The sequence below is a fragment of the Barbatula barbatula genome (genome assembly GCF_947034865.1).
Source record: "Barbatula barbatula genome assembly, chromosome: 17".
Classification (NCBI taxonomy): domain Eukaryota; kingdom Metazoa; phylum Chordata; class Actinopteri; order Cypriniformes; family Nemacheilidae; genus Barbatula; species Barbatula barbatula.
This window is the reverse complement of record NC_136780.1, coordinates 10,107,032-10,237,305: the sequence shown is the minus strand read 5'-3', so window position 1 is coordinate 10,237,305 and position 130,274 is coordinate 10,107,032. Positions and strand designations below refer to the sequence as shown.

Here is a 130,274-nt window from a genome sequence, read left to right as displayed (position 1 = left end):
TTCATTCATATGCATACGGTAACGTTTGTGTACCTGCAATACGTGACAACTGCCAAAATTTCCAATAGAAAAGCAAAGTCCAATCGACAGTTAATTTAACATCTTAGCGGGAACGACCCGGCCATATTGGCAACAATAGCAGAGCCTCGATTTCATTTCTTCATTGTCACGCTCACCGTGCCAAAAAATTGCAGTCCTGCTTGCAATCTTTATGCCAATAACAGATGCCTGTGAATCAGTATTTGTGTAATTGGAGGTACTGGGTGGGTTTGTGTGGGCAATGAGCCAGTTGTATTTGCGATAACATTTAAAACAGGCAGTTTACAATCAGCATAACATTAATAAGTAATTCACTTATGATCACCCCGGCCGGTCAAATACAGTTTTACATGATGACTATTAACACTTTTACAATAAATGAGCCACACGTGACCAAACACTCCAGCTTCTCGCACACACACACATATCTATATTTAAACCATTTGTCATAGCTGATAGCTTTGTTCTGTATGTGTATTTATTCTAGAAATTGATTTTAGTAATAGATCTTACACGTGTCTTAAAATGAAATTTCTGGTCGTTTTTCATACTTTTATGGTCGTACCATAGATTGTAGTTTATAGCTTTGTATAGTCATATACCATTCTAAAAGATTCTAGGTTATTTTAAAACCATTGTTGGGTCAAAAATGGACAAACCCAACCCATGAGCTATAAATTAACATCGCTGATGTCTTTCCCATATACCTCATATTCCCCCATCTTCCATGATTTATATTTTTTGCCATAAACATGGAATTTGGACATCTGATGTTTTTACCAGCTATGGATGGAAAATAATCCAGCATTTTTTACAGTGTACTATCTGACATTTAACAGAAAGTCACACATTTTAGAAACACTGTTTCTAAAAGTTTCTGCTGTGTATTTGTAAAGTGACCTCACAAACCGCTCACAGGTCAATGTGTTCAAGAAAAAGCTCGAGTTTTATTTCTTCAGGACAGGTCAGGTCAGTATTACACTGCTCTTTAGATGACCTTCATGTGAAAGCAGTGAGGCCCTAACCTGATCCAACTATGTGAAGAGACTGAGTCATTCCGAGCTCTCTGCCAGATTTCAGTTATTAATAAACTCCCTGTTGTTGGTTTGTGAACAGTAATATCCACATCAAAAGAGAAGGAAAGATAATTATGAGCATATCTTTATATGCAATTTCATTCAGCTCTCTTAATCTGAAATTGAGCAAGAAAAAATAGTTGTTGATGCGTTTAACACAATAGGGCGGTGACATTTAAACAATGCCAAAGTACTGAACGTATAAAAATTCCCATCTTCCCCATCATCCTTGGGCCTTTTTATAGCATGGAAACAAGAGAGAGCAGCTGCCCTTTTACTTTGCCTCCCTTGTGCGTTCTCTGACCGGCTCCTGTTTGTGACACGAGTTATCTTTATCTTCTTTTCTAACTCTCAGACTTAGGAACATATTCAAGCTGTCAGCTCTCCGACTTGCAAACTAAATCAACAGCACACGCTCACTGACTCGTCGCACAACTAAGTCATGGCGGACAAAAAGGACAGCAAGACCCCCAGCAAGGGTCTGATAAAGAAGAAAGAGAAGAAAGTGGAGAGTAAACCTGAGAAGGAGAAAGAAAAGGTCAAAGATAAGGATGAAAAGATGAAGAAAAAGTCAGAGAAGGCCCCAGAAAATCAGCCCCAAAATGAGGTTACGCCTCAGGGAAATGGAGAGGTACCAGAAGGAGCTCAGGGGCCAGCCAAAGATGAAGAGTTTCAACTGGAGCCTATGGAGCTTCCTCCGTTTGAGACCATTGTAGGGTAGGTCAACGATTTTCTGCTAATGCATATCATTAAAGTGCAAGGTAACATTATGTGTCCACATTCTTTGGGACTCGTTTCTATTTCTATATTTACAGTGTTACCTATATTAACGTTTAGCCTAGCCAACTGCTTAATTAAAATAAACAAAATAAAAATGGTGGACTGTTCGCATCTAGACAAGAACCATTCCAGGATTTAAGCATTTGTATGTTTCCATAATTTATTAAGCTTAATTTTGTAGTTTGCAATCTTAAATCTGTAAAACAATGCAAGACCCAAGCCCCATTGGGCAATGACTTTGTTCAACAATCATAGGGCTTTTTTCAGCATCCTTTAAAATGTTCAAATAATGTGTTTCCTCCCACAGTGACAGAATGAACCCCACCTTCTTTCAGTTCCAATTTAAAAATGTGGAATATTCCTCAGGGCGAAACAAGACCTTCCTGTGCTACCAGGTGGACATACAAGGGCCCACTGGTGAATCAGATGGGCTTCGTGGTTATCTGGAGGATGAGCATTCGTGTTCACACGCTGAAGAAGCTTTCTTCCAGCAAGTTCTGGCCTTTTACGACAAATCGCTTCTCTACACAGTAACCTGGTACACGTCATCGAGCCCTTGCGCAGCTTGCGCTGCTAAGCTTGTTGAGATCTTACGAGCCCGCAAGACGCTCCGCCTTATCATCCACTGCTCCCGCCTCTTCCAGTGGGAGGAGCCAGAGATACAAGCCGGACTTCAGGCGTTAGTTAGTGTGGGGTGTAAGCTACGCATGATGAGACCTTTGGATTTTGTATACGTTTGGTCTACCTTTGTAGAGAACGAGGAAGACAACTTTACACCCTGGGAGGACTGTCAAGATAACTTTCAATATTATGATGACAGGCTGTGTGATATTTTAAAGTAGAAAAAGATGTAATCCATTTAGATTTGATGAAGTCACCCAAAAATGAACAGTCGGCCATCATTTACTCATCCTCAACTTGTTCCAAACCTGTATAAATTACTTTGTTTATGCTGATCACAACGGAGGATATTTGGAAGAATGTTAGCAGTTTTCAGTTCCGAGACATCATTGACAACCAGTAAAAAGTTGAATGTAAAAGGTTCCGCAGAACTCTATGCTTTCCTGAATTCTTAAAAATAAAATGATGTTCAGTTCAACAGAACAATGCTAGAATAATTTGTTCTACTATGGTGAACAACTTGAGGGTGAGTAAATGGTGACAGAATTTTCATTTTTGGGTGAGCTATCCCTTCAGGTGATTTTTTAAACATATGGAATTCTCATAGTAAAGAACATATTTTATGTTAATAAAATAAATATGACTAAATTACATGTCTTATTTTTTATATTTTGATGATTCTATAGCTCATTTTGTAAGATGTAAATAAAACTGGTGTGTTTCCACTCTACATAAACATAAGAACATAATTCAACCAACAAAAGAATATTAAACTACAAATATATACAGTATATTGTAATATAGGGTTATATATATATTAAACCGAGGAAGTGCTTCGGTGTTGTTTACATCTAACAAAGGTCTAAATTGGAAACACTATGAAAGCAATATTAAATATCTTCATTCAAAACAAATACACATGTCATCTGGTGGTGAACAGAACACACATCAGATATCCAAAAGGATGAACAGGTAAAAACAACAGAATCCAAAACCTATTATATCTTAGTGTATATTATTAGATACCTACAACAGTCCCACCCAAAAATAAAGGAACAAATAAAATAGTGAAAGCTAGAGGGATATTGTGAAAATCTATGGGAATCATTTTTTAAGAACTTGAGTTTTAGACTTGCTTTGGTCTACTGAATAGATAGTGATGCAGACATCTGTTTTCTGGAAGACTTCAGTAATAATGGAAGACACATGTCCCCATTCCAGTTTATCGAGTCCACAGCCAATCCTAGCAAGATAAAATGACTTCAGTCACGTGTATTCAGTACAACAATTAAACCTAAATAATACTTTTTTTTCAAAGTACTTCAACCGAAGCTGTATACATGTCTCGTAGTTCTGTCAGTTTACCGGGGCATGGATATTCTGCTAACACTGTTGGCCAAGCAGTGTTCTCTCATAGACACAAGGCTATTTTTGAGAGCGTCATATGTGGGCTTCTGGTTGTATTTTTGCTTTGTAATCTAAAAGAGAAAAAATAAAGCCAATAAGTTTAGACAACTTCCTCTTACATTAAAAGTAGAAACGCCACGTAAATGTTAATGAATTGAAAAAGCCTTACCAGGTAATACACAAACCGACCAGATCTTTTAAGAACAGCACACTGTCCTGGATGCTTACCTGTTAAAAGGATATAATTAAACAGGCGGTGAAAAGGTAACTGGAGGTATAGGGTATTTCTTAGCAGTGGTAACAAAGACACAGCACTCACGCTGAGCTAGAAGATCTTCAACTCCACGGAATTTCCTCTTGAATAGCACAGCTATACCTCTTCCCATACGACAGTCTTCACTGATACAGTGTGCCAGGGCGTCTGTGTCAGAACATGTAAACAAATCTCCTCTCATGTACTGCAGCTGCCATCCCGAGCTGCACGGGTGCTGAAATATACAAGACAACAAATCCGTTCATACTGAGACAAACCCCTGGTATGGGTATGAGCTGCCATGATTATCAGATTCTAAACCAGCATCTGAATTCCCAAACCACATAGAACACAAATAAATTACTTTTAGAAATAACAAAATAATATTTTAAACATGCTTACATCTTGTGTATCTTTATCCGTGTTAACTCTGGCTTTAGAGTCCTCAGACATTTAGTAACAGACTGCACCATGGTAAGGTTGTAAAATAAATACAACATGGTTATCACACTACATGGGGTAATGCAACGGAAGTCTGCTGTTTAGAATGAATGAATAAATAAATAACAATTATATTTAAAGCACAATAGGCTATACAACATTAAACTGAGTAAGCTCCATGACATTTTGCTTGCTAGCTGTATTCAAATTTTAAACATTTTAAAATTGCAGTTTGTAAGAGAACAGGTTTAAAACAAGTTTAAACTAGGCGTTTGAAACTAACCCGGATAAACACTTTTGACCCAAGCAACTAAAGTAAATTCAACTAATGTTGTACGAGCAAACTGTTATGGGGGTATTTACACGTGCTTGCTTACTGCCGCTGATGCTTGTTGCGGTGCTCTGATAACTTACCACAGTAACGGAGATAAGTGTGTCCTTTACAAACGATCAAAACGATCGAAATAGTTTGAATGATTTAAAATAAAGCAGCAGGAGAAATCCTGAGGTTTCTGTTTTTTGTTTTGTTTTGTTTAATGGCGGTTGGCACACCAGCTTTTGGTGCATATTCGCCACCTACTGGGATGGAGTGTGAAGACCAAGGAGGAAGAAGGGGAAAGTACTAACAGACTTAAAAAATTAAAACAAAGAAATGAAAATAAATCGAATTCCTTATATACCTTTATACATATGTATATTTAACAACCTTAAATTCTGTGTAGCAAACGTGACTCTCTCAGAAACTCTTAATACAATATAGGTTATATTTTAGATTCTTTCTGTGCACTCTGAAATATTTATTTAATTGTTAGTTGGACTTTCAATTCTTTAAGATCTTCAACAAGTTGAGCCCTTTCACTACTATATGCCTCACAATGTAGTAACACATGCTCCACTGTTTCTGTCACCCCGCAGTGCTCACACCCAGTTGTCTCGCTTTTCCCTATCAGGTGCAAATGTTGTTTTAGTCTCGTGTGCCCAATACGTAACCCGGATATAATAGTCAGGGGCGATTCTAGGATTTTTTCAACAGGGGGGCACAAGAGGGGCCACAATTAATACAGAGGGGCCAATCTTGTGTTGAGTGAACTGTATATCCAAATCATTTTAAGAGTTTAGGAACCTTTAAATTCAGTAATAAACAGTGATACCCTGTTATATTTTAATAGCATTTATTCACGGCTCTTAATCAAAACAAAACAATTTGTGTTAACTTTTCACATTACAAAAGTGAAAGAAAAACAGTCATAAATAAACTTCTGTGAAAACAAAGTACACACTAAATTTGAGACCAATTTTATTTACTTTGACACAAAATTCAAGAAAACTACAATATATTGTATAGCAAGATGGCAAGAAAAGTAAACATCAAGTTATAGAAATTAGATACAATTAATTTTAGCCAAACAACTGTTAATACTGACCAAACAAATAAACAACAACTTAGTTCATAAGTAGTAAAATGTGGCTTATAATAGGTTTATGTATCTGGTTAATTTAAAAAAAATACAATTCAGCTTCTGAAGGTGGGGAAGTATCCAGCTCTTCCACATCACTTTCACTCTCATCTGTTTCATCCCTAGAGACAGCTATAACACAAAGGCATATTAGTAAAATACAAGGATTTTAACCACATAACTTTATGCATTAATAGAATAACACTCCGGAGTGCACTTTTTCTGTATGATCCTGAAATGACCAATATACTAAAGTACCAATATCTAAATATAGGGACTTATGTGATTTAAGCAAATGTGCAGCCCTGATTATACCATACCACAACAACAACAACAACAACAACAATACAAACCAACTAAAACACTTTAAAACGTATAACTCGGCATTTATGGCCTTAAACTGAACAGAAAAACAGTCAAAAACACTGTGGAAATGTCAGAGCATGTCACGTGATGCGTCTGAACGAATCACGTTGTCGGAAATTGGCATCAGCTATGAGATTCGCTTTTAGAGTTAAATGCCCCATTTTACTTTCACGATTGGTTGCTGATGACAAGGAAATGACCATATTGGATCCAACGAGAGAGAGAGAGAGAGAGAGAGAGAGAGAGAGGATTTAGAACGCCAACTTTTGTCTCACCACAAGTCTGAAAGACGACATGTTATTGAAGACAAATAACGTTAGCCCCAAATCTCATAATTGAAAAGTAAAAAATTATAGAAAACTATGTTTTTGCCTGCCGTGTCTCACCTTAAAGTGTGTAGCGTTAGATAAACATCATAGATCATACGATTTGTTTCGTCACCTCGCTTGCAATATCACTTGCCGTCTCGTTCCCTTCCACTCCTACATGAGCTGGTACCCATATAAATGTAATACATGTATCTAGCGGATAAATTCTGTGTAGGATTTGTCATATAGGATGTCTTGTCTAGCTTCTGATTTACCACTTTTTAAACTGCACAATGCTGAAAAAGAATCCGAGCATATGTCTAAATTCTTGATATTTGATTCTTCCACCCACATCATCGCCATTAATATTGCCACTTGTTCTGTTGTAAATACTGAAACATCATTAGAAAGCCTTTTAACAATGTTATGACCCATGTGAGGTATATATATAGGTGCTGCTGTATTTCCTGATTCTGGATTTCTGGACCCATCTGTGTATATCTGGACACTATCATTGTTCACTGCTACTTCCAAAGGTAAACACCTGTTTTATCATTCTTCATGGAGTTCAAGTGGAGATCCACACAAGGCATCCTGTACAACCAAGGGGGAATTATTGACATGACTACCGTATTTCTCATGACAATACCTGTCAGGACTCTATCCTTCCTGTCTCGAGTTTTCTAGCTCCCTGGGCAGAGTCATGACATTGCCATTGTCTTTCGGGTTTTGTTGTGTTATGTTTGGAGACATGTGGCTTTTGTTGTTACTTGGCACCACGTGTCCTCCTGTCTTGTCTCTTACTTCGTGTTTTGGATTACCCTTGTTCTGGATTACCTGTTGTTCCTGTTTTCAACGTTTGTGGACTTATTTTGTTTTCCTTAGGACTTTTTTTGTTTTGTCCCCCTCGTTGGTGTTTTCATTTAAATAAAGTTTGTTTAATTTTACCCTACGTCTGCCTGCATCTGGGTTCTGTCCATTCCGTTTTCTGACCAATACCATCTATACCTACTGTATATCCTTTGCATCTTTATCACCATTTCACCCAAAACTATTAAAACTAGTATACTTATACTGAGGTTTCTGCTTCACATGTTTGGTTCCTTTTAAGTTTAGCTTGTGTTGACTGCCATTTAGTGGTAGGGAGGTTGAACCCTTTATGTTTTATATAAGAGTTAATGCTTATGTAATTAAAGCTTATAGGATAAATAAACCCGCCTATAGACAATAATTGAATGGCAGACAGGCTTCTGTTACTTAACTGTTTGTGTATAAATGTTTGTGTTTTTATTTAGTTTCATACACCAGCATTTTGTCAACAAAGTGTGCAACGTATCACTGGGTCCACATATACTTGCTTGCATTGTTTATAACACTGTTTAAATAAATCATCCTTTAATAGGCTTGATATGGCAATTAATGCAGACATTTTGGTTTTTGTAATACATTCCTTTATTTTGAATATACATTTATGAAAGTAATGCTGCTAGCAAAACCGGTTGTTGTTATCATTAATTCTATGCAATTAAATGAACTGAAAGCATGATTTTAATAACATTACATTTTATATTCATAAGACGCCTTATTTACAAGTAGTGTTGTAAATTTCTTCTTTTAAAATCACTTCTTGGTGCATTAAGCCACGTTAAGATGTTTCCTTATAATGGACTTCTGTGTGGGAGAAAATGCTTAACGTGAGATTATTCACTTTATCTGTAAAAGATGGACTCAGCTAGTGTTTATTGCAATGAAGATTTGACAGAATTTTCGTTTTCACTGATCGCTTTTTACGTACCTTAAGCGTAAAAAATTAAGCGTTTTTTCATGTTAAGCATTTAAGAATGTCCCCCACATTGGACTAAAAAATCAACAGCATACAATTTTTTATATAACAAAAGTGTTATGACAGAATAGCCTGATTTTCAACATATTGTCGATACATGTTATTACAGTATGTGATTGTGTAATAACTGAAATAAAATCCAAATGCATTACATCCACAGAGTTTGACAGCTTTTGACAAATGTTTGACAGCATAAATGAAGAAAAAATACATATATACATAGCAATGAAGGATGAGAGATAGAAATGTGAGCATATGAAACGAAGAGGGATTTACTGAGATAGACATGAGGTCATTATCCGAGACAGCCCTGACTGCAGAACACAACATCAAGGGTGCGTGGTTGGATCGAGATCCGACTCCTCCCACTTTATATACATAGCCTCAATTTGGAGAGTTAAATTGCAAACCGTGGTCTCCAAATCTTGCTCTTTTCTATGTCATAATTTAGTGTACGCCTGTAAGTAATGATCACAGTTAAATATGTTAACCCAAACCCTTACCTTAAACCTAAATGTTGTAAAAGACGTTATTAAAAACACGGTAATAAATAAACTTTTCTGTCAAATTAATAACTTTAGGTATGACTTAATACGGAAATGGTAGAGCAACAACCCGAGTGTGACGTGTCCACCAATCGTTCAATCAAGACACAGTGGGAGGAGACCAGATCCAGTGTCGACCAATCACAATACAATGGGAGGAACCTGGATCCGGATCCAACCTTGCCACCTGGACCTCTGGTTCTGCAGTGAGGAGCTGCTGGAGAATCCTGCACCGGAAATCACACTCTACAAATTATTCCATAAAAAAACATGATGAGAACTAACATTAATGTGGGGCTAACGTCTGTAATTGAGAAGCTGTATACAATTTGTGCTATGTTTGCTAGGTTAAAGGGGTGATTCGCCAGAAATAGGTGTTTTTCTTTGTCTTCGGTGTGTTATAAGTTGCCCATGCATGTATTAGACACGTAAAATTGCTAAAATTTAAGTGTCGGAACAAAAGATGTATTTTATCTAGAAGCGAATGCTCACCCAGACATGCCTGAAACGCCTCGTGTAACCACACCCCGGCGACTCTACGTCAGTTCGTAAAACGATTTGACTAAGACCGCCCAAATGTAAACGCAAGCAAGGTGGTGGTCTTGTAAATCTCAATGTACCGGTCCGTCGTCGGTGCAGCTATGTCGCTGAGACGCTGTGTGTTAATTGCCCTTCCAAAGGACGAGGCAACTAAAAACCAATGGTTACATTTTATGTACAATACTGTTCCAGAAAAGTACAGTCCGAATATTCAAGTGTGTGCAGCGCATTTCACGGATGATTGCTTCATGAATCTGGGAGAGATCAAGATCGGCTATGCACGGAAGCTTTTGTTAAAAAGTGGGGCAAATCTTTTATACACATTGTACATCTAAAGCAAACAACAATATTCGTTTTAGCCGTGTCAAATTACCCCTTTAAAGGGACAGGCTTATGGTAAAGGTTTAAGGGCGTATTTAAAAGTTGTCGCTCCTGCGTCGTTGTTCATTGATCCATTCTCCAGGGTTAACATCCATCTGCAGCATCTTCATGACCCACTTGTCACGCCGTGCCCCGTCAATGAACTCATCCAGAGACAACTCCCCTGCAGACACAAATTACATCAGGTCAGTACATTTCAACCAACAAAGAGAAATGATGAATTAGTTGTAATAATTACTTGTTATTATTGACCAACAAAACAAACAAACAAAAATTACAATCTGAAGTTTTACCATCTCCATTCTCGTCCACTAGCTCAAATATTCGGTCCACCACCTGATCCGGGGTCAGTAGGTTGCACTCGTCATCAAGTTCACCGTGACAGGCTTTCTTTAGTCTGTAGATTGACTGTAAAAGTAAACATTATACAGCATGCCACATTGGGGACATACTAAAACACTTAACGTGAAAAACGCTTAAAGTGGCTTAACGTACCTAAAACATTTCTGTCAAACATTCCTTGTAATAAACACTAGCTGCGGTCAAAAGAACCAGCCCTTAATTTACAGATAAAGTAAATAAATGTATACGTTAAGCGTTTTCTTCACCATGGAAAGTCCATTATAAGGAAACAGCTTAACATGGCTGAACATATCGCAATTAACAGTGACCAGGATAGCAAACATGAATATGTTCTATGTTCTCAGTTAGTCACTGCTTTTAGCCACGTTCAGTCGTTTTCTTAAGATGGTTTTTTATGGGAAAAAGCTTAACGTGAAACTCGTTGTCTTAATGTTAAAGGGCTCATTCGATGATGTACATAGTGTGCATTGTTTATAAGGTGTGTAATAAATTCTGTCTTTCAATATCACTAAATACATCCATTCAACCATGTTAAGCATTTTTTTCTTATAGAAATATACTCTAACGCAAAACTTTGCATGTTGCGTGCCTACCCAGGGCTCAAAGAGTTTGCTTATTCATTGGACACCTTATTTACAAGTTGTGTTGTAAATTTCTTCTTTTAATATCACTTCTTGGTGCATTAAGCCACGTTAAACTGTTTCCTTATAATGGACTTCTATGGGGGATAAAAACATGAGATTATTCACTTTATCTGTAAAAGAAGTACTCAGTCTTTTGACAGCAGCTAGTGTTTATTGCAATGAATGTTTGACAGAATTTTAGTTTTCACTGATCGCTTTTTACGTACCTTAAGCTACATTAAGCATTTGTTCATGCATTAAGCATGGATTAACAAATCAACAACATAACAATTTTTATCTAACAAAAGTGTTATGACAGAAGAGCCTGATTTTCAGATTATTTATGCCCATGTTGTTTCCATAAATCTGTTAAAGTGTGAATAAAAGTAAATTTAAGAATGAACTTAGGTATAAATATAAATGCATTCATACAAGTTAAATGAATTAGTCCTTTACAAACATCTCACTTTAAAGGTTCATCTCAAGGTCAAAATAATGCAACCAATTATAATTTCTTATTTTTAACAAGTGCAACTAAAATACACAACTTTTTTTGGGGTGAGAATCATTGACGCATTATACTCCCAGTTGTTTTTGAATTGGACACAAGGGATGATTACCTCCACAATCTCCTTCAGCTCTGTTTTGTCAATGCAGCCACTACCATCCTTGTCATACATTTTAAAAGTCCATTTTAATTTGTGCTCCAGCTTTCCTCGCAGCACCAGATTCAAGGCTGCAACGTATTCCAGAAAATCAATAGTGTTGTCCTATGAAAAAATTAAAGGGAGGGAAACAGGCCACTTTCTTTTCTAATCCAAACTTTTATTATCAGGTTCATAGGTATTAAATAAATATTAAGCCTACATGTAATCATTAATTTTAAAATATTATAGATGTGTATTCTGATATTAATAATTGTAAATGGAATTCACTAATGTGGAGAAAAATGTCTGAAATTTCAGATGATGAACACTGGTTGAGCAGTATTTGTGAATCACTTACCCCATTTTTGTCAAAAGCACGGAACATGTTTTCTATGTAATCTGCTGCTTCCGGGTTATCAGTAACCCCAAAGAAGCTCTTGAACTCGTGCATGAACAGGGTCCCACTCGGACATTCCACCACAAACTTTTTATACCACTCCTGCAGTTCAGCAACATCAATCTCTTTGTCATCAGAGTCCTCACTGAGTCGCTGACCCATCACGAAAGCAGACAAAACACCAAAACCAAAGCTCTGCTTTTCAACCAAAAATTATAATGATCGCATCTGGCAGCCTCATTTCCATGGGTGTCTTCCCCATCTAAACTGACACAATACCCAATGATACAATATTGTGGAGATCCAATCATATAAATGCTTATCCCTTGCAAAAAAGAAGCACAAATGGTTTTGTATTGAACAGAGTTTTCAGTGTAGACTTTCAACGCAGATGCTCGACTGGCTTTGGATTCAGCACAGGGACTATTTTGAATCACATGACTGCAAAGGATTATTCATAACAATCCATGTCTGATTCAATTAGCTTGAAATAAGATCAAGAAAAGCTCTGCTATTATTTATAATTTCGGAGTGTGCCACTCCTGACTTGAGGTTTCAGGGCTCCCTGTAGATTTCAAAGTGATGAAGACACCAGGAAGTTAATTATATCTCGCTCACTATTTTATCCTGTCTAAATTAAAACTGTAGTCTAGGTTATGGCCACAAAACACAAAAGCACGTCTTCCTCCCTTTGTTTACTAAGACCGCTAATTTGTGCCAACCATTGTTAGTGCCAGAAACCAGAACTGCCCATGAAGGTTCAGTGGAGACACATACAGTATATGAATGTTTCAATGCTGTACATGTTGTGGATTATAAAAGCAGATAATGTTTTCTGAAATTATCGATTAAAGTCACTATAATTTGTAACTGAGTAGATTTTTATCATAAGCGGTCCCTTGTTTGTTTCAACTTTTGGATGGGGGTTGGAGGTTTATAGGTACAGGCTGTCCTAATGTAACCCTTAAAAAAACGATATTGCTCTGTCCTGTGCTCGGTGAATCATTTGGACAATCTGAGTCATAATCCTCTCTGCCCTCTGCACTATTAATAGTTCAAAACTGGGATCTAGAAAAGTCTGGCCTAATTCATGAGGGTGATGTGTTGGGTCTGGACAGTATTAGAAAATCCAAAATGTATTTTAAAGGATTAAAAACATCACTTTTAATATGCTATACGTCTAATGGCTTCTAGACACGGTTACTTAGAGGATATGTTAAAACACATTTATTGACAGACTGTATGGCAATATTCAAGGCCATGATGTTGATAGTTTTATAATGATAAGCCCTCTGCCTTCAGCCTCAATGAAAACGCAGGATTTGCCTGACTTAAGATGTACATGGCAAATATAAAACATTGAAATGCTACAGGTCAAAGACACATACATATGTTATGTTTGAGTGTTTTCCAGTTGGTCATAGGTTACACAGGGTAGGTGTTTCTGTCCATCCATGATCTTTAAAGACCTTTTCCAATGTGCTGACTACATACTTCATGAGGATAAGCTCATTGGGCCCAGATGTATCGAGGACACTTATTGCACAATGAATTAATTATCTTATTGGATTAAAACCCTATGCAATAACAAACATGATTACTGTTATTATTTGTATTTGTAATGTTAAATAACATGAGCTACAACACACTAATAATTTTAACATAATTCACATGTATTTAGCTTCTGTATTGTGCACAAAATGTATGACATAAACAAACAAATCCTGCCCGAGTAAAATCAATAAGCGCTGAAAAGTATACAGTGATTTTCAAAGACATATTAACTGCAAGCAAGGCAGTAATAAGCACATGTATGTAATGTTTCCTATCACTGCGCCTTATAAATCATTCCTGCTTATAAGTGGATTCAAATACCTTTTGTTTAAATGCAGTACTTTTTGTTTGCTTTCAAGGCTTATTACAGTTTAAATATACAATTATCCATCAGTGCTTTGATAGGATATGACACTAAACCATTTATGATGATACAAATATAGGCTGCCAGGATGTCATCATTACAAGAGAAGCTTAAATTCAATTAAATTGCAGCGAAAAAATTTGCAGAGGCTCTGTCCCACTTGCGGTGCAATATTTAAAAACGCAGCTAGGTGCCAGTGTTACAGAGGCTAAACTTGATATGGTGCTGTGTTTTTCGTGTTCTTTTGTTCTTTTAACAATAACAGCACCAAGAAATACCGTGCACCTACAATATAATGCAGTACAAAAGCTCTGCACGAAATATGCAGGATATCAAATATGAATCATTTAATGAAAATAAATGGAATACTGTACATCCTGGCAATAGGTATACTGACCCCAGGTGTAATAAACATTGTCATTATGTCATAAACAGATTTCTGTAAATCTGCGTATGCACCAGTGGGCAGTGACTGAATTTTCTCCCACTCCTGCACCTACAGCTTATCCCATTCACACAGCAGGGAAGCGAGAGCAATATTTCTGAAGCTACCTCTAGCTTCTTTAATCTAGTTAGGTAGCCTAATAATGATCCCCATCACATAAAGATACACTGCAGGGGAATAAAAGGATATAAAACAAAAGAAATTAGGATAAGTACAAAGTGCTACTGTTTAATTAAAGTATAGACGGTTACAGGAGCTTTTTAATTAATTTGTATGCAAATGAACTCATTATTTGACCTTGTCCATCATCCAATTATTTGAACAAAACAGCTTCATTTATTTTCAGTATTATTAATAAGGTGAGGGAAACACAAATCATTTTGACAAATGTCAAATGATTTAGTCATAAATCAAGCTACAGCAAGCTGGGCATAATTGTTTTATCCCTGCAAGACATTTAAAGATGTTTTGTCAGTGTCTACATCATCCATTATCAAACAGGTGACGTATTCTTTCTTTTGTTCTGTAAAGAAGGGTGTGCAAAACACAGAGTCACACAGGATCACATAGAAATGTTCAAAGACTTTATTACAGAAATTGTAGTAGAGGCACTACCTCATATATATAGGCACTGAACTACTGAACTGGACTTGCGTGTCAACACGTTTCAACACAATTAAGATGTTAACTAGCCAGTTTTCAGTTCTCTGTGTGATATGCAGCTTCAATCTCTATTCACATACATTGGGGGATAAAATGGTGTCAAAGATTTCACACCACTTTCATTTTCATGTAGTCTCATATATTGCTTTCTGTCTTTCATCCTGATGACAACTTTAAAGGTGCTGTAAGCTTTTGCTTTTGGAACACCACACATTAAAAGTCACTACATCGTAACAGAGATCTTGGAAAACAGGCCTCCAGAGAAATCACACCTGTGACCGCTCTAGACTCTGGAAACGACAAAAAGGAGCCAGGTCTGCGCTTTTTGGTCAATCTGAAAACCAGCCAATCAGAAACATTGGCTGACATGTCTTGAGGGCGGGGTTTGGAAAGAGGGTGCGTGGTTAATGATCTGAACTTACAGCACCTTTAAGATATCACTAAGATTTTTGCTGAAACGTTACAGGCCATTTTTGATAAAACTGATCTTTTTTTACCGATATTATGTTTTAAATTGTATCTATACTTGAAACAAAGTTATAAACCACAGCCATCAACAGCATTAATATAGCCATGTCAAAAAAGTCACGACTACTGTGCTCATACACCAACACATCTATAGTCCCATAATTCTTCACAGAATAAAAAATGTGAGTAACAGTTTCAAAGTGTAACAACAGAGGTTGATTCAGTGCATGGTAGACAACAGTACGCTAGAGGGTAAAACAGCTTTCGCTGTGTGGATGGGTGCAGTGTAATCTCATAGGACAGTGTTAGTTCCCTTGGGCCGGCTGTGTGTCTCTGCTCATCTACCTCATTGTGAAACAATCTTTCATGGCAATATTTTATATCCGGAAAACATGAACTCAAATTGTATTTCCTGCTCAGGGCTAAAACCAAGATTTATCCGTCTTCAGATTAGAGATTATGCGATGCAATAATGTGTATTTTGATTGATTTATTATGGAGATCGAGTCAGAAATCGTGCCCGGAGTGCCTGCGCTGAACGTTGAAGACGTCAGGGGCCGTCAGCTACCACTATTACATCACTATATGACATCACAACATCATTAATAAACATCAGATCATCTCTACAGCTCCTGGTATCACAGGGTCAACATGATGACCTGTTACCTCACAAGTGAACAAAACAAACAGGTAAATCCACGAAACACTGGAGAAACCGCATTAGTTCACTGACTCAAATTGGAAAATCACCACAGAGAATATTCAGAACATGGAGAAACATGAAAAATCACTGCAAAACAACCGCTACTAGTTTAGGTGATCAATACACTGTGTTTACGCTCAAGTGATTTACATACAAATAAGGGTAAAGGATGAAATGAATTTGAACATGGTATAATAAAACAGCCCAGAGTCAAATCATTTGTATCCCATTTGTATTAAAGTGATTTAAAGCACTGTGGGGATACCGGAATAATATTCACTGCACCTATGAAATGAACAACTCAGAGCAAACATGTTGCACCCATTGATATAAAAATATGAGATTTTTCCATTCAGTGAAACTCCTCATTCACCATCTCTCAGTCTGTGGTCAAATGAAATAAAAACAAGGGCCATTTTTTACAAGTAAAAACGGAAAAGAAGATGTTCAGTCATGATGTCAAATTGTGTGCCAATTTAAAAAGCTTTGGCGTTTCTAATGTGTTTTGAATAGTTTTCAATTCATGAGTGAAATAAGGTTAAAATGATTACAAATTCTGTCATCATTAATTCATCCTCAAGTCTTCAAAATCATCCTCAAAACACAAAACAAGATATTTTGGGAAATGTCTGGTTTTGTGTCCATCCAATCTAAGTCAATGGGGGTCGGTTTTGTTCAGTTACCAACCTTCTTCTAAATATCTTCTTTTGTGTTTCGCAGAGAAAATAAAGTCAAATAAAGACAAGGGGTTGAGGCCGCTTGCATTCACATCAGAGGCATGACTGTGTGTAATTTCTGTTTTTTAGAACAAAACAAGATAGTCTTTTCAAGCACAGTGACCGCAGACCTTTTTATTCATCAAAAGCCGCTTTTCTAAAAACCTATTAGAATTCCCAAGGGAACACATGGGTTGAAAATGCAAATTCTCTTTTGAGTGTTTCACGTATACCAACAAAAGAACTCTAGTGTTTCCATTTAAAAGAGGCAGCGAAATGAGATGTAAGCAAAAGACTTTGCCGTGTGACTTTGTATATTGAACAAAAAAGCTGTATATTTCTGCCTGCATCTTTTTCTCAATTCATCAGTTCTTGCAGGGTATTTTTAAGTAAAAATAAATAAAATTGAGGTAATCTGCAGCGGAGCCCACATTAAAACAAAAATAGTAAAAAATAATCTCCTGGTGTTATACATTTCATTCTGTTCAGTTCTGCTGTTATTGGTAAACTGGCATGACTCAAACAGACAGAAATATCCATCTATCACCGGTTTGTATTTCCGCTGTGACATGTTGCACAAGACCGCCGGCAGCTAGCACAATATCACAGTCATTAGGGAGGTGTGAATCTAAAAAAATTTAAATGTGGATTGTATGCGTTTGTTGCTTTGATCCTTATGTTTGTGGACAGACGTGTCATTTTGATGCTGGATGTAAACCACCAATTGTTCATAGGCAAACGCATTCACAACGATTTCAGTACTTAACAACCCGACCAAATACAAACACACACACACAGTATACACAAACAGCCATATTCACACACACAAAGATCTCAGTGATTAAATATGAATATGCATGAACGTCTTGGTCCACCCTCAGGCACCGTATCGCCAATAAAGACAGGTCAACACACATCTAAGACCAAAATAAAATTGGTATGCGGGTGTCACTTCCCTGCTCACCGTAAACAGATATATATATAAACACACACACATACATACAGACCAGATCAAAACCACCAAATCCATATTGCCCTGTCACCGCAGAGATACAGCTGAATTTACTGTGCCCAAACCTGTCAGTAAGCGTTGCCAATTCCTGACATGTATGCGTTCTGTCTACGGCATGCTAAATATGCCCAGTGACCTGATACGGTTGTCAGATCATCTGTGATGGGAATACAGGACCCTTGCAGGGTACCAGTGAACCGAAAATGAGAAATGTGAGGTCTGCATCAAAGGTTTTAGCTCATCAACATTACAGGAAGTGAGCTCACTGTCTTCTTGCATGTCCCTTGAGAGCATTCATCTCTCCTTCAGTAAATGGGTCATTCAGAAACAGTTAACGTTTGTCTGCCAGCCTTCTATCACAACTAAATCTAATTAGCTCTTACCCTAAGGATCTAGCTTCTTATTAAATATGGAAACCATCACTTGTGGATTGCGGCACGCCACCGGATCATCTGAACTTTTCAGTGTGTTTAATGGGTTTAACAATGTTGACATTTTGCTAAGGTTATTTTTAAACAATTTACAAAATGGTTGTGTAAATTTTGAAACCAGGCCTTTTGAAACTTGAGGGTAGCGCAGCAATGTTCTGGGATCAGTAGAAGTTAAGCGCTGATGTTTTCTGTTACTGTATGTATCTCAGTAAAATGTTTTTATCTTGTCTATTAAATGGAAAGCATTTTACAGTAATGCACTTACAGTGAATCGTTCACAGGAATTATGTCTTTAATGGTAACCGCAACAGTAGTCTCAGGGCTGAAAGGATGATTCAGACAACTTTACAACTCAAAATAAATATTTCAGCTCACACTGCGGAAACCGAAACTGTTACTACTATAAAAAAGTACTTTGAATTAGAATATTTGGCAACGCTTTCCAATAAGATTCTATTTGTTAACATTAGTTAATGCATCACATTAACTACTCTGTAAAAGCTGTAATTTAACAGAATTGTCAGTTATTTTTGAAATGTGGTAAAAAATTTTTTTACAGAAAAACCGCAAATTTACAAGTTTGGTGAAAAGTATTGTTAAGTTAAATTACATGTTTCCATGTTATTTTATTTAACAATGCTTTACTTAGAATCTATGTAAGATATGTTATTTTATGTTGATTTCTGCCGTTCCAGCTACCGCTATTTTACAGTTTTTTTAGAGTGAATTTACAATAAACAATACTTCTGCAGCATGTATTTATATTAGTTTATGTTATTTTTTGCATTTACTTCCAAGTGCATTACTGTAAACCCAACATTTGTTTGTTTTTAAAAATAAGGGACAAGTAAAAACGATTATGGGTGGTAATCAATAAAGCTTAACTTGTTTTGAACCAGCACCTTCCATAATCTGACCAGCAAGATTTACGTTCTCTGTCATCTCTATTATCTTTTGCTACAGTGTGTGCATGTGTGAATCATAGGAGTGCTTTCTGCAAAATTTGCAAAATTCCACATGTGGATGGATGTGAGGATACAAAAGCACGCATCCGACTCCGGTCCGCGCACGGCACATCCGTCAATAATAATACAAAAAGTGCTAAACATGCTACCTTAGACAGGTGCTGGCAGCTCGGTGGATATGGCCCTAAGTTCCTCTTTAGTTTGCCAGAAAATTACCCTGCTTTGATACTGAAAAAATGCTGTACTGCTCAAAGGCGCCTGGAGTGTGTCTGTCTGTGTAGGTCTATCGAATTATATATTTTAGTATATGCACAATTGTATATATATATATATATATATATATTAATAAATATGTGGTCTTTAATACACGTCATAATAAATATATATTACTATAGTTAGATTATACTTAAATGTATTTTTTGCTTGTCAAAGATTTCCAGTCCAAACGTCTTCTGTCCAGCACACTATCCAAGCTCCAGAAGATTGTCTCCACTATTTGAAGTATAAAGCTGATGCATTCTTTGCAGGAAAAGCCTGTGAATGTTTGTCAGAGAAATACACGTCCGCTTGTGTGTGTTTCCAGAGTATATACACTCGGACAGTCCAGCATGTGAGGATTTGTTCAAGTGTATGTATGTGTCAGACGGTCTCTTTTAAACAGAGGGCTTCCACTGCGTTGCTGGGACCTTGGGACACCCCTCCAATGAGGAACAGCATGTTTGGGGTCTGTATGGAGGCACATGAGCAGCGAGGGCTGGGTAACGGGGCCACGGCTTCCCATCTCCTCTTCAGCTGGTTATAACTCTCCACTGACGCCAGCGGCGTCGGCTGGTTACCTGACAAATATAAAACAACATAATTAATTTTCTACAACATGCACACAGGTTTTATTGCCACTTTTGGCTTACTTGGTGTCCAAATGAGAAGAACAAAACAACTGTTATTGTGCTCATGCGAGACATGGGTTTGAATTGTGTTACCACAAAGTACTTTAAATAAATAAAATTAAACTATTCATATTTAATATTTTAAATATTTTTATAAGTAAATTATTTATTATGTATTAGGCCTAAATTTAGAAACATAAGGGTTAATTCCTGCCTTAAATCTTTTTTTTAAAACAAACATCCAACTATATTATCAAAGGTACAATTACGTTTTTGAAGCTTCAAACATAGAAGTAATGCACAAGACTCCAGGTTTACATGATCAGGGTTAATACGGTACATGTCTCATGCAAAAAACGATGTACATTTTGAGCGAATTTAGTCAAGTTTGGATGGAAACAAGATTATCACTGTTCTCACTCAAAAGTCTAAATGCAGACTCAACGTATCTCATCTTTTGAATCTCATTGGTTCTCGTGGTCACAACACCCAACAACCAAATGAGCTTCAAATGAGCCTATTTTGAGACATTTTGAGTGAGTACAGTGATAATCTCATTTACGTGACTAAATTAGCTGAAAATATTAATCGTTTTGTGTCATGAGACATGTATTAACCCTGAACATGTATCCCTGGAGCTCTGTGGATTAGTTTGTGACAAAAATACATTTGTTACTACTTTAATGATGGATATATGTGCTTTTTGGAGTGGGTGACTGGGTCTCTATTTACTTGCATTACAAAGCCAGGAAAGACAAGGATTTGGATTATAATTACTCTGAATGTGTTACCTAGGATGACATGAGGGTAAGTAAATTATGGCAAAAATGTTATTATAGGGTGAACTGTTCCTTTAATGCCTACGTCAAGATTTTCCGCAAACAAACTCTCCCAGTCTACACATCTCAAAGTACACAAGGAATTTCTGTCATAAAAACATATTTGATGTAGGTGAGTTTGACAGTGCAAGCACACGGATTCCCTGTCAAGTGTGCAGAAAACATACCACAATTCTTCACATCCTCTCCAGCCATTCAGTCGTACACACTAGCACACAGCTCTAACAGCACAGAGAGACACACACTGCGGCTGTTTCGTGCAGATGAAGCATATGCCACCTGGTGGGTTTTGGGACTAAAGCAGGTTTGAACAGGTGGTGCCATGCAGATTTCTTCAAATTATGTAACTCTTACAGATTTTGCGGCTTCTGCCTCACAGGAAACTTTTCCTCTGATGTTGCAAAATAAATAAATAAATAGTTCCCGGCAAGCCAAATAAAAGTCCTGGCGTGAATGCAAGAAAGTCGCAGGACAGGAACATTTTCTCATTTCCCTCAGGGTCAGTGCGACTGGGCAGAGTGTTTCTCATTCTCTCGTGTTTGGCAGCGAGGCCTACAGTAAATGATCACGCTCTACCAGTCGCTAAGTTTCCATGGTTACTCAAATTGAAGTGCAGATGACATGAACGGGCTGGTGCCGTAACTACTGTTATCATAATTTCCTGACAGAACAAACAGTCGGGTGAATCCACTTGCGGTAATCAAAAGTGTCAAGTCAAGCGTAGCTTTGTCGCCCGCTGGAAGATCTCCTGCGTGTTCCTACGCATCCTCGGGCGCTCGTATGTTCGCGTAAATACATATTTGTAAAAGCAGATGAAGCTGTTTTGAAATGCCTGGTGTTTTCTACATCTTCAAGATTCTCATATTTTTGTAGAGTTAACTAATGTGAAAGAAACATGGATAGCGGCGATACATTAAAGACATCATTAAATCAAAATTGAAAAATAATGTTTTATGCAATATTGTATTGTTTTTGTTAAAAATGACTCATCTCTGCACTTTTTTACAAATTCATGCACCCTCACAATCTTTAATAAGAAACGCTAACCTCCTTTCTATCACTTCCTGTCATGAGGAATGGCGCGAGGGTGGAGCTTTCTTCATGGGATGGTGCCAACGATAAGTCCACTGGGGAATAATACTTCCGTTAACTGCAAACTCGCCTTTCAAATATGACTCCATTTTGTTAGCAACATCTTCCAACGATCCAATCAGTCCTCGATGTGGGAAATCAAGTCCGTTTCACTTAGATATATGTCACCAGGGCAAGTGCATGTCCGGGACACCTTTACATATCTATTAGGCACCGACGCTGTGGTTAGTGCGCCGACATATCGAGCCAGTGCACTTGCGGTCCGATCCAAGTTTGATTCCTGTCTTTCAGCATCTTTTGCTGGTCCCACCCCCTGTCTCTTACCAAAGCTTTCCTGTCTGTTCTCCACTGTCCTATCAAATAAAGGCAAAGTGCCTATTTTCAGAAAAATTAAAGTCATTCATACACAGCACGGTAATGAAACATTCGGGGCTTTACTGAAAACCTTCGTGGCTTCAGCCCCCTTAGTCCACTCCATGACGACTTTAAATATGGAAACTAACAGGACAGAACAATGGAATCGAATGCTAACTACCCTAATATATTTCTCTCACTATATACCTAATTGTCATTCAATGCCTTCTTGACTTTGACGCTGTCATTGAAAGTAAACCTGTGATTATCTATAAACAGAGTTGAGTACAGGAAAATCTGAACGAGGACACGGATAATTCAGAGACAAATCATGTGAAGAGCAATTTCCCCAACATCATCTCCAATGTCATCCTAACAGCTGCTATTAATTCTGCAAAGACATAAGTAGCTAGAGGGAATTAAGCATCTCCTCCTGTTAGTGTGTGTGTGTGTGTGTGAGTGTGTGTGTGTGTGTGTGTGTGTGTGTGCACGTTTGGCTATACTTGACCAGAAGTGTCAGAATCTAATACAAAATTTAAAAACTAACTCTAAAGGGCAAGCTGGCTGACAAAACCCATTTCCAAATCACATTAAATTAATTGTATATATAAATCATACATAATGTCAAGTACTGAGCCTGAGGATTAGGAGATACAAATATCATTAGCCTGATATTAAAACAATAGAACCTGCGTGAGTGTGTGTTAGTAAAGTCTGTGTGACCTGAGCAATACGTTTAAAAGAGAAACTGCAGAGAAAAACACCACCGAGACAGAGACACAGATATGTCAGTTTTGCTCACAAGAGCAGCACACACAGAGACGCAGCGACCGCAGCAATACTACAAACACACAACTGAATGAGCAAACAGAGAGAGAGAGAGAGAGAGAGAGACAAACAACAGCTATAAGAGACTAGAGCGAGTTAGTGAAAGGTGGATGGAGTGTTGTGCTTAAGCGTGACACATTGAAAGAAACCTGCCCTCAGTTCTCACACACTCTCTGAATAATGAGGAGACTGAGAACAACACACAGACACACGCCATAATCCTCCATTGGATTCTTTGATGCCTGAAATTCTTCTATTTCTAGACACGGGAAAAGATTAAATAAAAAATGTGCCATGTTTAATCTGTAACACTGTGCCCTAAATATCAGTTTTCGGGTAGATAAAGAAATTTCTCGCCCACTCTTTCAGCTGACATATATTGAGAAATATCTGCCTCTCGTAATGCAAACGCAGACAGAGGAAAAAAACGCAGGCAGGTTTTCAACCAGATATTCAGAGGTTTAAATAATCGTCTGTTCATTTGAGTTTAAAGATTGAAATAAAACAATAATTTAGTTAAAAAACACATTGGGTTACAGGCTGTTAGACAGGCTGTCAATGAGTAGTTCTACAGAGCCAATTTTAGTGCTGTTGAATGTTTGATTCTGATTGGTTAACAGATAATAAATGGGTCACACGTACCATGTGGTGCTACGAATGATATCAATGATTGTATTAAATTCAAAATAAAATAGGTAACACTTCAGTATAGTGGGCCATTCTCACTATTAACTAGTTGTTATTAGCATGCCCACTATTAGCATATCAGCTGTTTATTAGAATTTATAAAGCACTTATTCTGCATGACCAAACTCTACATCCCTAATCCTACCCAATACTTAAACCTAACTACTACCTTGCTAACTATTAATCAACAACAGATTGAGATTTTATTGAGGAAAAGGTCATACTTGATTGTTTGTTAATAGCGAGAATTGCCCCCTATACTGAAGTTTGACCATAAAATATATCTCATTTTTGTGGCCGAAATATGAATCGCTGATAAATCCGTTTTATGCAATATTCAGGAAAAATAAGTATATTGTTAAAAATAAGTTTACATATGAAGACAAAAATATGAGATGATTTCTTGCCAAAAGTCAAATAAATGCAAATACTTTGTTTCTTAGCACTTTATTTACTGAAGATTTGGAAAAAAGAATGTTAAAGGGTTGGTTCACTCAAAAATACTTTTGTAAGTATGTTATGTGTTATGCATGTGACATCATCTACTACCATTGTAGAAAAAAATATTGTATCTTTTATTGTTCTGTGAGACACAATGTGAGATATTTTGAAGACTCTAGGAACACAAACAATTCTGGGGCACTTTTGACTACCATTTGTTTACTTTGGCAGCCAATGATGTCACAGAATTGACAATTGCTAACATTCTTCCAAATATCTAATTTATACGTTGTATGAAATGTAACGATGACATTTTTGGGTAAACTATCACTTTAAGCATTCAAGGAAATGCATTCATTTAAAGATAATTCACGGTCGCACCACATGACATTTTTAAGGCTATCGCCAATTCCTGTGAAAAACACAAAATCACTTAGTTTAAAAACCCAAATTCATATGTATGTAGCAGGTACATGTCTCTACTGACTGTATTATTTTTTCATATCGTTTTAGTTATTTCACAAAGAATTACAGCCTTACACAGAAAAAAGAGCCATAAAAACACACTGTAGGTCAAGCAAACTGTACAGAAATTAAAAACAACAATTAGGAATTTGTACTGATTTTAAGCCCTCAGTGTTCCTCAGATCCAATTATTCCTTAGATAATGAAGCTAAGTTTATGGCTTTCCGATTTAAATAAAACTATTTTAATGAACGAAGTCGGTGGCTAGACTGAGGAAATGTTGACTAAACTATACACGGCAACAGTGAGGATCAATAGCAATTAAACTAAGTGCGTCCTAAGGGAAGGTCACAGAGTTCACAAAGTTCATCAAAAGAGCTTGTAATTGTTGCAGCTGGTATAATGCAAGCTTGATTCTTGTTGCTAGGTGACATTAACGCACAGTACTTAATAATGACTACACTTAGCAACCTGACATGATGAAACCATTCGTTTACATTGCATTTCATTACAAGACAGTTTCTGCCGCCGGTTGTTCTGTAATATGACAATCACAGCGCTGTTTTCTGTAGATTTATTTCCTTGTTTTCTAAGCTCACTTGATCTTATTTGCATAATCTATTCAATGTTTTCTTTGAGGTAGTAACTTACCGAGTCCCCCTGCAGCAATGACCCTTCCGTCGAGACAGCCGGCTACAAAGTCCGCGCGCTTTTCTCTCATGCGACAGCTCCGCGTAGCCTTCAGCCACACACCTATAGGTCACACAGGAGGTCAAAGAGAGGTCAAGATCACATGATCGATAAGGGGGGACCAAGCAAGGGGTCACGGTTCGACTGTTTAGCATCGTACAGGAAAATTTTATTGTTTGTTAGTTGCTTATTCTTAGCTCAGGAGATGGAGTTATAGGTTGTGTTTGTGATTTACAGTAGGTATCAATTCAGTGTCAGATGCTTCTGCTAAAATTACTTATGAGAAATTAAAATAGAAAGAAATAGTCAAAAAAAGAAATAAAACAATTGTTACAATTAGAGATGAAGAGATAGATCAGCCAATAATCAGTATCGTTCGATTAGAGCAATTTTATACACTTTCAGCCAATAGTTTAAAACCAGCCGATAATCTGGGCCGATATATCCTGTCTATCACAAGAGGACAGGAAAATGCAATTCATTTGTGTACATAAAATGTTAAGAAAAATCAACAGTTTGATGTTCAATACCGATAGTCATTATGTGAATTAATAACATTTAGAAAGTAAAGACATTTTAATTTAATCTTTAGAATCTGTATCGGCAAACATCACTCTGAATAATCGTATATATCGGTGGAGGAATATATTTTCGGTGCAACTGTAGTTTAAATACATTAAGAGTCTGAAGGTGTCATGAATTGTGAGGGGAGAACCCAAGTGCAGGCAGACACAGATGAAGGGGTTAACAGATATACTTTACTTATAAATAACAACAAAAACAAACACCCAACGATGGGGGAAAAACTCTAACTAGACAAAATACAAAAACAGAAAATAAATTCTTCCCACAAGGGGGGCAAAAGTAAACAACCACGAATACAAAAAAGGAACTGGGAACCAGACATACACTACGAACAAGACCAGAGAACTTGGGGACATGGCAGGAAACAAGTACAGCAGCATACAGGTACAACGGACGAGCACAAGACAATAGACAAGAGGGCATCTTATAGGGAGACTAACAAAGGAGATAACAATGGGCAGGTGTGGGTACTGAAACACTCAGGGAAGGTTAACGAGACAAAAGGGCGGGAAACACTCACGAGACAAGAGAAAGCACATGGCAAGTCAGAATCAAAACAAAGCCATGTCTTTCTCACACAAAACCTAAGGCTATGCCATGACTCCGCTGCAAGACCAAAAATATACATGACAGCGGAATCATGACAGAAGGCGTAAAAAGTGTAGATTATTAAGGGTAAAATAATCTGGATTTGGGTAAATGTGTGAGGTCAATGTTTGAGTTTATATAGAGATCTTCACAACTTTTGATTGTAGTCTCTGCAAATTTGAGCTCAGTTTGTGACATTGAGATATTTGTGATATTTCTGCATCAGTTTCTCAGGAGAAATATCTGAAGTGCAGGAGATTTAAGCAAACGTTTACATTTGGTCTCATTTTATCTCCTCACACTTATGTCTGACAAAAATAATAAAGATATTAAAGATATCTCATTTATGATTTTCCTAACTTATGGGATGGCCCAAACAAATAGATCACAAACAAATAAATCACATTACCCCATCATATTTTCATTATAAATTCTATATCATAAAATATGTTTAACCAGTGCCAAGTTTTTGGGAAGCGCTTCCAAACAAGTGAAATAAATGAAGATGGCGGATTTCAAAGAACGTGTTCCTCCAGTGGTCTTGCAAATACTAACAATCACATTCTCAGGTATTACAGACCTCCTTTGGGCCGAGGCGAACAGAATAACTTACACAGACCTGTGTAAAACACCCGCAATATGTATCTGATTCACTCGAGTTCAGCCAGATGGGGCGTGTTGCTCGCAGCCATTTGGGTTTGACAGCATGTGGGGACTAGCCAAAAGTGACATGGAGACCATAATGTACCATAATGACTGCAATAAAACAAAACAAGCAGCAATGGACAAAGTCAGAGGGAGTTCAGACACACACAAATAGTGTCCGTCTGCTTTGAGCTATGGGGATGAACTGATAAATGACTTCAGGGATCAAACAGCTGGCAAATGCGTAAGCAGCATTAGCTCTCTGAGCCGCTTGCTTTACCAGTCTCAGGCTGACAAACACGTGGTCTAAACCGCATCATTATCTCTCTTTACCACTCAGTATCTGCAAAGGTATCTCTGCTCATGACACCATCTGACCAAGAGCAAATGTATGCACTCGACTTCCATAAAACGCTATGCTCTGACTTAGTTTATTTTTTATGTCCACTCTAATATCCATTTCCTTTTCTGCATAGTAACCTACAGCCAACTGCTATCTCATTCAGCCACTGTGATCTCCAGGCACTTCACTGTCTTATCTCATCCTGTTTTTTCTCCTTCTGTCAGCTCCACAGCTTTTACAAATGCAGCATGTTGAAACACACTCTGATGGCCACCGTGCCATCTGCCACCTACCCGGCCCTGTCCTCACCCTGACTAAGTTTGGTTTCACATTTAGTTCGATTGCCTGGTCCGAACCCTAGTACCCCCGCTGGACTGCGTTGATATCATTTATTTGGGTCTGAATCGCGGGCAAATTGACATTCCTTAACAAATGGCAACCACATTTACATGGCCATTAAACATTTATTTAGTTATTAAGTTATTAATAGTTATTTATAATTATTATATTTAGTAATAGTAATTCAATTATTATTATATGACTTATTTCATTATTATTATGTAGTATCATTATTAATAGTAGTAGTATTAGTATTAATTATGTCATTTATATTATTTGTATTATATATGTATGATTATGTTATACTATTTATGATTATCATTATGGTGTAATCATTATTTATAATAATATTATTTATAATCTATAATTCCTCAGCAAATACATTCTGTATATACAGAAATTCTGACAAACAGCATGGAAACTACAGGAATACAAATATTTATAACCCTGCTTCCTGCCAGCAGTCAAAAAATCGGACATTCATGTATTTATTTGTCTTCTCTGATTATGAATCTCTGCACATTCCTTGTAACAAACTTTATGTGCTAAGTAGTATAAAAAATAAAGAGTAAGTAAGCGAAGAATCAAAGATAAAGGAAACAGCTCTCTCTCTTTCTCGGTCTCCACCCACAAACAGAAAGGCAAAGCATGCTGGTGGTTAATGAAGTGTAGTGACCCCTGTGTGACCTGTCAAACTGTTTTTTAGAAGAGAGAATGCCATTCAGCATCTCTCTAGGTTCAGGCGAGCTCATTGTGACAGACCCAAGCACAGTACAAAGAGAAAGAAATAAACACACCGAAGAAAAGATGGAGGGACGGAAGAAAGGTGCAGGTGTCTACACCTCCCGCGGCCCCTTCTGAAATTGGGAGATAAATTGGTTGAAATTGGCAATGACTCAACGCTGACAGGGGTTTAAGTGTTTGTCGCTTTTTCTTGACATGTATAATGTGTGGCGAGGGAACAATGGATGCGAGAGGTCATGAGCAATAATATCACAGAGACACACACTTGAATCTCACGGTTTATTTAACACATGTACACTGTGATGATAGATTCTCTATTTATATGGTTTCGTCTGTGGAAATCCCTTGTGTGTTGCATAGCTGGTAGACATAAAACTGTATGTTTGAAAAGTAAAACCATAGAAAATAAATAGTTAAATAAGCTTTGTGAATAAACTTAAATCCAAAAAAAAAGCAGCATTACAATAATGAACGTCTTGAGTTTGAACATTTGTTTGCCTGGCTGAGTTTCATAAAGGGGACTTTAGGACAAAACTAAATTGGTGAGTGTTAAATCATGTTTACGTTTTGCGCTTGTCAGCCTCTTGCTTTCTGTTTGTTGAGAGTGAGAACAAATAAGCGGCGCAGGATGTTTTCTTGAGCTCTAAATCAGCTGGATAAAATGCAACAGAATATTCAGTAATGGAGCCACAAGTTACACAGTTTTTTTAAGTGACATAATGCTTATGTCAGATGCAACAAAATGCAAATGCCAAAGTTGAAGAAGATCTAGAGCATACTTTTTAACTCAGAGAGACCGAATTATAAAAAGAGCTCGTTGTGGAGTTCAATATCATAGCAAAGTCTACAAAGCACTGCACTTTCTCTTTGAATTGTTGCTCAGGATTACCTGTCTCTGTTTGCCTGCCGTCTGTCTGTATTTCTGTCTGTCGACCTGTCGCTTACTATTGAACCAGACACACACACAGCTGCGCTTCTCTCTGCAGCTAAAGAGCAGGGGGTGTTGGGAGATTGACAGTTCTGTAGGCTAAGAACAACGACCCAGCTGGAGATGAGAAGACATGTTTATTTAAAGCTCATGAATCAATCATCGCCCCTCTCTATTACACGCGCACAAGGGCACACGCAAACACTCATCTTATCTAACTCTGAAAAACATACACAATACTGTGAGGCTATATATAGATATATATACGTCTTTATTGTATTTTTAACAGTTAAAGAGTTTTCGACTGACAGATACAAAAAAATTGGATTAAGGTGCCCTTTGTTTCTGAACAATGTCATTGTGAATCACACATGCACATTTTTAGGAGCACAGGTGCATTCTGGGATTGATTAGATCAGATTAGTGGATTAATCAACAAGTGCTGCCCACTATATCCGTCAGTGTTTATGTATCATCTCCGTATATCAAAGAGTGTTCTGCAGAGCCAAAAGCAGAGTCTGCAGAGTTTGTCATGCCAGAAATGTCAATGAAAATCATTTTGTACATTGTACTTTCGATGTCAGTGTAACCCATTTTGACCAGCATGACCTCAGCCGTTGTCAAACTGAAGAGTAGGTGAACTTTGCTTGCGTAAAATCTATATCTATACAAAACAGAGAATGCTGAGTTCATGAAAGTCCAACAATCCACACTTCAATTTATTCGGTTAAATGAGTGCATTATCCAGGTACTTGAGTTGCACAGAAAACGTAATGGATACAATATGAATTGCATTGGTTTTAATGGAAACTATAATGGAATGTGATGTATTCTGTTGGTGGCAGGTAATCTGGCGCATGGGAACCAATAGAACACAATTAAATCCTACTGGAATAATGTCCAAAACACACTTCAAATACAAATGTTGTAATGGTTTTAATCGAAATATCTAACGGTTCATAGTGGTATTGTGATGAAAACCATTAGAATGTCTGAGATGGTTTCTTTTTTTATGAGAACGAAAAGTTTCAACAACACAAGATTAATTTGTGGATTTGTACTTCTAATGTCAAAATAGCAACAAGATCTCTTTTGGTACAATATTTCTATAAAGCCAGTTTCCAAAATACGCAGTTACCTTTATAACCAGGAAGTTTTCATTATATCTTTTTTTGCATTGACGGTGCACACAAACCCTTTTTACTGTGAATAAGGATGAGGAATCCAGCATTGTTACGAACGCCACACTCATTTCATGTACAAAATCCCAGAGAACACAAGTTGACAACAGCAGCCTTCTCATCTAATGAGTGAGCACACACTGAAGGTTTGTCACAAGCACTGGGGTAATGAGTCTGTGTGCTCAGATCAGTTCTGAGCACAGTATGTGTGTGTCTACACACTTACACATTACATCATGTAAATTTAAATCTCTCTGTCTTATTAAAGAGGCATCTCTATGCTAACCCTTTCCTTAAAGTGGCCATATTATTCTTAAAACCATAATTCTGTGGGCACCACTCCACACGTATTGTGTGGAAGCACTCAAGGTATGTTGCAGATACTGTTTCTTTCTTTTGGCCAAGACCTAAACTGTAACATTTAAAAAAAATTATCTGATTTCCCTGCTGAAAAAACAAAGAAACCGAATAGAAAGTATCACAGAAATTTGAATGGTTGCCATTAGAATACCATTAAAACCTAATAGCTTTCTTTTTCGTAGTGTGTTTTGGGCATTATTCCAGTTGGATTTAACATCCCACCAATACATTCCATCACACATCGGTAGACACCATTACATTTTCCATTACAACCAATACAAATCCCTTTAAAACCATTCAAACCAGTACAACTTCTTTACCCTGCTTAAAAAACAATAGAAACCATTAAAGGTTTTAATGGTTTTAAAGGGATTTGTACTGGCTATAATGGATACTGTAATGGTTCTACTGGTGGATTTGATGGATTCTATTGGTGGGATGTTAAATCCTATTGGAATATTGCCCAAAACCCTCAACACACAAAGGAATTTTGTGATGGTTATAATGTTAAAAGCTCATCAGAAGGCATCAGAATTTCTGTAATGGTTTCTATTGGTGTTCTACAGCGGGTAATGTTTTCTATAATGTTTTTCCGCAGGGATGTTAGTCATTGTAGGTTTTCTTGACCCCTTTCCATCTACTTTGTATGCCAAGCTACTGTAACGTTTGGCTGCTGTGACAGAAAAAGCTCTGTTCAAACATGAAAAAGCAGCCAAGCTCTGGATTGCTTTAAATGCAGACTCATTGTTGTATAAAACATTGTTTTAAACTCCCCTATCCAGCAAAAACTGAATTACATTCAGACGAATTAACGACTAAAACGAATAAACGAATAAAACGTTTTCATATAAAGTTAGACTGCAATGTTTAGGGAGTAATAACAAAAACATTGTCACTCGTTTCTAATGCTGGCTTCCTTCATGCAGAACATTTTTTACTCATATTTCATGCAAGTTGGCATTTAAGAGTAGTAGAATCTATCCTTCATATATTAATACACTGTGACATTTATGAACAACAAACATTCATTCATTTACAAGTCTTACTGGACCAAAAACACGTGCACACAAAACAACATGCACTTGCATAAAAGTTAGGGTGACCGTTAAGAAACCATCAGGATGGAAATTGAGTTATTTTGTGCTGGCTGTATCAAAGAAAAAAAAAAGAAAGGCTTTCATTTGACACGGTGCATCTTCTCTCCTCCAATTTCCACAGTCAAACTATAAATGTCAAAGAGATGAGCTACATTACCTCGCCCACACAGCACTACAGCATCAGATTCAGACACATTGTAAAGGATGTGACTACGTTGTCCGGTAATATCACAGAGCAATATTAGCAATGGTGAACCCAGAGTCGGTGGCTGATGGGACGCCCAGAGATCTGCAATTCAATTACTGGCACTCCATGTGCTTTGCATTCTTTTCCTGAAAATATGGTTTACTACATGTTTCAGTTCATTTGGTTAATTTGGTTCAGTTAGTTCAGTCGTTTGTCATCTTAGAAACAATATTGCGTAGTATATGGCAGCCCGGGTGAACACTGTCACATTCTGTTTGACCTTGTGGTTTTGTTATAAACCTTAAAGTACCAGAACTACAGAACTATGTGTTTCTGTTCCATCTCAATAGTCTCCAGCTGTCTCTTGTAAGCCCATTAAAGTTCTTGTATTTATAGCATACTTTTTCCTTTGTTCTGTGTCAGATCAGGCCGTGTAATGCAGGTAGCCTTAGTTTCTTGCTTCATAGCCTTTGTTACCAGTTTCTTGCGTTCGTGTATTTCATTTGCATCTACGAGCTCGATCTCTGAGATACAAATGTATTCACAAAAGTACTTTCTCTTCAGCGTGAGTGCATGCTTTTGATTTAGCAAAAACTCTCATATGCAAATAAACGAATATGCATTTTTATGTAAAACTACAGCCGAGAGCTACAGTACATTTAGCGCCGACGTATAAGACTCTCAAATTAATGCATACTGAAAATTCATACCAAGCTTTTATGCATCAATTGAAACGAAATACGAATCAAAAACGAAATACATAAGAAAAAAGAGTGCTGAATAAAAAGAGACATGGATATTGACAATGCAAGAACAAAAGAAAACCGATTGTGACAGAAAAGGAAAAACTGTAAAAAAATGCGTGCAAAAACAGCATTTGTGTTTGATTATGCTTTATGATGAGCGAATTTTCCAAATGTCAGAGGCTTTGATCCAAACGCTCTCGTCTCTGACAGACATTGAGAGAGAGAGAGAGAGAGAGAGAGAGAGAGACTATGAGGTCTTCTTGTATATGCTGGCAGATGGATGCTAGCTCGAGAACAAAGAACAAGCAGCAGCTAATACTCAATAGAGCACTTTTCATTTGAATCCACTTCAAAATTATCCTTGATTGAATTAACATAAAAACATTTGTCTGTGGTTGTTTAAATAAGGGCAGCCAACCGTTTGATATGATATGATATATGAATAATCGAAATGAACTGCAATATAGCCTTTATCAATATTTGCACTGAAACGCCTCTAAATTTAATTCAAAGACATTGACAACGTGGCTTTGGTTGTCAATATGTAATTTATTTTTTTGTTGAACATAAGCCCAGAAAATGTATTATGTTTAGAATAAATAACACCAAACCAACATGTCAAGGTGACAGTCTTACGATTCATAAGCAAATGTATTATAGTACTTGTCTAAATGTAATTGATTTAGTGTCCCACACAAATGTCTAAAGACCATGATGGGGGAAAATGTCAAGAAGAAACCTCAAAGCTCAGCAAAACTAAGCCAATAACAAAGAGTTAGTCTGATACAAAAAGCTTGACAAACCTATAATATACACATGCACTAACTGTCATAATATTGAAATATACTACATTTATTCAATTTGAGTTCATTGGATTCTAAATAAAAAGCTTCCAGTAAAATCATGTTTGCAAGTAGCCTATAGCCTCAGTTTATGTTTTACTTTCTAACGCTCTGAGTATATGAAGTATACAGTCCTGAAAAGTGTATAACGTGTATAATATGTTGAGTCACAATCGCCTGGAGCTAAAACGGTGCCAAGCTGTAGGGATCGACTTCCATCCTCAAAGAGACTTGTGGGATTGAAAATGACTTTGAGTAGATTTGCAAAGCATATGGAAGAGGACAGAGCCAATTGGAAAGAAATGTTCAGTAAATAACGCAGAGACAAGGCATTGTCTTTTGCAGCTAACAACGATGAAATCTGAAATCAGTCAATAACGGATCGAGGGAACAGACAGATGAGAGCAAAAACGTTTGTGGGAAATATAAAGCAGCAAGAAGGCAACTATTATAGGTATAGTTCACACCGAAATGAACATTTTGTCATCATTTACTGAACGACAATTTATTTCAAACCTGACTGACTTTAGATAAAGAGAAAATGTACATTTTGAAAACTGCTCTCATTCGTCATATAATAAAAGTGGATGGTTGTGTAAGGGTCAAAGGGATGCAACATTTTTTTATTCTGTCATTATTTACTCAGGTTGTTCCAAACCTGTATACATTTTTTGCTATTTTATATGACCTATTCAAATTTTAAGTACTAAATAATTTTTTTTATTTACAGAAAGTGTTTTTCTTGAACATTGAAAGTTTTTTGAAGTACAAATATCTTCAAAATCTTAAATGAATATACATCTTCTCAAAACGAAACATATATCTGAAAGTTTATAATTCAAATTTTTCAAATAACCGTATCTTGATTTGACAATGTAAAAAATACAAAGATATTCATTTTTTCCTTTGTTTTCATTCAAGAAAGTAAACCAAAAATGATTAACTACACAGGAGCCTGAGTGAACAATAAAAAAGTCCATTTAAGTGTAAACTTTTCGTCAAGCTCATTTGTTTCTCATGTTCTTTACATCTTAACATGCCTATATAACTGTCCAACTGTGTCCATTTTTCATTTTCTAAAATACAAAAAAATACCTGCTGAAAGATAACCTTCTTATGATAAAACAAAAAAATAGCAAACCTATCTGACTTGTAAATATGTCATTGTGCTGTCACATAAACCTATAATGACTCCTGAACTGTTTATAACCCATTGTCGCAGGCAAGCAGTATTCTACATAGGTTCATTCTTCTCATTGAATTTTTCTATAAGACGGATCATTGGACATTACACACGAACCTTTATAGAGAAGCATTTTTGCGACGGATTACACAGCCATTAAAGCTGTAATACTCAATCTGTAAGAAGCTTTGTCGGTTTTAAAAGACTGAAATCCAGGGCTTCTCATAAATACAAACAATCACGTGTGATCCTGCATGAGTTGAATAGGGAGATTAGAGAGCAGAAATGTGTAATTGAGGAAACGGGCCGTAAACGTGTGCTGGTAATTACAACGGGCTGCTTTCTCCTCGGCCTCTGCAGTAATAGGTAAAGTGATAATGGAATTAGTGATTGCCACTTACACAAGAAGGGTTCACGTTGGCCTGCCTTACCTGTACACACATGCATCCACACGTGCTTACAACACACAGAGTCATGAAGCACAATGGCTTCCATTTACTTTACAAAAGCAATGGGGGCTAGGCATTTAAATGCATCTGATTAAACCGTAAGAATTGAGCAGGTTACAACCTGTTTTACTCACAGAAACCCTTCTCATGTCGCACACGTGACTGTTCAGTTTAAGTGGATTTTGATGGAGAGAGGTGCAATTTTTACAATTTTACAGAATCCACAAAAAGGGAAAAACTGGATTAAGCTAGCTAGCCAAACCTTGGCATCTTGGCATCACTAACAGAGATTTAGAATTGATTTATTATAACTCCTCCAGCTTAAACTTTAAACTTTCAGAAACCATTTGATTGATTTTTAATATCTTATCATTTTCCAATGGTCCCTTCGGCTCTGTGTAATGTACATATAGGAAAGGTTTAATATATATGCAGGCTGGCAAGTGGTTTAAAAAGGTTCAAGTGAAAGTGACCCTCACATAAACAAAAAAGACTAGACTTCAATCTGTGTTTAAGTCCGCCCAAAAGTTTGAGAAACACACATGTAGCTGGCAAAGAGAAAGGGAGAAAAGAAAAGAAAGCGACAGAAGATGAAAAAGCTAACAACACAAATCGTTGTGATAAGAGCCCAGTGCCTTTGGGGTTTTTTGCTATTTATGTGGAGATGAGAGAATGCTCTTTTTTATTGTTAGAGCAATTAAAAGCTCCTTGACTTGTACTCTTGGGACCAGAAAAAAATTGCTCAAACAAAGGAGAAGTACAGTTTAATTAAATGCCAAGCGGTTTGGAGAACGAGAAAAACCAACACAGATGAAAACAGACGGTGGAACGCAAAAGTCTGAGACCACTAGAGAAAATGCTTCTATTTTGCATTTTTCTAATTTTGTTCATTACAAAAGTATACAGTATTAGCAGCATGACAATTTGACTGAAACATAAATTGGAAAATAACTCAAAAGCATGAAATTCATTATTCGATTAGCAAGCAGTGAATGAAATATTTCTTATCTATTTTAACTTCTTTGTTGTTAAGTTTCCTGATAAAGTTTAAGTTCTATTTAAATTACAGTTTCAAGTTTTTTTTACACTTTCATCTCACTGTATTTCGCATCGGTTTCAATTTGGACCCATGTGTTTTACAATGACATTCATTAATGAGTTTTTCCTTTGTGTTATATCAGATCCTGTTTAAATGTGTCTTCACGATTGGTTTACTTTTATGTCTACTGCAGAGACTGAACACATTGGTCTGTATTGACCAGTCAATCTTAACGCTGATTTCTGAATTCTGTGCAGACTCACAGCTTCTATTATTCCCGTGCTCCACTGGAGGTAAATAGAATTGTTGCTCTGTTGAGTACCCCTAACATGAAAAACTTCTCGGTCACGTTGTGTTGAGAGACTGACTGGGGTTTGATCTTGAGAACCTACCTTCTCCGAGATAATTAATTATAAAACGCCAATGGGCTTGGCGAATGGCACGCGCACGCCAGTCTCCACCCCGTACATACAAGTATAAAGGAAGATGGCGGCGGTCATTCACTCACCCTTTGTACTGAGGAACCTGAGAGGGCACTCCCGGTCACTGCAGTGATTCGGCGCAGCGTTGGGGCATGAAGACACAACGTCTCGTTCCCTCCATCAGGGAACGGAGGTTACAGACGTAACCGAGACGTTCCCCTTCAGTCGGTCTCTCGACGTTGTGTTGAGAGACTGACTGGGGATCTATCTAAACGCTCTAGCGCTTGCACCGATATCACGACCTCCAGCGAAGCGACCCTGACTAGGCTAGCAAGTCACAAGAGTGCTACCGCGAGACGTAATCTTCCAGTCACATAGTATTGGTCACACTGAGAAGCCTGTACTGACGGCCTCACGGACAGTGGCGTACGCCTCTAGTAGCGAGGAGCTGTCCGGAGCCGAACACTTGGTAAACACTGCTCTCCTCTGAGAATAGTGTGTTACGGAGGCCACATCCTACCCAGAGGGGAGGTTACATGTGGAGACACTAACATGGTCTCCCGGCGGGGAGGTGAGCGCCACCAGGAGTGCATCTCTCATCTACAACTGAGGAAGATTGGCAACTCTTAGGGGCTCACCAGGGCCGTACCAAGGCCCTGTATGACCACATTAGGGTCCCAAGAGGGTACGGAGCACGGTCAAGGTGGATACACCCTTCTCGCCCTGGTGACCAGGTCGTGCTGACGGAGATACTTACCTGCGGGTCAGCACTGATCCGATCAGGCAACTCCGCGGGTTCTCCACCCGGGGAGAACATCAGGACAAATGGCGCCACTTATAAGCGTATAACCGCCTAGAGGCGGGGCTCTAGCCTTTAAGACAGTCTCCCGGACCGCTAACGGCAAGCCCTCGTCCCGTCCAGGGGCCAGGCATGAAGGTTTCAGAGGCCTGCGTTGGGGTGCCACAACGTGCCCTTCCCCTGCAACAGAAGGTCCTTCGTCAGGGGAATTCAATTCAATTTATTTATATAGCGCCTTTCACAATTTGCATTGTTCCAAAGCAGCTTTACAGGGGAAAAACGAAAAACCCAAGAAAGGGTAAAACACACTACATGGTGTTTTATATAATAAATCCAATTATTCTAGTAAAATAATATCTAATGTCAGCATCTCCTGGTGGTTTATTTAGCATATTTGCATTAAGTGAATGCTTGGCTGAAAAGATGCGTTTTTAATCTAGATTTAAATTGGGCGAGTGTGTCTGATCCTCGAATAATATCAGGAAGGCTATTCCAGAGTTTAGGTGCTACATATGAGAAAGCTCGACCCCCTTTGGTGGATTTAGTTATTCTAGGTATTATCAAAAGTCCTGCGTTTTGAGATCTTAGAGAGCGTGATGGGTTGTAGTATGATAGAAGCTCTGTTAGGTAGGTAGGGGCTAAACCCTTTAAGGCTTTATAAGTGATTAAAAGAACTTTAAAGTCAATACGATACTTAATGGGTAGCCAGTGAAGGGTTGATAAAATTGGGGTTATGTGATCATATTTTCTGGTCCTGGTTAGAACTCTGGCAGCTGCATTCTGAACTAACTGTAGTTTGTTTATTGATGATGCAGGACAACCACTAAGTAGCGCATTACAGTAGTCAAGTCTTGAGGTCATAAATGCATGAATAAGCTTCTCTGCGTCAGCAACACACAGAATATTTCGTAACTTGGCAACTTGGGCCAGGGGGGGGGGCGTCGTCAGATCTACCAGATCCGAGAGCCAGGTCTGGTTGGGCCAGTATGGCGCCAATTACCAGAACCTGATGCCCCTCTTCCCTGACCTTGCACAGGACCTGTGTGATTGATGTACGCCACGGAAGTCGTGCTGTCCGACCGGACTAGCATGTGTTTGTCCTGCACGAGGGGCTGGAGCCTCCTCAGTGCCAGAAGGATTGCCAGCAACTCTAGGCAGTTGATATGCCAAAGCAGTCGGGGACCCGTCCACCGACCCGATACTGCGTGCCCACTTGCACACCGCACCCCACCCTTGCAGGGAGGCGTCTGTCGTTCACACGACACGCCTCAACCTGTCCGAGCGGAACCCCTGCTCGGAGAATGGTCAAGTCTGACCAGGGTGAGAGAGTGCGAAGGCACTAAGGCGTTACCGTAATTCGCCTGGTGCCGGTGTGCCACGCTGTCCAGGGAACCCGACTCCGTAGCCAGTGCTGAAGCGGCCGCATGTGCATCAACCCGAGAGGGATTACCCCTGTCGAGGACGCCATGTGCCCCACGAGCCTCTGAAAGTTCTTCAGCGGCGTCGAGGGATTCTGCTGATCAACCTCAGACAGCTCAGCACTGACTGTGCACGCTCGTTGGTGAGACGTGCTGACATACGGACAGAGTCTAGTTCCAAACCGAAGTAAGAGGTGCTCTGCGCGGGGGAGAGCTTGCTCTTCTCCTGGTTGACCCGAGGGCCTAGATGGTATAGGTGCCGAAGCACAAGGTCCCTGTGCGTGCATAACACATCTTGCGAGTGTGCCAAGATAAGCCAGTCGTTCTTCAGGAGCGCGAGAAGGGTGTATCCACCTTGACCGTGCTCCGTACCCTCTTGGGACCCTAATGTGGTCCTACAGGGCCTTGGTACGGCCCTGGTGAGCCCCCAAGAGTTGCCAATCTTCCTCAATCTTCCTGACGCCTCTGCGTCAGCATCCTGAACAGCAGCTTGTGCAGGTGCTTGTTCAGTTGGCGCAGACCCAAAATGGGACGCAGCCCCCTGCCCTTTTTGGGCACGATGAAGTACGGGCTGTAAAACCCGGCCGACATCTCGGTCATAGGGACGGGTTCGACTGCACCCTTCGCCAGAAGGGCAGCGACCTCCTGCCGAAGTACGGAAGCATTCTCTCCTCGCACCGAGGTGTACAGAATGCCCCGAAACTTGGGGGGGTGCCTGGCGAATTGGATCGAGTAACCGAGATGGACTGTCCTCTCTATCCAGTGTGACGGGCTGGTGCGCTGCCAAGCGCCCAAGAACCGCGACAGCGGGACCAGAGGGACAATCTGCTTCACCGTGCCGGGGGAGGCTGGTTCGGTGGCTGACAGTGCTGTCACCTCGCACAGGGGGGACCCCCAGGGAGGTTGACGGCTCTGTATGTTTACCTGCTTCAGGCGGCCCGACGCAACGTCCGGGGGAGATTGCAGTAGGCGGCCCGATCCTTCCAAGACACCATGTGGACGAGACCGCTGTGGAGGAAAACCCAGGGGAGATTTGTCTTTTTGTGAGTATGTGGGCGCCGGGCCCTGAAAAGGGCCCAGACTCTATGGAAACGCGGCAGGCAGCGTCCTTCTCCGATCCAGCGTTGGAAAGGCCGGAATCGGGCCCAGTAAAATCTCCCCCAGGTTCGTCCCGTCAGGGCCGCTTAGAGGACCTCTTGGCGGGCTGCTGACGGGGAATAGATGCCCTCTTCCGCGGGGGTCTACGTCTCTGGTGGGTCGTCCTCTGGGAGGGTCCTGGAACCAGAGGGCCGCCGCGGGAGGGCGGGGCTGCTGGGAGGCAGGCTGCGCCCAAGACCATGCCGACCTGTTGGCGGGCACGTTGCGGCGTGGCAGGATCTGCTTGATCGCCTCAGTCTGCTTCCAGACCGCGGAGAACTGCCGTCCTCCACAGTATCATCAAGCAGCCCTGCTTGCGAGACGGGCACATCCAGAAGGTGGGCCTTCTGGGCGCCGCTCATCTGCGCAAGACTAAACCACAGATGCCTCTCTTGGACCACCATTGTGGACATCGACCGACCCAGGGCACATGCCGTGGCCTGCGTCGCTCGTAGCGCGAGGTCTGTGGCAGTACGCAGTTCACTCATACGAGTTGGGTCGGACTTCTGCCGTCCAAATCCTTCAGGACTTTCGCCTGAAAAACCTGGAGGACCGCCATGGCGTGGAGAGCGGAGGCGGTTCGTCCAGCAGCACTGTAAGCCTTCGACAAGAGTGTCGAAGAGAGCCTACATGCTCTGGACGGGAGTCTAGGTCGACCCCCCCAAGTGGCAGCCGTCTGCGGGCACAAGTGGCCCGCGACTGCATGCTCCACCCCGGGGACGTCAACATAGCCTCTAGCCGCCCCACCAACCAGGGCAGTCACAGCCACCGGGTGCCTCCGGCCTGATACACGCAGAAAGGGGCGCATTCCAGGACTTGGCGATCTCGTCACGCACCTCCGGGAAGAATGGTAACGGAGCGGGGCGTGGCTTTTGACCACGCCCCCGAAACCGCGTATCTAGCCGCGAGCGTTCCGGGGTGGGTGTGTTACACCCTGCAACCCGATGCACGCAGCTGCCCGGGAAAGCATGGCCGACATCTCAGCGTCAGTCTCCTCCGGAGCTCGACTGCCTGAAGACAGGAGACCAGAGGAGTCTTCCGCATCCGATGCCAGCAGGTAGCTGTCCGACGCAGTGACAGAGATAGCGTCATCATCCGTGTGCGAAGTCTTACCACTATGAGACGGCCGTCTGCCGTTCGTAGGGGACGAACCAGGTGAGCGTGAAGGGGTATAGATTGTCCGCGAGCGTGAAGCTGACGGAGCAACATCTATCGGAGTCCCCAATTCACCCCGCCGCTCGCCAAAGCGGTCAACCTCACCGAAACGGCAGCTGAACACGCCTGGGAAACAGACGGGGTGGTGGCAGCGCTCGAAAGAACGTAGCCAACCGTGACCGCAACACCCTGATTGCTATGTCCGCACACACAGGACATACCGCATCAGTGAAACCTGCCTCAGCATGCTTGCCCAAGCAAGTGACACAGGTATCCGGGACGAGTCTGTCGCACCCAAGGATACAGCTACGAGACCTGCTCGTAGCCGGAGGGACTTATCTCTTAAGGTCTGTAGCCTTCTGCCGAAACGCCCAGGGGAAGTCCACCGAAAGGAGAAGTCCGCTGCTCCGCATCGTAAATCCAGCAGGTAAAACAGTCTCGAAGTCGAGTATCGTGTGTAGCATAGCAAACACACAGGTTCCGAAGAACAAAGGATGAGTGAATGACCGCCGCCATCTTCCTTTATACCTGTATGTACGGGGCGGAGACTGGCGTGCGCGTGCCACTCGCCAAGCCCATTGGCGTTTTATAATTAATTATCTCGGAGAAGGTAGGTTCTCAAGATCAAACCCCAGTCAGTCTCTCAACAAAACGTCGAGAGACCGACAGAAGGGAAACATATATTTTACAAGACCGACATAGCAATATTCAAATAGGACTTTTTTTGTTGTCAGTTAAGAGTAAATGTTAAACTCCTTCCTGCACTGGTGCAATGGAAAAAGAAACAAATATATTTCCACCCTCCAGACCGCTATGTACAGTGAACACAACCAGACATCAATCTTTCTCCCGCCTGTCAGAGGACGAGGATGAAGTGATTAAAGCGAAGCTGTCAAGAGAGAGCACATTTAGCTTTCAACCAGAGTAACAAACTGAGAGAGAAAACGAGGCAGGTGAAATAATTATATAAATGTGACTTAGAATCCAATCTGAACCCTGGTTTGGAAACTGACAGAGGCGGACTGGCCATCTGGCGTACAGGGCGTTTGGGACGCAAACGTGGCTTGATCTGCTCAGACAGATGTATTATAAAGGCCGAATGGAAGCAAGGCGAATGCAGAAGACATGTCCCTCAAGAACCCCCCCATCCCCCCCCCCCCCCGTCGACAGAAACAGTACATGGACGATGTGGGCCGAAAATGCTAGGGTCAATTTTTCTTCCCAGTCTAGCCCTGAAAACTGATATTGCCTTGTAAGTGCACATACAATATTTGTATAGACAATATTTTTTATTTATTAATGTCCCTTATTAATATAGTCCAATAAAATTCAGATCGAGCACAACATATAATTCCATTAAACTTATGGTACTGTATAAGCGAGGTAACAATACCTTACATTTAAAGCCAATCTCAACGTTGATTGATTTAAGGAAAACAATTGAACAGTAAAAACTGTCCATCATTATTCTCAAGTTTGACCTTTGTGTGAACATTCCCGTCCATTTATTTTACGTAAAGATGTTCAGCACCTACAATCCTTATTCATTATTGAAATATGTCTAAATATTGTCACAAACTGAGATGACATTTAATAAGGAGAAGGCGACGATTGGCAGTTGTCAAAAGTTTGAGAACCCCTGCATTGAGCAAACAAACTTTGTGAAAAAAAAGAATTGAGTCTATGAGAACAAAACTGCAACAACTTAGTTTAGTTTTCATTTACAAAGAATGAATAAAGCAAAATAAAGTTTTTATGTAGGCTATAAAACATGGCATTGTGTACAGTACAAATCTCTTTTGCACAGCACTATTACCCGTCACATTTATTACTCAAAACGATACAAATGTATTTATCTTGACATGCCCAAACTTATATTTCTTTTGCATATGATTCTGTCAATAAAGCTTAGTTTAACTTGGTTTATGAAAAATGACAGAGATATCTGCAAGATAAGTTTGCTCACCCTGCTCACAATCGAATTCTTCCACAGTGGAAACGAAGTGAGGTCTGGAGTAAAAGTTGTGAGGTCCGGGCTGCTGAAGTCCCCCCAGGCTGTAGAAGGCCCCGTCGGTAGCGGTGCAAGAGGAGAACGCTCTGCGGCTGGGGATGCATGGGTACCGCGTCCAGCTCTTCATCTCTAGGTCGAAGGACTCGAATGCCGTCACTGGCAGCTTTCCCTGTCGCCCACCTGTTAGAGGACGAGAATGTGAGAAGAGGGTATAAGGCTTCTCAGGAAAGATTGAGATGGAGTCAGAGGGTGTGTGTGTGTATCTCTGTGATAGGATTCAGTCAGTGTGTCACGTCTGTCCCTGCTGGGAGACAGTGTGTGTGCGATTATCACATGTCACGGCTCACTGGCGACACTTTGGTCTCCTCAGACAGGCTGACAGCCTGTTCCATTCTTGGGTCTCTGACACACATACAACCCACACGTTTACATTGGCACATATACTGTATGCATACAGTATAATAGCAATTATACACTATCATATATGTGCATATGCAAACATAGATTTCCACATTTTAAGTGGCCAGTTGAAGAGATAGTTCGCCCACAAATAAAAATGCTCTCAATATTTATGTTGTTCAAACCTGTATATGACTTGAAACACTAAAGAGGATATTTAGAGAAATGTCACTTTGACTTTGTGTCCATACAAGGGAAATCAATGGAGTCCAATGTTGTTTGGTTATGTTTACAAAAGCCCAGAAACCAACAAATGCTGTCACGTTTCCAGACACGCCTTACATTTTTTCACATTCTCTCTTGCCGCCTCTATGAATTCACAATGTGACTGATCTCCTCCCAGCTTTGGCATTATCGAAAGCCCTCTGGAGAAGAACAGAGAGCCAGAAAAAACACACACAGGAGAAAACAAAAGAAAGAGAATATAAACCTGTCTGGGGAACAATGTGGAAAAGAGGAAGAATGAGAGAAAAAGGAGGGCAGAAGGAAAAGCGTTCATAATTAAGAAGTGTGCCAATGAGGTTACAGCAGCCCATTTAAAGTGAGCTTGTTCTTTTGACCTTTCCTTGACTCCACCAATTACCTTCCTTCAACTCTCGCAGCTTCTTGCTGTCCATCACTAAAGCCTCCATGGTCAAAATTATGAAAAATTAGTTGAGGGGAACAGGGCATATACACGAGTGAATTCAAAGCAGGCGTGTGTAGAGAGCAGATACTGAGATGAGTGATGGCACATGCCCACATGCTAAAATGTGGCTGCTTTGGCTCAGAACAGTCTGCAGAAAGATTTGATAACAGACAGGCGGTGTATAGCCAAACTTATGCACACAAACACATTGATGATCCAATAAAATATTACATTTACTTAATTCAATAAATCAGGATTTAGCAAACAATGGATCATCTTCATTACATTATGTAATGAGGGGATAACTGTTCCTTTAGGTACAGTATATAATAAATAAAAAATAATCAAACAAAGGCTACTTAAAGGTCCAGTGTTTTTTGCAGGATCTATTGACAGAAATGCAATATAATACACATAAAACTATGTGTTATGAGGTCTATAAAGATCTAAATATTGAAGCGTTTAGTTTTTATTACCTTAGAATGAGTTATTTATATCTACAGTACATACACGGCGGGTCCACTTGCACAGAGTTCAACATGTTGTCTCTACAGTAGCCCTAAACTGCTCTACAGAGCGTGTTTAATAAATACGTTATCTCCTTTGTTATGTATTCAGCTATTTTGCCTCTTGCTTCTCTCTCTCTCTGTTAAAATTGTAAAGGTTTAAAAAGTTTAAACTTTTAATGTAAACATTGTCTACCAGAGAAGTGTAGTATATTTGAATGAACAGAAAGTGTCAACTTTATCTGAGGCTGTTGTTTTCTCCGATGAATTTGTGCTCACTCATAAAGTAGTGTTTGTGCTTGTATGCGAAATACTAAAGATGTGCTGGTTTACCCTAAGAAAACTCCCAGGACAATTCTGACAAAGTGCTGTTAGAAACTTTTAATGTTTTGACTGCCATAAGAATGGACACTTCATTGCAACTTGTCCTGCTTTAAAGCGCAAAGCCGGCAGGAATGCCAACACCCCAAAGAGCGTAGCTTTAGTTGATAGCTGTGTATCATCTTCCGGACTTGCATTTCAATTAATTGTTGAACCTGTTTTTGAACCATTTGTTGACGATGGAATTGAATCACTTGCTGGATGAACCTGTGAATGGAGAATGTGATGTGCAAAACTTTTCTTGATGTGTTTAGTGCTTGTGTATGGATAATAGTATATCAGGTTTTAGTTCCAAAGCTGTACCGGCCATGCGTTTGGAGCCATCAATGAAGTCTGATGAAGTCAAGTTCTGTAGATCTTGCCATGCGAGTCAGCTGTTAGCTGGAAAACCTATCCAAGTAATTCCTCCTGCACCGCTAATACCAATCCCAGAACTAGGAGAACCTTTTTAGAGTATCTTGATTGACTTGATTAACTTTAATGTGCTCAGCAGTCTTAAAGCCCCATCTGTCCTTAAAGCAATCGTGAATTTCTGTAACCTAAATATTTACAATCAGACCAAGGTAGTAACTTTGTGTCCAAAGTTTTTACAAAGGTGATGGAGCAATTGAACATAAAACACAAGGTATCCAGTCCTTATCATCTTCAGTCACAGGGGGCAATTGAGTGTTTCCACCAGACTCTAAAGTCAATGCTTCGTACCTTTTGTGTAGAGCGTGAATGGGACTGGAATGAAGAGATTACCCTTTTGTTGTTTTGTTAACCTTACCGGGTTAATCCTGTTAAAAGAAACCTCATGAAACAAGAAACTCAGTATCTACTAGAACATGGTTTGGCCATCCCAAGTAGTAGTCCCTGGTGTTCACTTTTGTTAGTCTCTAAACCCGGATGGTATGTCTAGATTCTGTACGGATTACAGAAAGGCAATGCTTGACTAGGCCAGACTCTTTCCCATTACCTTAATTGGAGGATTGTGCGGACCATGTGGGAAATGCAATGTTTGTTACCAAACTTGATATACAAAAGGGCTACTGGCAGGTATAATGATGTTGTTTGTTACTAAAAACCTATATCCAAACTTTGAGGAATGTGTTTGAACGTTTGAAGGATGCCAACCTTACACTGGGAAAGGAAGTTGGAAACTGTATGGTCTGGCCAATTAATTAGATAGTTCAGGCTATTGTGGATTTTCCAGTACCAGCGACGAAAGAGCTTAGAAGTTTAGGTATGACTGGTTATTACAGGAATTTTTTATACTAGTTTTGCTTCATAAAGGAGAAGCATTTGATTGGAAACCTGAATGTCAGTTTGCCTTTGAGGCATTGAAAACTCTCTTGTGTAGTGCACCCATCCTTGCAGCTCCTCGCTTCGATGAACCTTTCAAATTGGAAGTTGACGCCAGTGCTATTGGCCCAGGTACAGTGTTGATTCAGACGGATGATGCTTGAATTGAACATCAGTTTAGTTTTCACCTATAGTACGATAGAGAAAGAGACTCTTGCTTTGTTACTTACTCTTCAACATTTTGAAGTGCACATTTGATCTATTGCACAATAATAGTATATACTGATTATAACCCATTAGTGTTTGTTCAGTGTATGTCCAATTTAAATCATAGACTTATGTGTTGGTCATTGATTTGTCAAGGTTTCAATTAGGAGATTTATCATAAATAAGGTGTTGACAATGTGATTGCTGATACACTTTCACGTGTCCGTTCCCAGTTTTTTTTATATGTAAGGGTGAGGGTGTTATGTATTTAGTTGTTTGCCATTTGCTTTCCTCTATGCTCTCTCTCTCTATCTCTCTTGTTTTAGTTTGTCTGCCTCTAGGTGGCAGTGTGACCAATTGGATGGAGTTCCTGATTGGACTTTTCTGGTCCGTGTTTTGTATTTTAGGGCTGCATTAAGCACTCCTCATGGTCCATTATAAGCCATTTAGCTCTATTGTTGTTCCCCCAAATTGTATGTGTTTGGTACAAGTTGATTTGTTAGTTATGACTTTGATTTATCTTAGCAAGATGAGTTATTTTCTGAGCCTTTGATTCTGGTAATTCATCTTTTTCGTGTTTTGTTAACTTTTACTTTAAAACTATAAGAAGGCATTGACCACTCCTTTTTTGTAGAATTTTTTTTCATTCAAATGTCTCTTAAATAAATATTTACCCTTAGTTACCCTTTTATGTTGCGATTGACCCTAGAAAGGAAGTAACAACTTCAGCAAAGAAGCAAAAACATGACGACATCTTAGTCTTGTGTCAGCCACCGTAGTGATTAGGGTAATTTGATCACGTTTATAGCTAATAATACATGAAGCACTTTCATGTTTACGCCAATAAGAAAATCAAACGCAACGGGCAGAGATTTAGATCACGCTCTTCCAGGAAGAAGAACCTTGTATTCCATTTAATGAAAACATCAACAGAACATACCTTCAAACAACTCTCTTAGAGAGTATTTATTTTAGATCACGTTTGAATGAGGTCACATATCCCTCATGTCTGCACCAGGGGTAACAGTATTAGCACGCACAGTAGGGATCTTATTTTGGGAGACAGCATGGTGCATCCGGGAGATTTGTGATCGAGTGTCTGGGCTGGATGATAGACCTTGCGGGGCACATCCTAGACAGAACTGAACTAAATGAGCGTCTCGTGATAAGGACTCATTCTTCATACGTGGCGCTAATGTGATTCCGGTTGTGGCTCTATTGGTGGTCTGACAGCACCCACCAACAAATAAAAAATTATGTTTCATTAACTTCAACCGCTGTAACCAGGCAAAAGATCCTCCCGAGAGTCCGACAAAACTTTAAGTCTCATTGCGTGCCTAAAGCATGGCAAGCAACACAAAGGCGAGCAGCCCTTTGAGTTAAATTGACGGAGAGAGAGAGAGAGAGAGAGAGAGAGAGAGCGTGAGAAAGATGAAGACTGTTTTGGAGAGATATTAGCCAAAGCTGGATCTTATACGAAAGGGATGCCCATGAATTATTCTCTGTGATGTCAAACGCATGAGTGTGAGTTAAACTGTTTAGACAAAATTGTTACGTGCGGGAGAAGTCCTGAGGGGAAATCTTATCATCATTATACTTGTTTTCACTGTTCACCACATTGCGGCTCACTTTCTGAAAATGTATTAAGCGTCTGCTGAATGTTATATGGAGGTCTGGCCTGTTCATTTGCATAGATCACAGCATCTTTGTTCAACACCACTAAGTCCTGCTTTACACTATTTGTACTGTAAATTGTTCATTATTAAAATCATTTTGGTTTATAGCTTTATCAAAAAACAATCGAAGTCTCAGTTATGTCATCATTTAGATAGCCAAGTAGACATATGTGTGTGAATGGTGTGGTAGAAGGGTGTTTTCAAAGATAAAGAGGGCATCTGATCTTTTCTCTCCAACATGATCAGGATGTCTCACAGACAGAGGTCAGAAAAAGGACAAATTTGCCAAAACATGACCTCATAGAGACTACTCCACATGCTCATAAAACCCATGATCACAAACCTACACTTCGATTACTCACAGATATATCTCACAAACACTCACACACATAAAGGCATTTTAAAAACATACTGTAAAGTATGCTAGCCTGATTCGCACCTCTTCAAAAATGGAACTACACACCGCATCTATGCAAAACAATTACGAGACTATTCCAAATGTTAATTTAATCAGCATTTCTAGATATATTGTGGTCATTCCAATCGTGTGTCTGTTGAATTTCAACAAAATCAAACCTCAGCGGTGACATAAAGTCATCCGCATCGGAACAGCATGACAAGACACATGAAAATTGTGATAAAATCGAGGTTATCGCATAAGATCATTTTTGAACTTGACCTAAATGAAATGAACGAGTATGTTGTATTGCTTAAAAGAATTTAATAATTTGATATTATGAGGCATCAATGGGTAGTTTGTGTGACCCAGAAAAAAAGGGATTTCTATGAAAGTGTTTTCCATAGCTCAGGAGAAATGTAAGCTTTTGCGCAAGTTCTATCAGGAAGACTCCTCACGTCACAAACAATTACCTGTTAGCCTATCATCCCTCAGCACGTAGTACATAAGGATTGTACTTATCTTCTCTTTCGTTCACAGAAACTAACGCATGAGTGAAACCCCCATCCTCCCCACCACCACCACCAAGTCCAGCCCCGTCCTCAGTCCGGGGGAAGGCTACGCCCCTGCCTTATCTTCAGGCAGGAACACAAGAATAATTTTGCCATGATTCCTTCATCGTATGGGGCCTACGCCCAAACTTCATAATACAATTTAAATATATTGTTAAATAAATATAATTTATTGTTCTATGTTTCATATTGCAATTTCAATAACAGTGGCAAGATTGGTCATTCTAAGCAGCTTGTGTCATTGCTGAGATCTCTTCTGAACTCCACCTACTGAGAAATGACTCCGCAGCTCTAATCAGGCTGTGTACAATTATCATGTGTTCTTACCACATCTGCTACTCCTGGAGAATATTGTGACACATTCTGACTCACGAAATAAGATACATTATAATTATTGGCTAGTCTAGTACACCATCTGCCAAATGCCTCCAGAGAGAAGACCACTTCTCCACGTGTACACGTGTACCACACCGCTCTACCACTGTCTCTGGAACATTCAGCCTTAAAATTCATGACTGAAAGTGTGAAATCACATTGACACTCTTATTCTTATTTGAACCTTGAAATTAAGTTTTAGGATCATGATTGTTTTAAAACCATGAAAAATTGCTGTGCGGATTGATCGTTGACTCACAAAAGATCGGATTGGCATCAGATCAGAGTGAATTTGCCTTAAGAAAAAAACCTTAGATCATTTCTAGTTTAAACTTCTCAAATAGAAAAGGGGTCTGAGACTTTTAGACCCAGGATATACTTAGAAGAATATATGATCACACATTTTAAACGGAATGTATTTGTTCCACAACAGGACTACTTGTGGGATGTATTAAATTGATACTACACAGGCTTTTTTCTTTACTCTAATTAGAAAACAAGAACAAATGGGCTTACCAAGAACATAGATCTTGTTACCACGCAGGAAGGAGACAGATCCATAGCGGGGGGTGGGCATGGTGGTGAGATGCAACCACTGGTCCTTTGCCGGCTCGTACAGTCTTACGTAGGCCTGAGGGGTTGTGTCTGCCCCCATCCCGCCTAAGGCATACACCTTACCATCTGAGAGAGGGAGAGAGAGAATTAGTTTGAGCTTTCAAGTCACCAATTTCTTTTCTTAAACAGACCAATAACTGCAAAAACAGAAAGCACTGAAAGAGTGGAAGTGTATGGAAGCAAATAAGAGACATAATGTTTTGAAATTTAACAGCCAATGAATACTTGAGTTTGAATTATTTTACTTTGGAAACCTTGTATCTGAATTTATTTGTTTCGAATTTACCTCTATGAAATTTAAATATGAAAATTCTTGATTTCCATTTTAAAAACTTGAATTTAATGCTCACAAATTCAGATACAAAACAAAATCAACTTACAGAATTTCAGATAAAATACATTCAGGTTGATCAAATTCGATTGCTCTTATTCAGATCTAAAATTTCAAGTTAATATTTTTCAAAGAAAACATATGTCTAATTCGACTGCTCAAATTCAGATCGAAAAATTCAAGTTAAATATTCACATGGTAACATCCGGGCTACCCAGGATAGGAAAAACAGTTGAGCCCAGAGCCCGTCTGCAATTGAACCGAACCATTGAACCGAACCAATGAACCGACATCGGGCGGCCTATCAGAGCACGTCAACCTGACTGTCTGTCATGATCCAAGAAGAGGCAAAGTCACGTATATTAAACCTGTAAAGAAGATGACTTCTTATGGCAAGCCGTTTTGACATAAAAACCTTGGGTTTGACTATCCATAAAATATATTTTAGATAGTTTTAATTGTATTTCGACGAGTCATAATTGAAATTTCACTAGTCAAATTGATAATTAGAGATATCTGCAATTATAATTGCGCTAGTAAGAAATATGATTCGAGATATCTGTAAATATGTTTTGACTAGTCAAAACTCTATTTAAGATATCTGTAATGACCTCATAGATATCTAAAATTATCGCGTCACAAATACGCAAAGTATTTAAAGATATCTCTAATTCAGTTTCGACTAGTCTCAATTATATTTTAAGATATCTGAATCGTGCCTGCTCCTAGTCGAATCTGCTGTTGTGTGACGTGATACTTAATCTCCTCAGCTCCCCCCCCCCACGCCAAAACCAAAAGCGCAACGGCTAATGCTATCACCTTGGCTTCATCGGAACACAGCAAAGGAGACAACAGGCTAGTTTTTTAAACGGATGTCAATGGGTTTTGTTCGCTTTTACGCTTTCTCCAGTTGGATGTCATAAAGACCCTTCGATCTAACTAAAATAAGGGTTTCTTATCTATGCCAGAGCCCCTCCTTATACCTAGTGCTAACGGCTAACAACAGTAGACAGCGTTTGTAACTTGTCAAGGAGAGAAAAGAACTGAATGAAGTACTTTAGGGATTATTAAATAATATAATATCATGTATGCATAGCGCTGAGATTTTAATTGCAGTCATGTTACAAAGCAGACCAAACAATGTGTAATGTTCAATAAAGACAAAGATCAGCAAACTGCTCGTTTTGTTGTAATTTATTTTTTATATATTTTTTGAATAGACATGAGTGAAAAACATTTGAATTATATACCAAAACGTGAAAAAGTACAAATAAGCACGTGATGGACAAGAATGTTGCATATATGGCACTTCAATCATGACCTGCTGGCACTGAGATCCGAATCGGCAAATTTCTGATCACAAGTCCAACGCTCTAACCACTAGGCCACAGACACCTATACAGATGTCTCGTTCTCGCTTCTCAGGGAACCGAGGTTACGAAAGTAACCGGAGAAGTTTTCCTGCTGGCTATAACGTGTTGCCTAGCTGACTTACCTACATAGAGAGACGAGTCACACAACAAACCATAGCTAACAGTTATGTGTTCCAAAAAATAATCAGCAACAACATACTTCTGTTCTGTAGAGTCTGATTGTACATAAACAGCAAACTACCGGAGCGCCTTCGTTTTCCCTAGAAGTCATCTTCTTTACAGGTTTAATATACGTGACTTTGCCTCTTCTTGGATCATGACAGACAGTCAGGTTGACGTGCTCTGATAGGCCGCCCGACGTCGGTTCATTGGTTCGGTTCAATGGTTCGGTTCAATTGCAGACGGGCTCTGGGCTCAACTGTTTTTCCTATCCTGGGTAGCCCGGATGTTACCATGTGAATATTTAACTTGAATTTTTCGATCTGAATTTGAGCAGTCGAATTAGACATATGTTTTCTTTGAAAAATATTAACTTGAAATTTTAGATCTGAATAAGAGCAATCGAATTTGATCAACCTGAATGTATTTTATCTGAAATTCTGTGAGTTGATTTTGTTTTGTATCTGAATTTGTGAGCATTAAATTCAAGTTTTTAAAATGGAAATCAAGAATTTTCATATTTAAATTTCATAGAGGTAAATTCGAAACAAATAAATTCAGATACAAGGTTTCCAAAGTAAAATAATTCAAACTCAAGTATTCATTGGCTATTAAATTTCAAAACATTATGTCTCTTATTTGCTTCCATAGAAGTGACACACAAGCGATCTGATTTAGGAATACTTTGTCGGTGTGCAGGAGTGGAGAATCTCCAGAGACCTGCTCTTTTATTCCGGAGCTCCGGCTATTTTAAGGATCTTCATAAATTCCACCTCTAAACTTGAACTGCACATTTGTTCTGTTTCCCAGTGGAAACTGAACATTAAATATGAATTTGTTCCCATAATGACCCCAAACTATGTGAACTTTTCCAAAAACTTGCTTTTGTATAAAATATAAAACAGTTCTACGGTGCAATTCCTGAAACTTCAAAGAACAAAATCAAAGGTTAAATTTTTTTTATTAAAATATTCAATGTGGCATTTAAATAATTGTTTAGATTGTTTATTAAAAAAATGTACTAAATCAAAGTCGGAGTTACTGTGGGTTTGGTCAAGCAGCAGGGTGCAATAGCGTTCACTTTCTTTCAGAATTAACCCATTTTTTTTCCATACCATAATTGACTGGTGAAGTGTTTCATGCTCACATGGGTTTCTGTCCGTTTTAACCTTTCATAAAGAAGGACATAAGATAAACGATCTCATTGGTTGTGTCCTCTCCCTCCACTTTCCCTCATTTATCTGAATAGAAGTTGTATGCATAAATAATGTGTCTGCTTTGTTTATACTGTACATCGCAAATAAGAATTGCGTGTTTGCTGAATTTAGGTTAAAATTACATTAAGATGGATGAGGATAGAATTATACTGAGCATGTTCCTAGCAACCAGGGAGGGATTACGACTTTGATGTGCCATGGCCATGGACGTTTCAAAGGCCCCCTATCTATGCCCAACTACACAGGATTTAGGAGGGGTTCGCACAGAACGCATCTTTGCGTCTAAAAGGCATGACACAGCGCTCAGGAATGGTTTGAAAAAGCGCAGCGCAAACCTTGAGGGTCTCGTGGCACTCTTTTGATAACAGAAAGATTTCCTCAGAGAAAACTCCTCCATAGTGTAAACCAAATCCAGCTGTCTCACAAATCTTTAAACTCATTTGTAATTTGGCCTTTTAGTATCTTCTACACGTGACTTCTTGTATTACACAGTGTCTGTTTACTCGCCTCTAGATGTCCCTCTCAGCAGTGTGGCAATGCATTAGGATTATTTATTTGATTTATTCGCTACGGTTAATACTTCACAACTGCAAAAATAATCCCTTTATTTCACAGTATTCAGTGCTTCTTTATTGATAAAATAAAATAAATGAAAAATGTACACATATTAAATTTAACAGGGCACCCTGCTGGTCTAGTGCCCTGGGCACGTGCCCGGTAGGCCTGTGCGTTAATCTGTCCCTGCTAACAAAGATAAGGTCATGTGTTCAATTCCCAGGAAACACATGCATGAATTCATGTAAACTCATTTGGATTAACTGAATATAAACTGCCAAGGGAAAAAAACACTTGTAATATTGCACATAGACTAGTTCACATACTGTATTATTTATGCCCAATCCCCTAGTAAATGAAAATGTATGATTTGAATACCATATCAAAATCATGAAACAATCCACACAGCTTTAAATGACACCACCACACCAGAGGCCTGTCACAGTCACTACTGCTCTGAGAACCGGAATGGCTGTCATACATGAATTGTACTGTCACATCCCAAAGGTAGGATAAAATATTTTCTTGCATCATGTACAATGCCATATTACTTCCCAGTGACACGTAAATTGTTACATGTTCTGTGTGTAAAAAGACACTGTGTGATTTGAATTTGAGGGCAATGTGTGAGGATTTTCTGCCAAAAAAATCCTCTGTGTTTGCTGAATAGCATGTATTATTTTACTTTTGATAATCAGCCTTCCTTTCTAAAATGCCCAAATAGACATAAATGTTTGGTATTCGACTTAATACATTTCATTGGATTATACTATATTACAGTATATTCAAATAAGACCAGAGACATTATATAAAACACCCACACCAATGCATGTACAGTGTAAACACTGCTGCTAGTTTAGTTAAGGCTTAACTTCACATTGACCTTCATGAAGTTCTCATGGGAAATCCGGAAATGCAGCACAGCAGTGGAATTATAATATGAATGTGAAGACTGTGAGAAATGCTGCCTCAGCACAGAGAACAACTTAACTGCTGCTTAGCGAACTGCAGAGAGAGGGAGAGAGAGAGAGAGAGAGAGAGAGAGAGAGAGAGAGAGAGAGAGAGAGAGAGAGGGGAGAGAGAGAGAGAGAGAGAGAGAGGGGAGAGAGAGAGAGAGAGAGAGAGAGTGAGAGAGAGAGAGAGAGAGAGAGAGAGATGAATAATGTACATCCAATGACAGGAGAAGAAAGCATGCCTGATACTGGTGGCAGTCATAACTTTTTTCAGCGATGTCAAGGTGACAAAATGCGAGAGCATGTATAGAATGAAAGATGGAAAAATCCATACATTCTTGTGAATAACAGAAATAGATTAGGATGTCATTGATGCCAATAAAAAAACACAAATCCTAACAGGAAAATCCCCAGAATCAGTTAAACAGTCCCTATATGGAGATCTCAAGCCTGTCAGCGTGGATGTATTTCTGTTATACCAAACAATATGATGGGTTTAACACAAGCCAAGCTCATTCGACAGACGCTGTCTTTTAAACAGCGCTTTTAACACATGCCACAGTGTATCTCAGTCTTTAAATCTCTTTCATTCTGTCTCAGCTTTGATTGCAGTAGCTGCTGACTCAGACATCTGCAGAACGCCGGCACAGCAACCTGTGACTGTAGTTAAGTGTGGAACAAATGAGCAGATGAAGAGAGACGGAGATACACATGGGGGCGGTAAACTAGGTGGCAGCACAGAGCTTAAGATGGAGAGGCCGTGAAATCACTGCACGACTGCCAACAACTCATCTGAAGCACCGTGTTACTGAATCACAGACCACATCCACTTTACAAGCTCTCTTCACTTTGCTCACATCCAGAAGCACCTACAATGGAAATGCCATTGGCAATATTTTAGGTTTCTTAGGCCTTTTTTCTGCTTTTATTGTATAAATCGGACATTACAAACACATCAACAGGGAAAATAAAAGAAAGTAAGAAATTCCTCAGCAAATAAATAAACAAATCTGCTCAGTTTGTCTGTAGATCCAGTATTTGTCAGTTCATCTATACGAAACGTGCCACAATAATCTCTACATTTTCACCATTATTGGTCCCTGGGAGTCAAGTCCTCACATGATTCATTTCTTATCGTGGCTTAATAATTCTGCAATACTGTCACAATACTAAAAAAAACATCAACGCAACCTTAATCTGGTGATGCTTTTCCATAAAAATCTGGTAAAATGAGAAAAGTGCCCGCTGTGCTATTTTAGGGGGCGAAACCTTTAATTTATGAAGGATAACCAGTCTCACATATATTCTCAAGGGCAGACCTCTTTCATTTCCAAGATCACTATAAATACCTCTCTGTATGAATAACATCACACCTGTAGCCGCCCACATAAAACAAATGTTTTTTGTGAAAAAAAGGTTGCCTGACAAACTATTATGCATGAAACAAGATCATGTATTTTCAAAGGATTTAGCTTATTTTGGAGGAAGCCATAGAAGAAATCACTATCTAATTAGTGTTGGTCAATAGCCACTCTATATAATGATTCATAATATCTTATAGCTTCTGATATAACAGGTGACACTTTCATGGCCGCAATTTAAACCCATATTGAGCTTTTTGAAAACTCGTAAACGGTTAATATAGCTCTCGTATTAGGGTTTACCCAATAACGAAAAATATTTCATCTTTCATTTACCCTCTTGTCATTCCAAACCTGTGTGACTTTCTTTCTTCTGCAGAACACAAAAGATGATATTTTAAAGAATGTTGGTAACCAAACAACATAGAACCCCTTTGACTTCCATCATATGGACACACAACCACTGAGACATTTCTTAAGATATCACAGAAGAAAGAGTTACAGTAATAAAATCACACTAAGGCTTCAATGATTAGACTCAGTAATACAATACTATTGCACTGGGGTTGGCCATTGGGACTTTAATGAGGATGGAGACAGTACAGCTGTTGGTATGGGTTTTGTTTTCCCTTGAAAGGGAGATGCTTCCAGTTGCACCATCTGGTAAATAGAAAACATTCTCTTGCAGACACAGTTTTGGACTGAAAGTTGCACTTCATGATCTCCACAGCACTGGGACATCACATCCATTCCTAATGTGCTGTTAGAGGGGACGTAGCACTGGTGCTTAATGGTTCCCACACCTCACATTTTCAGTCTGCTAAAAGACAAAAAATGTGCCTAAAATACACTGAACAAAATTATAAACGCAACCATTTTTCATGAGCTGAACTCAAAGATCTAAGACTTTTTCTATGTAAACAAAAGGCCTATTTCTCTCAAATATTGTTCACAAATCTGTCTAAACCTGTCTTAGTGAGCACTTCTTCTTTGCCGAGATAATCCACCTCACAGGTGTGGCATATCAAGATGCTGATTAGACAGCATGATTATTGCACAGGTGTGCCTTAGGCTGGGGGTCTAAAATGTAAAGTTTTATCACACAGCGCAATGCCACAGATGTCGCAAGTTTTGAGGGTGCGTGCAATTGGCATGAAATTGGCATGCTCAAAATTGTGGATCAAATGGCCCATGGTGGGGTTAATGGTATGGGCAGGCGTATGCTATGGACAACAAACACAGGTGCATTTTATTGATGGCATTTTGAATGCACCAAGATCCAGTGACAATAGCCTGAGACCAATTGTTTTGCCATTCATCCACAACCATCACCTCCGGTGGCAGCATGATAATGCACGGCCCCTTGTTGCAAGGATCTGTACACAATTCCTGAAAGCTGAAAACATCCCTTTTTTGCATTGAGCATGTTGCTCTGGATCAATCTTCCTGCCAATATCCAACAACTTCACACAGCCATTGAAGAGGAGTGGACCAACATTCCACAGGCCACAAGCAACAACATCTATGCGAAGGCGATGTGTTGCACTGCATGAGGCAAATTGTGGCCACACCAGCTACTGACCGGTTTTCATACCCCCACCCCCAGAGCCCCTCAATACAGTTAAAGTGGCCTTTTATTGTGGCAAGCCTAAGGCACACCTGTGCAATAATCATACCGTCAAATCAGCATCTTGATATGCCACATTTGTGAGGTGGACGGATTATCTCGACCATAAACAATGTTTCAATAAACATTGATTGGCTGTTCTCTCTGTAGATATGAAATATATTAAGTCGATTTCACAGACATTAAAACAAACAAAATAACAAATATTGACACCAAAACCTAGGACTGCAGCAAATGAACTGCCTGCATCCACTCATTGATAATGTTAACCACTCGTGAAGAAAAAAACACCCTGAACCTCCAGAAGCAGAGTTTGCCACCTATTCTTGAAAAACGTTTTTCCCTTTTTTAATAGCTCGGATCAATTCTGCTTCTTTCGCTAAGGAGTCTACAGCCAGATTAGCACTTAGTGGTTTCAAGTACTTGACGTCTTGACAATCTTCCACACTGAAAAGTTTATTATATAGCTGCTTTTTTTTCAAGTACAAGATCCACGTCTGCAAGTACAATTCTCATAAATTATTAATCATGTGGATAATAGCTGCATTGTTAAACTAGTTCTTCAATGTTTTGTATATTTATACATTTAAAACTTGATTTCGATGTACACAGTGACAGATTTACTGTATAATAGAGTGTGACACGTTGAACACTAAGCATATGATTTAATGTCACGCTATGTTTCATGCTAAATATCTGAACCTCAAACTTTAGATCTTTGACTGATGCATTTAACAGCTTAAAGCCCCCACTAACACATGTGTCAACATCAGTATTTTCAGGTCTATTCATATTGTTAATTGCCATGTTAATGGTACATGAAAAAAATTATTTCTTCTGCAGAACACAAAACAATATGCTAATGTATTTGAAAGATAAGTCTTCAAAATATATTCTTTTGTGTTCTGCAGAAGAAATAAAGTCATACAGGTTTGAACTGCCATGAGGGTGAGTAAATAATGACTGTATTACTGTACTTTCCCTTCAACAGCATTGTTGCCAAATATTCTGTGTATGCTGCGAGCATGCTACTGTACATAAGGCCATTTAAATAAGAAAACAAGTCAAACATTCAGTGATGTGGACAGTACAGCACAAGCTGGCTGTTCTTAATCTAAATACGAATATCGTGCAGGATTCTGGGAATAGTTTTACAGCAGAAGGCATTTGCAAACATGGGTCTATACGAAGTGAATCACCTCCACTCAAACCTCCATCCACCAACTGTTGTCTATAATCAATCAATCAATCAAAAGCTCAGCCCAGCCGCCTTCAATCCATCCATGTTGACCCCCTGCAGGCTGTACTGCCCAATCACACACGTTCACTTCTAATTAAAGCTCTGCGTTCTGATCTCTGTTCGTCGCCCTGGGAGACCCCATAGCAACCAAACACGCACTCCGAGACCAAGTAGTGTAGTGCTTAAAAAAGAACAACATCAACTGGGCTCGAAAACGCACATGAATGCTTACAGTAAACCAAAGCACATAACTGAAGAAACATGCACTGATCATGTATGAGCTCACATCTATCCTGTACAAACACGGTGTTGTCCACATGCACACAGCTGTTTTAAATCTAAGACGCTTACTAAAACAGTGCAAACATTTTCATGACTTTAAGCAGGTAATACGCTCTGTTTGGAACAGACTAGCTTACTTAACAGAAGACTGTATAGCACTTTCTTTATTACTACTGCTGTCAGATGATATTATTTGTAACCAGCAAGGCGGGACGAGAGCTGTGAGGGAACGGCTGAGGCCGGTGACGTGAGTGATAATGAGTGTCAGCGTTGCACCGGTCTCGCATCTCTCACGGAGGAGCTCTGGAAGTATAAAAGGACGAGCGACAGGAGGGTACAACGACAGAGAACCAGTTTTTATGGTGTGTTTAAGTGCGTTTGTTTGGACGGCAGTCGACTGTTCCTTTTATTGTTCGTTTATTTTATTAAAAGCTTATGTTTCGTTCGTCGGTTCCCGCCTCCTTCCTTTTATTGAACCGTGTTACATTATTATTTCGATTCCTTGCTGAAAAAACCCCAATAGAATCGCATTTGAAACTGAAATGAATTCTAGTGGTTTCCATAAGAATATCATTTAGACCCATTAGCTTTTACTATTGTTTTGGGCAGGATTCTGTTGTTTTTTAGCAGGGTTATGAGTGGTATCGAGTTATAAGCTGTTTTTGACCCTTTTAACTGTTTTATATGGGAGTTTTGATTGGAAGACAGACAGACAGACAGACAAACAGATGCCATTGCAAATATGTGACGGTACACTGTGGATGGCAGCTTCAACTATCATATTGTTAATATGTTTTTATACCTCTGAAGCTGGAAATTCAAATGTTTTTTTTGCCATCAGATCAACGAATCACAAAAAGAAACTATTAGAGCTGTTAAAGGGGAAGGTACCCAAAAGTCTACTTTTTCTTGTCAGTGTATGGCGGACATCCACGAGAGCACTTCTTCTTCATCTTCTTCTTGGATGATAGCACGTTGACGCATGCGTATTAGGTTTGTGCGGCGAACTCCGCATGGGTCTTGCCGCTCTTGCTCACAACGTGGAAAAGTGCTCTTGTCCAAGAAGAAGATGAAAAAGTGCTCTCGCGCGCCATATGCCAAGTTAAACATACTCGTTGAGCAGCGGCGTCACACACCCAATGTGACAGTAGAGAGTTAAATGACTGTTATTTCAGAGATATCTGGCGGCGGGGCTGGAAATGGCTTTGGTATTTAATAAGAGAGCTGTAAGGCTCGACTCGCCTTAGCAAAAGCGCTGTTTGCTGATAGCGTGAGCGTCCTCTTTCACAATGCCATTTAAAGGCCGCTCATTTCTGCCCTTCAGAAAGCATGATCGATATTCAAAATCATTAAAAGCTCTCAGAATGTGAACGTGATAACAGCTGGAAGTTATCTCTGTCGAGTCTGGAAGGGGTGAGAATGTCACCTGTTGGTTTAAAGCTACAAATAAATATGGTGGCGTTAAAAACGGCACATCAAGTTTAAAGTGATAGTTCACCCAAAATAAAAATTCATGTAATTGAAAAACATGTATGACTTTCTTTCTTCCACAGAACACAAAAGAAGATATTTTGAATAATGTTGTTAACTGGCACACATTCACTTGCATTGGTTTCGTGTCTATACAATATAAATAAATGGGTGCCGGCGCTGTTTGGTTACTAACTTTCTTCTTTTTCATTTTTGGGTGAACTATCACTTTAACGTCGGTCAAATGGCGCCATGGATCTTTCTGCACCTCCATCAACACGATGCTCTTCAGTGTGAGAGGTGAATACAGATTACACATGGAAATAAAATGTGTTCTCACCAGGCAACTAGACTGTCAAAACACCCTTCAACATTTCAAGACTTTTATTCAACGAAAAATACTTGAAATGATTTGTCTTTTTAAATGACAAATCAGAAATTGTTCTGTTCTGTTATTTACTAGTTTGACTCCCTCTCTGTTAGTCTCTTTAATCATGCTCTGTTTAATACTCCATCATCAGTGCTCTTTCATAAACTGTATTTAGTATTCACAGCACAAACTAAAAGCATGCAGCAAAACAAGTTTGTAATGAAAGATTTCTCCTCCTCTCTTTTCTCAAATGATCTTTCCCTCTTCAGACCAATGATTAAAATGAGCTGCTGAAGTGGCAGTGTTATTTCACATTGACCTTTAGTCTGATCTCTGTGACACGCGCAAACGCGCAGCACCCACAATGCAACAGAATAATCAAATGATAACAAGCTTCCATTAGACACAAGTGGCTGTTTGAGACAACACTACTGTACATTTTGTCTGATGAGCTGTTCCTCTAAAGAGGAATATGATAACGGTGAGATAACTATATCAATATTAGACAGTCTGAATCACGGCATGACATTCTCATCATAAAATGACCTTTTTGAAAATAAATAAAACAAAGCAAAGGAAAATTCAACGATTGCATTCAACAGACATTTCTATCTTTCAAACGGGTTTTACTATACATACAGCATGAGGATTATAATCTTGTTCTTGCAGCGTTCGGCCAAAGCCACTAAAGGCTAAAAAAAGCGTCACAGCAGTACGCAGGGAGGAAGACAACAGGCCGTTTTTTAATGGATGTCAATAGAGGAGTGGTTTTACTGCAGCAAATAAACTGTGTTTGAGTGAAAACTGTTTATTATTTAATGAATGGTTTTACACTAAACAATACTTTATATTGGGAAGGCTTAAAATGCTATGCATATCAAGGAATGTTGTGACAGGTAGGTGTCATTTACAGCATCACCATATATTTATAATAGATGTGTAATATTCTGTGATATTTGATATTGTCTAAAGAAAATCAAAAGAACATTGAAAAAACAATATCTGCTTTCTTTGGTTTTCAGGTTTTACTAATTAAAATAAGACTTTTTAATTGTTATCACTATTTTGATTGCTATCTATGCCTATGATGCTGATTTAATGAATTTTGGGAAAATGAATCTTGTATTTATAAATATTTATTATATTATATTATATATTGTTTAATAAAAATTCAATTTATGGCTTTCGGGTTTCAGCAGAAAAATTGGTTTGACTCACGCCAAATTATGATGATAGTTTATTAAATAGAGTTAGATTAAAAAATAAGAATAAATAAATGAATATGAATAATGTAAAATATAAAAAATTGCAATCGTAATCACACAAATATAATTGTATACTGTTTATCACAAATGTTACTACAACAATACCCGATAAAAGTTTAGGATCACTTAACAAAAATATTTCTCATGAACCAAAAAATATTTTTATCTCAAGGTGTGTTTCATTGTTCGAAATTATTTTTGTTGACAAAATAATAATTGTGCCAAAATAATTTATCTTATTAGAATTTTTTTTATTTATTAAAAAAGCTTTTGAAATGGATTACTTGGACCAAACTGAATAAAAAGCAGCCAGTAAGAGTCCAGCATGAATGCAAATCCCTTCAGTACTGTTTGAAAACCTTCCCAGAAGGTTGCGACCTCAAGAAGGTGGATGATAAAATGCCAAGTGTACATTTTTACAAATTCTAACCAAAGGGTGACTACTTGGAAGATGCAAGATATTTGGAGGAATGTTTTTAACCAAACAGTTCTTGGCCACCATTGACTACCAAAGTAGAAAACAATTACCATGTTAGTCAAAAGTGCCCCTGAACTGGTTTCATACACTTATCAAACATTATTTAGTTTCTATACAATCCATACAGAACTGGTGAACTGTCCCTTTAATGATTGAGGTAGAGTTTGATATTTTCCTAACATTTATATACTGTATATATTTTGCTCCAACACTAATGAAACACACCTGCCTGTTATTTCTATTTATTTTTTAGATGTGTTCGATTAAACTCTACTGAGCAGTTGCCCATCAGGACTAGAGATTGGAAACTAAAGGTTACTGAACGTCTGTAATGTTTTCTATTCATTCCCACTGGATAAGCAAAGAGATCACATTGCTGACACAGCTAACTGAAATAACACAAAAAATTAGTCTGTATTTATTTAACTCTACAGCCATATCTGGAATATTAGTAAAAAAATAAAGGGGTAGATAGAATTCATCTTTGTTCCGACACTTTAATTTTTGGAATTTGACGTGTCTAATACATGCATGAGCAACTTATAACACACCAGAAAAACATGTATTCGCGCCATTTGACCCCTTTAAAATACAAAACACAAATGCCATAATACATCTATTAACATTAATACAGTATGTGTAAGTGTAACACAATTGTAAATAGACCCTGACAAGAGCTCTATTTACAAAGCTCATTAAACTACTGTAAACACATAAAAATCTAACAAATCCTCAAGCAAACGTTGCATGTTTATCCCCAAGATCTTAACCAAGTGGCCGTACAAGCCCATGTGGAGCAGTAACAATATTTACTGATTGTTAGTTTCTCATTAGAGTCTGTTATTTATCTGCAGAACTGACTTGACATGACTTCTTCACAAATACACCACAGCAGCACCAGACAGACCGCGATGGCCCTCTCACATCATACGGAGAAACCAAACACAAGCTGTGCCGTGAACGCAATGAGTCTGATGCTCGGGAAACGCACACGGTAAAATGCTCACACACACACACACACAATATGTTTTGTACCATTTGTCAAGCACTTTAAGCAGAGACGTGAACCCGGAGTGACAGACTGATGATAAACAACAGCAGCTAGAGACTAAGTGCGTAAAAACACATAATCGCGTACTTGCCCAGGCAGACACCCCGGGGAACACACACCTGACTGATTAGCCAAACACAAATCAGGAAAGTTGACAAAGTAGCTGGAGCGTAAGATTCGGAGGATCACAAGCGTTCGTGCGGGAGAGGGACAGGGCAAGTGTTCCAAAATGTTCCAAGCTGGCTAGCTGACAACTTTCTGAAGGGGTACCTGTCTCCTATCCACCTTTTTCGCCATGCGCGAAATTACCAATTATGCCTTGCGTATGCGCTTAGGGCTAATGCTTAAGACTTCCGGTTCGCCGCTTGATCCCATTAGTTAGCTTGAAAGCTTTTAAAGGGCCGCTATATTACTTTTATGTCATTTAAGCATAATGTCAGGGAGCAGTGTCTAAATTATTTCACAAGGGCCGCACCGGCATGATTTTTTAACCTACACCGTAAAAGCAACTTTGCAACTTTGTTGAAGTTTTTGTGAAGTTGATCAACAACATTTACTGTTATGATGACATTAAACTTAAGCCAGCAGGCACAGTTGATATATCGTCTTATGCATGTAGACGGCCAAGAGCTTTACGTTTATAAAAACACTTTACGCAGCATTAACATTGGATGAATTCTTTGCCATAACCATCAACAGTTCACATTTGACGTGAAAGCGTCAACGTGCCTTTATTTATAGAGCTACAATGCTGACTTGGCTAAACATACAGTTAAATAAAGACATTACAAAACACTTTTAAATAGTGTGTATTTCCTGTGTCATCCAATGTGAACACATTTGTTTGAATACAGCGCAACTGTAATATTAAACTAAATAATTAATACATTATTATAATGTCACTTAGGCCTGGATGTATGCTTCACGTATAGTGATGTGCTAAGCAATAGCAATAACGTAAATAACGAAGTAAACAATATATTGTGATTTTTTGGGGGGGGCAGAATGCAGTAGTCAGAGCAAATACCAAGCAGTCTTTGCATGTTATCTACTTTAGCTCTTGTTGTTTCATGTGGTAACACTCGTTCATAAGGTTTTCTGATCCTTCTGTGGCTGTTGTGATAGCCTTTTACAGATTAAAATTCTTCGAGAAACTTAATTTTTAACCTTTAACAGAAATGTCCTCTAACATGGTAACAAATACTATTCAGAAGTGCGGAGCGTCAAACAGTAAGTTCGGTAATGGCGCCCTCCATGGAGACGTCAAGAAAAAGGCTCACTCCACCCCTCCCCGTCCCTTTCGAAACACTACAACGGTTGACAGAACGTGGGGAATAACATGCAAGTGGACCCACAATGTGTGTAGATAGAAATAGCACATTCTAAAGTAATAAAATTTAAAACGCTTCATTGTGTAAGCTCTTTAGCTCTTCTATAAAACATTGTACACTTTAACTTATATATCTTAACTGTTTTATGAATTGATCAACTTACAAATTTCCTGACATGAATTAAAAAAATGTATGCATTAAGATAAATACACGCTTTATTGTTATTTCAGGTTAGCTAATGCATTAACTCAGGTTAACACTATAGGCAACTCAGTAGGTTGAAACAAGGACAAAATATATAGAGAAAGAGAGGAAGAGAAGTCTGTTCTGTCTCCTGGATCTTGTAGACAATCGTGAGCTGGAAGAAGCTGCTTGTACTGATGGCACGGCTGCTCGGTCGTGACAAGTCTGATTAATCACAGAGAAGCTTCTAGACCTCACAAACACACACTCATGTGGCTTCTCATCGCAAACATCCATCTTTCACACACAACCATTCCACCGCTTTGGAAATAAGCAGTGAGACAAACAAGGAGTAACAGGACAATCAAATCATCAGTGTAATAAAAGGACCCAAACACAAGCTGAATACTGAAGGGGTAATTTGGTCAGGTCAGTTCTACTGCAGAGATCTCACGACCAGCACAGGATGTCTGGATTTACTCTTAAATGATGTGGAACAGAACAGTGTTAACTTCAACAAAAGACAGTTTAGTTTTCTGGAACACTGTTACATGTTCTTGTAAATGTAATTGTATACACTTAGAAAGCCCATCATTGTTGAATTATGATAAAGAGAGTAATATTCTTCTAAGAAATATCTGATTGGATTTATGTCTTTTATGAAGGAATTTGATGAGTAAATATGTGAAATACATGCACATTTGTGATTTCCAATTTGTTTGAAGACTAATGCTTTGTTGCTTCTATTATGAGAGTGTATTGACTTTAGTTAAAGCGAAAATAGTAAATCAATAAAGAAGAAATTAAATTCACAGCTTACAAAATCGGTTTATTCACATGTGTATCGGTTTAAAATTGCTAACTAAAAGGAAAATCTCACCCAAAAATGAACTGTCATTATTGACTCATTCCTTTGTCATACACATGTAAAGTGCTGTGTAAATATCTTTTCACTTCTGAATTATGGATAAAGACATATGGATAATTTACTTCTGAACTATGGATGTTTCCACACAAAACTAATACATTTTAAAGATTTTAGGAACAACCTCTATCGCATCACAACCTATTAGACTAAAGTTTTTGTTTGTTTTCAGATAAAGAAAACTAAAAAGAAAACTGGTAAAGGCGTTTACATGCAGTGCGAAATCAGAGTGAAGGGCAAAAAAATACCTCTGCTGAGTGGGTTTTGCTTACACAGTTTATGACCTTACCCCGATAAAAGAAAAACGTTTTACGCGTTTACATGACCTTACATATATCAGCTATTTTATGAAGCATAGTCGGCGTAAGACTGTGCATGTAACGCGCTCAGTATCAATTTCCAACATTCTGACAAATGTCTTCACACACCTTATCAGCTGAAATAGCCCGTTAACTTAATTACTTTCCCACAGGCTTAAAGGAATTGTTCACCATTTTTTGTATACATTTTCATGACAATTTACTCACCCTTGTTGTTTTCAAGATGTATATGTATTTTTTTCTTTAATTGGAAAGAAATTAAGGTTTTTGATGAAAACATTCCAGGATTATTCTTCATATAGTGGACTTCAATGGACTCCAAACAGTTGAAGGTCAAAATTACAGTTTCAGTGCAGCTTCAAAGGGCTTTAAACAATAACAGACGATGACTAAAGGTCTTATCTAGCGAAACGATCTGTCATTTTCTAAAAATAATCAAAATGTATGTTGAAAGTGAACAATTCCTTTAATTTTGAACCAAGTGCCTGAGAGTTCCTTCAAGAAAGTGGGCTAATTGATTGATTACGTCATTAAGATGTTTTCCAGTGGCGTACAAGAGAGTGTCCAACCAGTCGAGCAGAAACAGACAGATGGTTAGAAACCTCACAGCATTACCAACAATTTTATAACCTCATAGACTCGAAGTGAGAAATGTGATAAATAATTAAATTCCATTAGAAATTACAGCAGACTATTAAACTCGATGCATGCTGGGGATTAGTGTAAATGCTTGACTGCTACAGCACCTAAATTAAAGAGTCTGAAAGTGTTATCTATAGTATAAGGCTATGTTGACATTGACATTTGACTACTAGCGTCTGTTTTACATTACAATCCTATGGAGTAAACCATCTTTCAAAAAAGTCCTGACTGAGCGTTTTATTTAACGCCAGTGCCAGCATGTCTTTATGAGGCTCAGAGCGTCTTTTGAAGTAATAAAAAGTTCACATTTTCAGAAAAAAAAGACATCCTACGTCAAGCACCTTTTTCACAGCAAACCAATGACAAGTGAGTAGGGAGACAGGGGCGGACTGGCCATCTGTGTGATCTGGAGAATCACAGAATGGCCGGTACTCCAGGACGGCCGGTGGGCCCGCCCGCCACGCACGCAGTCATCACCTGTTTTTTTCCACCCACTAATCTGTTTCACACTCCAGTACTGTAGGTGGCAGCAATGCACCTTTAAGTTGGATGCCAGCTGCACTGGCCGCGGCCGCATTGCTTGGCCGCCTATACAGTCTATGTTGGCCGCCAAGTAAGGAGAAGAAGAAGAAGAGGAGGAAGCGGGAGGAAGAAACTAACAGCAAAGATGTTAGAGGCTAGAATGAAATAAACATTATGCATAACGCGGCCGCGGGTAAAAAACGGAAAGAAAAGGGTGGGGCCGAGAAAGCGAGAGAGACAAAATTGCGAAATTTAGATTTCTAATCACTAAATGTCGAAAACTAACAGAAACATTTAGCAGCACAGCCAGCAGCAGCACCTCGCAGTTTAAAATTATCAGCAGTGAAGAAGTGAGCCAGACAGCTACGCAGCAACATGCCACCAGTGATGAGGGACAGAAAGATGTGCTGGTCTCACAGGCAGATACAGGGCAAGTAAGTATGGAACATGAGAGGAGAAAGAGAGTTACTCGCTAGGGATGATGTTAGGAAGTTATATTCAGGTTGCTACATTTTTAATGATTAAAGTAGTTAAAACAGCTAAACTTCAAAATTTTAGCTGTAAAATGCCACATGCAGTAGCTAATATTAAGAAATATGTTTTGCTTTTACTTTTGAAAATGTTGGTAACGTGACAGTTAATGCTTACAAACTCTGAAGATTTTCAATACAGAAGTTACATTTGTAATGGTGTATTTTCATTTAGATGTGGTATTATTTGTGCAGTAAGATTAATTACTGCATAAATTAAGATTATTAATAAATTCATTTTAAAACAGCATGGAATAGATTGGATAATATGCTGTTATAACAGCATATTATATGACGTTTTATTTAACAAAGTTTGGGAGGAGCAGGTTCACATAATTAACCCAATTAGCACAAGTGGAGATCAATTAGTAATCAACTCAATGACCAGGTATAGATACACAGCAGACCTACCTCTGTTCATTGACAGTTTATCAGCATCCCTCCTCCACCCCATCTCCTCACTTCTAGTTCCATCTACTACTCTTACCACTACCGGGGAGTACTCTGGGTTCAGGCCTACTCCGAACTCGGAGCCCTCCTCCTGGACAGCACGCCAAATAAGCATAACCTTTTATTGTATTCATTTTATGTAGATGTGAACTCGTGAAATAATCTATTCCATGCTATCTTGAAATAAAACCAGTTTTTTTTAATCCATTCCAACATGTTTATTCAGGATGAGCTTAGACCAAGAGCAGAGAAAGACACCCACTCCAGCTCAACTTTGAATAACTTTAAGCCCCAAGTCAGACAGTCACAGCCTAGAGGGTTTTTTTTCATACCACCCTCAGAAGAAGACAAAACACCTGACAGTACAGAGAGTGTTTAAACACAAAGATGGCACAGACAGAAAATGGCTTACATACTGTGAAGAGAACCATACCCTGTATTGTGCAGTATGTTTAGCATTTGCCAAACCAACTGAAACCAGTCCCTTCATAAGTGGAATGCAGGACTGGAACCATATCATGGGGAAATATGATGTATGTTTGAAGGAACATCTCACTGAGATGTAAAAAAGATGTAGAAAAAGTAAAAAGATGCACCAGTCACAGGCTAGGGGTCGTGGTGCTGCTGTAACATTTTTATCCAAAACCACTGTGAACACTGTAATTTCTACAGTGAAGTGTCTAATTCAGGAGACCATTGCAAAAGAGGTTGCTGAACGTGTGATATTCTCTGTGCAGATAGATACAACCCAAGACATTACGTCCCATGAGCAATGCTCTGTAATTCTGAGATATGTTACAGATGCAATTCAGGAAAGGCTTCTTGCAGTGGTTAAGTGTGAGGAATCCACTGGTCAATATTTTGTCCAGATGCTGACAGAAGTGATGGAACGTTTTAATCTGGACATCAGTTACTGTGTCAGTAATGCTACAGATGGGGCATCAAACATGCAAGGCAAGTACAGAGGCTTCTTCACACTCCTGTCATCCAAAGCCCCAAACCAGGTACATGTTTGGTGCTATGCACATGTGCTGAACCTAGTTCTGGCTGACACAACTGAATGGCCTTATCCAGTGGGTACCTCTTCTCCCTCATGAATGACATTGCTGTGTTCATTCGTGAATCGTATCAAAGAATGAATGTGTGGGAACAAAGAAGCCAGGATACGCGACACAGAAGTCTCTCTACCATCAGAGAGACAAGGTGGTGGGCAAAAGATGTAGCCTTGAAGAGGATCCTGCTTGCTCAGGTTTGACAGCAGAGCAACAGCTGTCAATTTGCAGTATGAGTTAAAGTGTCTGGCAGCTCAGTGGCCACGGCTTAAAATGTCTGCACTTGAAGAGTACAAAGTCAGGATGGTAGGGGGTGGCTGTGATGATGACGTAGAAGAAAACTAATTGACAACCAAAATTCCTGTTAGAGCACAGTTTTGCATAAATTCAAGTTTAATTTTCACTTTCAATAACTTTTCAATGCATTTCTATCTAGAATTGTCATTGTAGTTTTTAAATATGTGATTAGTTATTCTTGTCATTGGTTCTCTGATCATAATTAAAATAGACTTCTGTTAAGCTGCTTATGAAGCCTGTTTCTCTGATATATGTTCATATTAAATGCATGCTAAAAGTAAGGCTTACGCGGAAAGCTTTCCAGGGTTCTTGCCCATTTAATGGACTTCAATGGAGGACTGTTGGTTAAGGTCCCAATTTCAGTTTCATCACAGCTTCAAATGGCTCTACACGACACCAGCCAATAAATAAGGGTGTTGTCAAGCAAAAATATTAGTTATTTTCCAAGAAAACATAAAAATGATCTGTCAGTGTGGATTTTTTCGGATTCAATAATTTAAACAAACTGACACCAGTTATCTCTGATAAGGACCTTCAGTCTGGCCAAATGTTTCCCATCTGAAATGAGTCAGGACACGCTGAGCCGCTGCTGTTGCATCCCAGACGCATCCAAACACGAGCACTAATTGAAACTCTTGGCTTTGAGACACCGGTCAATCAGAGTGCTAAATGGAGGCCAGTGAGATGAATAGTACAACACCAAGGCCTGCCAGTGACTAAGAGCATCAGGATGGGAAAAGCAACAGTGGAGGCTGACTCATGCATGCACTCCGATAGAATGCGTCAGCATTGTGCTGATGAAAGCCCAAACAATCCCCTTTGATTGACCTGGCAATCCACTAAAGCAGTGAGCAACGGAAGGTAAGCTGTTAAATGGACTGTTAAATATATCGCTCACTTAAAACAACAGACAAGATCCTGTCTGATATCTCTAAGGACAATTCAAAGTCAGAAATACAGCAGGAACTCAATCTGAATAATGAGAACAAAACAGAAACAATTAAACTAAAGTCCATACATGCAGAGGCTCGCCCCGCATGGGGGATCGGGAGCTAATACTATGATAAACGTGTACTGCTGTGTTGTGACCAAAGCTTTAAAAGCACAGAAAAATGAACAGGGGGAAGCGGTATTGCTCCGGTATTGCTCAGGCTGTGGTCTCGATGAGGTTGGCTGCTAATGCCGCTTAAATGAGCCTGTCTAGTTACGCTTGGCTTGATCCCAGTGCTGCAAAGGACAGAAAAAATCAATCAGCAAAACTTGGCACCTGCTTAGAACTGGAGAGATCAACATCCAGGATGCTAGGCTTGGTCTTTAGTGACTCCCAGCGTGAGATCCAAAGTACATGCATCATGTTTAACAAACATATATTGAAGGTCTAGAGTGTAATTTTTTGGAGGATCTCTTGACAGAAATGCAATATAATATACATAACTATGTCTTCAGAGGTAAGATATTACATAATGAATCGTTAAGTTTTTATGACATTAGAATATGAGCCATGTTGTTTCTAGCCCACGGACAAACTGCTCTACAGAGCGCATTTTGTAAATACGTTATCTCCTTCGGCAAAGTAGCAAAAACAGTGAAGTGACCCGTTGGTTGAAATTCGAAACCTCACCGCTAGATGCCTCTAAAATTTCTTCATTGCTCCTTTAAGAAATGCAGGATTTTTTAAGACTCTGTCCATAATTTCAGTATTTAAAAAAAGGGTATACAGTATAAGGTCGACTCTCTTCCCTGAAAGGATAGTTCAACCAAAATAAATGTTTGTCTAATCAGGTTAACAAAACACTATAAAATATAGTTTTTTGGGACTTTTTGATTTCTACATTGACATTTAGTCATTTAGCAGACGCTTTTATCCAAAGCGACTCACAGAGAGTTCAGGGAGCAATAAGCGATATGTCATACAAAGAGCAATAGTACATTAGGTCCTAAGTTACTAGTTTCAACAAAAACTACCTGTAGAGAGATAGAGAGAGGGTAAGTGCACTTTTTTCTAACTATAATTAAATAAACTCTAAAACATAACTCTAATCAAATTAAGAACTATAATTCTATGAAAATCACTGGTGAGTAAATTACTGAATTTTAATTTCCGGGTGGACTAACAGGCTATTTTTTTACAATTAAGAAACCTGTTTGGGGAGCTTAAGATGTTGGTATTTACAACCCTCCATACACAGATCAAAAGGTCACATCTCTTTATTTCTCATTAACACACCCTCATCCCTCCTCGTGTCCCCTTGGTGACTATGTGAACAGATATACTGAGCACTATGCACCGATTACAGGCCTTTCTAAATATAGGAAGCTTACAGCGGAGACATAAGGGCCCCTCCTACCGTGTCCACAGCTGTGTTTCTGCATGTGTGGGCATGTGAGAAACTGTGTGTGGGGTGTGTTCCTATGTTGGACATCTCATACTACCTCACATAGAGCTAAATATCATAATTTCACAGTATGCAATGGTCTTTATGCTGTGTGCGATGTGAGCAATATGGTACTCTATGGAAAATATTCACCACTCAGGCAGCATCCAATTCAGTGAAGCAGAGGAAGTACATAAAATATACATTAGAGTTCAAGTATAGCACAACAGCAGAGCTGCAATGCAGAGACGGAGAGTGAACACAAGCTCCAGATAAACATGAGTTCTGCCAGTCCAATGTCCATTCAGTAACTGTGGAAAATCACGAGCATCATTCGATAATCGAGGTGAACTTTACCTTTAACATGGACACCTATGAAAACTTCATTAAGGATGAGGGGCACACGTTTTTCAAATGAGATTCTTTCAGACGCCATATTCCGTTGCCAATTGCACCACAACCAGAAACCAATTTTTCAACCTGGCTTCCTGAGGCCATACAGTTTTTCAATTATTCTGACTGTGGACAAATAAATGACTCATCCAAACATTCCTAACATTTCGGCAATCTGTTTCATTTGTTAAAAAATGATCTACATTTAAGTCAGATGATCTCTTCGCAGGCAAACAGTTTTAATACAGAATAAACTCCTAAAAAATATGGTTAGTCTCTGCGTGATGTGCACACACACACACACACACACACCTATAAGCTGTAATGAGAAAAAGCTAATGAATCATATCCCATGTGAACAAAGTAGCGGAAATTGCCCTCTTAAAGAAAATAAGGCTATTTCATAAGACCCAGGACAGCACTTCTCGGTCTCTTGTGGGAATCATATGGAGTAACAATTTATGGAGCGGATAAGCCGGTAGAGAGAGAGAAAGTGAGAGACAGATGGGGGTGGGTAATTTAAAGAATCTCTAAGCAGTCCGTTGAAAGCTGTAGTCGTGCTGAGTGCTGTCATATGACATCTGGATTGGAACAAAGCAATGAAAAATTTGAGTAGAGTTTAATGAAGTGGAATCTGATGTTCTGTCTTTCCTATACAACAAAAGACCATTGAGTGACAGCAATAAATCCCAACTTCAGTTCAACATCCGCATACATGTTAATGTGTCTTCCCTTCTGTCTACCGCGCAAAGCTGTTTGCAAAAACTTGTCATTGTTTTAGAACACATTTTAAGTGAATGAATGTGTACTGGACAAAGGCTTTAAAGAAACTGTTGACCAACAACATTTACGTGACGGTCGTGCAACAAAAGAGACTGGCAGTACACTGCGGTACGGACTGAGGTATATTTGGAAACACGCTGGCAGGGCTACACAGCATGCTCTCATCAAATGGTTAATTTGGTGAATATGTGTGGGTCTGGTACACAACATCAAAATAATATACGTTCTTACTTGTTAAAGGTAATGTTTATGTTGTTTTACCTACTAAGGCATCTTTGCGTATAATTTGTTTTACAATAAAATAAGAAGACTCAATTAAATTCCACATAAATATCATCATCTTCGTCTCTAATAAACATGCTAATGATGCTCATTTTGTAGAGCCTGTTTAAGACTAAATGGCAACAACTCAGCAGCCAACTTGCTCCCAATCGCTCTAAATCAGTGGTGTAGTGGTGCCTGGAGAAGTGGGTATTCTGTTTATTTATGCTCAATAATTTTATACAAATATTCAGTGGCGATCGGTGCCTAATCTTCAGGGCCAGTAGTAATTCAAAATATGTGTTCAGCGCGTCATGTGTGTGTCGCGTCATGTCAAAATACGTGTTTGGCGTGTCAAATGAACCTATGTGCATCGTGCATCATGTCAAAATATGTGCCTGCTGCAGATGTGTCGAAAGGGTTTATGATAAGTTATGATACGTCTGCAGCAGGCACGTATTTTGGTGCACGATCACTTTCAGTTTATGTTGGGAATTATCAGAGGTCCTAGGGCTGTGCATACTGTATATAAACAGATGAATACAATATGTACAGTATGCATGTAGTTATTACTCGAATAACAAGTGCGGGAACCCAGGGACTCACAGGTAATATTCTCCTCAGTATATAGCCTATATATGTGTGAGGGTAAAGAAAAAAGAGCATACCGTCAGGTTGAGACGGAATGGGTGGGCGCAACAATAACTGTACTCCGCGGTCATCTGGGGGAGTGTAAATTGGTGCTATAGGAGATGTATTCAGGGGGAGTCAGGTCTGCTGGGTTATCTGTCTCAGTACAGAGAGTCACAGAGAGAAGTGAGGAAAACACATGGAGAGAAGAGAGCGAGAGTCCAGCAGAGGGAGGAGATAACAGAAATTGATATTAAAGTATATACAACACACACACACAAGGATGGAGGATGGTCAGAATGGACCTGCACAAATACATGACTAGTTCTTGATTTTTAGGTAAACTATCCCTTTAATTCAGATTTTTTAACATGTCATTCATGTTTTGAGATTCTCACATCCCTGATACACGCAATGAGCGGAGAGATGGAAATGAGACTAATCTCTGAGCTCAGCCGCCTTTTTTTTTAGCTTGTCTTGTCCGGAGCAGAACATTGTGATGCGCCAAAACAGTGACACACACAAACATCACCAACAGCTCATGCTTTCTGCTCTACAGAACACCAAGTGCTCGGCTTATACTTAAAAAGTAAATACAGCTGAGTTGCAGCACACTTCCAGTTTGGTAGAATAATCAGCTCACAGCAGCAAGCGTCTGGGTGTCTGGTCAAAGCGAAACAGACTGTGATGAGGATGGTGTGTGTGGGTGGCAACTGCATGTGCGCGCATGTCATCCTCGCAAGTGACTCTTCTCTGCAGTGACACCCAAAGCAAATTTCATCTTTAGGTCATCGGCTGGCAGAGAGCATGTGGGGTGACATACTGACAGATTAAATGCATGGCTCTGAGTCTTAGGCTCATTTAGAGGTGTGGATGAGGAAATTCAAGGCATTCAAATATCTGCCGTCCACAGGTCCAATTCACAAACATTAAAATGCTTATAGATAAGTAACTTTATGTAGATTCTCATTTAAAACAAGATGAAAACTGTGTTCTCAAAAGTGTATCAAAGTTTCAAAGATGCACAATATCTATACAAACTTTGACACAATGGAAGCAGAAATAAATTGAAAGCTGTAATCGTAATCTGAATTATTGATTCACTTAATTGAGATAACATTAATGCCATGAATATTGCTGCTTTAGATAAGCATCATACCAAATTATTGGACCAAACTCCATAATCCACAGCTGAAAACCTGGAGGATTTCAGACCAGGTTACTATGGCAATAATCTCAAACTAAAGCCGAACTGTGTCGTGATCACAGTGCGTGTGTTTGGCATGAGCTACTGTAAGTGTGTGAGTCTTCAGTATAGTGATATTTTTTCAGCCTGAATATAAACAGAAAGCAAAATTTCTTTAGTGATATACACATTTCTAAAATGCAGCGCTGTCATTTAAATAGAACAAGATCACAAACGTGTGGACATTTTCTGCCTTTTGTGACGTATATAACATTATAACAAACAAAATTTCACAAAATTGGTGTAAAGAGAGGCTGCAATCATATGAACTGTTGCCTTTTATGTGGATGTGATGTTAAATTTGACGAAACACTGCCATGTTGTAACATCCACCAGTTGTAAAAAGAAAAGTGATATCTATTGGATAGCATCGCACTGCATGCACATTGCTACCACGCCGCTCCCTATTTGAGCGTGTTTGTCACGCGTCTTCATTAAAAAAATAACGAATATGCACACACAAAAGTGAATGGCCCCTTAAAGATGATGTGCCAACAGATCAGCCTTTGAAAAACACTGTGTATTTTTAAACTATGACTAAGTTTCAGTTCTAAACTTAGAGCTGACTGAGTTAAAAACCAAAGAATCCAACAAATCCAGCACCGTTTGCTCTGGCAACAGATTAAAGTACCAACTCTGTTATTTACTACACAGACACCATGTGAAATGGCATATTGGGTGGTGCTATCGTGCTGAGCAGATTAGACAATTGGCCTTTCATATGTAGAGCAGTGTAGGCACACAACTTTTCCTCTAGATAAATGCTCTGGTTACAAGTTCACATTTAGATATTCTAGATTTTGACTAGTTGGCGGGTTGCCTGAATGATCGTCTGCAAATTGTGTTAAGAAAGTAGGCATCGGAATGTTGAGCCCACATGCACGGTTGTATCTGCTGTGCTTTAAAGGATTTGATCTTAAAGAAGCATATCTACGGGGGGATTCGCATTTCACAAATAGGCAGCGATGCTCCCATTTTTCTACCATCCCCATCGTGATGATAATATTTAAACTTTTCAGAATGCCCAATGCGCACCGCAGGTCATATGACAAGAACCAACCAGCCAATTTAGATAGACTCAGTGAAGGTGGAGACACAGATGATCGCAGCATAAAAACATTTTAAGACACGAAATGTGCATAACCCCTTAGGAAGGTTTCATTGTGCCAACCATCAAACTGCTAGAGCACTGCATGGCCAACCTGATCTCACTGATATACGTAAATATTTTACAAAGTAGGTAATTCGTATGTATTTGTACGATGTGAATCATACGAAAACATACGATTAGTAGACAAACTAATTGATAAGAATTAGCTGCCTCGTAAAATAGTTACAAATTGCTGTAAGATTTTGTTGGTGTGCAATCAGCATGCTAATTAACTATCGGCACTAAAAATAAATAACTATATATTATAATTAAATATAAATAAGGGCGTTCCCTTACGTAATATCACATATTATATACACTCACAATGCAATAGAAGAACCTTTTTGTCTAAATGGTTCCATAAAGAACCTTTAACATCTGAAGAACCTTTTCTGTGGTGAAAGAGATAGTTCTTTAAAGCACCTTTGACTGAATGGTTTTTATATGGCATTGTTGTAAAAAACCTTTTAAGCACCTTTATTTTTAGGAGTGTACAGCAAGTGTTGAGAATGGCACACACTATATAAAATAAAAGAAGATGGCACACCGGTTTCACTTCTGCTTTGAGTGGAAGGCCCTTGGGCAATGTTTTTGACAATGAGATGCTCTATTAATCGCTAAAAATGTACTTTCTAGCCTGAAGCAATTTGTTTATGTAACAAATTCAGCTGACTGTTAATATTTTCCTTTCTCAGTTTATGTATTTTGTGTATTTGTATGTGGGAAGTTAATAACTGTTAATAATATATTATTAAATATAATTAATATTTTATATTTATAACATAAAATAGCATAAGAGAGATTTATATGCATTGTTATTTTATTTTTTCTGCGACATCATATGACACATTTACACCTTTTTTTTAACTACCCATTTGTGTGTATTACTGTAAATGTTGTTATATGAAGCACCACAACACTGAACCAATTTCCCCAGAGAGAAAAATAAAGCTCTAAACCTTTTCAACATAAAAAGTGACATATTCCTAGTTTTTCACAACTTGTGCTGAAAGCCTGGACAGCTACTCTACCTCACACATTGTGGTACACTTTTAGTATCTTCTAGATTGAATCTAAACTCAGTGATGAATTTCTGTAGACTTCACACTACAGTACATCAAGCCTTTACTGCTCCCATGTCAAAGGAAAACACACCAAGTGTTAATTATATGCCAGTGGTTGGACTTCTTCGCAGAAGGACCCATTGCCATAGAAACAGAAGTGAAGCTGAACTGCTCGTGATTTGATGGTTTGTTTTACAATTATTGTTTCTGGAGAAAATAAAGTGGGAAGCGGGGCATCAGCGTGTCAGCAGGCAGAAAGCAGAAAGCAGAAAGATTTTAAACTGGATTAAAAGCATTGAAGGATAAAAGAAGAGCTAGAAAGAGGATGGAAAGGGAATGCTTATACAAAGATGAAAGAAAATGGCAAATCTGTGAGATCAACGCGATTAAAAAGATGATGGGTGAAAAGAGAGACAGGGATTAAATCCAGTCCCACGGGCCCCGATTGGCCTTCATTACTTATGGGGCAAATGCAGAGTTAGGACAGAGCCAAAAAAAAACATTAGCAAAATTGCTGATAAACTCTTTTAAAAAAGGAACAGTCCCAGATAGTTTAAAACATTTTAAACATCCTAGCGTTCCTTTTTAAAAAAACCTGACTTGGCTACTTCGGATTTATGAGACTTCAGACCTATTTCCAATCTTCCTTTTATGTCCAAAATCTTAGAGAAAGTAGTGATTATGTCATTAACAGCCTTCTTGACATCCAATCACATTTATGAAGCGTTGCAATCCGGGTTTAGATAAAAACATAGCACAGAAACTGCCCTTCTAAATGTTTTCAACAACATTTTACTATCCACTGATGCAGGTAATGCTGTGGCCTTAGTCCTGCTGGACCTGAACGGAGTTCAGCTTTTGATCTAGTCGACCACATGACACTTATCTCAACCACATAGTTTAGGCTACATGTATGCACTGGTATCAAAACCTGGTGACGAGCCCAGCGGCTAAATGATTACAGTTCAGATTGTATAGCTAGGCAAACTCTGACATTATCAATAGCCCTACGAGGATTTCTCTCCTTCTGAGGCTGCGCGTGAGACGGAGCAACTCACACTCTGCAGCCATGCCTTGTTAAAAGACCAAACTGCTTAAATGTGTCTGTGAGTGTCTTTTTTTACTTGGTATTAAGATGCGTTTTGGTCGATCTTTCTATTATCGAATGGATGAAATAAGTGCACACAATTAACAAATGAACACGACCGGGCAGATAAACATAGAGAGAGAAGCGGGGGTTTTTCTGCACTGACACCGCGAGAAACACTGAACACTGTAAGTGTGTTTTAAAAATCTGAAATGGAGAAAACATTCTGCTTGCTTGGTACGTTTTTTAATCATTAAACAAAAATTTGTAGTCTTCAGCCAAAGTTTAAATCCTGACTTGTTGTTTCCCTTGTTTACGCATTATGTCCGTAGGCGGTCTTTTGTGGCTGTTTAAACGCTTTCGACCACAAAAGCGTCTACCTTCATGTCAGGCTAGAAAAAGGCTAAAAGCTAAATATAACTATAAAAGCAGTTATGAGCAGCAGGCTGTGTAATATGAGTGATAACTTATTAACTTTAACTTAGATTATGACCATTTGACTAATAACAGTGTGTGCCAACAAACATTATCAAAAAGCTTCAGAACAGTTTGAGAAGGTGCTTGAAAGCAATGTACTATGAATTAGACTGCTATCTTGTACCCTGCATTAAAAACTCAATCTTTCTAGATGTCTTCAATAAATATTTAATTGAAGCAATATTCTGTATCACCTCTTATTCTTTAATTCGATTTAATGAGATGAAGGTGGAAAAAAGCAAATCGGCCAAACATATTGGCCTCTTATATCAGCCATCGGCTGGGTTGATTTCTAAAAATCGTCCAGAGAAAAACCCATATGTTGTCTAGGCAACAACGGCCACTTCCGTTTCCTGTTAGTTTGCCCCAGTGCGTGCATTTTGTTTTGCTACACACTAAAATGTATATACTTTTCCATAAGAAATACAGTACATACTTTTAATTCATAGGTTATTGGGACATTGGTACATCTCTGAATTATTTCTGTACTAATCTCATTATAACAATGCATTCTGGGATTTCTTCTTTGCCTACAACATGGTATTCTGGGAGACACATCATTAAACTGTTTACCTTTTGGAAAAGACTTTGCATTAAGAGCGTTCCTGTGATGCCTTAAATGCTTACATGCTTTTGAATTCCCAAGCTCAGTCACACACAAACAAGTCTGCACCCAAGTTACCACTAATGGATTAAAGGTAGTGGCAAATCTTTCCGCAACACCCCGTGGTTGACAGGATACAAAGTAATTCATAATCAGACAAGGCTAAAAGGGGGGACAGTTTGAACATAAATATGCAAGAGAAACCGCCGAAGCGGAACACTCAGAAAGTTCTGTGTTTTCGCTGTAGGACACATTTTTATCTATAACTATGCAAGTAGACATGTTTAATTTATATTCATGACAAAGCACATAGTATCTCATGTAATTAGTAGATCAAAGAAAGGCACTCTATTACAATATGTGTTTTAGTCATCTGTGCTCTTTTAACAAACGTTCCCCTGCTGTGATGGAGCATCTGCCTCCCCTCATATTACTGTTGCTCGGCTTCATCCTCCCAGCGTGAGCGGGCGGCTGCAAGTAGGAGTGCAACAGTGGAGTTAAATTGCGGTTGTGAGACGAGGCATACCTGATGCTTATCATGCCCTGTCACACCTGCCATAAAGATGCTCCGTCTCTCCTTTACTCAAACAGGTTCTTTACATGCACACAGTGTACTTGAGGTCAAGGTATGGCGTGATGTCTCACCATCCTCTGAATCAACGACCTTTAACAACTAACCTCCAGTCATATGTGCTCATGTGTAGGAGAGACAAAGGCTGAAGCAAACAACTTTAGTGTCTTGCCTCTCATCGCAAAAAAACACATCTAACTGAAAGGTGCAATGGGCTTCATTCATGAAACACGAGCAGAATTGTTTTTTGGCTAAATTGTTCGTAAAGTCATTTGGACGGAAATTTTCGGATTCATGAAAATGTTCATTGTGGCGAGTAGGGCGGGACGAGAGTCGTGAGGGACAGGTGCGAGGCCGGTGACGTGAGAGATAATGAGCGTCCGCTGTGCGTGCACCGGTCTCGCATCACGGAGGCCCGGACATATGTTAAGTTTGTGTTTATGTTTTATGTCTTTTACCACGTGTTTGTTGGTTGTTTTATTTGATAAAAGTTTGGTTAAATGTGCGCCAATGTTTTCAAAATGTTAGTTGGTACGAAAGAAATTGACACCTGCTCCCTACCATTTGTAAATGGTGCGTAAACTATTCAAATGTTCTTTATTCTTTCAGACCAACTGATGACACTGCATTTTGATGCACTATGTATAATAATAATATTTCTTTTGCCCTGTCTTTTTTCACTTTTTAACGTTGGGTAAAGCAGAGCTTGTAACTGTACTCTTTTGGACAGCTGTCCAACCACAGTGGAGAAGAGGCGGAACAAACACTACATTGACCAACCATCATATACAACAATGGAGAAGTTAATATTGCTTGTTACTGCATTTTTATAACGGTCTATTCAGTAATATTATTTTAAATAGGAAACTAGTAACATGTAACTGTCATGGATATTCCAAATCACATCAACGCGTCTCCAGAAAAACCCGCAGTGCATTTTTAGAAGAGCACCAGGTATTGTTTCAGATGGCTAAAAACGCTTTGGTGGGCATCGTTTAATTTGATAATTTATTGGTAGGCATATAGCCTATTATGCAGTAATGCTCCCAAGCCGGAGAATGAAGTCCAGAGGATTCCAGCATTCCTAGATACGTAATTTGCGTAGCTGTGGCGCAGAGATGGAGATTATGCTAAATATTAATGAATGTGCTTGCGCGTCCTGTTTACGAGTAATTGGAATTCATTAACATACACACATTTCACTATCAAATCTGACGTTTACGAAGTATTTGTGAATCCGGAGGAAAGTTTGCGGATAGGTCCGTTTTACGTGCAAATTACTTAAAATGTCCACATATATTTACGAATGTTTCATGAATGAGGCCCAAGGATTTTTCTGGAAGTACAGTGTGTGTTCACTCCTGTGGCTTTAGGGGAGAAAAAACGTAGAACTAGAGCTGTTTTTCATCTGTCTGTTGCAGCGTATCTGGAGATAAAGAATCATTATGCTGTATAATGTGAGGGTGGCCTAGTTGCCCTTTGGGACAATATATTTCATTTTTCACGAGTAAGGAATAATGTAGATCTTACAGGTTTAAACAAATTTTCTTTATGACAAAAATCATGAGGATATCGTTAGGATATTAAGTAAAGATCATGTTTCATGAAGATACTTTGTAAATGTCACACTGCAAATATATTAAAATTTTATTTTTGTGAGTGGATGAAGCAAAATCGTGAACAAAAGTGGCCGGAAAAATGCCTGCAAACTTCACTAGCTGCTGCCCTCTCTTTGGGAATTACCCACTTAAGTTCGATATCTATGTAAAGCTTAAAAGTTCTCGGTTCATCTATTCTCCACAACGTCATTACAGCGATAAGCCGATAGAGAGTGTTCAAATAAACCTGTTTCTTCTTAGCAACGGCCTTCTACAGCGCCTCTGATGGACAACTTCAAAGGCAATTTTTTTTTAATAGATATTCAAATAGTTGTATCTCTGACAAATATTGTCCTATCCTAATAAACCATATATCAGAGGAAAGCTTATTTATTCGGCTTTCATGATGTATCTTAAAAACGGACTCTTATGACTGGTTTTGTGGTCCAGGGTCACAAATGGAAGTAAGCATCCCTATGCCCTACTCCCTTGAGGGCTGAGCACTTGAAGTGAGCTCTTTGAAGTATAAAGGTATTAATGTGTCATGTATTCATGTGTAATCCATTACTCAGTTGTCGATATTATTAATAATTCATGATATAAATATTGTCTAATTGTCTCTTATTACAGCTTGCTTTTTTTGCTCTGCTTGGTGTTTCAAAATGAAATATAACCTGTAAGCAAACATAGTGCTTATTAGACTTACCTTCATACAAACTAAACTAGCTTATACTTTCAATCCTATTATATATTAGTTTTATCTCTGCCAAAACAGTGTGTAAAGTATTACATTAAAACAAATAAAAACGCAATTATTGTACTTACATTTTTGTACTTATTGTACTCACGCTTCTCGAGAAATCGTAATCCAAGATCATGTGATTACAAACAGAACCCACTTTATTGTATTGAACCCTGGCATGTTCCCTTTGCTAAACTTGTAATGTCGCAACTGACCAAATAGAATCAAGTTTTCCAAAGCCCTGTGTAATAATGTAAAGTCATGAATTGGGAATAGCATAGAACAGAAGAGAATAGACATATAGCCCTATAAATGTAGTCAACAGAACTGTGTGTTAATTGTTTCCGAGATCTGTTTCATTGGATGAAAAGTGCATGTTTAATGCTATGTACTGAAGTATTCAGGCTCATGTGTAGCTACAGCTGGGTGTCAGTATTGAGTGTGATGATGAATGGTCTACAAGCTTGAGCACTTGAGAACATACACCACTGATCCCTATTGGGCCACACCACTGTTCAAAAAGATTACATATGTTTAACAGCTGGTAAAAAGTCCTCTTGACGCATGGGATTGTGGGATAGCATTATTGTCCACCAAGTGCTCAGGGAAAGTTTCATCTTTTTCAAAATGAGCTCTGACCTCCATCCCTCCTCTGAATCTCTTCTGTAAGCTTCTAAATAACAGCCACCAGGTGAGTCCACACAGAAAGCAGGTGGAGAGAAGCTGCTGACCTGCGGATCTTCCATAGGCTCAGGTACGCACGTCTCAGCAGGAGATCATGAGCCAGACAACTAACGCCCAGGGTGCACAAACAGTGTGAAATGACTTTGAAGTTTGGTCTGATGTAGAAATGAATACCAACAAGCTCTCGCCATCACTTTCCATTTTTTATAAGGAACGCAGATATGAGAAAGAGATTTCACAACTTGCACTAAAATGCACGCCCTGGAAACCTGCAAATTTTGTTGATACATGAAAAGTTACAAATTATTCATTTCCAAATACAGATGTTTTCCTTTAGTCAAACTGAGTGATTCATGCTTCTGTTGAGTGATGCAAGACCAGTTTAAATATCACAAAGAGGGAAAGAAAGGAAACCAGGCGCACTGCTGCTTTAACTTTTTGTCTTGTTTCTGTATAAGCACAAGACATAAATCATGGTCCAAAAACGTGCAACTTCTTGTGTAAAAAATGTGGCATAAGCCTGTTTGTCCAAACAACACGAATTTAGGAGTTTGATGCCAAAATGGCACACTTCCCCTTTACTTTCATTACATTTCCATAAAGACATGATTTACTGAATGTGTTTAACACAGTGACACTGGATTATGTGGACATGTAAGTGAATAAGAACATGAGCCTTGAGATTAAGAGTGAATGCAGCTGGTGGATTCAGCGAAAGTGAGCTCGCGCTTTAGCTGCGGACCTAAATCTGCACCTCAGGCAACAGCGAAAGCACAGACTGTTAGAAAAGCGCAATCTCCCCCAAAGCTCCCCTGAGGAAAGAAAATAAGCTTTAAGTGGGGTGAAGAAAATTACAAGCCGCCAGTTCTGAGACAATTACTTTATGTGGGATAAAACTCAGATCGTCTTCCTTTCAGGGCGTTGTAAATTGCCAAAGCTCAAATATACGGAGGGATTTCTCAAAAGCTAACTGTGTGAAGGTTGAAAATGAAGAGGGAGATAAAGAACACTGAAAAGCCCAAAGAGACTATGACAATTGAATATAGAGTGATATATAAGCTCTGGTTAAAAGCTCTAAATATTTTTACGTTTTAACATGCTTGTAAATTCTTTAAAGCTTTATGTGTCTTAAAAACAGTGGTTGTTAACAAGTTCGTCCATGCCAAAGCGACAACCTTGATATACGATATATAGACGATAGACAATCTAAATATATAAAACAATCTAAAAATATAAAACAATGCGATTTATTCACTGAGTAATTACTTACAAGGGAACATGTTTTTAAGAAAGTTGACGGGGGCTTGGAGGTGGTGACAGATATCGAGCGACTGTATGTAGTCTGTATGCTAAGAATGCATAGACTTTTGGATCTTGGGAACCAGTGTGGGGCTTACTTCCGGGTTAGTCTAAAAAAATACATCATCTCCGAGGTCCTCTATTGCTGAGATTTGCTGTATACACACACACACATGCACACGGAAGGTTGAGTGGTTTTAGACTAATGAGCTCTTCAGTGATTGAGGATGTATTTAGATTAGCTCCATTAGAAAAGCATAAAAAAACGCTCTGTAAAGCAACACAGGTGTCAGAACGAAAGAGAGATGAGACAAAAAAGATGAGGGCAAATCGTGGAGTGATATGTATTCTTACCTATTCTTCATGCGACTATCTCAGAAGATAGTGGGCCCCACACCACGCCATGATCAAAACACACTGCCGCGCGCAGGGGTCGCAAAGCAACATCAAACAACTCTTACACAATAGCACAGAGGAAGGGACTAATGGTTTCAGCTTGTTTTATTTCAGATTGTGCGTACGTGTCCGTGTAATAAAGGCTCATGGTTGGTGTAGATGCAATAGGTATTATGGCATCTGCTCCAAAACCTAGTGGGTTGCCTCGCTTCCTACATAGGCAGCTGTCTTCTAAAGCAGCACTGAACATGTCATTGAACTAAATAAACTGCAGTTCACAGGAAATTTCACCTCAACATTAATAACAAAATATGATTATGGCCATTCACTTGATTAAAAAATCACTGTATCAAATGAAATACATTTTTACTTCTAATTTAAAATAATTTTAAATTGGTTAAACAATATTCACTGCAATGCATTCTGGGATTGCTTTGATGAAATTTAACTTGGTTAAAAAAGGCATTTCAGGCTAAATATAATTATGTTACCTACCCTTCCTAACAGACTTTGGTACAGAAGAATGCCTCTCTAAAATTCTCCCTAGGTAGCTCATTGGGTTTTGGAACAGATGGATTTTGGAGCACAACCTGAGTCGAACAACGTCTGCACCCAAGTTACTGAATCTAATATTGAAAGCGTTAGTACTTTCAGGATTTTTAGAGGTTAAAGTGTGTTTGTTTGCACAGCTGTCTAATTCCTGCTTGAAGCCGAGATGGATAGTTACCATAGAGATTTGCATCTCTGCTCAATCCCCCGACAAATTTATGTAATGAGACCTCTCACATAAGCACACATGTACACAACATCATTGTTATGATTACCACATAACAAACTTGGGTTAGTCTGCTTGGACATTTTATCAGCAGCTTGCACACCTACACACAACATGGGCTGCATAAAGACACATGCTAACAAGGCCAAAATCAAACATACTGCACCACCATCTTGTTTTCACACAACATTATTCAAATTCTACATTTGTCACGCTAAGACTGAATGGTTTTAATATAAATTGTCACAAAAATGGTTTATACAATTAAATCGTTGTGAAAAAAATGATTGTTGCGGCAATTATTCCTTTGGGTGGATTTATTTGGGATGTCTCCAGTCACAGAGACATCTGTGAATATGAAGACTTTGGTTTGAAAATAAGATAACTCAGTAATTGGAATGCACAACAAAAATATAATAAACTATCAAGCAAACTGCAGTTGGTTTGTTTTGATTCAAGCCAAAATAACCAAAAAAATACAATTTACACAATAAAACACAATAAAAACATGATAACATAATAAAAACATTATTTTTGAAAAAGATGGTTTTAAATTATTCTTTGGGACTAGTAAAACACTAGTACTGTTTTCGGCTGCCGAAGACTCCCCCAGCACTCCAACTTGTTTTGAAAAGTCCAAGATCATATTCCCTTTTTTGGCCATTCTCCAGGAAGAGCATGCCCACGCTTTAAAAGAACACGCCCATCATTGCCGCTTCACTCGGATAACAGAAGTTTAGCTGTGTTTGGTTGCTCACTGCATTTCGGTTATATAAACGGTGGATATAATGCTGGATTTGGAGATCGTTTGAAACTGATAGATGCCGCGGTCCCAGCGCTAAAAGCGCTAAAAAATGCCAGACATGAACTGCCAGAGGTAAGTCAAACTAAGTCATATGTCTGTGTTTTGTTGGCAATCGGCGCGTCCGTGCATAATGTTAACAACACGAAGGGATAATGCAATAATATATTGTCTGCTCGTGCTGTAGTTCCGTCCCCCCTGTCTGCCTACAGCAGCTTGTCTTTTTCCGGAAATAATCGTACAGCTGTATCGCTCTTTTATAAATTTGATCAAACAAAATACTCTTCGAAGATAAGCGTATGCAAAACTACTGTATAGACGGTTTCATCTTGACAACAAATGTTATTGCGCATGCACACTTTTTGTTTCTCAATATGCGGTCTTGTGTTCATGGTCTACATCATCAATAACCGTCAAAGTCCCAGAAGTCACTGTGGTGCGTCCATCCAAGTCCGTTCTTCCGAGGCTGCCTCGCAAGACTGGTCTCCACAAGAATACAAGTCAATAGAGTGCCTGTAGATTATTTCTGATAAAATCAAAAGAAACCGAGAAGAAACGTTACTTGGATAAACTTCATTTAACGATACTAAGCTCAACCACTAGATGTCAATGTACCATACAGTTTGTTTAAATGGGACCAAACTGCAGGACCTATTCAACAAGTTTTTGTATAATAAAATTAACATACAACAACATTCAACAAAACGTTTATCTAATACAGTTATTATACAATAAAATATAAATAAATATTAACACAAATTAAACAAAATATAAATAGTTATATTATTAGACACTAGCCAAACACAAACCGAATGTCAACTGGGGCTCAGGCACGCGCGTCTGATGAAACGGTGTGTAGGTATTTAAGATTAATATGAGATTTGCAAAAACTGCGTGTGTTGCCCTTTATGTTGGGCGCCCCATATACACCCTAAGCGGGCAACTAGAAGATTCTTATGGTTGGTTTCAACAACATAAACATACGTTACTGTGTATGCACGCTTTTGTGGCCCAAACTTAACTTCTGTCCTATGAAATCATCAATAATAATCAAAAAGTTGTAGGCGTGTGTAAAAAAATTTTTATTGTCCAATGTATATTGTCAAACAACTGGGGTGTTTGTGAGAGTAAAAAACTATGTGATTTGATTCTTGGTTACATCTGATTAAAGCTTGTGTCCTAGCATTGCCAATCTAGTCTGACAAGTGGCCAAAACAACTTGAAAACCAGACAAGCTATGAGATCAGCAAACCATATACTGGATTAAACTGTTAAATTGTTTTGCCTGAGTTCCATCAGATGGATTATTAAAAACAACTTGCATTTAGTCCATTTATTTTCCCCTAAAACCCGCGGAGACATTTTTGTAAGCCCTTTCCAGCAAAACTCTGATTGTCTGTGTTGTTTACACACTTGTTTTGTACTACTGACACAATCTTATGACACAAGTTTTTCATACGTTAGTTTCAGTGCGAAATTATGAGGATAATTGTAAGTACTGACCTCATTTTTTCCACTTTAAACAGTGGTAGAAGTCTTTGAGAGAAGATGCAATCTCACTCTGTCTTTGGATAATTCACTAAGGGAAGGCTCACTTAGCCTGAAACCAAACACTTTCAGGAAAAGTGGACCAAATGGGTCCACCAGGATTAAAATGTACACCAGAGGCCTACAGTATGTACAAACCAAAACCTTTAGGTCATATAGATTTAGAAAATACACAATTGTTAGTCAATATTGGGACAGTTTTCACTTATTTTAATGTATGATTTTTTAAAGGAAGTCAAAAGTGGTGTTAGCCAAAAACAAGTGAAAAAAGACTAGATATTGTCTATGTACAGAAGACATTTCTGCAGGACATGAAATAAAATAAAGAGATCCAGTCTGAACATAACAGTATTGCTAGGTGAGTTGAGACTCTGAACCGCAGTGAATCTGATGAACACAGAGGGCATTATGGGTATTAAAGGGGCAGAGAGGGCAATAGAACCTCTCTCCACCTCTCTTATGAAGAAGAGATAGAAACAGGCAAGCAGTGAGTGAATCATGGATTGGCACTGCAACTCGCTCTGTTCCGTTCTAAAAATGTCTTCGGGTCAAACACACACACATATCAACGCAAACTCACACAAATTTACACACCTGTTGCCTGGCAACAGGGAATGCTCTGTTGATCAAATGATGGCGGGGAAGTAAAAGGAATTGAATAGGGAAAGAAACGAAAGCAATAGTCAGAGAGAGAGAGAGAGAGAGAGACTCGTATCACAGGCCCATAGGACTGCTGTCAGTCACCTTGATTTCAGTGAGTTGCTGAGACACGTTGTTCCCTCAAATTACAACTTGGAAATCAAAAAGACCTCGTCTGCCTAAACAGCCCTCCACTCCAAACCCCACACCAATGACAAACAGGATATGATCATTCTCGCACCGCTGCACCCACTCAAACGTCTCCCTTTGTTTCTTTTCCAAGCAAAGAAAAACAAACATGGGATACAAATTCTGTGGTTTTATCTAAGCACAGCTGCAGTTGTAAGGCTTAAGTCTCTAATATTGTTATTATCATAATAGCATCAGTGACCAAAAAATCCTTTTCCTTCTTAGGATCAAATCTTGTATTCCGGATGTGCTATTCACAAGATCCAGCTGGCTTGGCTCAACCATTGATATTCTGATACAGAACGTGTCCGATAAGCCAGGGGGGTGCAAAGGAAAATGGGATTTCAAAGCCATACAAATACAGATTGGACCCTCAAAGCAATTTGCCCCAGAGATGTGAAGGATATCAAAGAGAACAAGACCTGCTGTATTTGGAATGAGCGAAGTGTGAAGGTTTGAAATAAAAGTCTGCAAGACCTGTAACAGCATTATGACCTTTAACTGAGCCTGATAACAATGATATTAATAGAGGTAACATGACGGACGTTATTATGAATGAACGATAAGTTCCTCTAAGCGTTATTTGTTTTCACATCTAGACAGGTAAGATGGCGCAGGTGAGATTTTGGGGATTTCCGGTCGTATAACACTGTATGGCAAACAAGAGTATTTTTGGCCCGCAAATAGGGGTGTTTTTAAATTATAAAAATAGACAGTAATATACTGGTGCCATCTTGTGCAACTAGCCCATAATAGAGATGACCCAGAAGCGAGTTAGCATTTTAGAACTACAGGTTCCATCACTCCAAGGACTATGGGTTTTTTGAATGGGTTTTTTGTAAATAGCCCGAAATAAGGTCTGTGGTAAACAAAACCTCAAAATATTTTCTCGTTTTTTCTATGACATAAAACACCCATTATAAACCGCTTGTGATTTCTTTAAATCCTTATTGCGTCTTAAAAACGGCGGTTGCTAACAAGTTGCTAAAATGGGGACTTTAGATGTCATCACGCAAACAGTATAAAGCTCACAAATAATGCAGTATGGGCACAAATCTCTTAAAACGTAGATGCGAATTCATTCACAGAGTAATTACTTACCAGGATTTTTTTTATTAAAAGTTTGAAAGAGTTGTCGGGATGCTTTGTGGTGGTGACGTTGATATCGAGCGACCTTAGGTCTGTTTATAGCATCTTGTTAGCTATTTAGCTGGTGCGATTGTATTTCGGCTTCAAAAGTAACAAATTCTGTGTTAATTTGTAAAGATTATCTGGATAGACAAAACATGACATAAACCTTTGTTAATCACAGACCTTATTTTTTGCGATCTTCCAAATGTCCATGGGAAAAATGAGGCTTTCGGACGAGTGAACCACCGCGGCACTTTCTTCCGGGTTAGCCTACAAAAATACATCATCTCTGATCCTCTCCATAGCAGAACAGATTTATAATGAGTCTAAAAGATACAGTACCAAAATTGTCTAAATGTGGCAGAAAGATGAAAAAGCCACCAACAAGTTCTGTTGCACAAATCTCCAGTCATGAATAGTTTGCCCCAAAATTCTGTTATAATTATTCACCCTTGTGTTAAATGAAGAGTTCACTTGCAAAAATAGATCATTCTGTTTTAAAAAATGTTAAAAATTATGTTTTTATTGTATATTCCAAGAATTATCAATCAAAATGTAATTAGGTTGTTTTGATTAAGTAATAAAAACAACTCAACAGAAATACAGCGGACTAACAAAATAAAATAAAAACATAATAACATAATAAAAAACGTGGTTAAAAGAGATCTGTTTTTGCAAATAAACTATTCTAATACTGTGCTTACAAAATTGACAAACACTTTTTAATGTTTTTTATAGGTCAGAGTTTGCTAAATCTGATGACCAAAATTTTTTATGGAAAAAAATAAAAATCTTGAAATGTGGACGTACAAAGTTTTAGAAGGACATCGGTAATATGACACTGTGGAACACATAAGAAGATATTTTGAGAAATATTATGTCCACACAACGGAAGTCAATGTTGTTTCGTTACCAACATTCTTCAAAATATCTTCTTTTGTGTTCTGCATAAGAAAGTCATACACACTCTTTATCCAGAATAGGTTCAAATGCAAATGCTCTAACAGATTTGTATGCAAAGATACAAAATCAACAGAGTGAAAGTGATAAATGAATCAATTTCATAAAACCTCTCTCAGGCCCCCTGTCTCAATATTATTATTTTACAGCAAAGGTCTACATCAACATGCTAATGACAAGCTCCCTGCTGCTCCAGCTACACGAGCAGACAGATAATATCATAATTCTGTGACAGAGCCACAGGCAGCTGAGCTCTCTGGTGTACAGTGAATCCAAATATGGCTTCTGTTTCAGCTGGCCTGACAATCCTCGGTCTGAATCAGTCTCAGCTGGCTTGACGGAGGAAAGGCTCTTTGAATAAACTCCTCATGGTCTCAAACAGGATAAACCGTCACCTGCACACACCTACACCAGACAACAGAGTTTTCTCTTTCTTTGTGTGACAGTAAGGCATGACTGATGCCTTGATTCAAAGCTGTTATACCCAAAGCTCTACAAAGGGACAGAGTACGAGAGGAATTCATTACGACCAAGGCGATTGTAGCAAAGATAACACTTTCCCAGATAAGATGGCTAATTGTGCTCTGACGGGGTAGAGAGATGAGAGATGAACTGACTACATTTTCCCCCAATTACAGGCTTGTGCTTGTCCCCACTGTTGCTCTGAGAACCAAACAATTGCAAAGCGCAGTGGAAATGCATAAACACGAATTAAAATAACACCACTATTCTTACCTTTTTCCAGTGTGGTGATGCCCATGGAGGCCTGCCCCAGTCCTGCCTTCCTCTCCCATTTGCCTTCATCAGGGTGATACACTTCCACCGAAGCCAGTGGGCTCTGTTGTGCATCCATTCCCCCCATGACCATCAGCTGATCTCCCACCACAACTGCAGACGCCCCCGCACGGGCAGTGGGAAGAGGGGGCAGCTCGCACCATCTCTGGCTCTCCAGATCCAGAACCTCAGCCGAGTCCAGAGGCAGGCCATTCTCACTGCAGCCCCCCAGCACATACAGTCGTCCGGCCCATAACACGGGCGTGCAGTACACCCTGTGCGTGGCCATGGGGGGAAACACCTCCCAGTACAGCGACTTCACCGGGCTCAAAGCCATCTCTGGGACGGGCATGGCTCCAGGATGGCAGGCCGGCGACAGAGCATGACACGGGCACAGGGTGGCGAGGAACGCAAATAACAAGGCAAATACATAAACAAACCGCCAAGCGTGAGAGCCTGAGAGTCTGCAACTGTCAGTTTGCCACAGGTCTCGACTCTAGCTCTCGTTCACTCTGAGTGAGGGGTGGGATAAAGCGTTTCCTCTTGATGATTTATTTATGTGTTGCTTATTTTGAAAGGTTCATCCTGCTCTTTAAGTCTTTCGTCGTCTTCCACTTTCCATCGTTGTAAAAGAACTTCAATGCAAAAATCTCCTTAAATTATCCAAGATTCTGTATTCTGTGTAGTCCTGCCAAATGTGTCAGTATGACCCTCGAACCTGATACAGAGAGGAAGACAGAAATGAAACGCATTATAATCCCACAGATCCAAAAGAAGCGTTTGCTGAAGGCTGATGTTAGCTCCGACCTGAGCTGATCCTTTCTGATGGACGAAGATCCCAAACACTAATTCAGACAAACCATACGATTCAATGGGCAGAGCGCTGACATTTACCAATCACTATTGCTGCCGGGAGCTCAAGGTTAACATGGATATCATGTGTGTGTGCGTGCGTGTGTGTGAAGGTGGCAGGCCGGTGGTGTTCACAGAGCAGCAGTCTGGCCCTCTCCAAAGGTCAGTGCATCTGCAGGGACCCAGAGTCCCATACAGTCACTGAAGCAGTTTCATTTGGACCTGCGCATCATCAATTAAAGGCTTTCTTATAGTGGAGTGTATGATTGGGTCGTCATACTAGGAAAGAGAGAGGAGAAACGGCAGGAAAGGTTTGAGAGGTTACCCTCAAAAACGTGCTTGAGGGTGAAAGAAAGGCAGGTGAACGAGGTGTGTGTAGGGCTCCTCAGGGGCGAAAGCACGGATAGAAAGGATAAAATGAGTGGAAAAGGGAACGATTGGAAGAAAGAGAGATTTGTCCGGCTACAGATTGGATCATGACTTCGTATATCAGTTTCGGTTAGGGAGTGGTTGGAGTTAAAGTTACTAAAAAGTAAGTACTACAAGTAATTGATCAACTAATGAATCAACTTATAAGAATGAACTCATTTTGTTCATTTGCGATGAACTGCCTCTGTTCTCATTCCAAAATGTAACTGACAGTTCTATGCAAAAAAAGTTACGCTACCAAACAATTAGCTCATTTTGGTTCATTAGCTCAAAGTATCAGTCTGGCTAATTTTAATAAAATAAGAACAAAATAGCAGTCTGGAGCTTTAAAGAGTTTGAGAATCACTGCTCTTTATAGCAGCATATCTCCAGACGTAGACGTGTTTCCTGCGCTGTCTAAAAAGCTTCAACTGTATAATTAAATGCTGCTGATGTTGAATCCAAGCCACTTGCTTTAAAACCCAGCATGGATGGCTATCCTCCGACAGACTAGAAAAAAACATCCAGGAGTGTCTGATATGACATTTCTGATTCAGTCCTGATCATCTGAAACCATGTTTTATTAGCGATTCCTGTTGTCCAAGCTATAATTCCCTTGTCTTATCTATTCCTCTGGCATTGTTCCACATAGAAAAGGGGGAGAAATGTCTTCTGGGAACTGTGGGAAATGTGGTTACTTCACAGTGATATCACTGGGATATGTTTTCCAAAGGAACAGGGAAATAAACGGCTCCTGTTTGCAATGCCTAGAAAAAGACAGAGGAAACGAAAATTATTCAACTAGATACTAAAAGAATGATGAAAGACAGCTGAAAATAGAGATAAAGAAGGGAGAGGAGAATACAGATGTTTGAGTCGTGTTTTTTGACTGACTCCTGTCTGCCCAATTATGCAGAAAAATCATGTTTTGCATTAAGATTCTTGCTGAGGCTAAAATGCAGATGACACATAAGCATAAAAATGCAATGCATACAGAAATAAAACTGGCTTGATAATAATACAGACGTTGGCAAGCCACAGAATCGTTTTCCTTCTCAGTATACAATTTCACTTGTTATGTTTAAAAAAATCTCTTTGAACCCGGCAGTAATGGTGTCCTAACCTAAGAAATAGATTTTCTATGAAGTGTCTGCTTACAGGGGGAAAAATTGACAGTGCCCTCCTAAAAGGAATGATCGCACAGAAAAAAATACAGTAAGGCAAAAGCAGTTTGTGTGCTGAATAGCTTATTTTGATACATCTGTATTCTCTAATATCTTGACTTCTTTACCGTTGTTACATCTTGGCTGAGGTAAGTAGGTATAGGTGGTTTTTAGTCTTAGCTGATTTAAGTGGTCGCTTGTCTGACCAAACTGCAAGTACCTTCTACAATCCGCAAACTACAGCACCATTTTAAGATTTTTTTTCAGCAAGAACACGACATCTACCATTTAGTTTAAGAAATGTATGTTTTGTATCTTAAAATGAATAAGCACAATATAGATTTACATATTACACGCTTGGTGAAACCAGAGATGTTAAAGTGATAGTTCACCCAAAAATAATTATCATTTCAAAACTTTATGACTTTCTTTCTTCCGCAGAACTGAAAATAAGATATTTTGAAAAAAGTTGGTAACTGAGCAGCACTGACTCATATTCACTTCTATTGTATGTACACAAAACCAATGCAAGTCAATGGGGGCCAGTTACCAACATTCTTCAAAATATCTTCTTTTGTGTTCTGCGGAAGGAAGGTAAGTTCCAGTTATTGTGGTCACAATAGACAGACTAATGGACAGACAGACGCTAGAATGATTGACACCTGTTATGCACTGGAGAATGTGTCCCTGTGAGAAATCCAATGGAAGCAGATTAATTCATTATGATGCTTAATTAATTAGATGAATTTGAATTGCTAAACAGCACAAGAGTCAAAGCCTGAAACTATAACAACCGAAAAAACATCCTAATCCCAGATCAACATAATACTTATTGAAAAGACAGATCGTTCTTATTCACAAAATGAGTATACTGTAAAGGTTTTTACGGCTAGTTCGTAAGGTTTCTGGTTCAGTTTGTAGTAAGTCACAGAGGCACAAGTCCCTCTTAAAGATGGGTTATAGTCGTCAGCCGTGGCAGTTTGATTTAAACTTGAGCTCTAGATAACACTTAACACGCTGTTCATCCTTAATCCTGCGATTTTAAACTTGATCCAAATCGTGTCTATTTATTCTGCTCCCATCATCCCTCCTCAGTCTGAATGTTTCGTGCCTAACATAATTTACAGTCGGTCCAATCACATGGTGTGCGGTCCTCTTCCCTCATTTCCATTGTTCACCAGCCTCTCATGTCAAGCTCTTCCTTTTTCCTCCAATTGACAGTCGTCTATCACAAGAGCCCCCGCACTTCTCAGGCGTTTGGCCTACGGCACAAAAACCTTATTACTTCTGCCTAAGAGCTTCCCTGGATGAGGTAGCTGAGCTGGCGGGGGCACTGGAGACCATACAGGGTGTGTTCAAGAGAGATTTAAAGTTACATGAAACTCAAAAACAGACGCATGATTAAACGCATGGAAATGTAAATTGAACGCATCACAGTTCTTCTATCAATTTTTTATTGTCGGTCTATAAAACATATTAAAAAGACATCATTCTTTGGTCGTTGAGCCAAACACAAAGCTTTTCAATAGCTGCGTTTCCATTACCTTTGAAATTGTGTATTGTGAAATTCCAAATTGAAAATGGAAAAACAAAAATTTAGGTTTTTTTAAGGTTTGACCCATACACACATTTTCAAAACTCAAAACTTTTTACTTGCGTGACAATCTCGGATCAGTGGACCCAAATCTACACGATTCCAAGACAGCTTCTCATAACTGCATTATGCATTTCTATAGTAAGTAAGGATTACACAGGAAATGTATCCAAAGAGAACACTGTCTAGCAGAGAAGAAGAGGTTATTTCAATGCCTGCCCTCTGAGTCGACGGAACACATTCATCTTACTGTCCCACCACACAGAGATATACCCCACTATCTATCTTACATCACCTGATCCCCTCCGACCCCACAGTCTAACACTTAAACTGAGAAATTGGGCCAAACAAAAAAGAGCAAAATAACTCAATGTGTTAACCGAGTTCATAAAGGTAAAAGACTGTTTGTGTTTGTGAAAGTGAATTGTCCCATCAGTCCTCATAAATGGGGATATGATCGTTACAATGAAATAAATATGTTGTGGTCTGCGAAGAGCGAAGAACCGTTCCTTCCATGGGTTTTATTTCTTCTTGTTTGCACATTTCAATTCAGAGAAATCACAGAAAGTATGTTGTCTCTCAAAAACGTGTGTCCTTCTTTTGCCACATCCATTACGCATAAATGTTTATTTCTTAGAAAACTGTGAATAGACTGATATCTTTCTGATGTCTGGACTCTATCATCATGGGTTTAGTCAAATATAAACAGATGATTTGGTATTGTGGTAAATACATTCACTGAGATTTTGTAGTTCAAGCAAAATGTCACCCCAGAACGTAATAATTGCATGAATACTGTAATTATCATCTTAATTGAAAATCTACTTCTATAACTTCACATGCAATAGTTCTCTCCCAGAGAAACATCATCATTTGGGCTCTTCAAAAGTGTCTGGGTTAAATGAGAAAGGCAATGAGTGGAAATAAAATGTGACAGGTCTGTATGGCCATCTCTGTTAAACTTTCGAGTTAGGGAACTTGTCAAAAAACGAAGTAAATGGCCCATTTCGGCTCCTCTTCTGTGTTCTTTTCTGACTTTTTTACTAAAAGTTCATGATGACATTTTTATGTATTTTTAAACACCGTTCTTCTAAAACGCAAGGGAATTAAATATTCTGAAGTGCAGGGACTGAAGAGACAGTAAGAGTTTCTTTAATTAAAAGAACAGGAGAGTCTGTAAACGATACAAAAACAACTGTACAGGTTTATAAGTGTGTCATGCAGAACTGAATTGAAAATGTGATTTCAATTCCTATACAGCTCTTGAATTGGGCATTAAAAGAAATAACAATGAATTTATGCTAAACAAAGTTGCCTCTCACTCGTCTGGTAACCAATCTTGCTGATTTTATTATATGCTTATACATTCTTTATACCAGTTTGAAAATACATGAGGGCGAGAAAATAATTAACAGCATTTGGGTGTACGATTGTTTTAACATTACTTGTGAATCCCCTTTGTTTTTATACCCGACCCAAACTTGTTCTTATTTCAGAGGGTTGATTTGTATTTGAAGCTGTGTGTGAATTAGAGAGCAATCGAGACAGAGGGGAGTGTTTATTCTTCGTTTAAGTTTTAAGAAATATTTTTAGTCATGAGAAGGGCAAGCAATGAGAATTACCACTGCAATAATCTGCATTCTAGAGGAAATGATCAGCACCACTTGAGGCACCGCATTAAAGCCAGCAGCTCCCCTGTAAAACATTATCTCCATATCCACCTCAAGACACATTCATGCTCATCCTCAAGAACAGAAAATCTTGTGAAGGCAATTGACTTACAGTGTATTTCTTCTTAAAAGCAGAGGGTTTGGAAATGTTGCTCTTTTTGCAAATCTCACTGCAGCAGCTGTGCAGTTAAAAAAACATTGTTTACCAAATTTTGATCTTTGTAACTCCCCAAAAGTACAAGAAGAATATACGTTTCAATTCATAAATGCATGACAGAATGCCTGCTGTATTTTAAGCATTTGAAATTCACCATTGCCAAATAACCAACCTTTCAACAAACAGTCTGCGTGCATAGATATACGTGTTGGTGTGTGAGTGGGTGGTGTGAAATTCTGAGCAAATTAATGTGTGCATGTTCTCCGGATGGCTATTAACAACTCTATAATTAATGTTGTACACTCTGTGGGATGTATGGACTGTGAAGGGGACCCAAGGGCCGCTGGCTAAGTGATTATGCCAAGAGGCCATCCATCACCTGTGACCGCATCATTTCTCAGTGGCGGCCCCTCTTAGACAAGAAGAGAATGCCACAGGAAGTGCCGGTCTTACACAACAATGACAAATTAGAATAAAATCATCACGGGCCATGACTATCTTCAGTTTCCTCTGCCTATGCATTTGAGGATTAATGGACAGCGACTTTTAACTAACCTTTGGAATGTGCATTTAAGTAATATCTCATAACTCAGGAGCAAGAGCAATGCTGTGATTTGGCCAAATAGTCACAGTTTGGTAATATATGAGGGTTAGATGTTAATTTATTCTGTTTGTTTGTATATTTTTTCTGCCAGTAATTTCTTTTTTGAAATGTAGAAAAAAAGGAAGATTGTGTTGCCAAGCAACAAAGCAAAGTAATGCAAACAATTGTTTAGTGCTGTTGTCTGAAATGTCAGCACTCTGCTGCTTGTCCAATCAAATTAATGAACCAGATCTACATTTCCTTAAAAAGTAAACCCAATCTGAATAATTAAAAATCTATATTTAAATTTTTCACATTTTCGCATTATTTTAAACCTCTTGAGAGCTATTGACCTTACACTCAAGCGTTGTGACTAGCTATAGTCACTTGAGGTCTCACATCAAATGTTTGACAGCTATGTTTGGAGACGATGAACTATTCCCCTTCACCCAAGCAGCAGCAGCTTAATGCAAATGAATTAAAATCCAATGACTGCATTATGTAGTTAATTGCTAAGCGTTGAGACATGGATCAAAATCCACATGCAACTGGACTGATGGACCTTTACATTATACATTTTGTCCCTCTTTCTTTTAAGTCTGGGCACAGTCTGCAGTTTCTTGATAATATGACTTGTTGCTCTTTATGAATCAGCCGTCTTTATGACATCAGTCTGGGTTAAGAGGGTTGTCACCATTCATGTTTCTCGGGACTTCTTTGATATTTACTAGAATTGGTGTCAGGTTTTTATATGAGAGAGAGAAGTGGCAATTTCCTTACATCCTGAAACCACAGAGAGGCATTAACATTAGTGTTTATTTGGAGCACACACAACTCATTACACTGATCATTAATTATCGCATGACAAAGCAGCCGGGTGCAAATCAGCCCGTGCTGTAAATGTGAGAAAGTGTGCCTACATTTTTCTAATGATTATTCAAATGAACACCTAGAAGACGAAGGTTATCACATCCACGTAATTACCGCCTTTAGGGATACGAGCACGAGACGTAATCATTAAATAAATATACATGACACGGCTAAAACAACAATTATCGTTTGTTCTAGATGTAATGCACGATTTAAGTTTTAAAAACGCTTAATTTCCACAAACCGTGTATGTTTGTATCTCCTCTTTGCTCCGCCTCTCTGAAACGCACAGATTTTTTACAAAGCTCATCGTTCTGAAATGCGAGCTGTGCTGTGATTGGCCAGTTAACCAGTGCGTAGTGATTGGTCAAATACTGCGAGCGTGTGGCGGAAATATGACGCCTCTTACCATATTTGAAACGTCAAGTTCCAAAGCAATTGCATTGACAGGTACGCCCGCCTCACTTGCGTGTACATTTGGGCGGTCTCAGTCAAATCATACCACAAACTGACGTACATTTGTGGGGGTGTGGTTACACGAGGCGTTTCAGGCAGGTCTGGATGAGTTAGTTTATATATAGGTTAGTTAACTATTTAGGTTATTACAAAAAATTATTTCAGTGGTAGAACGACTCTTAAGCGGTCTAATTCTATGGCGGCAGCTACCTGAGCAGCCTCATAGCCGTTACAACCACACTCTGTAAGTTTTGTGTTCGGGGCGGTACACACCGCCCATCCCCTGCCTGCGGAAGAGTGCGACATGGTTTCCAAATGACATTTCTGCATTCGCCAGTTCCATTACCTAAGTAAACAGTATTTCACTGCCCACGGCGAAGCTTACACTGACATTCTTTACAACACTGGTAACAGACATTTGCGCTTATCAACCACATGGTGCAATCATGAGCAAAAGTTCTAAAGTTTGTTATATTTGACAGTGAACAGTGACATAAACTCCAGAGTGTGTACATCACGCGATCTTCTGGTTCATCTGGCACGTCTTAAATTGCCAGTGAAATCGCAAAATAGGATTAAATACTGTAAAATGACAGTTTTGTTGTTTTCTTTGATTAAAACACCAAAATACTCAGTCAATAAAGATTTGAATACATAAAGCAAATAATAAACATCTAACGTATGCTATATATTAAGATGATTGTAAGAGGAGCCCCCTATGAGACAAAAAATACCCCAGGGCTACTATTACACAAATGACAGCTGGTTGGCTCTATTTGAATTGTTTGTATGTTTCCCTCACTTTTGATAAATAAATGAAAACGCAATGTAGGCCTACACCCCAAAAAAAGCCCGAAGTCAGGTGAATGAAGTAAATCAATTTAATCTGAGGACGCGCTATAAGCATTGAGAATAAACAGATGAGGGGCATATTTACGTTTGCATGTAGTCATTCAGCAGACGCTTTTATCCAAAGCGACTTACAGAGAGTTCAGTGAGCAATAAAGCGATATGTCATACAGGAGCAATAATACAATTCATTACTGAGATCTCTGTATAAATGATTTTGATGAATTGTTAATCCCACATCTGAAACGCCAGGAAACAGGTGATGAAATGAATCGAGATTATAAGTGCAGTGTGCAGTCACTGAAGCTCTTGTTATTGGATTTGTTTAATCAAGCGAATAATAAAGTTAGCTGCCTTTCAAGCAAGATAAGTAGGCTACTCACCTAAACGAGTATTCGCTATAGGCTATGGAAGTGCTTATTCTCTATGCAGTTCTCATTTATTCACGTGAGCAGGGCTAACGTTAGGGGTTGTGGCAAGATCTAATGCGGAACAGCATCTCCAAAAACCGTGAACGCACACCGGAGAAGCTGCATGGCAGAAGAAACCTTCATCGCTCTGCCCATCCTTGAAACTTAAAAAGCGTTCGGCAGTAGTAACGTTAAAAGCTATGATCAACCACGCTGCTCCTGCCAAGATCGGGAGAAATCGTTACGAGTTTAAATCAATTATTTTAAGATGACGATTTCAACAATGTGTTTCACTAGAAATCTATTTCATCCTTTACGATTCTTTATCGCAAATGCCCACCGACGGTTCATTTATCTAATGTCTAAACGTATGTTGCATTACAGAGGTGGCTCGCAAAGCATGCACAACTGCGGCCAGCACAACTTTCAATATTCTCTTTCCCATGTTGAAGATTACCTTTGAATTGTGTCCAAGCGACTGTCCCAAAGTCCGTGAATAAGAGTGACCTTCTTCCAAACTTCAGTCAGATAAACATCTTGACGCGCTTCTCACGACTGTGACACCCGCGTTATGCCAGTGAATTCGCTCTTTAGTTCAGTTTTCGGACGAGTATCTCCATTGGCTCAGCATTATTTATATCGCCCTCCCCTGAATGCTTCAAACGGGCTGCCTACATGCTGTATAATGTCCTATTGCTAGTTTCTTTGACAGAAAACGCTTTTTTTTCAGAACGTGACACGAAAATAAATATTTAACATCAACACGAAAATAGGCGAAAGGGACCAATTGATTTCTAAGTGTTGTGAAGGGCCACGAAATCTACAAATCGATGAAAATCATTGTTAGTGGCCATAGGATTAAGAGTAGCCTATTTAAAGCGAGTTAAATGAGATCTTGAGTTGCATTAAAAGGCTGTCAAATAAATGCTGGTTTGCTTTTCGTGACAAGTATTTCCTTGTAGTTTTCATTGAAATGAATAATAATAGATTTCAGTTTCACCTTCGAAATGAAGAATTAGTGATCCTGGTGCGGTCCTCCCTCGAACCCTCCTGCGCCTCCGTGCTCCATCAATTATATCAAAGGACATGGGTTGTATAGGGTGCATGCATCACTCTGACAACATCGCGAATGAAGCGAACAAGTGAAGTGTGTAATGTTGTGACACTACTGAATCCTAGCGGTAGTTAGTAATATTGTCGCGGTCCGCATTACTGGACGGGGCAGGCTGGACTGGGGCAGCCGCGGAGAAGAGACCATTTCAAATTTATTTTCAGCTAAGGTAAAATGATCCTTTTTGTTCAATTCTTTTAACTTCTAACAATACTTCTGCCAAATTTCAATTTTCAAATTTCAATATAGTTTCTATTTAAATTTATCTGCAAAAAATGAGAACTGGAGAGACGACGTCGGGTCGAAATAACAGAAAATATGCTCTGTATTTTAACTAACCCTTACCCTAACCCCTGACCTTAAATACGGCAAATAAATCAAGTCCATGTTCACTTTTAAGCAATGCAACCGTGCTATTTGTACATTTTTATCACAGTTTTCATTTGTCTTGTCATGCTGTCAGTCTGATGTTGGATGACTGTGTCACTCCTGAGGTTAAACTTTGTTGAAATTCAACAGACACTGGACTTTAATGGCAATAATACATCACGAAATGCTGATTAAAAGAACATTTGGATGGCATTTGGGGGCTAAAATGCATATTTCTGTTTGTAAGTTTGCATGAGAGAGTGGAACAGGTTGTTCCATTTTTTGCTTAGATTCACACAAACCTTTAAGCAAAAGAATGTAAATGTCACTAACAGTGTTATTTTTCCAACATGCTAAAGGGTGTGTCTTGCGAATGAAGACACATACCTGAACAAACACAGACATCTCACACTCACAATGTTATGACTCTACTCTGTGTATCCTGCTTGAACTCTGGATCAATTGATCCCATCTGCACATTCTCCAGGAGGAATTACTGCTTGTTGTTCCTGATCGATCGCATCTGCAGAGTCCGTGTTGAGTAAGCACTGTTGAAGGCAGGAACAAACTCTTTAACTACACCAGCAGGCCAACACTAAATAGGAATTTTACAAAAACAAACAATGGTATGTTGTAAGAAAGAAAAATTATAAAAATACCCTTTGATGTATCTAATAACAAGTTGCCTATATAAAAATATTATAATTGTTTATTGTAACAATTATTGCAAGCACTTATGAAAAAGGGTAGTTGACAGATTAATATGCAAATGTAAACAATGTTGTGACACAAATAAAAAAAATTATAATCTCTCTTATGCTATTTTATATGATAAATATACATTACTAATATAAAACAATGTAATATTAACAGTTTGTTTTCTAAATTTTGCTGTGTCACACCATAAAAAACATTTGTCAAGCACCCAAAAGCAAATAATAGATTAGCAAAAAATGTAAAAAACATCAAATCACTGTTTTGTCCATCAGAAGTTTAAATTAACATATCGTACAAAATGACAATGTATGGATGCTTCCATCTGCTGGTTGTGTACAACAAAATGACATGAGAGGGACACATCACACTCCACGTGCTGCGCTGTAACCGCTAGACCACTAGAGAGCGCACTAACACAATACAAATGTGAAATAATCTCCAACGGAAATTCTTCTTCATTTAATCCGTTTCGTAAAATTCTGTAATAAATCAAAGAAAATGATTTGCTGTACTGCTTGTTAATTGGTATTTGATTGGCAAACTCGCTTTTTCATTAAAAATGTTAATGAAACACATGCATTCCGCTGCATGGGCGTCGCCATCTTGGATTTTTCTTTAGTCTCTGTAAACTATGCGTACAGGTGTGTTACTTATGGTAACATCTACCTTTCGGTTGTTTTGTATGTACTGTTAATCGCTTGATTGAATTATATAGACCACTAAAAACCGTATAAACATGGGTCCAGAAGCATTTCCGGTTTCATGTTGTCTTTAAAGATTTGTTTGATTTATATTGGTTATTTAAAATCTTGTTGCTGTAGTGTCATATTGTATAACCTCTTGACCTATGTGCGTGAGAAGGGGAGAGTCCGAAGCTGCGTGACGTCGGTCACAGATCCCTATGGAAGCCCATTTCCTCCACGTGATTAAAAAAAAATCAGATAATTATGAGATTGAAAATCATAAAAATATGACTTAAAATTATGACTTAACATGCACAGTGCAGGCAAGACACTGCACGCTGGCGACATCCATAAATAACTGTACATTTTTTATTTCATATAATTGGCTGTTACAAGCAACCTGGTTCATTTGTTTTGAACTGATCCAAAGTCCCATTTTAGAAGCATCATCAAACAGAAAAATTACTAAAATTCTCGATTGACAGACAGCACTTTCGAATTATAGTACTCATCATAACTTTATCAAAGAATTATTTTTAAAAGCATCCAAAATAAATCAAAACTATATGAAGGACTACATAATATACAGTATTGCATATTCATAGCCACCCTTTTCAAAATCGTACTCTTGGCATTAAAGAGCAGCTTCTTGAAATATCTCCTTATAGGAAGATAGTATTGGCAGAAATTAGATTTATGGCCATTTCTTGGGCGCTTTTTATATGGTCCACAATTTTGGTCGTCTAAAAAAATGTATTAATATGTTTATATAATTATATTTTTGTCTACAAAAGTCATTTCAAACATTTTAACGTACATCTTCAGATAACAAGATTTAAGGATCATGAGAAACATTTCAGTCAAGTGTTTTAGAACTTTTAAACGGCAGCGTATTTTTGACCTCCAAAATCATACATAAAAAATTTAGCTTTTTTACGAGATGGCTTCACTAATCTATGGTATTGCTATGGTATTACTACTACTCTATGTGTCACAATAGAAACCAGAAACACTGCATCTGGATATATTGCTTATAATACATTTGAATATTCACAAATTTTCAATCTATTTTACATACAGTATATTACTATTTTATTTATATTTTTATATATTTTCTACTCTGTTTTGTCTGCTGATGCATTTGGATGTATGCACGGAAGCTTCAATTACCAGACATACAAAAAATTCCCTGTGTTATTTAGACTTATTTTGGCATACAAACCAATTCTTTAAGTTTAATTTACATTTTTTATTTCAGCATAGACAAGAAGAAATGCATGGTAATTTCCAACATTTAAACCCATCGATCAGTTTCTTTGTAAGTGATTTCCTAAGTCTCTGAAAACTGATAAAAAAAAGTTGCATTAACACCATTTTAACCAGTGGATGTCACCAGCGTGCGGTGTCCTGTCTGCACTGTGCATGTGCACATTTAGTCGTAAAATGACTTTCAATCTCATAAGTATGAATTTTTATCTGATAATTATGATTTCTAAGCTCATAATTTCCATTTTCTATCTCATAAGTATGACTTTCAATCTCACAATTTCGCTTTTTGAGAGCATGATCTATTTTTATCATGTGGCAGAAATTGGCTTCCATACAGATCAGCTCATCATTGACAGGTTTACAGACACAACGTGAGCGCATTTACTACGATTCTCTGTTTGCTGTGACTTTTCTCTGTCAGCTCTACCTCATTTTAAATGATGAGCAAAACCAAACCACCGTACCTGCAGTTAAATGCATAGACGGATACTATTTTAACACATTTACACGTATTTAGATTTCTGTACAAAATACATACAGTAGGCCTATGCAAATGCATTTAAAACTGTTCCACATAGTTGAGTAAATATGACATTACTCAATACAAGGGACATTAGGAATCTGCATACTTTTTTGTTAATTCTGTGCTTAAATTTAGGAAAAATCTGCAATTCCGTCAGTCTCTGGTATTGAGTAATGTCATATCCCTCTGAAATTAAATGAAACTGCACATTGTAATTTCTGTGAGTTGACTCTATCTATTATCAAAGTATTTGTCAGTAATACAGCTGTTTTGGGGAAACATTTCAATAATTGCATTGCAGGGTGATTTAAGGTGTGCCACTAAATTTTCTGCTTGCGCTCCTAAAGATTTCAGTCAGGGGCTACAAAATAAAAAAAGTTGGTCTGGAGCCCAGGATTTAAAAGTCTTTCGATTAATCTCACAATTTCCACACCGTCGGTATTTTATACGTGGCCACATCATGTGAGTGTGGAGCAGATCTGTGCAAAACTATATCCAGTCATTTTCTGCAGTGTTGTAAGACATATCTGTGTGTTTGGTCTCTGTGTGTGGGAGTACTATGCTCTTCTGTCAGTGTGACAGCTGGGAGATATCTATGCCATGTGTCAGGGTTTCAGAATGATACTGTATAAAAACAAACATGGGAATTCTGTTTTACCATTTTAAATGGTGCACAGATGCTATGCATGATCATTGTGCCTTATCTCTAAGATCCATAATTCCTCAAAATTGTATGCTCCTCCTTTTCTAATTTATGCACCCGTCTTGTTTTTCAACATTTAATGGGCATAAAAATGGAAGGTATGTGTCATTACATAATTTTTTTAACAAGCCACAGGAACATTTTCTATCAGAAAGTTTTCTCAGTCTCTGAGATCCATTTAGAAAAGTTGTACATTTGCACTGAAAACAGGCTATGATAGACAGATTCAAAAGTCAAATAAAAAAATCAATACTACATTTCAGAAATTTAAGTACAAGATGATGATTGCGAAGGTGACACTCTTTGCCAATTCAATAAAATTGTATTTATATAGCATTTTTCACAATGCGCATTGTTCCAAAGCAGCTTTACAGTAGAAAATAAGAAAAGCAGAAAAACACAGAAAAGGTAAAACACAGCACAGTGCATGGGGTTTATAGAACAAGAAACATCATTCTAATAAATAATATCAAATAAATGCAGTCTCCCGGTGAAGCCATCAAGGCCCTGTGGCGAGGAACCCAAACTCCAATGATAAATAAATGGAGAAATAAAAACTCACGAGAAACCAGTCTCAGCCGGGAGGGCCAGGCCCCCCTACAATTGCCCCGGTGAAATACAAACAAACCAAGACCAATGCAGTGTGACAGCAATGAGCTCCCTTAGGACGGCCATGACCAAGACAACCGACATCAGCTGCCAAACATTGCCTGGCAGGAGAGATGAGTCAAAAGTCTGTATGCTGCTTGGTACCTCACACTACACAAACAATTTCTCTCATCCAGGTCCAAGACTATTCACGGTTTTCATGGAATCTAAGATGCTACAGCATCTGAAATCCTGTTAAAACATTAGCAGTAATGGAAAAAATGGAAACAGAAAAGGACAAATCTAGAGGGGATTAAGGGAACCAAACAATCGGAGAGAGAGAAAAACAGAGAGAGAGACGTATCAGGTATAATCACAGAGAGAGAGAAAGAGAGAGTTGTGAGGCGGTGCTCTGAATATGAAACAGTGGGAAGGATGGGAAGAGATTAGTACTGCACTCTGTGGGCTCATCTGCGAAAGGATTCTCGGCAGACAACAAGCACACGCCACCTCAGGAGAACTCAAACAATATGCAAGTGCAATTTAAGGAATATATAAACCTATCTGGAAAACGAGATGGATGTTTTCTGACCGGAACTATGAACAACTTTTGAACGAAGTGAGACTTAAGAAGTGACATTCTGGTGAGAATTTCTGGTAGGCATTGCTTACGATTTAACCAATGAAAAGGAAATGCTTTTTTTATACATATAGTAGCTGCTGATTTTTTTATCTTATGTCATCCTTTGCCCCGATTCTGTCAAGGATAAATCAGATGCCCATCTTTGTATTGTAAGACATGACAGATGCAAAACGGCCTCATTGCATTTGAGAGCAGAGGGGATTTGTGTATCCATGGTTCTCCAGCCGTGCCGCTGCTGTAATCTGTACCTTTTCGCAACCAAAAGAATGACCTCAGCATATTACGTGGTTTTGATCTCACTCTTGGTTCGTTTCTCGGGGTCCAGTTGTCCTCAGGGCTGTCTGTGCACAGCTGACATCCTGAATTGTGGCTCTGTGGGTCTAGACAGATTTCCGAGTCCACTATCAATCACTACATCTGTTTTGGACCTCAGTCATAACAGGATGACATGGCTAGCAGCAGGCACCTTTCACGGGCTCCCAAGGCTGCACACTTTGCATATGTCCCATAACCGCATCTCTATGCTCAGTCCAGGAGCTTTCCATAACATCAGCAATCTGCGGTACTTGGATCTCTCTTCCAACAAACTGCAGGTGGTGGGGAAGTACCACTTCCAGGACCTGATGGCGTTGGAGGTGTTGTTGCTGTACAACAACCGCATTACCCGCGTTGAGAGCAACACGTTTATGGGTCTCAGCAATCTGAGAAAGGTTTATCTCAGCTTAAACCAGTTGACCGACTTTCCCTTTTTCACCGTGCGCAAACACATCCACCCCAACCTGGTTACTCTGGATCTGTCCTCCAACCGCTTGTTTCGTTTGCCTATGGATGACATTGTGTTGTTGCCTGTGGCAGTCCAAAGAGGCTTGTTCTTGCACAACAACAGCCTCGAATGTGATTGTTCCGTGTATCGCTTGTTTTGGCATTGGGAGCAAAAGGGATATGGGGCGGTTGGAGACTATAAGGAGGACTATAAGTGTTTAATGTACGGCGATCCTCCTGTTTCAATCACATTCCTCCTCAGCTCTTATTTCTTTGAGAACTGTACGGTGGGAAAGATGATATCTCTTATTTCTCCAAAGGCTGATAAATTTGTGTGCAAGGGAGAACGAGTGAAACTGGACTGTACTGGAACTCTGAATGGAGAAGAGCTGTCCTACAGTTGGACCATCCCTCACCAAGATTCGATCAGTCAGCTGGTCCAAAATGGAACCCTCCGTCTAAATCAAGATGGAAGCCTGGATATACTCGCAGCCCAGCCCACAGATTCAGGAGTTTACCAATGTACCGCTGTAGATAACACCAAGATGATAAATGAAACAAGAGAGGTGAATTTAACCGTTCTAGCCCAGCGCACTATCGAAGAGACGTTCAACACCGGCTACACCACTTTGTTGGGCTGCGTAGTGACCCTTGTGCTGATCTTGATGTACTTATATTTAACCCCATGTCGCTGCGATTGCTGTAGACCCCCTCCTCCCTCACCAGAAGCTTCCTCGTTCAGAGAAGACCCTCTCGCGTCTATCTTTACAGCTCCCGCAAATGCAGAACGGCACAAGGCAAAGTCTCAGGCGGACAGGCACGTAGTGTTCCTCGAGCCGCTCTTGGCAGGGAAAAATGGCCTCCCAAAAGCTGCGTTTGTTGAACATCCCACAATTGAATGGGACACGGAGAACTACACCATTGTTAGAGACAGAAGTCCCTCCGAGTAGCAGACCATTGACTTTAAAATCAACATCTTCCAGGATTCTCATAAAGTTGTTGGAATCGAGGGCAGCTTCATAAATTAATCTGTCATAATTCCAGAAATAAATAATTTTGATCCTGAAATGTCTCGCCTCATAGTATTTGGTCAGTTTAAAGAGATTTGTGTTTGTATTTGTTGGTGGTGTATGACTGTACTAACAGTAATGCATTGACAAGCAACAAGGCCAAAATTGTTACATTATGAAACTGATATAAACATTTTGCAATCTTTTATTGCAGTTCACTTTGTAACTAACATCTAAATTAAACGTCTGAATTTCTAATACATTAAATTGAAGATTAAAAGAGATGGAAATGTCCCTACGGATTCAAAGTGATTTTCATGACAACAGTAACGTTTATGTTGCCTCTGATGCAGCATTTTATCTGAACAAAAGAAAAGTTTTAGAGCTATAGATCAGAGCTGCTTAAACTATACAGGTAACACAAGGATGAACTATCAATGTTCTTGTAGTATTTTAGGTGGCTGTGGATATTGATTCAAAAGCGTTTCTTAAAGTGAAAATGTATTTTGTACTCTAAATGCAGAGAACAGCAAAAGCTTTGGTACAAAATAAATCACAGAGTATTTCTTTTTTTATCCTTTTTTTCTGATATTTAAAAACAGCATGACATTTCTGAGACAACCCCCAAATAGCAAGAACTAATCTGTCTATTCGCCACCCGCCTTCAGGCAAATGTTGATGCGCATGTTCCTATAAAATTTACATTTGAGAAGTTAAGGTGACAACAACCTCTTAATTTACAATAGTGTTCTTGATTGTATTTACATGGTCCATGCACGCAAACTCGCACAATGGGTGATGACAAATAAGATATGAAATGCAGAGAATGGTCTAAATGAAAGATACATCAGTCTGTCTTGATCAAAATCTTTAACAGAATTCCTTCCAGATCAGTTTAAGACTGTGGCTTAATCTTTTAAATTGCATTATTACCATTCGATACATCTAATCCCGTATGATAAAGATACAACGTAAAGTGCAGCAATGTAGTGATGTTGGCTTTTGTGTGATATTATTCACCACACAATTTTGCATTAAGTTGCTATTTCAGAGAAGTGACTAAATGTATATGCACGGTGAGCATGTCAGTTATGCCTCATATGTCTCAGAAAAAAAGTACAAAAGCTGTCATTGGGGCTGTACCATTTCAAAAAGTACGCTTTTGCACCTAAAGAGTTCACATTTGTACCTGAAAGATACAAATTGCTTCCAAATGTTTATATATTTGTTCAACATGTGCAAAAAATGTCTTCTGCTCACATCGTTTAGATCCAAGGTAAAAAAAAATCCAGTTTTATAAAAACAGAAAAGTAAAAGCAATGTAGTGATGTCTGTTTTGTGAGATATTATTCATCTCAACATTTTGCATTAAGCAAATTGCTATTTCATTACAGGAGTGTTCTATGGAAGAGATTAAACACCCCTGCCACGATTTCCCTCCCACACCATGCACACAATATGCAAACTAAAGGCAAAATATGAAAATGAAAAAGCAGCAAGGCAAAGCTACAGACTTAATCCACTCAGCCTGTTTCCAGATGTGATCAGATTTATCTGCAGCAACCCACTTGCACATTTGTAATACCGTGACATGACATGTGTCTCCAGGTTGCTCGTCGACTGTTGTGCAGTTTATAAAGCCCTGTAGAAAATAATTGTACAACAATCACAACAACAACAATGTGTTAAATCACAAGACATTAATATATATTTGTTTTAAATGTCTATAGCTATGCAAGGTATTGTTGCATTGTTTTAATTGTTAAACATTACACTATAAATACATTCATAATTATTGAAAACATATTTTTCAAAAATGTTTCTTGTGTTATTCATTTATTTATATTCTTGCCTGGTAATTTGCTCCTGTTTGTATTTTAAACTATTATTTGTAAATCTTAGGACATTTTCATTAAAATCCATGGGGTCAACTACATTGTAGAAAACACACCACAATAAGTATATTAATAATTGTTGTAGACGTGTTTCTATTCTGGTACTTCTGGAATAAAATAAAATACTATTTTCATTACATATATTACATTTATGGTCAACCATACGAAATGATGGTCACCAATTATGGTTTGGATGTAAAATCACACCCTGAATGGCCACAGAGGCCTTTTAAAGATCTGTCCACTATAGTGGATAAAACGAATCGTGGGTTAAGGAATACCAATAAGGAATAGTAATAAACTATAAAAAAATATCAGTTTTCTTTATGTTATTAACAAGTCTCAACAAATCTCCATGCAAAATGGAGTTGAACAATCAGTACACGCAGTATTAGTTATATAACCGTGACTGCCCCAGAACGGCCTTCCCTCAGTTTTATGTGTAATACCAGCATTGTTTTCAGAGATGACTATACCAAATGAGAGATAGTATGACTAAAGGTCAGGTTTTAGCGGATTACTCTTTGGATAACATCTAGGTACTCCAACAATATTTCAGCCATTTTAAGCTTTCTTTTCCCTCTGCAGTGAGTGAAGCACTACTGCAGAGCCGGTTGGTCTTGTTTTTTGCTTTACCTCTTAATGAGGAAAATGAAGAACATAGTGGAGATCAAAATGAAGAGTTAATGTGCAGAATCTGTGTAATAATGTCGAAAATATTTAAGTCAAAATAAACTAGTGAAATAACTAGAATATCTGCAAGTGCGTTTAAAATCAGTGTATGCAATTAAATCCTTTTCAGGATTTATATGAACAAATCTATATGCAATGGTATGACAGTTATGCCTAAAAGTCAGGATAACAAAAGTCATTTGTCCCAGAAATGTCTGTTGCCATCATTTTCCCAAATAGCTTTGTTCATCAGGACAAAGGTGGTCCATATATGCCTTATAATTTTCATTCATTAAAGAACTTTTCCTGCAGCCTTTTTTTACAAAATGACATGAGCAATATACTACTCATTGTTTTCAGACACAGCTGTTTATCCGGTCATTTACTTCATGTCAATAGGCCTGAGGTTGCATTTTAAACAGAACTTAAGCCAACCATATTCATGCTTGGGCAAAATCAGTCAATTGTGAAATAAAGATGCATAATCCTGACTTTTTTATATATTTAAACATTGTAAAGTGTATTGTTTTTGACAAGATACATAATCCGTTTAGAAAATTGCAGTAGCATCACAGCAGTAAAATCAACAAGATGACGCCCTCTGTTGGCCGGCTGTAAAACAGTGAGTTCAAACCGTGCCAGTGATCACATAAAAAACAACTTTGGCATTGATTCAACTCACTGGAAAAGAAAATCTGTAACAAGAATGTTTTTACACAGCATCATAAATAACTATGTACATATACAAAGAGCTCACACATTCCCAACTGTTTGTTAATACTGAACACAATATCACAATGTTTGATACAACCTTGTTTTAATAGAACATCTGTACAACCAAGAATGTAAAAAAAACCATAACAGCTAAAATGAAGAATGACTCGACTTTTCTCTTTAAAAAAATATCGTCTGCAATTTGCTCCTTGTTCACAAATCGTTTTGAAAATCCCAACAAAAACTATTGACAAAAATGAAACATTGAAAGGCAATTACATTTCTTGGCAATATAAATATAGTGGTATGAACAAGGTTTCTCAAACATCTCATTTTAGGAAGAGCATTACTGGAAACAGTGAATATCTGGCCACTGTCCGAGTCACAAATTTAATTCATACAAAACCAGATTTCTGTTTATTTTTCAGATCATGACATTTTGATTTAATGTGCTCTTACAGTTAAATATGTACATTCTTAATGCCAGTAGTCTATAGGGGAGCCTGTGACGTTCCCAATGGCATTTAGTTGTAGGTGTAGTCTGAATAGTAGTCCGGACGGCCACCCCCTCCCCTTCCAGGAGGATATCCCCAGTTACAACCTCCTCTGATGTGACCCCGACCTGGTCTTGATCTCATGGGCATAGGTGGTGGTGGTAATCCTCTACCCCTGAAACCACCACGCATCATATCAACGGGTCTGGGAAAGCCCCCTCTGTGGCCGTACATGTTGTTGTGATGTGAGCTATGTCTAGCCGACCCACCCCGGCAAAGAACCCCCAGGGCAGCTCCAGGGATGGGCAGGAGTCCTCTGGCAGCTGTGCCGCCCCGTGTGGGAGGAGGCTGACTGCCTCCATGACTCTCTGAGAAAGAGTTCACAGGAGTTCTGCTGCCTTGGCTGCACGACATCAAACTAACTGGAGCAGCACTCCCTGGTGCACTACTACATGGCGCACCACTACCTGGCAGACCACTACCTGGCGCCTTACTACCTGGCGCAGCACCTTTCTCTCCATCTCTATCCTGCTGTACAGGACCTCCTGTGGAGGTGGCTGGAGAAGGTGTGCTTTCTTCTTGACTACTGGAAGCTCTAGTCTCACCTGCTCCCACCCACGATCCATCTGTAGCCCCTGCGGCTTCGGGTTGGGTGGAAGGGGGTACACCGAATCCTCCCACACTCTGTCCAGCTGTAAAACTCTGCTGAGACTCCAATGCGGGCCCCCAGTTAAAAAGAGGAGGAATGGGAGGAACAGGAGTGAGGGCCGGAAAGTGAGTACCATCTGCGTAGGATGGAAAAGTAGGTTGGAGAGAGGAACAGGAGGAAGAAGCTTCTACACCCATCTTAGCATCCTGAGATCCCGGTTGACTGTCACTGCTTGCTGTTGGTGCCTCAGCCACCACACTGTCAGAAGCAGGCAGAGGCGGTGAGGGAATCTGTATTGAGGAAGCTGATTCTGGAACAGGTGGCACCTCCACTGAGATGATAGGGAGCTGAGGGAAGGAGGGGAGATGGGGTAGGGGAATGGTGATGGGCAGGTTGGAGGTGTGTGGAGGAGCAGTTGGACCATAGTCTCCTTTGGAGGCAACCATGACTGGGGATGAATATGCAGAGGACAGTTGGTAGGCAGGAGACCTGGAGTAAGGGCTCCACTGTGCCGAAATGGGGCACAGGTAGCTCTGATGGGGGTTTACCCCAAAATTGGCCAAGGGGTCCTCCAACTCAAGCCTAGGATTAGCCTCCTGACTGGCGGCTTTATACTGAGTGATGGCCGATTTGAGAGCTGCGTAATCAGCCGGGTAAGAGCTCTGGGTGGGAAAGGCAGGTGGATTTGGTACTGTATGGGGATTCCTAATGGGGTCCAAAGCTGGCTGATCAGGGAGAGGAGGGCGGAAGCCGTCAGTCTGAGGCGGAGGGGGCAGAGGTGCCGTCGGCTCTTCAGGAGGATTTTCGGTCTGAATGGAAGTCTCAGAGATAACCAGCGTGTCATCTTCAGAGTCGATGGACATGTCCTCTTCATCCACAACAGCATCGGGCTCCACTGCACAATGAAAGAGAAGACCGTGTGTAACCATAAAACTTAAAAAATTATAATTTCTGCAAAGGAAATGTTTGCATTGGTGGTGACTGTACCTGGATCAGGTAGAGTGGGTTCTTCTGGAACACTGAGCAAACTCTGGAAGTTGTTCATGATGTCATTCATACATGCAACAATGACTCCACTGCCGGAGAACTGTGAGAATGAGTCGTCATGCTTTTCTGTATAAACACATGAACGCGGGATCGTCACGCAACAATATGACATCATGAAAAGTAAGACACATCATTGATAGCTTTAAAATTTACAACCCATTATGTTGGTTGTGTCTACCTGTCAGGAAGATGATGTGTCTGAGCTGTGTGTGTTGAGCTTGCAACTTCACCAAACACTCCAAATCAGGAGCCTGCCTAGATGGAGTGTCACATTCATGGTAAGGCAGGAACTCCACCAGGTGTTTCTTCTGGTAGGCTGTCAGCAGGTTTAACAAATCCAGGGCCTCAGTGTTTAACCTGTGAGAGGACAGTAAGAGGTTTGTGGACTATAGGTTTGTCAGGATTTGCTAAACATTCTATAATCTCACCTGCTGAGCTCCTTAAGCTTCTTCTGAGTCTTACAGTGCACCTTCCACTTCCAGGGTGAGCCCTGATTCTCCAGAAACTGTAGAAATGCCTTGAGCTTTTCTGAAAGCACAATACAAATGCGAGTCTCTGAAGAAGAGATTTTGGTATTATGCTCTCACAGCTAAAGCTACAAAAACAAGATACTTAACATGGTAAAGAAGAATTTAAAAGTACATGCCGTTTTGTTTTCACCTCTTACCTAGACTTATATTGTCAGGGTTTAGAATGAGCTCATCTGTCACAATGAGACCTCCAGACACAAAAAGCTCATTGTAGGTACGATTTTTCACATCATCCAGACTGTCAACACCGGCAAAGTAAACTGTGGACAGCTTCTTCAGAGACACCAGCGCTGGGATCTACAAAAGGGAGAATTTATTACACTGAATGCTTTCTAGGTTGCTTATTACAGCCATTTTTAGAACAACATTTAGGAAAAGGATTGCGTTGTTCTATTAATAGTTTCTAAGGTCATGTACCTTATATACATGAGTTGCGATATCCTCATTCTGAATGATGATCATGAACTTTTGTTGACTTTTCATCTCCAGGTAAGTCTGTGGGTTGCAATCAATGTTGCCAAGACTTTGCAAATACTCCTGCAAAAAAAGACAAAGGAGAATTACCATTTTATCATAATCGGCAGTAAACACCTATGGGCACATTTATAGTGCAATATTAGTCACACCTTGATCTCGGAACAGAGTTCACTCTCCACATCTCCTCTTTGAATGAAAAACCTCACTGCATTCTTCTGCATGATCTCCATCAGCGTGGACAACACATCCGGTTGGATTTGCTCCATGATGTTACTGCTCACAGCGTTCGAGGTTGCCGCAGGTGCAGAATCTGACGGCATCTCTGGAACTGAAGGTGCTGGAGGCTGACCGGCACTTGCTGTCGAAGGTAAACGCATAGAACTTTCCAAAACACTGGTATTCTTGGGCTCAATCGATATTCCTGCTGAAACCAAATGGGCCTCTTTGACCGTGCCAAGACGATGCTTATCTGATAACGGTGGTTGCTTAGGGGTAGATGCAGGAGCTTGAGGCTTGCTTAACAAAGCCTTAGATTTAGACACTGGAGATGATGTTTTAGTGTGAAAAGGGGCAGGCGAAGAGGGTAGGGTGGGTGGGGCAGGAGCAGGCATGGCTGAAGGGAGAGGGGCAGATGGTAAGGGGGTGGGCAGAGGTGCAGCAACGGCTGGTGTTGTGACAGCCACAGGTTCTGAAGACATGTTGGGAGATCTAATCAAGCAGCTCATCTTCTCACAGAGACTGCTGACGTAGCCGTGTACTGGTAGTGAGGAGACGTATTTCGAGACGAAAGGAGAGAAGGCCGAGCTTGTCCATTTGCCTTGCTCCTCGAGTCGAGGCAACGGAGGAGGGGGGATGTACATTATATGCTGTGCCTCCAACAGTTCTTGGATGCCTGTGCAGAAGTTTTGTAGCTCGCTGTCGACGATGGTGTCCACTGTTCTACCAAAAGTCTGGACTTGCGCCTCTACTCCACTGACAGAGGCCTCACTTACTCCCGCTAAAGAAAAATACAGAAAGTTTAGATTTACTTACAATTTAGATTTTACCAAATTATTTCAAAATGGGTGAACCTCACAAAATCTTGATTTCAAGATGTCAAACATGATATTCTTACAACGCTTGCGTCAACAACTTATCTTTTTATTCATTAAAACAAGGTATGATGTGTTTAAAAGCATTCATTTAAAAACTTCTACAGACAGTTTAACACAAATTTTAAACACCTTTTTTTACATAAATAGGACTCAAATTCATTGCCATCTGTAACCATTTAAAAACTGTCTATCCCATAGCATGTTTTGCTTAAAATAGAGATGCCATGATACTCAAGCAAGTTCTATAATCAAACTTCATTAGATATTAATAAATTATATTTTATAGAAAATAACAAAAAATAAAAATATTGAAAACTACCAGGAATGAGAATCAAATGGTCGTGTACACAGCATGACAAGAGAATATTACAATTGAAACTTGTAAAATACAAAGTAATCTGTTAACCTGTTAGCCATTTGAGGTACTGGTAGATGTTTTTGTCAAGGAAAATAAAAACTTGATGTTAATATGTATGTACATAGTAAGATTATTAAACATTAATGTTATTTTATCTAATTATTTTTCAGAATATTTTAAGTTGACTCCAATTTAAATTACAATAAACGTTACACAAAAACAAATCACGATGCGTTACGGTAATGACAAATTCAGCAGAATAAGCAACAAAATTTTAAAATAATTAATTTCAATGTTAAAATTATGCTTTGTGCAAGGTTGAGAACACGATTATGTTTATTATGATACTTTTTGTGTTACCGAATTGTTTAATAATTAAAATCTTTAATGCCATGATGAAGTGGTTTCGTGAGAATGCACCAATTAAACAAATGTTTATTTTCTACAATAAGTTTATTACAAACTAAATTAGACAAGTCTTCAAAGGACTGTGCAATAAACATGTAGATACCAGAGCTAGATGTTCTCCACAGACTGTGGCTCGGATTGAAGGTCTCCGAAAGACAGGACGGCTTCTGCTCCATACTAGAGGAAGGACTGTGAACCTCCATGCTACTCCTGCTTCCAGTCATCTGTTCCTACACAAAACATCCCAATATAGGTTAACTAAAACATCAACAATCAAGATGAGCTTAGGTGAATCATGATACATAACCTCGATGATATAACAAGAAAAGTCCAAACCTCCAAGTTATCCTGGTTAACCTTCTCTTCATCCGAACGCCTGGCTCGCATCAGATCAAGGTCATTGCAGGCAGCCAGGTCGGCGGGGTCGAGACTCTGATCCATGCTGTTTGGGTCCATGCTGCTAGCATTGTTAGCGTGCTGGGCCATCTTCTTGAGCGTTCCGAGGAAGATTTTGAGTAGCGTGTGTGTGTCCCGAAGACTGGTGTTCGGGGACTCACGCAGGTCCGTGTCGCACAGTGCCGTGCTGTCTACAGCCACTGACAGAAGGAAAAAGCATGGATTTCACAGACTTGAACACAAATATCACACAAACTTCATCTTGTACCCTCCTCCTCACATGTCATGACACACTCACCTCTTCCTGGCTCCCCGTTCAGCATACTGGTCCTCAGGTACTTGTTAACGCCTCCAGGACCTTCCCTTTCCAGCCTCCTCTTTAGGCTGGCGGCATCCCACTCCTCTTCTCTCTCAGGGCCACTCCCTTCTTCCTTCTCTAACGTCCTCTTATGTAGATGTATCAACTTAAGCAATTTCTCCATCTTGTCTTTGTCATACTCTCCCTGTGGTCTCTGAGCTCCACCGTTGGACTGAGAGACTCCAGGCGTACTGCTGCTCGCCACTTGTCTGTCTGAGCCTCCGCAATCTGACACGGGGCTGTACTCTTCGGCACCTGCTGGTGGAGACCCCATCACAGGTCTACAGTCTACTAGCAGCGCGTCCACTGACAGTTGAAACTGTGCCGGCCCCTTTATGTAAGAATTTAGCGCTAGGTCCATATTCTTAGGACGAGGTGCTGGGTATAGATTGGTACGGTCGTCCAAAGTGTGCCGGTACTCCACCACATGAAAGGGCCGTATGGCGCCCTGTTCCTGCTGCTTCAGGTAGTCCAGTGCCTGACGTTTCAGCCCCGCAGAAAGGTCTTTGGGAGGATTGGCACGTAGCTTGAAGAGGCCGTGGTGCAGGGCAGGTACAAAGTTATCGAGTTGATCTGTGATTGGGTCTTTAGGCTCTAACGAAACCAGAGGGTCTCCATTTACTTCAGAGTTCTTCGAAACTTGAAAGCAAAAGCAGATGGATAGGTCATTGATGGATGCAAATACAAACAAAACAACTAGTCGACAACAATGAAGGGGATGACTCACTTAACCTGGAGATGTTTCTCTGTTCTTGAAAGATATAAAGCGCATGTAAGCCCTTGTCATTTCTGCCTCGCCTCTCTTCAAAACAGAATAAAACAAGCCTCAATATTCAATCTTATGATCCACACTGTCACTGCTATTGATCTTTGCAAGATGTAGTGTGTAAACCTACCGCTGGAAGTTTGCAAGTGAGAGGACGAAAGTAGAAAGAGAAATCCTTTGTCTATCAACGGCTTCACCAGAACCTACAGTCCAAAGAGTTTAATTATAGCGTAACTATAAGATCTATTAATAACAAGTATAAAAGCACCCACACATAATGGCTTACTGACACAGATTTTTACCAACAGACTTTAAAAAACGTACAGAGGTAGGCAGGGACCTGGCTTGAGTGAAATTAATTCAATCAAAAGTGTATTAAAGTGGGTTGTGAATGCTCTCACCATTCGTTCTTTCTCAAGCCGCTGCACCAGTCCGGAGAGACTGTTTTCCTGTTTACTTTTTCCTATGACTTCATACAGACTGCAGTACATCCCACACTTCAACACTGTAACACAACACGATACATTTTAAAGCGGTAGGATAACTTGATACCCAGACACAACAACAACAGTTTGTTGACTAATTGTTTTTATTGTAAATAATCTTCTTGTCTCTGGAATAACATTGTGACTGGTTAGGACAACATTTTTTGCACTTGTATTACCCTCGCGCGATCCAGTGTATGTGTCCCACGATAACAGAACAGACGGGATCTTTCGCTTTACTTGATCCAGATGCATTGCCACGCTGACATCAAGCTTGTCTGGCCTGAAAATTGAAAAATATAGAAAAACTTAAAACCATTGCAAATATCTTAGAAGACAAAACTGAGACTGGATCTTTAAGACTCACAGTTTAAGGGGGAGCAGAGGGAGACTTGTGGACCGGATGTACACTTGATAGAGCTCTTCTCCCTTATTCACAAGTGAGCCACTCCAAACTGTATATCTCCTCCGGACTAAACATCAAACGCAAAAGAGTTTGTCGGTTTACTCATGTCTGGTTCATGTGTCGTGGATGTGTATAATGTTATCACATTTATTAGATAGAGAAATGTATACAAATCTTACCTCTTGGTGCCTCATACACAGTGCTGTTTAACCTACTAAGATACAATAGGAAAACTCTTTAAATTCACATAAAACTAGGCTCGTCAAAGTTTGTGATAAATTGTGATTACTTATTACGTTTAACACCATTAATGTTTATTTTAATGAACTGAAATCAATTTGACTTTATAAATGCTACATTCTGGTCCTTGTGTTTTTAACTGTCATTCGTTGAAATGCTAAAATTGTTGCACTCTCTAATATTGCAAGCACATGATCAATGTTTCATTTCATACCTGTGTGCAGCCGTGACAGACTCTTTTCCTTTATATTGAAAAGACACAACCGCATATGGTAACACATGTCGGGGCCTTGACCGTAACTCCTCAAATGCAAATTCATACAAGTATTGCTGAAATAAAATACAGAAGACATGTAAGGTCATCTGTCCAGTTAATATTTTTAAAATGACACTTAAAATAAAATTGCGAATGACTAACCTGAGTGTGTTCGAAAGCCCTATAGGACAACAATGAAGTCACTTTGCTGGCATTCTTGTACACATGGCAGTCAAATTTAGGAGTGGGCTCAAGATTACTTTTGGGCATATTCTCAAATATTGTCTTCAATTTACCCTGCAGAGTGTAAAAGGGCATATCTTAGTAAAGTATGTATTTCTGTAAAGCTATTTTGTAACAAAAATATAGTGCAAATGCATAAAACTGACTGTACACATACCTTCATGACTTTAAATATTATGATGTCTCCAGAAGCACCCACTTCAAATGGATTCATTTGTAACAAATCTGAGTATTTTGAGAGGTAAATCCCTATAAACCAAAAAGGCAGAAGTTATCTTAGAGTAGTGTTACTTGAGATAACATCGAGTCACCAAATGTCTTGGAATGATCCCATGGCTCTTTTGGAATCCAGCATACTATATATGCTTTGATTAAATATTTGTAAAAACAATATTATATAAGCTGAACAACATATTATGAAGTCTTGGAAGGCAAGGATGAATGTGTGTGGTAAGTTAAGGTTCATACACTTTTATTTAACACATACAGACCTTTGCCAACTTAACTACTTTAAACCAGTCACAAGCGACCATAGTAAGACAAAACTTACCAGAACTCTTTGTAAACAAATAGTGTCATCTTTTATTAGAAGCAATGTCCCAGAGACCTGCATTTACCTTTGCCAGGGCTTCCTAGATTGCTGATCCGTGAATGTCCCACAGACAGACCCTTTTCACAGACCCAGTGAACCTGGAAAAGAGAACCAGATATTTTTTAGTACAATAGTTTTTGAAAAAGGCTCTGACAGTCACCCTGTAGCCCAAATGGTAAAGCATTGATAGCAATGCCAAGGAAACGCATCAATTAATCAAATATTTAGGACCTAGAATGCATTAAGCCAAAGCGACTTAGTGTATTTAAAGGGATCGTCACCCAAAAACTACAATTTGCTATTTCTTTACTCACCCCCAGGCCATCCGAGATGTAGGTGACATTTTTTCTTGAGTAGAACCATAAAGAAGATTGTTTGGAAAACCGCAGCCTTCTTTTCTTCGTATAATGGGAGTCTATGGGATCCACCTGTCCTCAAGCACATCATTCCAAAAAAGTGGCTCCCGGCGACATGTTGACGTATTGTGAAGCGAATCGTTCGATATTTTCATAAAACTGAACGTAATTTTTTATAATATTAGCCACTGTGTAGCCTCTGGACACGTCCCGATCATGATCATCTTGTAGTATTTTGTGGTGGATGTCATACCAGCGTCTGGTGCATTAGGCGCCACCTGCAGAATGGGAGTGTTGTGCAACTGTTATTTCTGCGACAGTCACTCAACACTCCCTTTCTGCAGGTGGCACTAAACGCAACAGACGCTGGTATGCCATCCGCCACCAAATTCTAAAAGATCGCGTGTACAGAGGCTGCACAGTACGGCTAATTTTATTAAAAATGACGTTCAGTTTTATGAAAATATCAAACGATTCGCTTCACAAGATGTCAACATGTCACCAGGAGCCTCTTTTTTGGAATAATGTGCTTAAGGAACTCATAGACAGGTGGATCCCATAGACTCCCATTATATGACACAAAGAGGGCTGTAGATTTACCAAACAATCTTATTTATTCACTGTTTCTGAGCTTTAGTTTGAAAAGTGTTGAACTTGTGGTGCTTTAAAGGGGTGGCAATAGACGGACCATTCCAGTCCTTGTAGATGTCATTTAATGCTTGGCCATCTCACCTTATTTTTCTCCGGCAGCAGAAAAGCATAAGATTCGGCGAGTTCTGCCTCTGTCCTTCCATTCTGCTTCAACTCCCTTTTCTTCTCAATGAACTACACACATAAACATGACACGGTTTATGTTATACAATCATACATACATTAAAAATGTATTATTGCACATAACAGATGGTTATTCATGTCAAATGAAGTCTATTCAATGCTCACCTCCTTCTCTAAGAGCTCGTTGTGAATGAGAGAAGCTTTGGTGTAGTTGAAAGTCCCACGAGAGGAGGAATCCAGATAGAACGTGGAGAGAAGCTTCACAACCTCTTCAAACTCTCTTGAATCTGGAGACAAGTGCTGGAGAAGACCTGGAGGACAAAACGCATCAAGACACAGCTATTAAGACTATAAAACTAAGTAAAATAAATAAAGTAAAATAAATACAAGCTTTATAGTTACTTTTTTGCACGAAGGCAGCTGACAAAACTACACGAAATACTACAATAACTTTCATGTTGAAAAATCACGTGTCACACTATTGGACTATTTAAAGTGAATCGGTCAAGACAGAAAGAAGATTAAAATGCTGTGAAAAAGTGACTTAAAAAGATACCTTAAAGGGAATGCATAGTAAAAACAACAACAAAATACAAAGTTATACAAAATAAAGGTTTTACCATAGTTACCACAAATGTACGGTGGTCTCACATTTAACTATAGTTCAAGCTTAGTTTTTGTCCTAATGGTAATAAATTAAAAACACTTACACTTTTACTATAGAAAAACATGGTCAATTTACCAGAAAGCGGCACAAAAACATCTCAACTTGAACCTCACCTGTTCAAAAGTTAGTTGAGAACGTGTTAAACAAACACAACAGAAAACTCTCGTTTAACATCCAAAATACGAAAATCAACAAGTACTTCCACGAGAAACAGCAAAAGTACAAACCGTCATGCATTACGACAACCCGCAGCCCTCCCTCACCCTGCACCTGTTTCACTTTCATTCAACCCAACTGTATGTATTCATCTGCTGACACGCACATTATTTACATGTTATATATTGATTTATTTTCGGCTGTTTTGGCAACAGTACGGGAATTAGACCGAATGGTAATTAGCAGTACGTCCAAACGTGGTGCACAAAGACGGACATTTGAAATGTGGTGGACAAGTGTATCACACTGGTGCCATTCATAAGCTCTACACATGAGGGGGTCAGAAATGTGACGTCTGTTTTGCGTACACTTTACGCCGAGGGAGGTGTGGTGGACAGTACGTTAGCCACCCTAGCAACCGCACGCACAGGCAATGCAATGACACCGGCCTCCGTGAAGTTTACATTCCTGGTACATAGAATACACGCGAGGAAAAACTCGAGTGGGCGCGAGAAACAAATCAGATACTCGCGTGCTTGCATTAGAGGGTCTAACTTATATGCAGCGGGGCGCAATCAAAAATCCATATTTCCGACTAACACAACTCTCAAGGAGCAATCACGTGGTGCGACATATACATCCTCTATTCAAATATCAATACGTGTGTATTATGAATGCCGTTTCAGCGCGAATGCCGGGATATTAAACCCAAATGGTCAGTTTTAGGAACGGCATTAGTAGTAGCAGCAATCAGACAGACAACCTTTCCGCTCCTTGATCTTCCGCGGAATCTGGAAATTCCTCCTTGGCAGCTCATCGGTCGACTTCGGTAACATTGAAGGCGAACCGCTGCAGTTTTTTAGGTCCGACACGATGGTCCTCCGCCGTTCAGAAGCATCTTTTTCAGACATTTGCTCGTCTTCACATCCAGTTTGATCGCCATTTTGCTTGGATGTGGCCGTGCTAGAGGCTGACAACAATTGTTTCTTGCTATCGCAATCCTCGGATGTTAGGCCGTCGGCCTGGGCGCTATCCTTGTCGGTTTTTCTCTCCTGGCTTAGATTGCAGGCCATTTTAGGACCAGCGATCACCTCGTCGGCTGGTGATGAAGTTGGTTTCAATGCCGCTTCATGGAGTAATTCTCCTCAACCAGCCTCCGCCATTATGCCTGTGACGTATGCCTTCCCCACCACTGCAAAACTCTGGCGTCACTGTGTTTACATCCGCGCGCGCCATCGCCCCCCAGTGGGACTACTGTGCACTGCATTCCTACTGGACGTCATTAGCGTTGATCAGTGGCCCCTGACAGAAGTGTGTTAAACTCACATTTTTACATAATAAACGACCTTAAAGTATACATGTAACAGATTCGCTCAGGTTGTGTTGTTACAAACATTCATTTGGATTAAGCTAAAAGTAATTATTATTATTACAAATTATGTATTATTTGTCACCTTTTAAAAAAACAAGACGCTTCGCAGACTGTTTGGCGAATAAAACACCGCGAGAGCATGGTGTCATATGGCGATGTTTATGTATCCAGGTAAATTTGACTTTTGCTCATTTTTAGAAGAGGTATAATTGGTCAAACAAGTATTGTCTAGCTTTGGGCAGTGTCAACCACGAACTACTTTTTGTACATACAAAAAAGACATTAAACAAAAGTTTGTCACATAGCCTATTAACTTTCAATAGTGATCAAATGCAGCGCAAGATCCTGCAAGACATCTATTTCCGACATTGATTAACATTTGATTTTACATTTTTTGTTTATTTCCACGTTTAAAATAGAATTCTAATCCAAGAATTTGACATTTTTTGCCAGTAACTGTCTAAACATAATAATCAAAATAATTTATCAAACAAGAAAGAATATGGTACAACACATGTTTGGGCTTATTTAAAAAAAACTGAAATAAAACCTCCATGAAATACATTTATTTGAGCAGCTTGTAGAGAATTATCCACCAGTTTTTATTCTAGTTCTGTTATACTTCCTCTGCTGTAAATATCATACTCTTTGAAGCCAATATAGTCTTTGAGACTAGCAGGTAAAGGCAGAAAACTGATAAAAACCGGAGCCCTTAGACGCAAGCGACTAAAACTTTCACGGATCTTCAGTCTGCAGAGGTGCTTTAGTCTTCGAGGATTTTCTGAAGAGAGCAAAGAACACCGATTTAACAAAAAACTCAGGCAGAGCGTCAGTGTCTGAATATGATCACATGAGATGAGACGGACAGACTTACCTTGTATTTTACATATATCAGCCCACTGTGGTTGTTCAACAAGGACACTTTTCAGTTTGGAGCAGAGAGTCACATGATCAACGTAGTCCATCATAATTCTCACCACTTGGGCTGAGATGTGCCTGAGCCAGTACACTGTGATCACCTCACAAAACTAGAAAATAAAAGTTCATTTTTACCATCAGAGCTGCATTTGTATGGCACATTAATGAAGAACTGTACTTTATAACTAGTCTTACCACTACATCTTTTATGACAGAGGTGCTCCAGCCCTCGTAGTCCACAGGCACGTGTGAGGCCTGTCCATATGGACAGTCAAAGCATCGCTGCACATCATAGCCATTATTAAGCAGCATGCGTAGCATCACCTCATCCTTCAGTGCATACTGCAGGGCAGAAGGGAAATGGGTGGTGTTGACACGAGAGTAGTAATTTACTTTGGTGCCATAGCGTAGAAGAGTGTTTATGAGCTCGTAGTTGCCCAGCCGCATGGCCACCTGCAGGCAGTTAATAGGGTCCTGATTGGCCATGGCCCCAGCCTCCAGGAGCAGCCGTGTGGACTGGACGTCATTATTGGACACGGCAAAAAACAGCGCCGACCTGCGTTCATCATCGTAGTTCCTGCGCACTCTAGGGTGCAGCATGAAGTTAGGGTCAAACTCAGAGCTCAGGAGCAGCTCCAGGCACTGCGGGTGACCACCCGCAGCAGCGGAGTGTAACGGGCTCATGCCACTCTCCCTGATCACTTCCTTTTTAGTCACTGGGATCAGTTGCTCCAGCGCTCTATGAAGAACACATTAAGAATTGTGGTTGTGTCGAGTGCAAAAGCTGCATCAAAGGTATCAGATGTGTGGTACTTACAGCAGGTGCCCGCGGTAGGCCGCGCGGTGGATGGGGAGATGACCTGTGTGGGTGGGCACGTTGGGGTCGGCTCCATATTCCAGTAGCAGTGAAATTATGTCAGGGTTTCCGGAGGCCGCTGCGTCAAACAAAACCGAGGCTGAATTCGAAGAGTGGGGCTTGGACCACACACTGGCCCCTAGAAAATAGGTTAAAATGATATTTAATCATTTACAGTTACAGTATAGTTGGGTCCGAAGGTCTGAGAACACAATGTGCAATTTGAAATCAAATTAAAGTCAGGTTGAAAGTTTAAACCTACGTATAACAACATAATAATTCATGTTTAACCCTTGCGTGGTCTGCTGGGCCGAAAATTCTGTAAAATAACAGTTTTTCTTGTAAATGTATTCACTGTAAAAACAACTTTTTCCCCTGGGTAAATGAAAAATATTATCCACACTAAAAAATGCAAACAAATATTTTTCTTTTTTCTAACAGTGAACCTGTGACGGTAAAATCTCTTATTTGCTGTTTTCTACAAATTATTCTTCATAACGTAAAGAACTATCTATGATTATATAACCTTGATATCTTTATGATATCATGACAAAGATAAGAGGTTCGGAAGACAACTGATTTTGTATAATGTTGTCTATCCACGAGCACAAGTGTAAAAATCACCTTTCTGCAGCAGAACCTCTACAACGTTAAAATGTCCAGCTTGCGCAGCAAGTCCTAAAGGAGTATGTTCACACGCGTCAATCACATTTGGATCAGCTCCAGATTGTAGAAGCAGGTATGCAAAGTGATCCATGCCAAGCACAGATGCTTCATGCAGAGCAGTTCTCTGAAGACTTCCTTTTTGGTCCACTTTGGCATTGTAGCGTAACAGGAGAAGAGCCAGGTCATACTGGTCATTCTTTATGGCTGTTTGCAAAATAACACAAATCAAAATAATGATTTTAGATTTTTGTCTTTAAGAAAATGAGTCTCTCGCAGTTTTAAACTTAAGTGGAGGAATCCATGCTTGGTAAGCAAACTGTATGCTCAAAGTAGCCCATTGTTCCACACCTGCAATCAATGCAGAATCACCATCCTCATTTTTGCAGTCAGGGTCACAGCCATTCTGCAGCAGGAATGTGCCGTTGTCTCTGTGACCGTGGACCACGGATAGAAACAACGGAGTCTCCCCTCTCAGAGTCCGGCATTGGCCTGAACCCTCAGGAGATGCTGAACATTGAATTGCAAATAAACTTCCTTGTCTTTGGTTTAATGTGGTAAATAGAACACAAGTTATTTCCTGGACCTGCATAAGTGATCTCCAGAACACTCCTCTTTGGTTGTACCGCAGCCTCGTGTAAAGGAATCCAGCCCCTGCTGTCTGCATTGGACAGAGCCTCCTTATGCTGGACCAGGATCTTCAGAGCATCCTCATTACCTGGTATCACACATGAAAATGAGTATTTATTCTCTTGATCGCTTATAGAAGATCATGGACTGTACTGCAGAGTGGATTTCTTACCAGCTTGTATAGCTGTGAATATTTCCTCGTGGTCTATGCAGTCTAATAGATCACTAAGGGAGGTAAGAACAAACTGTGCGATCATGATTACCCGCAAATATGCCTGATATCACAGCACAGAATGGGTTCAGCTGTACCTGGCGGTTGAATCAGCATGTTTGCTGTTCTCCAATAGACTTAGTTCAATCATGTATTGAGTGGCCTCGTCTTCATCCCAGTCATCCTCTGCATTATACACCTCCTCCATGTTTCTGGAATACACTTTTATTTGATTACCAAAACAGTAGACACAAAAGCAAATAGTTTTCTTGAAGTCGTGTATTGTGAGGACAGAGTCGTGTCTTTTTTAATAAGTGATTTTAGTTTATTACCATATTTCTTTTCTAAATAGTAATTGCATAGACTCGTCTTATGAAAACACATTGCATACTTATTTGGCTAATTACATTTTATAATTGTGAGCCAAATGAAGATATTTTGAAGAAAATTGGCAACCAAATAACACTGGACCCCATTGTAAACACTGAGACATTTCTCAAAATATCTTAAATTTACGCATTTGGCAGACGCTTTTATCCAAAGCGACTTACATTGCATTATACTATACATTGTACCTTCTTTTGTGTACCACGGAAGAAAGTGTCACATACATGTTTTAAAAGTGAATAAATGATTACAGAATCTTTGGGTGAACTATCCCTTTTAGTTTCCTGATAATGTGCTTGCTTTCCTTTACACGCTTGCCACAGATTGTTTGCATTAGCCATGTGTTAAAGCTGAAAATATCTGCTCTAGTTTCTATTGTGCTGGTTTGGATTACAAGAAACTTTGCAATAAGATCCATGCATGCCCATTCAATGGATTGCTCAGGCTGAGAATAAAAGCATCACAGTATAATTCATAAAAACTATGGGTCTTTCAATGACTTTCAAAGTCTTTAAAACATGCAACCCTTCATCTCATGCACAATTCCAGAGCTCTAGGAAACAAATTTGTTAGGATTTTATTTACATAGGCTATGCTTACATTCAAAGACAAATGCACTACCTTGAGGCAACAGGAAATGCTGTTGTTTTCGTGGAGGTTGTA

At 39.1% G+C, this 130,274-nt stretch overlaps 7 protein-coding genes across 7 annotated transcripts in view; 2 read left to right on the top strand and 5 right to left on the bottom strand.

The window, feature by feature from the left end:
• The window catches only part of oard1 (O-acyl-ADP-ribose deacylase 1), an 8,559-nt gene extending 3,392 nt beyond the window's left edge, over positions 1–5,167 (bottom strand). The window contains exons 1-6 of the mRNA XM_079478834.1: positions 5,032–5,167; positions 4,579–4,640; positions 4,243–4,411; positions 4,093–4,151; positions 3,882–3,994; positions 3,653–3,759 (exon numbers count right to left, since the gene is read on the bottom strand). Of these exons, the coding sequence (XP_079334960.1) occupies positions 3,653–3,759; positions 3,882–3,994; positions 4,093–4,151; positions 4,243–4,411; positions 4,579–4,629 (499 nt within the window). The 5' untranslated portion in view covers positions 4,630–4,640; positions 5,032–5,167. The remainder of the gene's footprint in view (positions 1–3,652; positions 3,760–3,881; positions 3,995–4,092; positions 4,152–4,242; positions 4,412–4,578; positions 4,641–5,031) is intronic.
• apobec2b (apolipoprotein B mRNA editing enzyme, catalytic polypeptide-like 2b) lies at positions 1,432–3,161 on the top strand. Its single transcript, XM_079478833.1, has 2 exons — positions 1,432–1,832; positions 2,203–3,161. Exons 1-2 carry the CDS (start codon positions 1,558–1,560, stop codon positions 2,735–2,737), a joined length of 810 nt encoding a protein of 269 aa, XP_079334959.1. The 5' UTR covers positions 1,432–1,557; the 3' UTR covers positions 2,738–3,161.
• A 2,836-nt stretch (positions 5,168–8,003) lies between the features above and the next one.
• Positions 8,004–13,046, bottom strand: guca1b (guanylate cyclase activator 1B). The gene is made up of 4 exons (XM_079477535.1): positions 12,049–13,046; positions 11,664–11,813; positions 10,351–10,465; positions 8,004–10,220 (listed from the first exon to the last, which is right to left on the bottom strand). Exons 1-4 carry the CDS (start codon positions 12,247–12,249, stop codon positions 10,093–10,095), a joined length of 594 nt encoding a protein of 197 aa, XP_079333661.1. The 5' UTR covers positions 12,250–13,046; the 3' UTR covers positions 8,004–10,092.
• Positions 13,047–20,047: 7,001 nt separating this feature from the next.
• klhdc8b (kelch domain containing 8B) lies at positions 20,048–93,503 on the bottom strand (the record flags this gene model as incomplete). The annotated part of the gene is made up of 5 exons (XM_079478459.1): positions 20,048–20,244; positions 25,653–25,754; positions 43,845–44,069; positions 50,891–51,055; positions 93,113–93,503. The coding sequence occupies 5 exons, from the start codon at positions 93,501–93,503 to the stop codon at positions 20,048–20,050; spliced, it is 1,080 nt and encodes a 359-aa protein (XP_079334585.1).
• A 15,596-nt stretch (positions 93,504–109,099) lies between these two features.
• Positions 109,100–110,590, top strand: LOC306906379 (amphoterin-induced protein 3). Its single transcript, XM_079477725.1, has one exon. The coding sequence runs from the start codon at positions 109,213–109,215 to the stop codon at positions 110,479–110,481; it is 1,269 nt and encodes a 422-aa protein (XP_079333851.1). The 5' UTR covers positions 109,100–109,212; the 3' UTR covers positions 110,482–110,590.
• A 2,997-nt stretch (positions 110,591–113,587) lies between these two features.
• Positions 113,588–125,868, bottom strand: tasorb (transcription activation suppressor b). The gene is made up of 23 exons (XM_079478428.1): positions 125,338–125,868; positions 123,917–124,062; positions 123,710–123,802; positions 122,647–122,719; positions 122,187–122,278; positions 121,949–122,083; positions 121,745–121,860; positions 121,470–121,504; positions 121,252–121,357; positions 121,064–121,167; positions 120,801–120,904; positions 120,530–120,602; positions 120,361–120,435; positions 119,574–120,272; positions 119,216–119,475; positions 118,983–119,109; positions 117,169–118,016; positions 116,960–117,079; positions 116,680–116,839; positions 116,441–116,540; positions 116,191–116,369; positions 115,953–116,078; positions 113,588–115,860 (listed from the first exon to the last, which is right to left on the bottom strand). The coding sequence occupies exons 1-23, from the start codon at positions 125,645–125,647 to the stop codon at positions 114,347–114,349; spliced, it is 5,595 nt and encodes a 1,864-aa protein (XP_079334554.1). The 5' UTR covers positions 125,648–125,868; the 3' UTR covers positions 113,588–114,346.
• A 680-nt stretch (positions 125,869–126,548) lies between these two features.
• asb14b (ankyrin repeat and SOCS box containing 14b) lies at positions 126,549–129,432 on the bottom strand (the record flags this gene model as incomplete). Its single annotated transcript, XM_079477357.1, has 9 exons — positions 126,549–126,727; positions 126,821–126,974; positions 127,060–127,603; positions 127,682–127,859; positions 128,345–128,590; positions 128,735–128,893; positions 128,970–129,101; positions 129,186–129,238; positions 129,323–129,432. The coding sequence occupies 9 exons, from the start codon at positions 129,430–129,432 to the stop codon at positions 126,549–126,551; spliced, it is 1,755 nt and encodes a 584-aa protein (XP_079333483.1).
• Positions 129,433–130,274: the final 842 nt, after the last annotated feature.

Bases quoted from the DNA above. Each gene is read 5' to 3' on its own strand.
- apobec2b (XM_079478833.1), top strand. From the start codon at position 1,558: ATGGCGGACAAAAAGGACAGCAAGACCCCCAGCAAGGGTCTGATAAAG. The intron at 1,833-2,202 runs GTAGGTCAACGA...TTCCTCCCACAG, and splicing joins CCGTTTGAGACCATTGTAGG to TGACAGAATGAACCCCACCT.
- guca1b (XM_079477535.1), bottom strand. From the start codon at position 12,249: ATGGGTCAGCGACTCAGTGAGGACTCTGATGACAAAGAGATTGATGTT. The intron at 11,814-12,048 runs GTAAGTGATTCA...ATTTTTTCATAG, and splicing joins GTGCTTTTGACAAAAATGGG to GACAACACTATTGATTTTCT. The intron at 10,221-10,350 runs GTAAAACTTCAG...TTGTGTCTGCAG, and splicing joins AGTGGACGAGAATGGAGATG to GGGAGTTGTCTCTGGATGAG.
- LOC306906379 (XM_079477725.1), top strand. From the start codon at position 109,213: ATGACATGGCTAGCAGCAGGCACCTTTCACGGGCTCCCAAGGCTGCAC.
- tasorb (XM_079478428.1), bottom strand. From the start codon at position 125,647: ATGGCCTGCAATCTAAGCCAGGAGAGAAAAACCGACAAGGATAGCGCC. The intron at 121,861-121,948 runs GTTAGTCATTCG...ATTTTATTTCAG, and splicing joins GGGCTTTCGAACACACTCAG to CAATACTTGTATGAATTTGC. The intron at 119,110-119,215 runs GTTTGGACTTTT...TGTTTTGTGTAG, and splicing joins TTAACCAGGATAACTTGGAG to GAACAGATGACTGGAAGCAG.